Here is a 144179-nt window from a genome sequence, read left to right as displayed (position 1 = left end):
GGGAGCATAAGTGGTATGCTAGTAAGATAATAATCATTATGCTAGTGGGAGCATGATGATTATGTTCCAAGTTAGCAATGTTAATTACAGAAAAACAAAAGTTTAATTCACTTTGAAATGTTGTTTTCCTATAATTAAGGGGGAGGATTTTATACTTCATTCCAATTCTAGAAGCTTAGATTGATATTTTAATCAACTTTAGTCAAGGATATATATGAATGTTATGCTGGAATGGTTCAACATAAGGAAATGCTATATATGTTGCATTCTTAAAATTAGATTATGATTACGGCATACCTCTTCATAGTTCGAATTATGAGAACATGGAAAATAAAAAAATTTATAGCATGAATCATGTCCTACATGCTTTGGGTATAGGTTTGATTACATGTGCTATAATATTTATCCATTCTAATCCAAATGCCTAGGACATTAGGAGGGAAAAAGGAATAGAACTGGATATGACTAAAATGATTAAGCAATTGTCAAGGACAATCTGAGGTTTACCAAAGATTGGTTACTCATGGACAATTGGAAGTATAGAGTAAGGACCATATTGACATATTTTGAAAATAGGAAACTCTTGTTCAAAAGTGATGGTCAAAATGGGAATATAGAATTGTTTCCATAGGTGGAAGTTATTCTTTGAATCTGTGTAAGATTAAAAAACTTAATGCAAAGAAGGATGTTCAAAGGAATGTACTTTGAATCTGAGACTTCATTTCCATGGAATTGCTTTCCATTTGAATACTCTATAATGTCTGTTGTCAAGTCTTTGTGACTTTTGTGCATAGTCATTACAAGGGGATCATTGCATATGAGTTTAGAATCTAACAGATTACAGTAAATAGCAAGAGTTTGGTATTCTTACATTTACAAAAGGGATTGGGATTGTGAAATGAGCATCATTGGAGTCGTGTTCAATTTATCTATTTCATAAAAGAAAGGATCATAGGTAAACATAGTATGCATGCTTGGTGCATGGCATGACTATTGTTTCAATTCAAGTATTAAGTTGATAAATCAAAAAAATGAATAATGAGTAATCAATATGGTGCTTAGATAAAAGGGTTTTTATTTACACTCAAAGTGTTGAGGCCATACAAGATTAGTATTATTTCTGTGTTTCACTTTGCATGTTTTGACTTCTAGAATAATTAGATTATTCTTCCCAGATGATTAAGTTATTCAAACCATCCACATTCAGTCATATGTTGGAAGTAGATATGAATCAAGACTGTCATGAATTTGGCTTGTATGATTTGTCTAATGTGCATTAGACATAGCAATGGTTGCTGCAACATTCATGAGTACTCACAAGGCCTGATTATTGGATTCAACCCATGCTCATTTGGATTCACTTCATGGATTTTATCACGAGTGAATCGTGAGACGATAATATCTTATATTCTTCAAACCTAGAGATATGAGTTGTTGACTACAAGTTGGTTATACATTGATTGCACGAAAACACATTGGTAACTCGATGTTATAAAACTTGCCTTTGTGTATGATTCAACTAGTAGTCAGTACAAGCATATGAGTCGAAGTTTATCCATTCCTTTTACCCTTAATGGGATAAAATCGATATTTCTGGGCGCTCGATGATTTAGTGATGGCACCCCTAAGTGCTTGGCCAAGCCTGAACTGATTTGATTTGTTCAATTAGTCGGTCATCATAAATCAGAAATCGGGAAACAAAAAATGGACAGAGAGAATGATTATAATCCATATCTCAGTCCATATGATATCTAGAATGGAGGAATATATGATCACTTATCTAATGGACGCGTCATTGATTTGTTCAGAGTTCGGAAGCAGCTTTTAACAGCTACGATTGCTAGTCAAGTTGTGAAGTTATACTTGCAATAATAGTTATTAGACTTATCCAAGTGGGAGACTGTTGGATTAGTGTCTAAGTCCAAAACTATAATATGTATATACTTGATCCGACCCGGCATGGTCCATTTGGGTTGCATGGCATCGAAACATTTGGGTAGACCTTTTAATGAGAAGAAGATATTTGTGACATATTAATATATTATAAGTTCTAATATATTAATATGAAATCATATTATTTAATTAGTATTGATCAAGAATTAATTTGCAATTAATTTAGTGATCAAAAAGAGACTAATTAAATATATGGGGATTAATTGTGTAAATCATTGATTCTTATATATGTGGGCTTATTATCCATGATTCCTTATGTTGGGTTTAACCCATGTGGTGGCTTATAGATACTCCATGGAGGTTAAAACCCATGGAGCATAAGGAATGCGTAAAGTCATAGGTTACATGGTGTAACCCTAATGTGCACACTATATAAAGACCCCATTGGTTGGTGAAATTGGCAATAGTGCATAAAATATAGGGCAAGCTGATTTCATAGAGTGATAAGACTCATATCTTCTCTCATGGTTATTCCAAGTTGTTAATGGTGTTGTGTGAACCATTTGAGGTGTTACATTTTGGGCACTAGGCTCTTGAGCTCCATGGAATCAAGCAACAATAAATAGGTATGTAATTCTACTAGTTTTTATATTATATGTACTTTATATTATGCTAGTTAGAACAATACCTTGGAAATTTGATATTTGCATGTATAATAGAGAAAACATAGATCCAAGGTATTTAGGGTTGCATGTACACTTAGGAGTGTTAGAATGCTCAAAACCCAACAACTTCTTCTCCAATGACCCTTTTCCTAACAATGGAAGTAAGTGGCCTCTTTTAGATCACTAATGGTAGGGACATCAAAGCTGGGTTTCAACTTAGACCCACTGCAAGACCCTCCAGCATGGTCCTTCCCTTTCCTATTGGATTAGGCAAGAGCCTTCCTCTTTTTCCCTTTTTCATATCCAATGGGCAGGACAGGACCACTTGTTGCAGAAAGAGCATGATTATTCTTCATACGACTCAACATTTTGCAACAAGTTATGGAACTGGGTGAATGTCATCTTCGTTTTGTTCAAATGTTATGTCAGAACAAACTGATCATAACTAGGAGGCAAAGTGTCACAACTAGAAATTTTGGCGCCTTGTAACTACAACACTTATAACTACTATGAATCAATAACATGAAAGCATGCATGATGCTCATTCTATAACAACAAAACTTCATCAAATACTACATTCTAGCCCTACAAATGGTCAACAAAGAATTGGAAACCTTTGAAATCCCAATTTGAGTTCATTTTGGACTAGGAATTCCTTATTGGACCTAATGGACTAATAAACTTCCAAATTATCCATCTTGAATCTAGAACTCTCTAATGGGCCCTAAATGGACCCATATACATGAAACATAATATTTTGGGCCTTAATGGGTCACAACTAGAGTAATTTAGCCCTAATAGGTAATAAAAATTATACTTTGATTTATTTGGGTCAAGCATCATCTAACTTAACTAGAATATGGGCTTAAGGATAAAAAGCCCAAAAATCTCCTCTTTCCCTCTCCAATCTCGGCCCAAGCCCACGAAGAAAGAAAGAGTTGACTTTTTGGTGCAAACTCATTTTTATTTAGTGGACTTCCATGCACACTCTCATACTTCCATGCACCTATCTCATCAACCTTCTCTCTTCTCTCCTCTCTTTCTTCCTCTCGGCCGAACCCAAACACACACACATACACTTCACTCAAACTCTCTCAAAAGAAACTTTCTCCACTCCTCTCCAAATTTTCGAGATCTAGGAAGCTTTCATGGAGATTTTTCCCACAAACACATCATCTAAGGTAAGTTGATGTTAAATCCATGATCTAGCTACTTCATTTCATCCAAAAATCTCTTCTAAATCCATTCAATCTTGTGATCTTGCACCTTAGAAGTCACTAAAAACGAGATCTACCAAGAAGACTTGCTAGGATCAAAATCTTCTTCTATTCTTCTTCAAAACCGAAACTACAACTCAAGGTGAGCTTCATACCCCTCTTTTTTCGGTTTTCATAGTTTTATGGGGGAGAATACAAGGAAATGTGTAGATCTATGTGTATGTGTATGCTATGTGTGATTTTATGCATGTATGTGTGTGATGTTATGTGTTTTTGTGATAAATATGTAACAAAATGGGGTGATAATTCTAGATCTATCGCTTGAGAAAGGAAACAAGCATGATCTAAATTATTTTACACTAAACAAGTCAAGAAAAATAGCTTAAAAGGTTATGAGGAATATACTCTAACATAAAACCCATTTTAGGGCTTAAATTGTCAAAAATACAAAACTTGGGTTAAAAACTGGCAAGTGATGGTTTCTTGAGGGTCAAAAGAGTCAAAACAGTTTTTTATAATCATTTTTCTGAATATTAGAATTTTCAAAGGACTTAAAATGCAAAAATTTAGGTTATTGGGCTAAATATGAACTTTTCGGCCCAATAAGCCCATAATTGCGAAATTTTTAAGTTTTAAGGGGCTGAATTGTAGCATTCTGTAAAATAGGGGATTTGAAGTGAAATAAAACTATTTCAAAGGTCAAAAATTCTTTTCAAATTCAAAAAGGATCAAAAATGTAAACTTTTTATATTTTGGGCCAAAACTGTAAAAATTGCGAAATTTGGGGTTCTAACCGAGAAAACACCATTCTGGAAGGGCTAAACTGTTTACAAAATATAATTTGGGTTAAAAATGTCTTTTCAACAAGTTTATGTTACAAATGTGTCAAGAAAATGTTTTTAAGGACTAAAAATGAAATTCTTTTATATAAAGGACTAAAAGTGTTACTTTTATAAAAGAAAGGTAGTGAAAAGGTCAAAGTCATACTTTTAAACAAATTAATTCATTAAGACAAAATACAAGATATCTTACTAGCGACAAAACGAAAAAACGAATACAACTTCAATACCAAAAATCGTTATAAACGAATTGATTCGGTCTCGAATCAATACAAAACAACAATCGCTAAATCAAAACTCTCCACTAGATATGTGATGACTAAAATGAATAAACCTACAAACTTTGGGCGTGTGAGTTTCAAATCATGCTTGTTGGGCCTTGCAAGCCCACCAACATGATCTTTGGGCCCAAAGGGATAACGTTTATATGTTATTGGGCCTTCAATGACCCAATATTTTTTAAAAGGACTTTCAATAGCTTTTATGTGCTAGTGGGCCAAAGTGTCTTGTTAGAAAAAGCTAGTAAGGTCACAGTAATCAAGTGCGAGTTCGACCATCGTGTCTTTCGCATCCACAACAGCCTAAGGTACTTACGATAGTAGTGGGACATAATACTCCCCTTCTCTTCATTTGTTAAGGCTTACGAGAAATCAAAGTAGACAAAAATTAGGACGATATATAATTAATCAAGATTCATTCGTTAAGACAATAACAAAATCAGTAAACACGAATACATTTCAACATCGGAAAAACATCGGGTTTTCCGGGGAATTCAATACTACTCGTTCGAAATTTTATAACTATAATACAAAATACCCTTTATATATATATATATATATATATATATATATATATATATATATATATATATATATATATATATATATATATATATATATATATATATGTTTTTGAAATCATTCATTCATCAACTTATGGATCTTACACTTTGATAAATAAAAGTCTTTTCAGAAAATATCGGATTTTCTGGGTTTTAACAAAACTACACAAATCATTTTATCACAACATTGCTTATGAACTCACCAACATTTCATATGTTGACGTTTTTCCAAAATAACTTGTATTCACAGGTAACAGGTAAGCGGAAGAGTTATAGGAAGTAATGTTAAATGTTATGTTGTTTAATGTACTCAAACTATTTAGGTTATGAAAGTGTAGTGTTAAAACAATGTACTTGATGTGAACAATTCCAGTTGTAATATATTGATGCATGGTGACATTTATGTTATGATTCATGTATATTCATTGTGACGATATTCAATTTAACTCACGCGAGCCCTCGGACGTTTCCGCTGTAACGCCCGCAGATCTGGGCTAGTCAATTTTGAGGCAATAGGGGTCGAAAATGACTCTTCGACAAAAGATTATTTATAATAAATATTCTTAACCAAGTTGTAGAATATGTCACAAGGATTCCGTACATATAAAGAACGTCGAAATCCGAGTTATAACGAAGACGTTATGGCTCATCGAAGTTTTACGACAGAACCGGCACGACACCGGGATGCGTAAAAAGTGCATTTATGATAGAAGACTTTTTAGCCTTATTAATCTAAACCAACGTTGTAGAGTATGTTAAACCGAGAAAATCCATAAAAAGAACGCCCAAATCTGACTTCGTATGAGGAAGTTATGATTTTTCGAAGTTTCGGCTTAGCAGTGTACAGCCCGAAACTCGACTTTTAGTTCGAGCGGTTTTTGGCTTACACGACCTAAATGAGAGTTGAAGATCTCATTAATAGGAACTCAACAGTAAAAAGATAGACGAAAACGGAGTCCGTATGAAGAAGTTACGAATTCTTCGCGGCCATTTAACTGTCTAAACGCCTCCTACTGTTAAATTTGAGATCGGTCTAGATATAGCCGACGGAGTCTAAATGAAAGTTGTAGATCTTGATTTTACCTACGTGTGGACATAAAGAACGTCAAAAACGGAGCTCGTATGCAAGAGTTACGATTTTTCTAAGTTTGAAGGCTAATACGCGATAGGGGGTGACGTCGCACCACCAGAATTGGACACGTGGCTCCACCAGAAGGCTGCCACATGCCCCAACTCAGCGAGTAGGTCCTCCTACTCGCCGAGTCCATCAGTCAACACCCCTATAAATAGAGGTGTCGGGTCTTGCCATTTCTTCACACCTCCCAAACTCACTTTCTCTCTCTAGCCTCCCAACCCCCCCACCCCCTAAAGCCTAGGTAAACCCCCTAGCATCCAAAGGAAGACCCGAAGCTCCCGGAGTCTCGAGAAAAGAGTCTTTCGGCTCGAGAACGCTGCTCCAGCGAAGCCCGGTTTTCGAGAAAACCCGTTGTAAGTGAGCTGTACCTATCCTATGTTTAGTATAACTTATGTTTCAATATAGTAATGTTATTAGGACCATATAATAAGTACTTGAGCTATAATTATGGGTTATATAAGTATTTTTAATGCTTATATAATAGTAATAATAGTTAGACTATTAATTAGTCTCGTTAAAAGTTAGATTAAACCCTAGTGGTACTGATACTAGGTTTTATCGAAGGAAAATTGTTTTGGGAGTATCGAAGCGTTGTCCGAGTGCTGAGTCACCACCTTTCAAGTGAGTGCATAGTTACTTTCAGCTTACACATAGATATGAAGTATTTTATATAAATTACGTGCTATGTGTGCATATTACTTGAATACTTGCTATCTATGCTGGATGAACGTTTTTATACATGTTTTAAATATTTTAAACTGTATACGTATCAAATATGTTGGGTATGACATGGGTAGATGAATGATGAGAGATATAAGATGATGTGAGTATACATTGGCAGCTATAGACTTAGTGCCTATGGGACAAACACCGGTAGCTATGGACTTAGTACCTGTTAGACGCTAGTAGCTATGGACTTAGTACCTGTTAGGAATTGGTAGCTATGGACTTAGTACCTGTTAGGAATTGGTAGCTATGGACTTAGTACCTACTAGATAAATACTGGTAGCTATGGACTTAGTACCTATCAGGAATTGGTCGCTAAGGACTTAGTACCTATTAGAGAAACACTGGTAGCTATGGATTTAGTACCCGATGAATAAACTATAGCAGCTATGGAATTAGTGCTTTATGAACGAGCATTGGCAGCTATGGATTTAGTGCCAATCCTATAACCCTGGAAGCAAGCGACTTCGGAATAAACGAATGCATGATAGATGACTCTTAGGATAGATCCTTAAGAGTAAAGAAGATAATGGGGATGGGTAATTGGGTTGATTGTTTGATTGTTTAAACATAATAATTATATTATTGTGGGTTGAAAACCCTATGTACTCACCAGGTTCCCAACCTGACCCACTCAGCTTATTTATATCACAGGTGTTGATATGAAGTCACATTACACTGAGAGATTAAGGATATATAAATCACTAGTGATAATGAATGTAAGTTCTGTTTATGCTTATGTTTCTGTATTGACGATGACATCCCAAATGTTTTAAAATGAATAAAAATACTTTTCTTCGGAAATGCTTTGATAACGTATTTATCATGTTTTACTGGGAACAAATTCCGCAACATTTTTATTAAAAGAGGTACTCTGATTTTTATAAAGCATAAACAAAAATCGGTCTTTTCTGGTCGTAAAAATGGGGATGTCACAGTTGGTATCAGAGCATTAGTTTAAGCGAACTAGGAATATGGATTTATTTCTAGACTTAAACTTAGAATGCTAAGCAATGATTGTGAGGAGCGTGTCTAATAAAATTTAGGTAATACACCTGAATAGACACAAGCACTAGCTTATTTAGGGAAAATTACTAACATGCTTTTATGTGCTAAATGATTTATGATATGCATTATATGATCGGATCTATGGTCTGCTGCCGACCGGATCTACAAATATTTTGTGTTCAGATTTTCTAAACGTTTAATTACGGTATTAGAACTGGCATGTAACTTTTCGAAGTAAGAAAGAGGATTACGCGTCTAAAATCTTCTCTATCTATATTCTCGTCTCGATGCGCTGAACGCATGCTTCCATGAATGTAACGTCATTGTGAAGGCTCGTAACGAATTGAGTAAATGGAGGAAACGAGGAGGCTTGCGATAGTGAATGGCGCTTTTTGGAAGATATCGTAAGAGAGGTATCTTGCCTTTAGAATGTGTCTAATAAATAAATACGTCTAGTACGGGAGAAGTACACTTTCGATTAGCAGAAAGAAAGAACTTTTGGTATAATCAATGAAGTTATCCCATCATATGGAATTTCCACCACCAACCAAGTTGAAGCAGAATTGACGATTGAAGATACGCATAGAAGAAGTCCTAGTAGAGTCTAGGGGAAATTTTTCTGATTGTTTGGACACATTTTTATGTGTTCAAATTGTTTTTTTGTGATAATGACTTGGAAAACTGCGAAACGATACTTGGGACGAGTATGAGTAGGTGTGAATGGTAGTAGAGGCCTATACTACCGGAAGCACAGGACTCACACTTGGATCAGAGAAAGTCACAAGGTTACCAAGAAGCTAGTAATTGATTTTGTTTTATTCAAGTATGTCGATACCATTATTTCGGTAATGACTAAGAAGATTGTTGTTATCCCAACCCTAGTGGTCATATCACATTGAGTCCGACTACGATGAGTAGGTTACGTGGTTCAGAGAATCGAGTTTGATGTAGCGTCCGACTTAAACCAAACGATTGAAATTAAAGCGATCAATAGAAGTATCGCGCTCGTTGTTAAAGAAGTTGGTAGCTAGAAATGCTACATGTTAAAATGTGATTATATCACATTAGACCATGAAGGAAGGCATATTACATTCTGGAATTTGACTCTAAGAGACCTGCGTCTAAGCGTTGTTACATACGATGACATGTCATTAGAATATGACACATCGATCAATTGTAGTAATCAAATTAACTTATCCTAAGTTTTTTAAGAAGAAGAAGGAGTCTATGATAAAGAATGAGGTTGTGACACGAAGGTTATGATTGAAAGTCTAACGAGCAGGTGCAAGACCGAGCACCGCCTGCAGTCAAGGAGTCCAAGAGTTAGATAGATACCCATTCGAAGCAACATAGAAGTTACAGCTATTACCTAGGATGAAGAGATAACATATGGAGTCATTATACTATCCTATTTCGTTGATGATTCCGGGACGTAATCATCCTAAGGGGGAGATAATTGTAACGCCCGCAGATCCGGGCTAGTCAATTTAGAGGCAATAGGGGTCGAAAATGACTTTTCGACAAAAGATTATTTATAATAAATAATCTTAACCAAGTTTTAGAATATGTCACAAGGATTCCGTACATATAAAGAACGCCGAAATCCGAGTTATAACGAAGAAGTTATGGCCCGTCGAAGTTTTACGACAGAACCGCCACGACACCGGGAAGCGTAAAAAGCGGATTTATGATAGAAGAATTTTAGCCTTATTAATCTAAACCAAATTTGTAGAGTATGTTAAACCGATAAAATCCATAAAAAGAACGCCCAAATCTGACTTTGTATGAGGAAGTTATGATTTTTCGAAGTTTCGGCTTAGCAGTGTACAGCCCGAAACTCGAATTTTAGTTCGAGTGGTTTTTGGCTTACGCGACCTAAATGAGAGTTGAAGATATCATTAATAAGAACTCAACAGTAAAAATATAGACAAAAACGGAGTCCGTATAAAGAAGTTACGAATTCTTCGCGGTCATTTAACAGTCTAAACGCCTCCTACTGTTAAATTTGAGATCGGTCAAGATATAGCCGACGGAGTCTAAATGAAAGTTGTAGATCTTGATTTTACCTATGTGTGGATATAAATAACGTCAAAAATGGAGCTCTTATGAGAGAGTTATGATTTTTCTAAGTTTGAAGGCTGATACAAGATAGGGGTGACGTGGCACCACCAGAATTGGACACGTGGCACCACCAGAAGGCTGCCACATGCCCCAAATTGGCGAGTAGGTCCTCCTACTCGGTGAGTCCATCAGTCAGCACCCCTATAAATAAAGGTGTCGGGTCTTGCCATTTCTTCACACCTCCGAAACTCACTTTCTCTCTCTAGTTTCTCTCTCCAGCCTCCCAAGCCCCCCTAAAGCCTAGGTAAACCCCCTAGCACCCGAAGAAAGCCCTGAGGTTCCCGGAGTCCCGAGAAAAGAGCCTTTCGGCTCGAGAACGCTGCTCCAGCAAAGCCTGGTTTTCGAAAAAACCCGCTGTAAGTGAGTTGTACCTATCCTATGTTTAGTATAACTTATGTTTCAATATAGTAATGTTATTAGGACCATATAATAAGTACTTAGGCTATTATTATGGGTTATATAAGTATTTTTAATGCTTATAATAATAGTAATAATAGTTAGACTATTAATTAGTCTCGTTAAACGTTAGACTAAACCCTAGTGGTATTGATACTAGGTTTTATCGAAGGAAAATTGTTTTGAGAGTATCGAAGCGTTGTCCGAGTGCTGAGTCACCACCTTTAAAGTGAGTGCATAGTTACTTTCAGCTTACACATAGATATGAAGTATTTTATATAAATTACGTGCTATGTTTGCGTATTATTTGAATACTTGCTATCTATGCTGGATGAACGTTTTTATACATGTTTTAAATATTTTAAACTGTATACGTATCAAATATGTTGGGTATCACAAGGGTAGATGAATGATGAGAGATATAAGATGATGTGAGTATACATTGGCAGCTATAGACTTAGTGCCTATGGGACAAACACCAGTAGCTATGGACTTAGTACCTATTAGACGCTGGCAGCTATGGACTTAGTACCTGTTAGGAATTGGTAGCTATGGACTTAGTACCTACTAGATAAAAACTGGTAGCTATGGACTTAGTACCTGTTAGGAATTGGTAGCTATGGACTTAGTACCTACTAGATAAACACTGGTAGCTATGGACTTAGTACCTGTTAGGAATTGGTAGCTATGGACTTAGTACCTATTAGATAAACACTGGTAGCTATGGATTTAGTACCCGATGAATAAACTATAGCAGCTATGGAATTAGTGCTTTACGAACGAGCATTGGCAGCTATGGATTTAATGCCAGTCCTATAACCCTGGAAGTAAGGGACTTCGGAATAAACGAATGCATGATAGATGACTCTTAGGATAGATCCTTAAGAGTAAAGAAGATAATGGGGGATGGATAATTGGGTTGATTGTTTGATTGTTTAAACATAATAATTATATTATTGTGGGTTGAAAACCCTATGTACTCACCAGGTTTCCCAACCTGACCCACTCAGCTTATTTATATCACAGGTGTTGATATGAAGTCACATTACACTGAGAGATTAAGGATATATATAAATCACTAGTGATAATGAATGTAAGTTCTGTTTATGCTTATGTTTCTGTATTGACGATGACATCCCAAATGTTTTAAAATGAATAAAAATACTTTTCTTCGAAAATGCTTTGATAACGTATTTATCATGTTTTACTGGGAACAAATTCCACAACATTTTTATTAAAAGAGGTACTCTGATTTTTATAAAGCATAAACAAAAATCGGTCTATTATGGCCGTAAAAATGGGGATGTCACATCCGCCGTCTGGTTCGGGGGTGTGACACAAAGAGTTGAGGTCCATGTCAATAGTGAACTCCTCATCAAACAACACATTGAGCCTTTGAAGTTACTCCATGTATCTTTGCATCTTTTCTATGTGTGCACAAATAAATTCTCCTTCCTCGAGCTTCCATTCCATAATAGATTTGACCACTTCATAACACTCTTATCTCGCCTTCTTGTGGACCTTTCTAGTAAGGTCAAGACTCATCTCATATGGCCAATAGCCCTCATAGAAATTGGCCAAATTAGGTGCCATAGTGGCTACCATGATGCAAGCAACCTTATTGACATCATCAGAATGTTTATTGTATGAAGCAATTTCCTCAAGAGTAGCGGCAGAATAATCGATTTCAACAAGAGGCTTTTCAAGGACATATTATTTTCCTTCATATCGAAGATTCATCTTCAAATTCCTCATCCAGTCCATATAGTTAGGACCAATGAGCTTCTCTTTTGATAGAATCGAGAGTATAGAGAAGTTTAAGTTTGAAGGGGCAGATTGAGCAGTATTGAGATCACCGTTTCCTGAAATCTATAAGAAGAGACCTGCTTTTTAGTTAGTGATATTATTCCTTAATATTTTTTGCCATTATCAATATTCAAGGCTAGGATCCAAAATACAATTCACAACATAGAAGAGGGATGTCGTAATCTAATTGGGAATTTATTAGGGTAAGTAACACAAATTTACCAATTTCAGTATAACATGAAATTCCTAAATCACTTGAGATTCATTAAATCTTATCAATGGACTGTTTAATCTTAAATTATGCTCTTCAAATTTGTGACTGAGATGTCAAGGATCACTAATAAGATGTGAATAACCAACTGAAAGTCTCAAACCCTTTGTGAATTTGTAGACCGAATATAAACAATAAAGAACAATAAAGAACGCATAAGTATCACAAAGTTTTCTTTCATCAAGAAAACGGGTTGCCACAAAGACGACCGACATAAAGCCAACGATGACACCAAGCCACATATTAGCGTTTCACCTTAAAGTTTTATATATATACTAATCTAATATAGAAAATCCATTTAATCAAGGGATTGTATCTAATCCACATATAAACTAATTTGGTGTAAAAGGAATATATTTAATCAGATCTTCTCTAGATTCGAATATCAGCACCAGCATGTCAGATGCTGATATGAACATCAACTTCAGGAAGTCTTGCTGATCAGGGCATCAACGTTAGCATCAGGAACATTCACCGATCAACTTCAACATATTAACTTCAGCGTGTGTCATCCGTTTCTTTAGGGAATGATCTTTGTGATGATAATACTTCAGGCTATTGGTGCTGATAGATTCTTTAGTGTCATCAGTAACTTCACACTATTTGAACTAACAAGCTCATACAAATCAATGTGTCTAAGTGATATTATGTACACTTACTTAGACAACATTAACTATAACGGTGAGCAGAATGACTAGCTATACAATCAGTTTTTGACATTATCAAATCAATACAATTGAGATAATATGTAACCTTACACCAATCACACACGCTTGACAACCACGAGGTCATTTATCCTCTTAAATTGATGTGTCATTAAACCACATGCGCTCTATCAACAATGATCATTTTCAATCTGTCCATGACTCACTTTATTGTCCCAAGTTAGTATGTTGGTTAATCACGCACACTTCACTAACGACGTATAAAGAGTCATGTGTGCTTTGATGGATTAACATACACTTCACATTTTTGACCTAAAGTAACTAGAGTCGAGATTTATAAAAGGTTTTGTTACTTTATGGCATCATACTTTTAGAGGTTATGTACTATGAAACCTGTTCGACTAACAACCATCCACTATACACTGGAGTGGTGGGTGAGAGTGAACACCTATTTAACAGTCATTTTGTAGGTCGTTATCCTTATACTCCTCTTAGAGTATGGCTTCGTGAATAAGATCTACTATTGATTTGATTTATTCGTCTTATACATATAATATCTTAAACATTTAATCATATATAGTATAAGATGCATTTTAAACTTTGTAAAATACTAGGGTTTAAAATAATTTTCGAATGAAGTAATTAATAATTAATTAATTTTAAACAATTAATGATTTACCAATTATACTTTAATTTAAATCATTAGGTATTTAAATAATAAATTTCAATTAATCAATTAATAAAATAAATCAAATTTAAATTATTATGAATTAAATAATTATCTTTAATTAACAATTAATAAAATAATTCAAATTTAATCTTAATCATTTAACCCTTATAATTTTTGAAAAAAAATGGGTAAGGGTTACCAATTTTTAAGGCATTTAAAATTGTAATTAAAGAAACTAGAATACCTAAGGGATCTTCCCAAAATTTTGAAATAAAGGGTAGAGGCTAGGGTTTCAAGAACCCTAACCCTTATCAAAATTTAAGCTTTTATGGTTTAATTTCTATAAACCCTAAATTTGATCAATTCATTTATATGCTCAATAAAATAGAAAACTTAGGCTCTGATACCACTGTTGGGTTTTCTAGGTTATACAAATTTCATGTGGCGAAGAAACTCTTAAACCCTTAAGTTCACATGTAACCTAGAAAGGATCTATGTTTTCTATATTGATTGCAACTAACTACGAATATCAAGAAACACTAGGAAACCCTAGTATAATCGAAATTACAATATGGTTTAGGGTTCCATACCTTTTGATCAATTTAGCAATTAATCAACGAAAATCTCCTTTGAATTCCTCGGAGAGCAAGTACCAAAAGCTTGGATGCCTCTAATGGGTTTTACCCAAAACAATAGCAACTAGATCACTTTAAGAGATGGGATAGGAGAGCAAAATTTTGGATCTTGTTTGAAGGAATGGAGGGACGAAAATAGAGAACCCTAATGGGGTATTTATAGGTGAATAAGGAAGCATAAGTAAGGCAGGTAGCCTTAGATAACCCTTAACCCTTTCGTTGCTCTCTAAGGCTCTTAGAAGCCCTTGGAAGCCTCCAAAAAGCGTCCACCTTCATGGGAAGGTTTTGGAAACTTTCAATGTTCAACTTTTAAAAATTGTCACATTTAGGTGTTGTTTGTTTTTTTTTTAAAAACCACTTCAGACCACTTATTGTTGTCCCGCACAGCACACGCGTAGCATTTGGCCCTTCGCAGCTGTTTGTTTTTCAGAAGACTTCTAACTTAAAAACTATTGCGCGTGTGTTGTGTGGCGCGGCACTAAACCAACTGCTTCAAACCTCTTCATGCCTTATTTTAACTTACTGCAGCAGTCTGCAGACGTTAAAAAAACAAACATACTTTTTATTACATGTTGCAGCCGTTTGTTCCAACTCTTCTACTATAGAGGATTGCAGAGGTGGTCTGCAGACTTCACGTATTTTCTCTTCGAAAAAACAAACAGCACCTTAGTCTATGCACTTTCAATTAATCTAATTAATCACAAAATTAATTTCTGATTAATTCTTAATTAACTTACCATTTCTAGTTAATATACTAATCATATAATATATTAATAAATTATTCATTTTGATTACTAATTAATTGATTAATCATATAATAAATTAATAAACCAGTCTCTCTCTAAAAGTCATTTTATTCAGTTATTAGTTTTGAGAGCAACCCAAAAAGGACTTTGTTGTTAATTCAAGAATATGTTAATTTAGTTATTGTCTTAGACACCTTAATCCAAAAGTATTAATAGAACCTCAAGAAGAAAAGAACTAACAATCTTTTTAGCATTTGGTTCCTCTTAGGAGGTTAAATATTGAAGAAGATGATTGTATACAAGAAGAGCTCCTCTGGATATATTCACTAACAATTAGCAAGAGACATGAATGATAGTTAACTCTTATAATAAGAACCTCTTAAGCCTTTTAGAACAAAACACAATTTTATCTTAAAGAAAAGAATCCAAGTATCAATTTTCTTCAACTTTTTTGGTAACTAATTAAGATAGAAAATATAGAGGGTGGAAGAGTTCATGGTTTCAAGTGGGCGAGAGAGAAGGAATATGAAAGCCTTTAACATGTAAATCTTTATCCAATGTGTTTTAACAATTAGACATACCATACCTCTTATACCATATGATTAATAGTTATGTCAAGACATGTTTATAAAGCATGTATTTATAAATAAAATAAGAAAAAGAAATCTCCACGGTCTCCCCTATCCTACCTACTATTTTGAGGGAGAAAAATGCAAAGATTTAAAAAAAATATTTCAACTTTTATATCTTATAAAAGTTATGTACATTTATAGAAAAGACAAAACCCTTTTAGGCTTAAAATATGTACATGGATTTATATATCATACCTTATGATATATTTTGATACTTCACATTAAAAATTATTAGTTTCATAAAATAAATAAATTTTAATTAATTACAAGAGTTTTAAATATTTATCAATAATCAATTCTAATAAATAATTGACAAAACTGCAAAAATGTTCCATGCGTCATGCATTTTTTTTAGAAAAAAAATGTCCAAACCCTTTAAAAAATGGACGGATGGTCTTTTTTAGCACGACTGCTTGCGATTTTGGTCTCTGTCATAACTAAAAAGACTATTATACCCTTCTTTTTTATTTTTAAGAAATACTTTTAATATTCAATATATATTAATAGGAAACAACTCACATCTCTCTCTCTCTCTCTCTCTCTCTCTCTCTCTCTCTCTCTCTCTCTCTCTCTCTCTCTCTCTCTCTCTCTCTCTCTCTCTCTCTCCTTATTCCACCACCACATCACTGAACACATGTCACCACCACCATCTTCTTCAATCTCATATCTCGTGGAGGAATCCGTGAGTCCAAGAGAGTGGAAACGGTCTTGAAATTGACTACCTTGATTGGATGTGCAGACTGGGCGGTTTGGAGTTGCTCTCCATTTGATCATCTCCATATTTAATCAATTGTATTTTTTGTTTTCTATTTCCTCACTGTACTTTATTTATTTTGTACTTCTTGGTTGTGATAACTCCTTGCTATTTGCTAGCCTTTTAATGCTATTTGTCATTTAAGAAAACAAAAAAGGATAATTTTTATATGAAATAAAATATACCTTTCAACCTTAATCATTTCTAACTAATGATTTCCAACACATATGCACCATTCATTTAGAAATTATTAACTAGTAATGATACAACACTCAAACATATTGGTTTATAACAAATACAAAATTTACATATGAATGGATAACAAATGTATTGAAAAAAATACAGAAATATATATTATGTTGGCAAAATAAACATTTTTAAAATGGTTACACATGTCAATAATATCCTCAATGATTATTTAACATATAAATATATCGATCATTGTCTAGAAGCTTACCTTCCCAAACGTAACGACTAATGTAGAGATGGAAAACATATTTTGATCAAGTTATTGATCATTTTCTCCCAACCAATCATTGCCTTCGTAACCGTTCGTGAAGAGCATCACTACATAAGACCAACTGGTATAGTCACCACGAGCCGTTTCGTGGTTTACGTGTCCACGAACCACGGACGTGCACACCGTCCCGGTGGTCCGTGGTCGTTGTGAGTCGTGTTCGGGACAACGGATTCAAACGATGAATTCGATTGGTGTTTGGTTTTTGGGGCCGTTGAACGGCTATTTTGGCCGTTTCTTTTTTTTTTCAAACTCAATTATAAATACACTTCTAATACCAAAACACATACACATACATACACATTCTATTACACTCAATTACACCCATGGATCCCTCAATAAATATGGAAATTTTAAAAAGTTTTGACTCGGATGACGACGTAGAATTCGTCGATACATTCTTCAATGTTGTGCAACACGTTCACGCCGAAGAAAGTTCGAATGCAGCGCGTACAAGGGCGGTCGTCAATCGTGATCGCCAAGCCGCACATGACTTATTGGTACGTGATTACTTTGCCGATAATTGTCTTTATAATGACGACTCGTTCGAACGTCGTTTTCGTCTGAATAAGGCTATATTTTTACGTATTAGTAATGCTTTAGAATCTCGTTATGATTTTTTCAAACAAAAACCCGACGCTAGAGGAAGAATGGGTTTTAGTAGTATACAAAAATGTGCAGCTGCTCTTAGGTATTTGGGATACGGTATAGCATTTGATGCATCTGACGAATACTTGAAAGTATCCGAGAGGACCGCGGTTGAATGTGTAGATTGGTTTTCTGCATGTGTTTATGAGGTTTTTCACGAAGAATATTTGCGTAAACCTACTCAACGTGATATTGAGAGATTATATTCGGCTCATGAAGAGAGGCATGGATTTCCTGGTATGCTTGGCAGTCTAGATTGTACGCATGTGGCTTGGGAAAAATGTCCAACTGCATGGCGTGGTCAGTTTACTCGAGGAGATATAGGTTAACCAACTATCATCCTAGAAGCTGTTGCATCTCAAGATTTGTGGATATGGCATGCCTTTTTTGGAGTAGCGGGGTCTAACAACGACCTTAATGTTCTTGGTCAGTCTCCATTTTTCAACGATATTTGGACCGGCAAAGCACCTGATATGACGTTCACGGTAAACGGGCACGCGTACAAATATGGTTACTACCTTGGTGATGGGATATACCCGAATTATTCTACATTGATGAAGGCATACTCAGTTCCTCGAAGTGAAAAAGCAAAATTTTTTACAAAAAAACAGGAATCAGTGAGAAAGGATATCGAGAGTGCATTTGGAGTCCTTAAGCAAACATGCCATGTAGTGAAATATGTTACATGACTCTGGGATAAAGAAAGAATTAAGCGAATGGTCCTAGCATGTATTATAATGCATAATATGATTATTGAAGATGAAGGTCGAGCGATTTGCACGTATGATCCGAACGACGTTGTCGTTCCAATTAAGGAATTCGTACCCGGAACGAATGCTTTTTTGGAGCGAGTTGTTGAAATTCATAACAGTGGAACGTGTTTCAATCTTCGAGAAGATGTCGCGGAACATTTGTACCAACATAGCATGAACGACGATTAGGATTTTTATATCTATGTTTGTTCGTTTTCTTATTAATGTAATGTTTGTTTTCTAGATTAACTAAGTAATGTAGTTTAAAGTTGTTATTTTATTTTTATAATTAATGAAAAAATAGTTTTAAAAAAATGAATGCTTTTTACTTATAAAAAATGTAATTTTATTTTAATTTTTGAATTAAAAAAAGTAATTTTATTGTATTTTTGAATTAAAAAAAGTAATTTTATTGTATTTTTGAATTAAAAAAAAAATAAAAATAATGATGTGGAGTGGTGTGTTAGTGGTAAGTATCCCATGTTAGTGGTAATGAAATGTGGTGCTGATGTGGCACCCACCACATATGTGATATGTGGTGGGTATAACGGATGGTCTAAGACACTTATGCCCATTAGGGCCAGTGTTCAAGCGTGGAAGGAGGGTGCCACGTCGGCTTCTAGACGAACAAACATCTCCATACCTCTTACTCTCTTAGCTTAATCCTTGAAATCAAATTAGGAGTGTAACCAATGGGCATCAATCAAGAAACAATAATCCTTGAAATGAAATAACGAATGTAACCAATTAGCATAAACTAATGAACATCTAAATCGAAAGTAGTGAGTGCGATTAGAAAATGGTTTTAAAAAGTCCATCGAAAGTAGTGAGTGCGATTAACATCAATCAACTCTAACGTCATATTCCTACATTCTCAATATTTTTTAGATTCTAACATGATCCTAATACCTTGCAGTTTTACATCTCAATATATCTAAATTTCCAATTTAAGAAAGGGGAGAAATGTTGTTTCGACAAAAATGGGCATGGAGAAGTAACATCGATGGGATCTTTCATCCACAGCCTCCCCCACATCTTTTGTCATTTAATGTTCTCTCCCCTTTCATTATTTTTTTAATATATCATTTCTTTAAAACCGTTCAAAATTTTAAGATGTGAATTTTTTGTTAGGTAAATTTAATACAAAATTCAATAAAATGTAGCTCGATATTTAACATGCAAAGATAATGACTGGCAAATTAGCCAGGCTACTAAGACATGACAAATTGACAATCACATGGCATAAAATCCGACATTCATTCTTTTCGAAAGAACAAAAGATTCGTATACATATATTCTTTCCTATGTTATTTCCTTTTTATTGCATTAGCCATGACTGGAATGTAACCACTATGGTTATTAAACAAAATAAATAACCCCATTTGACTGGAACTAACCTCCATACAAATATACAATATGTTTCCTATCTTCGAATGCTCACTTTTTTACTACATCTAATCTGAGAAAATCAAGATGTTGTAAATTTGTATGACTGTATATTCATGCGTAAGTATTTGTCTTTAAAATGATAAAAGGACAAAAGATTAAAGAATAATAAAATGATATAACTTGACATGTCCAAATCCTAGAAACCAACCACATGACATGAGATATTTTATCATCCTTCCATCATTATCTTAAAGTTTTATGTGCTTTAAAAGTTATGTTAAATAAATTATAACAATGAGTTTATTTAATATGTATTAACATTAAGATATGATCTAGACATTTAACATGCAAATACAGATAAATGTCGAATTAGGATGTTTTTATCTTAAAAGCAAGGTATTAAAAACATGCATGGATATGAGACCTTATTGTCCCCTATATAATCACGTATAATGTAGTTTTATATAGATCAATTTATGTGTTTTACGTCATTGTTGTCGATAGTTCACTGTAATACACTTGGAAAAATATATATATAGAACCACCAGTTGGTATATTCGTTTTTAAAAGGATAAAAACAGAAAATATTAAAAAATAATGAGACATAACTTGACATGTAACAATCACATGGAGTGATGGAGCACCATCACCCTTGTCCCTTACAAAATAACATGGACTCCAAATCCGAGAAACCAACCACAGACACTAAAGACTATTTCTTCTTTCTATAATTCTCTCAAACATAATAAGCTATAATGAATTTAATATAAATCAAACTAAACCGAAAGATATAATAAGATGAGTTTTATTTAATATGTTCGATAAGTAAATGGTTGGCGTTTCCTTATTTGGGTCTCCTAAATGCGAATTAAAGTTTAGGTTTGCGAAGAAATGGTAATTTCGTTCCATGTAACAAAAAATGACTTTACTTGTTATATATTATTTTAAAGACTAAAATTTCTATTTTAATAAAAAAAATAAGTTGATTATCTTTTTTGTTATCGTCATATTATTAAGTTTTTTAATTAATATCATGTCATATGGCAACTTATTAATTCTTCATTTTAAATTTTTAATTTTAAAATTTTTACTTTAATTACATTAAATTAAATAACATTATAATAAAAATAAAATAAAATTAATACAGATTATAAAGTCGTATAATTATTTAAATCAACGTTTATAATTTTATCTTTTGTGATCTTATCTCAATCATATCTTTGTTCACCTTAACATTTCTTGGAAAGCAATAGCATATTATATGCATTTTTCTTTTTTAAAATTAAAAAAATATATATTTATAGAAAACACAAACATTTCATATTAATAAAAAAAGTTACAAATTGACTTAAAACATGATTTAATAATATACTTAAAACATGACTTAATAATTGACTTAAAATATAACCTAACACTTTATTTAAGACATAAATCCTACCAATACGACCAATTAAATTGTTATGCAATATTCGTATTTGCATTTGCCACAATCCGACAATCCTCCTCGAACAACTTAGAATAATTTTTGAAAAAGAGTTTTAGTGCATGATTCGTTTCTTTGATTTTTTCGATATCATGATTTTATCAATCATAGTCTTCAACCCTTGGAGTTCCTTCCTCGCGGTCTCCATTTCACTTGATGAACCTTGAACCACTTTTAACTTGATCTCGTCTCATAGAACGATTTGGCACTTTGTATGGATCGTCGTTGTTGAGATATATCCTAATATGGGCATAGGAAGATTCACTATGTTGTAACATCTAGTTTTCAGGTATATTTCTTATGTTTTATAAAATTATTTATTTTGGAATTATTGTGTCTACGTTGGGCGTAGCTAGCCAAGTTACGTAGGGCGTAACTCGTTACTTGGATGCATGGACTTAATGACATATGCGGGGCGTACCTCATGTTACGCGAGACGTAATCGCATAGGTTGCAAACCTAAAGTTCGGGTCTTGGACCCTATTTAAGGACCTTAATATTATTAAGCCCCTTCTTACAACCAACTTCGATCCTCTTGGGCTTATAAAATGAAACCCTACCCCCTTAGATCAATTTTTGAGCGCTTTTGGTGTGTTTTGGTGCATCTTGAAGAAAGAAAAGGTCAAGCCTGGAACGTTTGAACAATGAAGTATTTGCATGTGGTTTTAAAGTTGGTTTAAGTAAAATAGACCGAAATAGTGTAAAAATGGGGTATTTTTTATTAGGGATTTCTGAAATTGGGGATTTAAAATTCGATTAAAATTTTGGATTTTACAGATATGTGACTGTTGTTTTGCAAAAAAAAAGGTATGTGGTTGTTGTTTTTGTTTTGTGTTTTGGAAGAGTAAAAAGATGTTTTTTTTTGTTTTTTTGTTCATTATTTTGCCGATTATGTTAGAAGTATTATGGATGATATTATGTTAGAATACAATGTTGTATGGCGATGTTTATGTGTAATGCATTCTGTCAGAATCACAATACTTAAATTCTTGTTTGTGGTTGTTGTTGTGTGAGTTTAGGGGCTGATAGTGTTGTTTGTTTTTGTAACGTCCCAAAATTCATGACTAAAAATTTCTTTTAATAAAACATTACTTTAAGCAAATTCATCATATCAAAACATAAACAGAGTATTAGTTTCCAAAATACATGTTCGTTATCAGAGTAAACATTCCCAGGCTGTCTAATCTATGGTGTGTGCCATGCGATCACCCCGAGCTCTTCCCTCCGCTACCGGAAGTACCTGAAATCAAAACTGAAAACCGTAAGCACGAAGCTTAGTGAGTTCCCCACCCTACCACATAACATGCATAACCACATACTGGGCCAGGCCCGCTATCCTGGGCCTCGCCCACTACAACGGCCCCGCCGCTCCAGGCCCCGCCTGGCTTCGAGCCCCGCTCGGATACAGATCTGTTTCACTTAGGCCTCGCCTGTCACAGGGCCTTGCCCACTAACATATAATAACACATAAACATATCACATCACATCACATCACATAATCTAAACGCATACTAACGGATCTTATCCTAAGGCCTCGCCTATCTCTGGGCCCCGCCCTTGTCCTGCTACTGATGAGTCATGGAACCCCGTCCATACTCCTGCTGATAGTGAGGTACGGGCCCAGCCCACCCTCACTCCTTCCCTAACTTGGGCCTCGTCCCTGATCTGCTACTACTGATATGTGGAACACCATCCACACTCTGCTATTGGTGAGATACGGGACCTCGCCCACACTCACCTCCCTACCAGGCACATACAAGTATCACACAGACAACAAGTATAAACTATCACATAAACCATTCCTTGGGCACCCGCCCTCTATCATTGGACCCCGTCCCAAATATCATACTAGTATACCGTGCCTAGGGCTAACCCCCAGGTCTTCTACTCATAACTACATGGGCCGGCATTGTGGCCGTAGACCCATTCATACAAAGAGAAACTCACCTACACTGGCTGAACTGGCTGATGAACCCACTAGCTGCTGCCCGACAATTCTCTGAACTCCTGCTCCACTCGCTCTCCGAGCTACCAATATCAATGCAACACTGAGTCTAACTGACCCCCGAAAGACAACCAAATCAACTCTGGTCAAGGTCAAAGTCCTGGTCAAAGTCAACCTTCCAGGTCAACCCTACTCGCCGAGTCACCTTATTGACTCGCCGAGTTCATATGTTCAGAGTCCTTCTATTCGCGACTCGACTCGCCGAGTCTACCGATTTTCGAGTCCTGACCTGTCCAACTCACCGAGTCTCCATTCGACTCACTGATTCGAGTCTCAACTTGAAGGGTTTGGGGTTTCGCGACCTGACTCACCGAGTCCAAGAACAGACTCGCCGAGTCCAAGACAACCTTCAACAGACTCTCCGATTTGTTCATCCAACTCATCGAGTTCCTGCCCAACTTCATCTGACTCGACGAGCTGTTCATCCCACTCGTCGAGTTCCTCCAAATCTTCATGCTACTCTCCGAGTCCACTCAAAGGACTCGTCGAGTCCATTCAGATCTCTATACATGCAGAGGACTTTTGAGTCATTCATGGACTCCAAACTGTAGATCTACCCTTCCCAAGCCTATTCCTCACGTAAAGTTGCAAACTTTACGTGTAGAGAAGGAGATCTAGACAAAATACATCATAAACTAGGGTTTAAAGCAAAGAGGCTCCATAATCAACTCAAGGGCTGAAACTTTATGCTTTCCAAGACCAAAATATACTTAGATCTGAAGTAGCAACTCCAAATCCGGCTTCTAACTCAAATGGATCACTACTCATGGCTAAAAGCCCCAAAACTCACAACCAAAATAGATCTAAAGGAAGGGGAAACGACTTAATACCTTCAGATGATCAGAAATATCTTCCCAATCTCAGATCTATAGCCCCCTCCTTGCACCTTCAAGATCCTTCTTCCTTCTCCAAGATTTAATGCACTCCTCAAGACAACAATAGGCTCAGTCAATGGATATGGCGGCTAGGGTTTGGCATTCTGGGTTAAAGAGGCAGTAAAGGAACCCTAGGGAAGAGAATGAGGCGCTTAAATAGGACCCAAGTTCCGGATTTAGGGTTTTCCTCGAACATACCTGACTCGCCGAGTCTCCTTGGCCGACTCGCCGAGTCGGTCACTTACTCCTCGACCAGGATCCCGTTTGGACTCGCCGAGTTCTTCCTTGGACTCGCATAGTCCCCCCTTAAAGTTAGGGTTTTCTTTCCTTTCTTGGCCTTCAAAACTTTGGGTGTTACAACTCTCCCCCACTTAAACTGAACTTCGCCCTCGATGTTTGTTATGGCCCACCGCCTGCGATCTGCTTTCATAACCCACCAATTATCCCAACACCAGCTGCCTACCTTCGCTGGTCTTCCACCCGGTCATTCTGACTAACATAATTCTCGCGGATAAAAACCTCAGGTCAAACCTGACCCTGAACATCCTGGAAACACAACTTACTCACCAACAATCCTTCTGGTACTCAACGAGTACTGCACTGAACCTATAAGGGTTCACCCCTTCTTTCCTTGCACAAATTCCTTGCCTTCCCAAGGCAAAACTCCATATCCAACTATTTCCTCTGACACTATGAAGGTCCTATCCTTCACCAGCTCCATCACCCCCGATATTCCCAGTATGGGTCATCACCGTCAGTAACCACTGACACTCCTCTCTGCCAAAACTTGGTGTCGAGCACCCCTCGATTCAACTAACTGAATTCCACCATACACTGCTTACCCGCAGTACTACTGACTGAAAGTTCTGCTATTCCTTGTCTGCCTTCCGGATGAACTGAGACCACCCTGGTCCCTACCAACCTATCAATGTCTGGATTACCGGCTCCCACTGGTAGCTAGTCCCAACACCACCACTAGTCGCTCCCAGCGACTTCCGAAGAAACTTCGACCACCTATAACTGCTCAATCTATTCCGCCATTCAGGCACTACAAACTTGGGATCCCCGATCCCCTAACTTGACACTAAGGTGCCTACCAGGTCCCACCTGCACTGCTAAAACTCATTGGCCTCACCCACGGGTCCCACCCGCCTCTATCCTTCTAGTCCCACTAGTCTAATCACTCTCGCTCGGGCCTCGCCCTCGGGTCTCACCCAACCATACTACTGAGCAACCCTGCTCTCAGGTCTCATCTACACTGCTAATCTCATACGGGCCTCGCCCACGGGTCTCACCCAACTATATCCTGGAGCGGCCTCTCCCAAGGTCTCACCTCTCTAGGGCTATACAGGCAGACTCCCTATCATCCTCATCCACTACCCATTCCTGATCCCTATCTGATCACTAGGAGATAAGGGCCTCACCCCAACTCCGCTAACGAAGCTATTAAGGAATGCTATGGCTTACCCGTAGTCTTACATCACCATCCATTGCTGACTGCTAGTGAATGCTACGGCTGCCCCGTAGTCTTACAACACTTCCACTACTGACTGCTAGTACGAAGGCACCCATGTGCCATTAGCTCTCAAGATCCTCATTCCGACTCCCTCGAGTCCTACGGGCGATCCACAACTTAAATTCCCAACCACGTACTAACCATTACCATCACACGCACTAGCTGATGGGGAGTTTCTCAAACTCCCAACCCTTAAATCCTCAATCCATCAAACGTTGAACCACTTCTTTTCCTTCTTGGAGGTCGCGCACTCATTTTGGGTCTGCGTGCTCCTACCTTTGCACACTCGGAGGATTCTCCCCCACTTCAATCCTGCTTACCCCTTGTTGCTCAATACTCAAAAGAAATCCTTGCTACCATTCCATAATCAATCTGCTGAGGAACCCAAGCTTACCATAGCTAGGGATCTAACCAATCCATCTCTAACACTATACAACTCCGATCTAGCGAGACATACCAAGTCCCTCCCAAGCATGCTACAGTTACTGCATCCTATGTAACCTTCTCCAATAGGGCACATCCCCTCACTACCATTCGGATATCCAAGGTATGCAGATGGCATATAAATCGATCACAATCAACCGCTCAAAAATAAAATACTCATACCGATAATGATGCAAAACCATAACAATATAATCATGCACAAATAAAAGAACTGAAAATAGAAAGCGCATACCTGCAACATCCGGTGCTGATCGCGCCTCTAAGGTAGTCATCTGAAGAGCTCTGCCTCCTACCGCAGTTGCCTCTGCACGGCCCTGACGGCCGTATGTGATCCTCAAAGTTGCAGGGGCAGGTGCCATCACCCGTCCTGTTGAAAACAAACTGGGGCACTGGGCCTTCTTGTGGCCACGCTGGTTGCAGTGAAAACATAACAGGTCTGATCCCTGTGAGGTGGTAACAGTACAATCCCTGCTGAAATGACCAGTCCGACTGCACTTGAAACAGCCATACTCACCACCGCTACCACTCCTGCACGCGCCCCCGTGCGCCCTGCCACACTTCCCGCACCGGTTGCGGTCCTGATAATCCCTCGACCTCGAATCCGATCCCTTGGGCCTTTTGCCCGAACCTACAGCTACCTGAACCTCATCCAGCTTCCTCTTCCGGATATGCTCCAAATCAATTTCCCTCTCTCTAGCCCGAGAAATCATATCTTCCAGCGTCTTATAGCTGGACCTGCTCACGAACTCCCTGATGTCATCCCTCAACATCTCATGGTATCGGGCCTTCTTCATCTCCTCATCCGCGACATACTGCGGTACAAGAAGAGCCCTCTCCCTGAACTTGGCGGTAATCTCCGCCATAGTCTCAGTGGTCTGCGTCAAATCCTGAAACTCCCGTGCCAACTGCTGCACCTCAATAATCGGCGAAAACTCCGCCCTGAACCTGGCCGAGAAATCGCTCCAAGTCATCGCGTCCAACGCGGCATTATCCCACAAAGCATGACCAATCTCCTCCCACCAATCCCTCGCTCTGTCCTTCAGAAGACAGGAAGCGAGTCTGACCTTGTCCCCCTCAGGACATCGGCTCGTACGGAATGCGTTGGCAACATCAGCCAACCATCTGCTGCTAGCGATGGGGTCCCTAGCCCCATGATAATCTGGTGCCCCGCAAGCTCTGAACTCTCGAAATGTCAAGGTACGCGCTCCCATCAATGCCATCATCTCAGTACGAAAGGCTCCCAGCCTCTCATCCAAAATCTCCAATATACCCTCCTTGACCGTGCCAAAGATCACAGGAGTCTGATCTAGAATACTGCACGTAACCTCTGCTGATATCAACTACCTCATTCGCTCCTCGAGCTTCTCGGCTCCTGAACCCGAGTCTGATCCCTCTCCAGCGCCTGATCCGCCCGCTGGTCTCTCTCACAATGTCACCATACTGAAAATATAATACATCCACTGTCAGAATACTCATCACTGCTGCGAGACCAAACACACTCTCTACTAGGTTCCTGGTCTTGTCTTGGCCTTTCCCGAATCGATTACGGATCCTCTGCTTTCAGTAGTACAGGCCCATACTACCTTCCACATCTATCCGTACTTTCCTCAGGAAATTCTTTGACTCCACTAGGTCCCTTATCCACTACTACTGCTCCCAGCACTATCTCATCCTAGGCTTACCCTAGGGAAACCTCTGACTCAACTCAAACCAATCCTCGGCTGCTGAAGGTCTCCTTTTGATGCCAATTAGCCATCACCTAGATACCATCACATGTGACGAGGCTCAGATAATCCTTCAAGTAAAAGACTCGTCCCTACAACGGTTGGACTCAAACAAGAGCTGTGCAATAGGACCAAATCCAACACTCTGAGATTATTCAACCCAGATCACATGTGACGTGTCGTATCCACCTAATGGCTAACTTCCATCACTCAGAATCCCACAATGCACAAAGAAAGCAACATTCAGACAAGGGAAAATCTAACCACAACATACTCAAGCAATCATATCCACATAGCAAGAAACTGAACTAGCATGCAACACAAACTCATAGACCCACACAAACTCATAAACTCAGGCATAACCTAAACAAGCTATCCTACTACTGTCTAATCAACACCTATCATGTAGCTCAAAATGTTGGATTAGTGTCTAAGTCCATAACTATTTTGGTATGTACTTGACCCGATGGTGCATGGTCCTTTTCGGTTGCCTTCACCAAAGCAACTTGATTGGAGAAATAAATAGAGAGAGAGGTTATTATGATTTATTAATATGTTATAAGAATAATATATTAAAGGAGAAATCATATTTGTTTGATTAATATTGGTCAATAATTAATTAAGAATTAATTTTGTGATCAAATGTAATTAATTAAACTAGAGGGGTTGAATTGTAATTATGTGATAGTTGCAAAATAGGGCAATGGTTATCCTTGTTAAAGGATGGACGAATTCAAGGATAAGGATATCCTTAAAATCGTTCAAGGTCCAAGAGATAGGGATTTTCAAGGCTTATCTTATGGTTGCTTGATGGGCAAGTAACTAGATAAGGATAAGGACTGAAACCCTAATCCCAACCCTATATAAAGACCCCTAAGGCCTTAGGATTTCGTACACTTGATCCCTAGAGCATCTAAGGACGAATTCCAATACCTCTCATCTCTCCTTATACCTTCTCCATTTGCTCTTGGTGTTTGTAAGCCATTAGAGGAGTGACACTTGTGACTCTAAGCCTTCCAAAGTCAATACAAGGAGGAATTGAGATTGTTATTGCTACATAACAATCAAGTTAATATCTTAAACCTAATTATATGTTAATATCGATTTCCATATTCTAGAATTAGGGTTTATAGTCTTGGATTCAAAGCATGTACAATAGAGAAACCTAGATCCAAGCATTAGGGTTTGTATGAGCACATAGGATGTCTTATGACCAAAACCCATCAGTGGTATCAGAGCCTAGACTGGTTTCTATTGTATTGATGCTTAACATGTTTGAAAAATTCGATTTTTGGATTCTGGAGGCTGGACTCGCCGAGTCCATAGTTGAACTCGCCGAGTCCATGCAGACTCGACGAGTCAACTCGTCAGATGGAGGGTATTTTGCGGTTTCTTGCTGTTTTTGCTTATGGATAGTTACCTTATCATGTTAGATCAATATAAATCCGATTTTATGATATATTTGACTATATTATTGATCTAATTGAAGATATTTATCAATTAATAAGATAATTGTTTCCTTATGTGATAATTGTTCAATTATTTTGACTAAATTGATAAATTGTTTTGCAAGAAATCATTAAATAAATCAAATATGGATAATTATGTGATTAATTGTTAATTTAGATTATTTGTTATTTGAACCTTGTTGTTATGAAAAGTTTCATATTTTCCCCTTAGGTTTTATAGTTTAACTTTGAACCCAAAAGTTTTGTTGTTTTGAAATTTAAATAGTTAAAACCCTAATGTTTTGGAAAAGGTTTCAAAACTTGCCCTCAAGTTTTGGAATTTAAATTTTGATTAAATGGTTTAATTTTGATGTATATTTAAATTCTAAACCCTAATGTGTTGAAATGTTTCAAAACTTGCCCTTAAGTTTTGGAATTTAAAAGTTGATTAAAAGTTTAATTAGGAATGTTAAATTCTAAAACTCTAGTATAGTTTTGAAAAAGTTCAAATCACACCCTTATGGTTTTATTAATTAATTAAGGTGTATAATTAAAAGAGGTTTAACAAATCCATAAAAGTTTAGGTTTACAATTTAATTGAATTAAAAGTATAATTGTTAAATTAGACCACCTAGTATTTTGAAAGTATAAAATACACCCTATACTATATATAACATTACAAGTCTAACATTATATATATGTATGAGTAAAAGTCAGTCTTACCGTTAGTAGGCCTCACTCACGAAGCTAGTCTATAAGGGGTGTTTAAGGAAATTGCCTATAAAATGGCGATTGAATGGGTATCCACTCTTACCCACCGCACTCTTGACTAGTGGAGGGTCGTTAGCCGAATGGGTAGGATAGGACGAAACCTTCCATTATAAGTCTAATGAAGTATAAAAGTAACTAAATGTTTTCATAAAATTCCCAATCTTAGTTACTTAGGCAAAAGTGAATTGATGCAATTCCATGAAATTACACTTTGTGCCCTTGCGAAGACGTTAGTGGAGCGTGTGTGGTTTACCGGCACACTAAATGGCTCTAAGCAAAGGTTAGCAAAGGGTGACTCAATGTTTGTCATAGTTCGGTGGAGCGTGTGTGGTTTACCAGCACATCGAATAGGTGACTGTAACATGTAAGGGCACCATGTAGTTTCCATGGTTATTCACACCCGCTTTGTGATCCTCGGCATCCCAGTCACAAACAAGAGGGGCATATCAAGATTTAAACATGCCATTGAAAGTTCAATGTATCTCAAAGGATCTAGGAGTTTTCATAGATTTAAAACTTAAATTTCTTTTCGTTTTTCGTGGTGGAAATTAGTGAATCGTCATTCACTTACCTTCAAATATTCTGCAATTAGGGTTACGGGATCCCCCTCCCGAGTTGTAGAATATTTTGTTGGGTCCTAGCCTTAGTATCTCGTTTGGGTGATTTACTAAGGACTCAATCAATCAACTAACTTGAATTTGTTTTCTCCCGTTTTGTAGATGTCAAAGTTCGACAACTATGGTCTTCCTAAATCCCGTGGAACAAGCATTCCACATGAAGATGATATTCCACGATTCGATCGAGGAACAAGAGATCATGCTTCACTTCCTCCTCCTCCTCCATTTGTTCTCCCTAACCCACAAGTTCAAAGGCTTAAAAAGTTCAAGATCACTCAAGCCCTTTTGGCAAGTAAACATAAAGAAGGAAAGCCGGTGTGTGCACACGTCCTAGGGATGAAGTCACACATTGATAGGTTAAAAATGTTGGAATCCGTTGTCTGTGAGGATATGGCTGTTGATTGGGTTCTTCAGTCACTTCCTAACTCATATAATGAGTTCGTAAGAGAGTACTATATGATGAACTACGACGTGACCCTTATAGATCTCACCTATATGCTTATTGCTGCTGAATCAGAAATGATTTGGCGCAATAGAAAAGCAAAGTTGATTGGTGAATCTGCCTTCAAGACCTCTATGGATATAGACAATGGCAACGAAAGACATGCTATAATCGAAAGGTTTGATCATAAGAGAAAGGCAATGTCTAAAGTAGTTCCATGTCATGTTCCAAAAGAGTCAATTTGCTTTTATTCCCAAGAGAAAGGGCATTGGAGACGAAGCTGCCCCATTTACCTAAGAGATCTAAGAGATGGGAGAGTCGAAATGTATGGCTCTAATATAGGTAAAATCCACTAACTAACTCTTTTAAGCTTCATTCTAGATTCCAAATACATAATGTGATAAGATTGCAATTGATGTTTTGAAGGATCGAAGAAAAGAAAAGAAGCTTAAGGGAAGAAGTGAGCAAAATCTAACCGTGAAAGAATGGATTTCGATCGCAATTCTCGAAGATTAGATTCTTGAGCTACTACTTAGAGTTAGAATTAGATTGCTAAGAAAGATGTATTAGCATAGTTTTTCAATGAATTGCATTGTAAGGACAAAAAAATTTCCGCAATAAAATAAATTTTGATTTTTATATTATTTATTTATCCTTGCAATGGCGTATATGAAAAATTGATGTTTGAATGTTTCTATTAGCAATAATGGAGTTGATTCTTAATTATGTTGTTTATGAAAATGTCGAGAATTTACCAAATAGGGAGAGTTTCTCATCGCCCAAGTTTCAATTGGACGGAAACTTGGAATCATGCAACTTGGTTGCACGATGAATGAGAAATTTCATATTTGTAAATAAGACTAATTCATTGACAAAGTGTCAAGTGAAGGACTAGGAGATCGAGCACACAAAGTTGCGTGCTAATCAAGTCCACCATAAAAGTAACAATGATATTCGTCATGATTTACTAAAGGTTTAGTAAATATGATTATACTTATAAGATTAAGTGTAATTCTGAATTGATTGAAAAGGTTTAAATCAATAATAGAATGAATAAGAAGAATCAAGTAGGCAGAAAGATAAAAGTTTCTCCATTCTAAGAAGAAGGGAGAGTACCTTTTATGCTTTATGATAGGTCTTAATGATTAAGAACCATATCTCAATTGATCCTCTAAGTGAGTCTTAGTACAATTGTATGTTTAAGAAGAGGAATCAAGAATTGAAGAAATGGTTAAATCAAAAAGTCAATCATACTTCGTTCCAAAACAAGTCTTAGAGTTAAGATTGTGACAATGAGTGACAAGTATTAAGAAGGTTTATAACATTCATCAATTATGGAAAGTTGTGATGTCTTGGATAAGACAAAGACCAACTAGGACCAAAGTTATGAAGTGTTTTGTCTTGATAAAAGCTACACTAACTCTTGAATATTTATTTGTCAAGAAATGTTTTGACAAGAGAATCTTATATGTCAAGGAGTCAGTGGGAGGCTTAATGGTCTTGAAAGGTTTCAAGAACAAATCAAATAAACCTTATCGATCATCACTAGCACACGAGTTGAGGTTTACAACCTATCGTGTTGACATCATTTTGTTTCTGTGCCAATCCAATCAAGTTAATTATGCATGTGAGTTCTATGAGTTCTCATTTTGAACGCATAAAAGGCAAAGCACCTTAATCAATGAAAGGTACATTGATAGGAAAGGGTGAGCTGCTTAACTACTTGGAAGACATGGTGGGCAGCTGTGCTACCATAAGGCAAGAAATCAAGATTAAGAAAGTTCGGTCCATATGAGTTTGAATTTGTCGTAAACTTTAGTTTTAACAAATTCACATGGATAGGAACACATACACCTTTTAAATCTAAGTGTCATAAGATTTCCTCCTTCATGAAAATGATTGTGAGGAAATGCTTTCACTAAGAGAGATTTTAAGAAGATAGTGATTGTAAAATTGCATTCTCGAATTCGATTATGGTTACGGTATCCCTTTCCATAATTTGAATTGTGAGGTTTGGCAATTAGTCTTAAGTGTCTAGACACACATATGAACTATCGAAGGCAAAGGTGTATAAGTTCAAGAAGCCTTGATAAAAGATTATCAAAGCACTAAGTATTAGAAACATGAACTTAAGAAATTCAATAAGCATTGTTTTTCTGAAAGTTAAGATGTTTATGAATACATGTCGAAGCTAGTGGGAGCATAAGTGTTATGTTTTATAATAATCATCAAGATAGTGGGAGCATAAATGTTATGATTGTATGATTATTAAGGCATGTATTGCAAGTTGGCAATATTAATTATAGAAAACAAGAGTCATACCTTGCAAAGTAGTAAGGGTTGTAAAGTTGTTTTGCTATAATTAAGGGAGAGAATATTATGCTTCATTTCAAATCTAAAGGATTAGGTTGAGAAATGTTAATAAATTTAGTCAAGGGTACATAGTGTGTTCTTAAAATTTCAATTATGATTACGGCATTCCTCTTCACAATTTGAATTTTGAGAACATAGAAAATAAAACATTATGCGTCGTGTCCCATACGCTTCGGGTATAGGATCGATTGCAAATGCTTTAATGTTTGACCATTCTAAAATTTTCCAAATGTCGAGCGCATTTAGAGGGAAAAGGGACTAGAATTGGTTTTGACTAAAATAATTAAACAACTATCAAAGGACAATCCAAAGTTTGACGAGGATGGGTCGCTTATGAGTAGTTGGAAGCATGGTATTGGATGGACCATATCGACATCATTACGAATATATGAGATTCTATTAAGAATGAGTTGTCATATGGAAAATATGGAAATGTATCCATATTGGGAATTGAATATTAAAAATCTATGACTATATTAGAAACTTTTATGCAAAAGGATGTTCAAAGGAATGTACTTTGAGTAAGAGACATCATATCTAAGGAATTGTCTTGGAACAATCTCCGATAGAAGACTTTGTAATATAATTGGCAATAGTCTTTGTGACTTTGGTGCAGTGACATTACGAAAGGATAAGTTGCATAGAATGTTAGAATCTGGCATATTCTATAAGTAGCAAGAATTTGATATTCTTTAACTTATGGAAAAAGGATTTGGAGTTGTGAAATGAGAATGATTGGAAATGTGTTCAATGTGATCTATTTCACAAAGTAAGAACCATAGGTAAACATTGTGTGCATGCTAGGAGCATGGGACAAGTGTTTTAATTCAAGTAAGAAGTTGATTAACCGAAACGACAAATAATGAGTAATCAATATGGTGATAAATAAAAGGCGTTTTATTTATACTCAAAGGTTTGAGGCCATATGGGATTAGTATTATTCTTGTGTTTCACATTTGCATGTTTTGACTTCCAGAATAATTGAGTTTATTAAGAATAATCGAATTATTCAAACGGGCCACAGTCGTTCATATGTTGGAAGTAGATATGAATGAAGACTGTCGTGAATTGGTGTGTGGATTGTCTAAAGAGCATTAGACATAAGCAAATGTTTGCTGCAACGTTCATGAGTGCTTATGAATATGAATTTGAGCATTGGATTAAACCCACGCTCACTTGGATCACTCCATGAATTGTATCACGAGTGATTGGTGAGACGATAACATCTTATATTCTTGAAACCGAGATGTGTGAGTTGTATCTTGCCAATCGGTTGCACATTGATAATATGTAAACGCACTAGTAACTTGGTGTTATAAAACATATTGTTATGTTTGATTTGGTTAGTGAGTGCAAGCAAGCATTGTATCAAAGCTTATCTGTTCCTTTTATCCAAGGTAGGATAAAAGCGATATCTTTTGGGCCCCTCGATGGTTTAGTGATGACAAACATAAATGCTCGGCCGGGCTAGGGCTAATTTGATTTGTTCGATTAGTCAGTCGTCATAAATCGGAATCGAGATATAGTACAAAGAGAATGATTTGAAATCATATCTCATATGATATCTAGAATGGAGGAATATATGATCCTTTATCTAAGTACACGCGTATCTAATATGATCAGAGTTGACAGCGGCTTTGGAAAGCTACGATTGCAGATCAGGATCTGAAGTCATATGGAGAATAGTTGTTAGACTTATCCAAGTGGGAGACTGTTGGATTAGTGTCTAAGTCCATAACTATTTTGGTATGTACTTGACCCGATGGTGCATGGTCCTTTTCGGTTGCCTTCACCAAAACAACTTGATTGGAGAAATAAATAAAGAGAGAGGTTATTATGATTTATTAATATGTTATAAGAATAATATATTAAAGGAGAAATCATATTTGTTTAATTAATATTGGTCAAGAATTAATTTTGTGATCAAATGTAATTAATTAAACTAGAGGTTTGAATTGTAATTATGTGATAGTTGCAAAATAGGGCAATGGTTATCCTTGTTAAAGGATGGACGAATTCAAGGATAAGGATATCCTTAAAATCGTTCAAGGTCCAAGAGATAGGGATTTTCAAGGCTTATCTTATGGTTTCTTGATGGGCAAGTAACTAGATAAGGATAAGGACTGAAACCCTAATCCCAACCCTATATAAAGACCCCTAAGGCCTTAGGATTTCGTACACTTGATCCCTAGAGCATCTAAGGATGAATTCCAATACCTCTCCTCTCTCCTTATACCTTCTCCATTTGCTCTTGGTGTTTGTAAGCCATTAGAGGAGTGACACTTGTGACTCTAAGCCTTCCAAAGTCAATACAAGGAGGAATTGGGATTGTTATTGCTACATAACAATCAAGGTAATATCTTAAACCTAATTATATGTTAATATCGATTTCCATATGCTGGAATTAGGGTTTATAGTCTTGGATTCAAAGCATGTACAATAGAGAAACCTAGATCCAAGCATTAGGGTTTGTATGAGCACATAGGATGTCTTATGACCAAAACCCATCACGAAACACATATAATAGGCACATAAGGCATCATCCCTAGATCCTTAGTCCTAATTTAGCATGTTGTTCTATCAACTGATAATCATAACATAAACTTGTATGGGTATTTTGGGGTACTTACTTGAGCTCGGTTGATTGCATGCACCACACCATTTTCTCTTTTCAAAGTTCTTTTCTTTCTGGATTATTTTTGCTTTTCTAAAACTGTTTTCTTTCCCAAAAATTCTCTTTTTACAAAACTGACTTTTCATTTTGAAAACTTCTATACCAATCCCTCAGTTTGAGTTCAGACACGCTCGAGAGCATGTCCGAATCCCTTAAACCAAGGCTCTGATACCAACTTGTAACGTCCCAAAATTCATGACTAAAAATTTCTTTTAATAAAACATTACTTTAAGCAAATTCATCATTTCAAAACATCAACAGAGTATTAGTTTCCAAAATACATGTTCGTTATCAGAGTAAACATTCCCAGGCTGTCTAATCTATGGTGTGTGCCATGCGATCACCCCGAGCTCTTCCCTCCGCTACCGGAAGTACCTGAAACCAAAACTGAAAACCGTAAGCACGAAGCTTAGTGAGTTCCCCACCCTACCACATACCATGCATAACCACATACTACACATATTGGGCTACACCCTCTATCCTGGGCCTCGCCCCTACCTCGGGGCTCGCCCGCTACAACGGCCCCGCCGCTCCAGGCCCCGCCTGGCTTCGAGCCCCGCTCCGATACAGATATGTTTCACTTAGGCCTCGCCTGTCACAGGGCCTCGCCCACTAACATATAATAACACATAAACATATCACATCACATCACATAATCTAAACGCATACTAACGGATCTTGTCCTAAGGCCTCGCCTATCTCTGGGCCCCGCCCTTATCCTGCTACTGATGAGTCATGGAACCCATCCATACTCCTGCTGATAGTGAGGTATGGGCCCAGCCCACCCTCACTCCTTCCCTAACTTGGGCCTCGCCCCTGATCTGCTACTACTGAGATGTGGAACACCATCCGCACTCTGCTATTGGTGAGATACGGGACCTCGCCCACACTCACCTCCCTACCAGGCACATACAAGTATCACACAGACAACAAGTATAAACTATCACATAAACCATTCCTTGGGCACCCGCCCTCTATCATTGGACCCCGTCCCAAATATCATACTAGCATACCGTGCCTAGGGCTAACCCCCGGGTCTTCTACTCATAACTACATGGGCTGGCATTGTGGGCGTAGACCCATTCATACAAAGGGAAACTCACCTGCACTGGCTGAACTGGCTAATGAACCCACTAGCTGCTGCTCGGTAATTCTCTGAACTCCTACTCCACTCGCTCTCCGAGCTACCAATATCAATGCAACACTGAGTCTAACTGACCCCCGAAAGACAACCAAATCAACTCTGGTCAAGGTCAAAGTCCTAGTCAAAGTCAACCTTCCAGGTCAACCCTACTCGTCGAGTCACCCTATTGACTCGCCGAGTTCATATGTTCAGAGTCCTTCTATTCGCGACTCGACTCGCCGAGTCTATCGATTTTCGAGTCCTGACCTGTCCAACTCACCGAGTCTCCATTCGACTCACTGATTCGAGTCTCAACTTGAAGGGTTTGGGGTTTCGCGACCTGACTCGCCGAGTCCAAGAACAGACTCGCCGAGTCCAAGACAACCTTCAACAGACTCGCCGAGTTGTTCATCCAACTCGCCGAGTTCCTACCCAACTTCATCTGACTCGACGAGCTGTTCATCCCACTCGTCGAGTTCCTCCAAATCTTCATGCTACTCGTCGAGTCCACTCAAAGGACTCGCCGAGTCCATTCATATCTCTATACATGCAGAGGACTTTTGAGTCATGCATGGACTCCAAACTGTAGATCTACCCTTCCCAAGCCTATTCCTCACGTAAAGTTGCAAACTTTACGTGTAGAGAAGGAGATCTAGGCAAAATACATCATAAACTAGGGTTTAAAGCAAAGAGGCTCCATAATCAACTCAAGGGCTGAAACTTTATGCTTTCCAAGACCAAAATATACTTAGATCTGAAGTAGCAACTCCAAATCCGGCTTCTAACTCAAATGGATCACTACTCATGGCTAAAAGCCCCAAAACTCACAACCAAAATAGATCTAAAGGAAGGGGAAACGACTTAATACCTTTAGATTATCAGAAATATCTTCCCAATCTCAGATCTATATCCCCCTCCTTGCACCTTCAAGATCCTTCTTCCTTCTCCAAGCTTTAATGCACTCCTCAAGACAACAATTGGCTCAATCAATGGATATGGCAGATAGGGTTTGGCATTCTGGGTTAAAGAGGCAGTAAAGGAACCCTAAGGAAGAGAATGAGGCGCTTAAATAGGCCCCAAGTCCCGGATTTAGGGTTTTCCTCGAACAGACCTGACTCGCCGAGTCTCCTTGGCCGACTCGCCGAGTCGGTCACTTACTCCTTGACCCGGATCCCGCTTGGACTCACCGAGTTCTTCCTTGGACTTGCCGAGTCCCCCCTTAAAGTTTGGGTTTTATTTCCTTTCTTGGCCTTCAAAACTTTGGGTGTTACAGTTTTTGTATTTTTTTAGTAGAGTGAGTTAGGTTTTTTAAACCTTGTCAAAATCTTGTAAGTGCTTGATGTTCTGTGACTATATGTGATGATATTGTTGCCTTGTTTTGTTTTTTATTTTTTTGTATTATGAGTTATTTTTTATTTGTTGTTTTATTCCTGTGATTTTGAGGGTTTACTTTATCAGTATATAGTATTTGACTTTAATTCTCAATGAATTAGCGTATGAACATGTGTTTACATTCTTAAAGAATGGAAACATAAAAAGTATAGATAGCGATTATATAGATTGAAGTATGACTAGTTAATCTGGAAAATGCTAGTAAGTAACAGTTTATTTTTTTTATTACTGTGATTTTGGCAGCTTTACTTTATTTGTATTTACTATTTGCCTTTAATTCTCACAGAAACAATGTATGTATATGTGTTGCATTCTTAAAGAATGAAAACATAAATGGTATAGATAGCGGTTATAGAGATTGAAGTATGGCTGGTTATTTTGAAGAATATTATTAATGAACTGTAATCATTTGATTCATTAGTTGTTGTAGAACCTGATCTGGAGCCAATTAATGTTGATACTACAAGCCAAATAAATGTGAGAAGGAACTATCGTACCAGATCAACACCCGTGAAAGGGAATATCATTTCTCAACCTACAAGTAGTTTTCTTTTTTTGGTTCATGAAAAATAATAACAATAATTTTAGAACATGTTGATAGCCAATATGTATCTTTTGTTACTTGATGAAGCAGAAGGTGTAGGAAGCGAACCAATTCATATAAATATTGTTGGATCAAGCAAAACAAAGAAGCATAGAAAAAAAAAAAAAAAAAAAAAAAAAAAAAAAAAAAAAAAAAAAAAACTTCAAGATCAGAACATGGAAAGAAAAATGTAGAATCTGGAAAATTAGGTAAGATCATAAATGCTTTTAATTACTGATTTATAGTATATAATTATGATATGGCTAGTGTAAAATTAAGTATTGTATTCAAGTTCTAGTAGAACTTGTAATGGTATACAATATAATTCTATGATAAATGGTTTTAATTTAAATATTAAACTTAATTATTAAATTTCGAATATATTTTTAAATTAGTGTTATTGGGTTATTAAATAATGTGTGTGTAATGCAAATGAGTAGACAATGAATAATTATGTTTGTGCGATTCAACAAGTGATAACAAAGATAAACAAGAGACAATACCTATTGATAGCACAAGTGTAGGAAGGATGAAAAGGAAAGGTTCTACGAGAATGACACCTGTTAAGGATAATAAGAAATCGGCAGAAGCAAGTGCTGAAGGGAAAAAACCAAGAAGTTTAAATGAGTTACTTATGGGGAGTATAAGTGGGTCAAAGAGAAACAATGAAAAGGCATAAATTGGTATAGATATGGAAGATAAGGAAAATGTTGTAAAAAGAAAAAAGGTAGTGAATGATGCACATTCAAAGAAATATCTAAAGAGAAAGAAGGGAAAAATAGAACATGAGAATGTTAAAATCAAAGCGATGGAGGGGAAGGTTAGAAAAGTAAGCAAGGACCATCCAGAAGGTTATAAAAGACTTGCAACTAGGATGACTCCTGGAAGGGTTAGTGCAGCTGTGAAAGTAATGTCCCCTACACAGAAAAATGGGATCATGTCTATGGGTTTTGGTTCACTTCTGAATATTGACATGGATACTACTTCGGGGTTACTTAACTACTATCTCTTAGATCACTATGATCCAGAGAGTAACCATCTAGTTTTGGAGAATATGGTGATAAAAATTACAAAAGACACAATGCATGACATGTTGGGGTTACCAAATGTTGGGGAAGGCTTCTTGAACATGAGTAGTTGTGAGAAAGATAATAAAGTTCTGCAAGAATGGAAAAATCAATATGAGAAAAAGGGTTTAATGGTGAAGAATACCTGAAAAGGATAAAAAACACAAAGCAAGACAATCTTACGTTTAGGCTGAATTTCCTTACCCTTTTCATTAACACATTTGTGGAATCAACTTTGAGTGGTACCAATCAAATAAATGTTGTTAATAAGTTGGTCTTGGTAAAAGACTTCTCCAAAATTGATTGGTGTAAGTATTTTCTAGATTGTTTGGTCAGCAGAAAACAGTTGTGGAGAAGGAATGATAAGACATGCTATTACAGCGGACATATACTCGTTTTGACGGTAATATTGTTGTCTCGATTAGATATTTACTTTAATTTACAATGGAATATGTATATTGAACTAATTAATGTAATTTATTTTTGATGTGGTTGGTGTATGTGTATAACATGAAGTTCTCAGGTTTGAAGATAGTGAAAAGGTTACCGTTTATCAAAAAATTTGTGGGTGCTCTCCTTGAAAAAATGAAGTTGGAGATTAGTGTTGGGGGTTTGGTAGGCAGCTACAGGAAAACTTTGAAGATATTGATGTTAATGATGAAATGATTGACGAAGATGAAATGTTGGACGGACTGATGAGAGACTATGGGGATGAGGAGGTAAGACATAAATTCTATTAGAATTTCCTGGAAAGTAGTGTTAAATTGTATTCTTTAATGCTTAAAGTTAGTGAAGTAGTAGGTATGTGGAACACTAATTCTATCAGAATTTTAGTAATCATATGTTGATATACCCTTTACAGGCATACATGGCTGTTATTGAGCATAACTATGGAATAATCTTGTCCGAAAAGAAGAGTATTGAAAAGGCTCTGAAAGGTGGAATTGAGAAATTCCCAGACAGTTTGTTGTTGAAGGAGTGGTATGAAAAAAATAAAGAATTGTTTAACGAAGTGAAGAATGCAGAGACTGGAGGAATGAAATATAATGAACATGGTTTTGATGGTGATAGTAACAAAGGAGAGGCAGATGGTGGTAATGAACATGGATTCTCTCCAGTTAGGGGATTGGTAGTTCATGGGGATAAAAAGGATGATGGTGGAGGTTTCAGTACACCTAATGTGGAAAAGGTAGATAATACAGACCATCTAACCTGTTCACAATTCTTGGAGCATCCTAAAGTGTTGGCAACAACAATTAAAATTGAAGATGATGTTGTGTTAGACAGTTATAAAAAAAGAAAAAAAGAGGAAAAGAAATCTTGGAAATGGTTGAAGTAGGTGAGGAAGATGATGACAATGGAAAAAGGGGGAAAGAGGGAAAAAGTTACATGTATATGGAAAATCACCGTTTGTTGAAAGGATTGTTAGAATGGGTGACAAGGTGAAAAAGGATGAGATGGCGTTATATTATTCAGTTTTTGCATCAAAAAGAGATTATGGGTAATTGAAATAATATAAATTAGTGGTTTGCTTTTAAAATGTGGTGTTGTGAAATTGATTAGATTAAAATTATTGAGCAGGGAAGAGATATGGAACATTGGGAGTGGTCATGTGGTGCATCAAGGATTCGCATATCATTTTAAAAGCAACACATTTATTCATGCGATAATCATTGATTGTTGGACATCATTACTCAACAGAATGGAGGAACTAAGAGATGTAAGATCAGTTGCGAGAGTTTTCTTTGACACAATTTTTTTGGTAAGTATTCAATTTAAATGTAGTTGTAAATAATAATATGTGTTGTCTTGATTGATTCATTTATCTATACAGGTAGATGATATACTGGATGCATCGGTTGCATACGATAAAACCTAAACATTATTTGATTCGATGTTGAAACTCCACATTAAAAGTCTACCGAAACAGGAAAATCTTAAGGATGTTGGACTGGTAATTTAATTAATAATTGTGTTTTATCACTTACAACACTAACATACAAATGTAGCTTTTGTTATAAAATCTGTTTTATACCAGGTTTTCTTTCCAATAGTTGACAAGAGTAAATATTATTTCATATGCTTTTATCTAAGGGTACCAACGTACTACATTATAGACCACGTCAACCGAAATGGTATTGTTGAAGATATATATGGAAGGAAACCAATTCTTATGGTATGAATAAGAATTATTTTTTATAAGTTTTATATAACATGAATTTTGTATTGTTAAAAAAGAATTATAATATATTAATTGTATTGTATCGCAGAAAATATTGCTTGGGAACTATTTAAAAACAGAGAATTACCAAAAGTCAACAGCTTTCAACAAAATTAAAGCTCGTGTAATGAAATTCACATGGAAAGTAGAAAAAGAAGGATCAGACTGTGGAGTGTATCTTATGAGGCATATGGAGTCATATATGGGGGAAAGTGAAGGGCGTTGGGATTGCGGTTTTACAGGTAAAAAACAAAGTGATGTGCTTGCTTTAAATAATTTAAGAATCAAATACATGGCAAAGCTTATGAAATTGGAGTACAATAAGTATAAAAGTATGATGAAGAGAGATGCAAAAGCGTATGAAAGGCTTGATCCAATGGAGAAAATGGCTCTGATGAATGAAGTGAAGGAAATTAGGGAGAAGCAAAGACGTGGAAGGCGTCGATTTTAAGATGGGCATTTTATTATGGTAGGATGGTTTGTGTTGAAAGACTTTTGGTAACATATTTTGTTTTGGTCTAGGTTTTTTGTTTGGGGAACTATGTTAGGGTGTTTTATTTTGTTCTATGAGTGTTTGTTTTGGGGAAACGGTTTATCATGGTAGGATGGTTTGTGTTGAAAGACATTTGGTAACATGTTTTGTTTTGGTCTAGATTTTTTGTTTGGGGAACTATGTTAGGGTATTTTATTTTGTTCTAGGAGTGTTTGTTTTGGGGAAACAGTAGAATGTGAATGATATTTGTTCTAGTTGTTTTTTTGGGAAGCGTTAGAATTTGATAGATGTTGGAATGTGTATACGGATATGAAAATTATGAAAATATGCAATGTGTTGAAGCTTAAAATGTTTGCAGTTCATGTGTTGACATAATGTTACCAATAATGATTGAGATGAAAGATGGTTGGTAGTGTACATGTAAGTTATGGTTTTCAAGTATGTAATTATGATATGCCATTGTTATGGAAGCTTGATAAAAGTTATAATACACATTAATCGTGGTTATGAATTGTTAGAATTATCTCTCCATCGTGTTCTGAAAGAATGAAATAACTTGAATACAAGTGGTAGAATGTTTAAAGATTATGTTCTTCCATGTTTTAGCAAAGGTTATATTTCAGTATTTCAGTAATGGAAAAATATTGGGTTTTTCTGTGTGTTCTTCCACGTTTGAGCAAAGTTTATATTTCAGTATTTCTTTAATTAAAAATATTGGGTTTTATTTGTGTGTTACGTAGTAGTGTTTTTGAAGGGTCTTAAAATTATAAAATATCCAAATGGTCTGCCAGTATTCTGAAAGAATGGATATAATTTGGAATATCTATAAAATTATGTTATGATTTGTTTATTTCTAATATTACATTGTTCTGTCAGAATTGACGTAAATTGTTTAAAGTTAAATTGGTTTAATGTGATTTGGAAAAATTGTGTTTTTGGAGCATAAAAACACCTAATGGAAAATAGTGATTGTACATAGTGAAAAAGTTGGGGTAATATGCTTGGATACAGAATGACAACAAAGTGTGCAATAGTGTATAACCGTATATGATAATTATATTAAAGACTCGCAAAATTGTAATCAATATCACTAATAAATGTGAAACAAAAATTTTTACTGTAATATAACATTTAAAAAAACTATATATAAAGCATACTACTTAGACACGTTTTTTAAGAGGACAATTTTGTTTATCATGGTTAACCATCTGTTTATGTAAAGCACACTTTCGCTTAGGCTTCGAACTTACTTTTTCCAGCATTTCTTTTTTTGATTTTAATCTCTTACCACGACTGCCAGTTCCCTTATTACGAATATCAGATGGATTCTCAATATCGGGAACATCATTAGTTAACTCTACACTTATAATCTGGTTGTAGAATGATTCTCTTGATGGCATCTCAGGGGCTGGACAATCATCTACAAATTTTTTCTTTAGCTTATTCAACTCTTCAAGGTATGACTTTAACTTTGCTGCATCATGGCTCAAAAATGAAACGCAACGATCTACATTTGAAAAAAAAAATCAATAGTAATCATGTCAGAATTTGAGTCTAGCAAAGAATTAGAGAAACGCCTCTTAAGCAATTCTGTTGGAATAACATCCTGACGCAACCGTCTCATAATGTATTCTTCAGGAATCTATTCAATACTGTTGAACTTAAAGACACAGAATATGTGCCTACACAAGAGACCGACATGTTCAAAATGCATGCAAGTACACTTGTATGAACCATCTATTTTTGAGAGTGTAACCTGGAATTTGTATGATAATATATGAGTATTTGTTATAAAGTCTTATTATGTGATTAAAAATAAATGATTATATAATGAAGTAATAACATATTGTGTATTAGGTATCCTTTATAAGACAATCGTAATGGTATTCCTCAAGTTTGTCATCAACAACAGAACTTGATGGTTACATTGTGCTTATGTTCTTTTGCTTCTCCAATACAATAATAGTGTCAACACCATTATTAGAAGTAACACTCATTTGGAAACAAGTATTATCAGAATCTGAAATCTCTTTTTGCACCTAATAAAATATTTTACGAGTGTAGACCTTTGAAGCATGTAGTTCAATTGGACTAGATGTGATGAATCTAGGAAGTGTTGTAGAAGTATTAAAGTCATTGACAAATTGATTATGTCTTTGACGTTCCCTAACACCCTCAAATGTCATCATAAACATTAAAAGATAAGAATCGTTAAGGGTATTGTTCTGAAACGACCAATTTTGGTCTTCAGACAATGATGTAGTTCTCATAAGACCAAACATTGGTATGTCCTTGAAAAATGCAGGTACCCGATGTCTATGCAACCCATACATCTCTTGCATCCACTTGTTATTTGAAATGTTAAACTCATGTAAACAAGATTGCCATGCCTTTCAAACTCATGTGGTTCCAACTTAGAATTCTAAATTATAGAGTGAAAACGCTTCCGAAAAGCTGAGTTTGTGGCTAGTGGGGATGTTATCTGAATAAAAATACAAAATAGATATTGGAGTAAAATATAAAATGGTTGTGTACGTCGAATGAAGGAGATGAATGGTATGAAACATAAATTCTGATAGAATTTTGTAAAATATTCTAGCATAATTACGTTATATAACTTCAGTATAATTCTGTCAGATCCTTTGTTCTGATAGAGTTATATTCTGATAGAACGATATGTACTAACAAGATAAACATATTTATAGTATTTTGATTATACAAAAAAAATTCACCTTGTTTGGCAGTTTTTTTGTAATATGCCACATACAAAACATATGTGATGACACTGGAAATACTTCATTAACAGCTTTGTTTAAAGCTGGATCTTGATTTGTAAGAACAAGCGTAGTTTGTTTTTTGAATTCTTTCAAAAATACTCGAAGCAGCCAAGAATAAGAACTAACATCTTCTCTACTCAAAAGTCCAGCACCAAAAGTCACACATTTCTTATGGTTATCTATCCCAGTGAATGGTACGAAAACCGTATCATATCTGTTTTAAAATATAAAAATTGGTTAGTGTTATTGGAATTAAAAAATATTGTGATAACATTGCAAAATTAAAAAATATTTATTCATGCTAAATGTGGCATTAAGGGATATAACGTCTCCAAAAGCATTGTAGTTGTACTTTGCGGTTTCGTCAACCCAAAAAATTGCATTCAATTTTTTCTGCACGACTTTAAACTCGAAAGAAAAATTTGGGATTTTTTTTCTCTCTAGCATCTTTACTACAAGGAATTTTGCGTCCCTGGAACCTATGTAAGAATTGAGATTTCTCGTACTGTTCTTGAAATCAGAAACCAACCCACCTCGAATGTCAGACCCACCCTGAAGTCCGGTATACAATCTATGTGCTCTTGAGGCACCAATATTTTGCTTTGACAAGTTATGAATAAACATCTCCTGAGAATAATTAAGTTTCCTCTTTGTACGAGACAAAAACATATTGTCCTTACCAAACAACCCATGATTATGTTGTTCGATAAATTCAGCAACAATATATTTATTAGTACCATGTACTAGAATAAAAACAATTTCCGCTTTGCATTCGCACCTAAATGAGTCTTTCCTTCTCTGAATCTTATTATGTTGAGTGTCTAGAGTATCCACTTTAGCGGTTCTTGGTTTACCTTCCTAATTGCATAACAAATGCCGTTATGTGATAATGCCAGATTCAGTTGTTCTTATTGATCCAAGTCTGACATCAAAACCAGCTAATGTTGTTATACATTGATAATGTTGCACTATATGATTCAACAATTGAATTGATTTTAGGTTTGATATGGTCCGAAACAACAGGAATCCAATAAGATGATCCACCAGGAGAAACATAATCATATGTAACATGAGATTATTCTGCATCCAAAAAAAAAAGATTAACCTTTATGCAAATTGAAAAAAAAATCGCAAAGAATTAATCTAGTTTAGTAAAATATTTTCTTATTCGTATACTAACATTTTTATAAATCAATGTTATCATCGGCTATAGTATGATTTTGCCTCATGATCAATGAACTCGATTTCGTTTTCTGCATCTTTTAAGTAGAATATGTGTAATGAATACGCAAATATATATAAAAAAAAACAAATAAATAATTAAAATACATCACCTAGGTTATGATTACTACAATTACCAAAGTGATATTCGGAATTGTCATATATATGATTTTGAATGTGTTCTAATGGATCATCATCTTTGCAAGTGCAAGTTTCGCCATATTGCAAAAAAACAATATACAAGTTCAACATTATTATTATAAAAATTAACAAGTATAAAAACTTATAAAGATACTTCACCTATATTTAGATTACTATTCTCGACTATTTGAAAATCGATATTATGTAGAGAATCATGATCAGCTAACCCAAAATCTACATAATCATGTGCATAATCATTAGGATATTCATGTTGATCATGAATATGATCGTCACCAGCTGATATTGTATCATCCATAAGATAATTTACAGCACGATTGAACACCAGATGATTGGAGAAAGCAAAATAAATTCAATCTTACAAACTTTGAGCCAATTAAGTATATATTAAAAAAGGACAACTGTGTAATTGATATGTAACTAAAAAGGTGTGATATCTGCATTCATTGTTATCAATTATTTAATTTTTTGAATTTTTAGAAACATTGTAAAGATAAGAATCAACACAAAATCTTATTATTCATCATGATATTGTAAATATTTGACAGATTCATATTCCAAAGATAATACATTCCATAAATAAGACTTCACAACTTATCATCCTGCGTAAATTTGACTTTTAATTAATTTATTCAGCAAACTTTAAAAAAAAATTATTTCATATGAATTTACATATGATTTCTAATTAATTACGGCATAAACGCATATACTAAGAAAACAATGAAGATACCAAACTCTTATTCTGTCAGAATAGGTAAAACAAGAATTACAAAAAATTTATTTTGCTCATGTTTGTAATACAAATTAACACAATTCTACCAGACTCTTATTATGTCAGAATAAGTGAAACAATAATTACAATAATTTTATTTTGCTCATGTTTGTTTTGTATATTCTAATACAAATTAACATTCTACAAAAATTTGATAAGAACAATTCTAACAGAATCTTTGCATAATCATTAATTAAAATGCATTTGGGAACACTTGTTCTATACGAATAGAAAAACAAAATGCATTTAAAAACATACATTAAATTGTGTTTTTGTTTATTCTGTATTTTGTAATACACATTAACATTCTACAAATCTTATTAACAACCATTCTAACAGAATTTTGCATAAAACATTATGTATAACACAATTACGAAGAATTATTCTATACGAATATGAAAACAAAATACATTTACAACAACATATTTGTAAGCATATGATAAATAACAAAATGTATGAAATTTTAATCAAACTCAAAATGAAAATTATTAATATTAATTTAATGAAAACATAAACTTACAAGGATAAACCCCTAAAATTCATGAATCCATATCATTATTAGACTGAAATAAAACTCCATAACATCCGATAACTAAATTGAAAACATTATTCAATTTCTAATATATCTTGACGAAGTAAACATCTACTCTCTCTTGACCAATGTTTGAGGACAGTTCTTCCTATCATGACCAACACCAAAACAAATCTCACATCTTCTTTTTTTTCTTCAAATCTTGATTCACTTTGGATTGCTTAACATTCCGACCATTGTTATCAGAAAAGTCTTTGTTATTGTTATCAACATTATCTTTGTTCTGAAAATCACACAAATATAAATCAAAATATGAATTTCATCAATGAAATATCATAAGAACAAATATGATATGAATCTGATGAACGGGTAGTCTGCACTATCAAGAGAACAAAAATTACATGCATATGATGAACGCTTAGTCAACAATAACAAAATAAATATTGTATAAACAACATACCTCCATTAACGAAATATCAGAATAAAAAATATGATATGAAGATGATGAACGATCAGTCTGCAATAGAATAAAACGTGTGTGTGTGTGTGTGTGTGTGTATATATATATATATATATATATATATATATATATATATATATATATATATTATTGTCGTTGATAAGATCCATATTTAATAGGCAGATATTTAGGAATTTGATTGAAATCAATCAAATTTTAATTAACTTGATATAATATTAATTATATGGTAAGATTACACTAATACCCTTTAAGAATGATTGGTCCACATTTATGCATATAATCACACAATAATTACTTTGAACATATGAACCTCTCTCTCTCTCTCTCTCTCTCTCTCTCTCTCTCTATATATATATATATATATATATATATATATATATATATATATATATATATATATATATATATATAATCAAAAAAATATGTAACACCCCTACATTTAAATATTAACTAGTTACTAAATGACATCACTTGTTATAACTTGTTATAACAGTAGAAGTCCAACAAAATTATGGTCTAGCTTTTGGGTTGTTAAATTACAATATAATATGATCAAATGGGGTTACAATCAGAAATCATATAAACATTAAAATAAATATAAAGAATTATAATGTATGCAACTTTATTGCTACACTCTTGTAAATGTTTCAACAAAAGCTATCTACAATTCAAACTTCAACGTGACTTGGTACCTGGCACACATATCATTTAAAAGAAAATACATAAGACATTTGAAATGTCTCAAGAGTTCATGGGTTTTAGACCCAAAAATACTATTTAGAAACATCCAATTTTTATTCTTCAAAACAATAAATTTATAAATCATTTTTTTTTTCTAAAAGGATTTTCTAATTACAAATGACTCATCATTCAAATCATGTACTCCAATTTTTATGATATTTATATCGATGAAAATCTCTTAAGGAGTAATATAACTTTTATTTAGACAACGTTGGTTGAATGTATGCGGATCTCAATTTATTAAGTTGTGAATATATGTATATTTATTTTTGCACTTTCAACATTTTTACAAGTCATTTTATAATTACCATAGCTCTTTCACTCCAAGCCCAAATGACATGAATTTTGGTATACATATTATTTTACATATAATCTACGGCTTTCATTCACATACTTTGGGTTGAATGTCTATAGATATCGAATTTAATGTCTTAAACTTGGTACCTCAAAATGGCTTAAAATCCCATTGGCACCAACTAATTTTTTTCTAACTTTGCAAGCTCATAAGTTGTTCATATCATAACTAATTAAGTTAATTCTGTTCACATCATTAATTTCTATATGTCCTCTTTTCGTTCTAACTTTTCTTGTTCCTTAACATGTGTTTAGTTAGTTTATCAAAGCCCTAAATTTGCTACTTTCATCATTTATATGAAATTTTACTTTTTCACCGTTCTTCCCAATTTACACTTGTGTCTGTCAAATTCATATCCAATAAAATAATTGACTTATAAACAAACGTAATAAATATCATACTTTTATATTATTTTCCTTTTTGGTCATGTAAAATAACCAAATTGCCATTTGACCGGTTGTCATTTATTCCATTTTCTCGTATTTTTTTCTCACTTCTTTCGTACTTCATAAGCATCCAAAAATTTTGGATGTTACAAATATCTACCACGCGAAAAAGATTTTGTCATCGACATCACTAAAAATAGAAAATGGTTAAGTTATACCAATAATGTTCAAATTTGGTTTAAACTTTACCCAAAATCTTTAATAACAATCTTACTTTTAGTTATTTTTGTTTTGTGTAGTCAATATGTTAATCGTTCTTTGATCAACAGATTTCCTAGATTTACTTTTTTGCTCTTATAACTGATTCCATTTCTCTTCCTAAAACTAGAGGTAATTGTTCATCTTATCACTCAAGTATGACTTTATTTGTCTTTTCTATATTTAAGTTCCATACTTTGTGTTATAATTCTTGGAATTTCCTTTGCATTTACTACTTTCTTATATATTATGATCTTTAACCATATTACATGCTTCCTTTAATCCACATACGACTTAAATTTCATATCCTTTGGAACTTTTCTATGAGTTAACATAATTATGATTAATTCATTAACTTAAATACATATCTTTAATCTTAATGTCTTCCGATCCATGGTCACTTAACTTGAATTAACGGATTATCTAGGATTCATTTTTTAGGATAAGGTTTAATCGTTTATATTGTGCAATGTTTATGAACATTTAATTTTACTTATTTTCTCTCTTTATATTCATATATTATGTGAATATCCACGGGTTGCACAACATAAAAACTATATACTAAAAGTTTTTGCATATACATGTTAAAAAAAAATTAACTATAAAATAATACATCTTACATTAAGTTGATATATAAATTTGTAATTATTTTGAACCATATATATATATATATATATATATATATATATATATATATATATATATATATATATATATATATATATATATATATATATATATATATATCAGAAACATATCATTCAATGATATCTATATACGAATTGTATTTAAATAAAACTAAACATGGTTTTTGATTTAGTATTATAATTCATTATGATTGCTTAATTTAGAAATTATTTATCTATTGATTTTTTTTAACTTCGACATGATAGTTAATTGATAAGTGAACCACTGTTTGTAAGTTAACGCAATCTAATCTGTCTATTAATTAATTAAAAACTATTCATTTGAGAAAAAAAATGTATTAAAAGAAAAAATATTTTTTTGATATTTTTCATTTAATTTGAGTTGTTGTTCTACATTTACAATATTTAAACATTTTTAAGTATTTTGAAAAGTTTTATTTGAATATATTTTTTATGTTTATTTTATATTTTAATTAATGTTTTAGATTTAACATAATATGTAAATAAAAAGTAAATGTATTATAATAATCATTTTTAAAAGTGTACCTGTAATAAGATAATATTTTTCATTTAGTAATATATTTTAAATTAATATATTAATTATATTAAGTTCGACATTAAAATGTCATGGAGGTTTCAAATGTATATAGCGGTAGGGAAAATATTTTTTATAGTATAGTGTGATTATTTTATATTTTGATTAATGTTTTGATTTAACATAATATGTAAATAAAAAATAAGCATATTATAATAATGATTATTAAAATTGTACCAATAACAAGATAATATTTTGCATTTAGTAATATATTTTAAATTTATATATTAATTATATTAAGTTGGAAATTAAAAAGTCATGAAGATTTCAAATGCATATAACGATTATAAAAATGTTTTATTTATAATATAGTATGATGTGATATGTTATGATAAAATAATGTCATTCTTATCATAACATGTCATTGTCATGTAGTGTGGTTTACTAAGTCTTTCAAATTTTATTAAGATTTATATAGGGCATTAGGAAGATGAACTTATGGTAGTTGTTTTGTTTCAAACTCATTTTTTGGAGTAACTTTATAAACAAAATATGATAGAGTGTATTTGTAACCGGTAAGAACTAACAACTTCTTTTAATGTTTTTCAATTATTAAAATAGTAAGTCATATATAGCATTCGAACTTCTTTTTTCGTTTTAAGCTTAGAGACAAAGTTCGTAATTTATTATTGGTTTATTTCAAGAATAAGACATATAACATACTAACAATATGTATTTTTTATAGTTATCTTTTATGTGCCCCAAATTTATCTTTAAGCCTAGGTTTTTCGATTGCAACATGTTTTTGTCATGATTCAGAATAAATAACCCTCATGCTTATCAAACCATTCTTGTGTACTGGTTTATCAAATTAAAAGAATGGAAAGTATGTAAGTTTTAAGTTATATAATTAGGTTTTGATGTTCTACAATCATAAATTTTGTTTAAAGTCGGCTAGGCCATGAATTTAAAAAGAATTAATATTTATGTATTGAGGTGCATCCTTTTATTTATGTTAGTTATATATAGGGTTGGTATATTTGTACTGTAGGTCGACCAGAAGCATGTGAAAACATTCTTTATAAGACCTATGATTATGAATATCAATCAAAAAAAATCTAGACATTTAGTGAAAGGAAAATATCTAAGATGATATAGAAGAAATTTCTCTTTTTGGAATGATGAACTTACTATACAGTTGACATTTAATCAAAAAAAGTCTATTGGTAGTAGTTTGGTCTATTTGTTTTTCAATGTTAATCTTGATGTATTATTTGTAAATTTATATCCAAAAGATGAATGAAATTTTTATTCAGTTTCTTCTCCAAAAGATTTTTTTTCATTGGCATTATGACTAAAATATATTAGGAACGGTCTTAACTACAATTTATATTTATGTCGTTTATTAGATTATATAGATATAGTAAATTGGAGTATAAATTAAACAAAGAAAGATGGGAAAAGGAAATTGGAACATGGTATTGGTTTCTTTGGGCGTTACACATTACGTTGCATGGGCAATAGAAAGAGCTTGTAGTGCTCTACAATTTAGACCTGGCAATTTCAGACACGAATACATGAATCTGTGAGAGACACGACACGATACGAATACATCTTAAAAATTGAGATATAACTTATTTCTCATCGTGTAATCATATCGTGTCAAATTCGTGTCTAACATGTTTTCATGACACGAATATACAAATTGTCATACATACATGAGAAAAGTTTGGGCATAATACCTTTTAAGATAATCGGTTCAGGATCCTCTACTTACACAGTCACAATTGTGGCCTTGTGGATGAATTAAATTGGGCTTGCAACTCAATTTTCTACGGCGTTCAAACTGTACAAGCAATCCAAAGAGCCCATTGGGTCCATGTGCACTGGACTTCTAACTTCGAAGTCTGACTTTGACTTTAAATTCTACATGGATACCACAATTTATCACACTTTCATCATTTTTCTTCTCACAAAATTGATAGGAAGTGATACTATTTTTTTTTTCTTTTTAAAATATAATTTAATAATTATACAAATATTAAAATATATATTTATAATAATAAAAAGAACTATTCATTAATTTAATTAAAAACAATTACATAGCTAAAAATGATTATAGTATTAAGTAATATTGATGTTGGTAGTAAAATTGATGGGGTTGGAGTATGTGTTGTGGTCGGTAAAGAGACGAATCCAAAGAAAAACATTTGGAGTCGGCGTTTGTGAACCACTGGCACGTGATTTATTATGGTTTGATCTTGGAATAAAATTGGTTAAAGAGTTATTGGATTCATTTTTGGAGTGCAAAGGGTTGTATTTTGTGTGATAAAATGTATTGTGGTTTTGTAAAATGTTTCATACAGAGTGGGGTAAGTGGGTTGTTATAAAAAAAATTAAAACTTAGTCATTAGATGAACGTTGAAGAGGAAATCAACGGGGTTGATTTCTTCATATGGTGTTTGTTCCTCATATGGCAACATCACTGCACACATGGGTTATGTCATGTTCAGGACGCCATACAGTGATACGCCACCCACCGTGGTGTGCAGTTTTGGCTACACCAATCATTCCAGCTGAATATCAATTAAAATTTTCAGAAGCAACTAAAACATAAAAGTAGCCTACTTTGGATTCAATAAGGTTGATTTCATTCTGGATGATACGTGGCACATTCTTTATTATAAATGAAATTTTAATTGTATTCAAAATTAAATTAAAGTTTTTTGATATTGACATATTTTAATAAAATTCAAAATTTCATAATTTTGAATTATATATTTAGTTTTATATTTTTAATTGAATAACCAAATTTCTTTTGCTATTTTTAATTGAATAACCAAATTTCTTTTTGCAATGAAAATGTTTCTTTATCATTGTACACATAGTGAAAAGTTTAATGGATAATATTTATAACTAATATTAGGTTGGCAATAAAGCATAAACTCATGACATCATACATATAAAGATATAATATCTGTTAGGCGTCTATGGATCAATTTTTGGATGAAACCTAACCAAACCGATAATTTTGTATTTTGGGTTTTGAAATTCATTGGGTTCGGTTTTTATAGGTTTGGTTTTCGAGTTCATGGGTCGGGTTTTTTAAATCTGGGTTCAACCCATGTGTTGATTGGTTTTGGGCTTACACCCATGGATTTTGAATTTTAACCTATTTTCTAGCAAATCTTTATAAAATGAAACATATGAAAAAATAAGAATAAACCAAGTTATAGTATATATGGTATGCACTAAGAATATATATGGTAAGCACTAAGAACGGTAAAGGGGCTTGGGTTTCTATTTTCCTATATTTTCTTTTTTAATAGAATATATAATATTTATGAAAAATATATTAAATAACTAATAATAGTGTATTTGGTAGGTTTCAAAATCAATGGATCGGTTTCTAAACGGTTTTAAAACAATTAGGTCAATTTAATTTTAGTGGGTCGGTCTCTTATACACAGACTGAAACCAAACTGAATCTTTTGGTTTTGGAAAAGCACAACCCACGACGGTTTGGGTTTAGTTGCGGTTTTTCGGTTTTAGTTTTATCAGTTTTTGTCGTTTTTTTGGTGTCATTTTTGCTCAGTCATAGTATTTACATGGTTCAATCAAGATGACCTACGTCGATGGGCAGAAGGTGTTGGGTTTAGTGTGTTGAGTCATATGGGCTTAATGTTATATTTTGATTACCCGGTTTGGGCCCGTCCGACCGTGGTTTAAGCTTAGGGTTAGACTATATATTATGCATGCATGTATAGCGTTAAGATAGAGTTCTCATTAATTGCTTTTGCATTGTAACCCTAAACACATTTCTACAGTCGAAGTTCTTCATCGAGCTCTTCTGAGGTGTGTGATATTAATCATTCGACATTATTTGATTCATTCTTGTGTTTTTGAATCTGTCAATCTAATAGCGAAATAATCCCATCAATTGATTATTTGATTCAATAAACCCATGTTTATCTTTTTTGATTACTTCATTCCTGTTTATCTGTTTATCTGTTTATCTGTTTTGAATCAATGTCTCACGGCGATTCTTAAGTCAATCCAATCAACATCTCCAACAGTATAGGATCTACTACGAGAGTTCCCATTCTCTATACTCAAGATTATGAAGTATGGGCGCATCACTTTAAAGACTACGTCATACGATCTGAAGACAATGGTTATCTAATCTGGGAAGCAATAACATTGGGTCCGTTTGTTCACTCTGGAACGAACAGAACGATCAAATCTCAAAAGGAGTATAACCAAATCTTGGTGGACGTAGAGAAGATCCCTCAAGACGAAAAGGACAAGTTGCTATGCAATGTTAAAGCCATGAGAATGATCAGATCAGCTTTGCAAACCGATACTTTTCGTTTAGTAAGTTCATACACGACATCTAAAGAAATATGGGATAGGTTGAAAGAATCATATTCAACTGATGAGGATCTAGAGCACTCCATCCAAACCCTTTTGCTCTCTGAGTTCGGTGCTTTCGTACAAAAACCCGAAAAGAAACGCATTCAGACATTCGATCGTTTCAACCATCTACTTAGCAAGATGATGAAGTATGGTATTGAAAGGAAGTTGATTGAACAAAAGGTGACGTTCATGAACGGCTTAAGACCCGAATGGATGGCAGTAGTCTCGACTGTAAAGGCACATGAGCAATTTAAGTCCTACTCGGTGGCGAAATTGATAGGTATACTTAAATCTCATGAAAGTGTGGTGTCTAAGGAAGCGAAAGTAGTTTCGAGTGTGGGTTCTCTGACCCTTGTTTCTAAAAGCAAGAGCGTAGTAGACGAAGAGGAAGAATCTGATATGTCAGAGTGCGATCTGACCAATGATGAATATACAATGATGGTTTCAAATCCAAAGAAGTTTGCTCGTAAGAAGTTCCCTGTCAACAAGAACCGAAACTGGCAGTGAAGCTATAGCTCTGAAAAGATGAAAGAGGAGAACAAAAATACTACTCAAAAGGATGACGAGAAGAAGAAAAGCAAGCTTGTGAGAGATTCAGGATATGACTGCAACTACTGTCACGGAAAGAACCACTTTGCCAAGGATTTCATGTTGAGAAAGATGTCTGAGAAAAAGGATGATGAAGATGACGAAGCATACCACATGCGAAAGTTGGAGGAGATAAAGAAGAAGAAAAAATCTAACGTTTTTATGAATGCTTTAATTGTGCAGGAACATATTATTGATGATGAGTTTGGTGGATTAGAAGTCTGGTCTACAGACTCTGAAGACGAAGAGATATGCAGACCTTCGCATGGAAGAGCTTATGTGGCGAGAGAAGGAGTTACTGAGTCGGCTAGAAGATGCTTAATGGTGACAACTGAAAGTAAGACTGAGGAAGCGAAGCTTAAGGAAGACAAATGTTTCGCGACCAAGCCTATGAGTGAAAGGATCAACGATTGTGATCAGTTAATCAAAAAGGTACAATCTATCCTAGAATCACTTAAAATACCACTAACAAATTACGAAAAAGAATTAAATGAATTAAAATTCAAGTTTTCTAACTTAAGTGGCAGTCTTATGCAAACTCGTTTAGCAAATTCTAGCCTAACTGACCAACTCAGCAGGGAGTCTTCCAAGAGTGAAGAGAGAAGGATATGGATACAGCAGAAGGAGTCAGAGTTAGTTAGGGCTAGGGATGAACTTATTTATTTGCAACGAGACAATCTGAAGTTCTTAAAACAAAGAAATATTTTTTGTTTAATTGTTAAACGCTTATATACAAATATCACCCAATTGCATTTAGATTGTGAGATAGGTAAAAAGATTCATAAAATGATTTTTCCTTTCCTTGAATGTAAGGAGGACGAAGTCATCGCTGAATATGAATCTATAATGTCCTCAGATGAGCTTTCAGTGACCTATAAATATGGACTGGACAAAATTGAGTCTTTTATTGAGTCCAAAGAACATAAATGTATGTTAAGGAAATTACTGGATGAAAATGATAAATTAAAAATCAAAACCGAGACCTTACAGAAGTATGACTCATCCAATGCAAAATTAAGTTCAGAAAATAAAATGAATTTAGAAACCACTTCTGAATTTGATGAGGAAAGTGAAATGAGCGAAATTTCGTTAGAAAAAGAGATTGACTGTTCAGCATTTCTCAATAGCGAATCAGAAATAGCAAAATCGCTTGTATTTGAAAATTCTGTTGAGTTCACTCGCATTTCCAAAGATAAGTCCAAAGTCCTCAAAGAAAAGGCGGTAGTTTATCGAAAGGTACAAACAGTCCCGAACCAAGTATATACCGTTAAAGGAATAACTAAGAAACAAACGGCAGAGTTGACCTCCATGGTCGATAAAGATAACGCTGAAGGTTGTGACAACTACTTCTGGTCTGCTCCAATAGACAATGCAGAAGAAACGGTCGGCCTGTCAGAGCGAACCTCATGGAGAGTCAAGGGTAGGTACGTGGTTGAACCCATCAACAAGCCCTCAAGCTTTGATAAACCCAGTACAAGTGGTACTAAAGATATACCAAGCGAACCACTAAAAGCTTCCAGCGAATCATCACCAACAACCGAAGCTCATAAAAAGAAAAAGGAACCTAAGGCCAACATTCACTTGACTCAAGAACAACTTGTTGAGCAGAAACGCTAGAGGAACAAAAGATACATGAAGAACCTCAATGAAAGAAAACAGTTTTGGCAATCCCAAAACCCCACTTATGTTCGCTCTGAAAAAGCTTCTAATCTGAAGATGAAAAAGGAAGCACAAGTCAATCTATGCCAGTCATGCAGTCAGGAGAGCCGAACAACTTGTTTGGTCCTAATGGTGTTCACAAGAACCGAAAGTCAAGTTTCGGTCCCAACTCTTACTATGCCAAAAACCGAAAGTCTGGTTTCGGTCCCAACACAAGTGCAGAGAACCGAAAGCCAAGTTTCGGTCCAAAATCCAATCCTTCTCGCTCTTAACCAAAACCAAACCCGGTGAAGGATATCAAGGGAAAGGGAAAGCTTGTCTCTAATAATGAAGGACAAGTTAAGAAAAAGTCATCAAACCATAGGTCTCCAAAGAAAAAATCAACTAAAAAACCAACTAACAAAAAGATACCCCAAATAAAGAAAGACAAAAATAAAATCAAAGTTTACACCATCAAACGAAAAGATGAAACCACATTAATAAAAAGAACATATATTGTTGATCTTTCTGTTGCAATTCCCTATTCTGTGAAAAACTCATCAGGGCCCAAGAGACTTTAGGTTCCTAAATCTGCTTAATTTTGCAGGTTATAGGTGACAAGCAGTTTGACGACGAATGGTATATTGAAAGTGGCTGCTCTCGTCACATGACACGAAGGAGGGAAAAACTTAGGGAGTTTTGGTCCCTTAAAGATGGTGGATATGTAAAATATGGAAACAACTCATATGGCACGATCAAAGGATATGGGATGATTACAAATGGCGAATTTTCAATTCGTAAAGTAGCCTACGTGGAAGGGTTATAGCATAACCTAATCAGTGTCTCTTAACTAGTTGTGGGAACCGGATTAAAGGTTTCATTCGATGACGAGGGTTCAGAGATCATTGAAAAGAAAACTAAGAAAGTCCTGTTGAAATCCATGCGCAAAGGCGAGATGTATCCGCTGAATATCAATCCAATCAGAGGAAATCCAACTATATGCCTTCATACAAAGGCGAACTTAGACGAAAGCTGGTTGTGGCACCAAAGACTTTCGCACCTGAACTTCAAAGATATTAATAAACTGGTGCTTGGCGATCATGTGCGTGGACTTCCTGTTCTCAAATTTGACAAAGAACACCTGTGCGCAGCATGTGAGATGGGCAAGCAGAGCAGAAAGAGTCACCCTTCTCGTATCAATACAAAAATCATCGAACCACTTGAATTGCTGAACATCGACTTATGTGGTCATTCGGCTATTGAAAGCATCGGTGGTAGTAAGTTCATACTTGTGATTGTAGATGATTTTTCACGCTTCAACTGGGTTTACTTTCTTAAACAGAACTCAGAGGCTACTCCCAAGCTGAAGGTTTTCATTAAGCAAGTGGAATTACAGCTGCGAAAGGTGGTAAGAAACATAAGAAGCGATAATGGTCTAGAGTTCAAAAATAAAGACCTTGAAGAGTTTCTGGCTGAAAAGGGAGTAACTCACAACTTCTCTGCTCCTTATAATCCACAACATAATGGGATCGTTGAAAGGCGAAACCGTTCATTGTGTGAAGCAACTCGAACCATGCTGAGTTTTGCTTCTCTTCCATTATACTTCTGGGCAGATGCTATAGCTGTTGCGTGTTACACGCAGAATCGGTCGTTCCTCAACAAGCGATTTTCCATCACTCCATACGAAATCTTGAATAATCGCAAGCCCAATGTAAATTTTTTCCATGTGTTCAGTTCAAGATGCTTCATTTTCAACTCAAAAGAGAACCGCAATAAGTTTGATGTAAAGGCAGATGAAGGGATCTTTCTTGGCTATTCACTTACGTCTAAAGCATATAGGTTCTGACTAAACGCTCAAGGAAAACTGAAGAAACCTACTATGTAACTTTTGATGATAATTATATGAAGAAAATTCAAGCAAGCGAAGCTCCAACGGAAGAAATATTTCCGGCATCAGGTCAAGTCTCTATTCCCATTTCCAATATATTTGAAGAGTACATGCTGCTCTTTGATGAACCAGAGAAGGAAAACAACTCAGAAGTGAAAGCAGCAGATACCAAGATCGATTCCTTGAAGAAAATTATCGATGAAGCTACTAAAGCAATGGAAAGCGAAAATACTACATCAAATGATCATCCAACCACCAATGACCCTTCAAAAGAAAGCTCAATATCCCAGGGGGAGGGTTCGTCAACACCATAAACAACCGAATTGACTTTCCAGGGGGAGAATCCATCAGTAACACCAACTCATGATGATCTATCTAAAGGGGAGAGTACTGAACCTGACATGGGATTCGGTTCGCCATTTGAGGGGGAGAATGAAAATGCAAATGACGAAGTCGATCTGTCAGAACTGGAATAAGAAGTCAATGCTAAGCTGGATCCTGCCTATGATCCAAATTACCCTCCTCTCATAAAGTGGACAAAGGATCATCCTAAAACTCAAATAATTGGTAAATCATCAGAGGGAGTTCTCACACGCTCTCAACTGAAGGCGAAGTAAGCTGCTTTATTCTATCAAGTAGAATTATGCATGTTTAATTCGTTTGTCTCCAAAATTGAACCGAAGACGGTACATGCTGCTCTCGATCACTCTGATCGGGTGCAAGCTATGCAAGACGAACTCCATGAGTTTGAACGAAATCGTGTTTTGAGGCTGATTCCCACACTAAAGGATGCATTTGTATTCGGTTTAAAATGGGTTTTTAGAAATAAGTTAGATAAAGAGGGTAACGTCATCTGCAACAAAGTAAGTCTGGTGGTGAAAGGATATTACCAGGAAGAAGGAATAGATTATGAAGATACCTTCGCTTCTGTAGCTGGGTTGGAACCAGTGAGAATCTTTTTGGCATATGTTGCACATGAAAACTTCGAAGTTTTCCAAATGGATGTAAAATGTGCTTTCTTGAATGGAGAACTGGAAGAAACAGTATACATTGAGCAACCACCCAGATTTGTGAACGAAAAGTATCCTGATCATTGCTACATACTGGATAAAGCAGTCTATGGTTTGAAGCAAGCACCGAGAGCCTGGTATGAAACTTTAATACGTTTTCTCAAAATGTCAAAATTCAAACAAGGTTCGGTTGACCCAACCTTATTTCGCAAGAAAGAAGGCGAACACTTAATGATAGTTCAAATTTATGTCGATGACATCATCTTCGGATCCACGTATCCTAGCTTAACAGTCGAATTCAGGAAGTTGATGGAGACTAAATTTGAAATGAGCACAATGGGTCCGATTAACTTTTTCCTTTGATTGAATATAAGATAGGGACCAAAAGGCATCTTCATAAATCAAGAAGCGTACACAAAGATTTTGCTGGCAAAGTTCGGCATGACGGGAGATTCCAAAGTAAAGGTTCCAATGGCATTTGGCACGAAGCTAACTCCATCTCTTGAGAAACCGACTGTTGATGTGAATCTCTCTCGTCAGATGATAGGATCTCTAATGTATTTAATAACTAGTAGACTGGACATAATGTTCTCTATCTGTTATTGTGCAAGGTTTCAAGCAAATCCAAGAGAAGCTTATATGATTGATGTGAAAAATATATTCCGGTATTTGAAGCGAACCACATCTCTCGGTCTTTGGTATCCTGCAAAATCTGGCTTCATTGTTCAATCTTTCTCTGACGCTGATCTTGGTAGATGTGGATTAGACCGAAAGAGCACAACAGGTGGATGCCAGTTCCTTGATGGCAAACTTGTCAACTGGCAGTCAAAGAAACAAACTTGTGTGTCTCTTTCCACAGCCGAAGCTGAGTACATCGTTGCAGCATCTTGTACATCGCAGGTCATATGGATATAAAGCCAACTTAGAGATTATGGCTTAAGCATGAAGAAGATCCCTCTCTACTGTGACTCAGAAAGTGTGATTCGTATATGTCACAATCCAGTGCAAAACTTGAAGACCAAACATATTGCACTAAGATACCACTTCATAAAGGACCATGTGGAAGATGGTAACGTTGAAGTTCATTTCGTTCGGTCCTCATACCAACTGGCTGACATCTTCACTAAAACCCTACCAGAAGCAAGCTTTAATAAAATTCTACAAGGTTTGGGAATGATGGAAGCTGAGTCGGTACCGAAACCCATTATGTCTCACTAAAATTTGAAGAAGCGAAATAGAGCGAACGCTCGGTCTATTTCGACTCCAAAATTTCCGGGAACCGAAATGAACCGAATGCTCGGTCTATTTCGGCTCTAGAATTTTTGCGAACCAAAATGAACAGAAAGCTCGCTCTATTTCGGCTCTAGATTTTTCTGGAACCGAAATGATCCGATCGCTCAGCCCATTTCGCTTCATCTTTTCTAAGTTATGGTTTCGGTTGTATATTTTTGTAAAGAAATTTTATTCTCTCATGTGTTCACATGTAGCATTAATATTCTTTTATGTTTTTATTGTTTTTCAGAAATTTACAAAAATCCAAAAATATTTTTCTTTTCTGTTTTTATTCTTTTTCTATTTTTTTTTATTTTTCTATTTTTGTTTCGTTTCGTTTCTTTTGGTTTGATAATCACATATGTTATCTCGGTTGGAGTCAGGGCAGGTATAACACTCTTATCCTTGTACTAGTTAAGTGTCCCTAGAAGCATGTTGTTGCATGTAGACCGAAGCCTCCTAGACTCTGAGTGAAGTCTTAATGATTCAGTCAATACCTATCGTCTCTTCCCAATTAGGCTGCTAAATTCACTCAAGTCACGAGCTACCTTACTCTTCTCATAATGAGTTCAGAGTTTTCTGCCTTGTCATTCTAAATTAGTAGAGGTACTTTTAGCTCTTTAACCACCTCATTATTCTCCATCATGTTTCGCTTCACAATCATAACCCTTGAGACTCTCAGCAATTACCACTGAGGATTATGGTTACATAACATCTGTGTTGATGATCTTAGTCACGATCACCATCTGCTGAATGAGACCCAAAATCCAATACCTTGAATGAATTGACGGTGAACACTTATATGATCAAGATATTATTTGTACCTTAAGAAATTTCTAATTTTTGGGTGATCTTTATGATATCGTCTATCACCAATACGTTTCTTCCCATAAGATCCAGTTTTAGTTTTGTTTTGAGATTTCTAATTAATATCCAGTCACAAAATAAATTCTCCAAACCTACTTGTTTAATAGACCACATCGGTCTCTCAAGTACTTCATCTCACTTTCGGTCGTATTTTAAGTATCGAAGTTCGGTTGAATCTAAACCACCCGCCAAAGCCTATACTTGAAAAGATGCCTTTCAATGTTTCTTAACAAACATTTAATCGTATTTTGTGGGAAACCACACAGATACTTCTCAGTCTCTCTTGACTTTGAAGGAAGAGATTCGTGCCCAGAATCATTCGTTTTATGTCCTTCAAGACATCACTTTTATCCCATACATATATTGCTTTATTTATTTTTCTTTGGCACACTCTTGCACGAAGATCCTTACGATTTTTCAAACTCTTGATTGTGGTACTAATGGTACTTTTCAGATCTGTGCTTTCGATGCATAGTAGATCACGTGGGAGGCCCTCCCACTCTTTTGACCCAAAACGGCACCTATCGCATAGTTGCTTGCATCACACATAATCTCAAATGGGAGATCCCAATTTGGTGCTTGCATGATGGGGGCGGATGTGAGCAACTCTTTGAGCTTGTTGAAAGCTTCTTTTCACGCCTCATTGAACTCGAAATCAACATCCTTTTGCAAGAGTTGGCACATTGGTCTTATTATCTTCGAAAAGTCCTTGATCAATCGCCGGTAGAAACCTGCATGGCCCAAAAAAGAACGAACTTCCCGAACACAAGTCGGTAAGGTAAGCTTTGAATAACATCTATCTTGGCCTTATCTACCTCAATTCCTTTCTTTGACACAATGTGACCCAAAATAAGACCTTGACTCACCATAAAATGACATTTTTCAAAGTTTAAAACCAGATTTGTTTCAATACATCTTTTCAAAATTTTGGTGAGATTGGTCAAACACTCTTGAAAGGAGTTTCCATATACCGTAAAATCATCCATGAAAACTTCAATTATATTTTCAACATATTCTGAAAAGATACTAACCATACAACGTTGGAAAGTGGTCGGGGCATTACACAATCCGAATGGCATTCTACGGTATGCAAAAGTGCCAAATGGACATGTAAAAGTTATCTTTTCTTGGTCTTCCGGTGCCACCGGGATTTGGTGAAAACCGGAATACCTGTCGAGACAACAATTGTGGGATTTTCTGGCCAACCTTTCTAACATTTGGTCAATGAAAGGTAATGGAAAATGATCTTTTTGTGTGCTTGCATTGAGTTTGCGGTAGTCAATACATACTCTCCACCTGTTTTGTGCACGAGTGGGGACCATCATACATTTGTTGTTCTCGACCACCGTGATTCCCGTCTTCTTCGACACGACTTGAACCAGGCTCACCCATTTGCTATCCGAGATTGGATAGATCATTCCCGCGTCTAGGAGCTTCAAAATCTCTTTCTTGACCAATTCCATCATTGGTGGATTCAACCTTCTTTGCGCGTCTCTACTCGACTTACATTCATCCTCCATTAAGATTTTGTGCATACAAGTGGAGGGACTCAAACCCTTGATATCCGCAATCATCCAACCCATTGCCTCTTTATGTTCCCTCAAGACCTTGAGGAGCTGTTCTTCTTCACACTTTGTTAGGTGATTCGAAATGATGACCGGAAGAGTCTCGTTGTCTCCCAAGTACGCATACTTCAAATGTTGAGGAAGGATCTTCAATTCTAATTATGGAGGTTGGATAAGGGAAGGCGGCAATCTCGTGTGAGTTTGAGGTAATTCAATTTGCTTCACACTAAATTGGGTGGTCTTCTTGATCTCCAAATTGTTGACTAATGGGTCTAGTAAGTAGAGTTTCAACTTCTTGGCTAATTTTTCACAATCAAACCCTTTGCTCAAAACCATCTCCAACATGTCACCATTAGACAACTCGAACAACTCTTGGGTTAATGGTTCAACAACATCAACAAAGCACAACGATGAAACATCACTAGGGTACCTCATAGCATCATAAATGTTAAAATTTATTGTTTCACCATCAAATTCCATTGTGAAGCTTCCCGCATATACATCAATCTTTGTTCTAGTCGTCTTCAAGAATGGTCTCCCAAGTAAGATTATGCCCGATTTTGAGGATACTTGTTCATCTAGGTCAATGACATAGAAATCCGTTGGGAAGACTAATTGGTTTACTTGCACTAGGACATCTTGCAAAACACCTCTAGGAAAGACACTTGATTTATCCGCAAGAGAGATTATGACACCGGTTTCACTTAAGGGTCCGACATTCAATGATTCATACACCGAATAAGGCATGACATTGATAGAGGCACCAAGATCAAGAATAGAACTACTAAAAGTGACATCTCCAATCTTGAAAATGACCGTGAACATTCCGGGATCTTTGCATTTGGGTGAAAGCTTCCTTTGTAAAACCGCGGATGCATTTTCGTTCATCGAGATTTTCTCATTTCCTTTCAACTTTCTCTTGTTGGTGCAAAGCTCCTTCAAGAATTTTGCATATCTCAGAATTTGTTTGATTGCATCAAGTAAAGGAATGTTTACTTCCACCTTTTGGGAAGGTGTCCAAAATCTCTTTCTCCTCCATTTTCTTCTTTGAAGTTGCAAGTCAGGAGGGGAATGGCAGTTGAGTGGCTATGGGTGTTACGAGGGGAATAGTCTTCTTCGGAACTCTGGCTTGTGCATCGTTATTGACCATAGGTTCTTCAATGGGAATGACTTCTATTTCTTCTTCTTCATCCATTGGCTTCTTCTTTGAACTAATTTCTTCGGCTTGTTTGCCACTTCTCAAGGTCACCACATTGAGATTAGGATTCTTTTCGGTTTGAGAAGGAAATTTCCCACGGGACTCCAACTTGCTTATGGATGTAACTATATCTCCCATTTGCGCTTCAAGGTTAGAGATACTAGTTCTTGTCTCTTTTTGGAATTGTTGGGCGCTTGTGGCTAGGGATTTGACAATGTCTTCGAGAGACATTCCGGAGCTACCTGGTTGGGATTGAGGAGGTTGTTGGTGGTGTGGAGGGTGCGGTTTGGATTGATAGTGTGGTTGTGGATGTTGGTAATGGGGTTGTGGTGGCGGATAGGATGGTCTAACCAATGCATTTTGAGGCAATGGTCTTGGTTTGTAGCTCGTGTTGGGATTTGGCTTCCAACTTGAATTGTAAGCATTTTGGTAACCGGATGGCTTGTTGTGGTAATTTTGGAACTCTCCCGTGGCATTCACATGTTCCGCATCTTCTTGGAGAATGGGACACATATCTGTAGGGTGTCCCATTGTTGCACATATCCCACAAACTATCACTTGTGGAGTTTGTCCTAAGGCTAGCTTTTGAACAACGGAGGTTAAGTCTTTGATTTGAGACTCTAGGTTCGATGATCCCACTTCATTGACTTTGTTGTGGAGTTTTACTAAAGACATCACCACCACTTGAGGCATCAACTAGTCTTCTCTCCATTGGCAACAATCCCTCATAAAAGTGTTGAATGAGGAGTTGTTCCGGAATTTGGTGTTGTGGGCAACTATAGCACAAGTTGTTGAACCTCTCCCAATAATTATGAAAAGTCTCATTTTGACCTTGGCGGATTCCGCAAATCTCATTTATAAGACTTGAGACTCTTGAAGCGGGATAGAATTTATCAAGAAAAGCTCTTGCCATGTCGTTACATGAATTGACCGACCCCGGAGGAAGATAAAATAACCAATCCTTTGCTCTAACGGCCAATGAAAAGGGGAATGCCCTTAGCTTGATTTGGTCATCGGTTGACCCTTGTGGCTTCATGCTAGTGCAAATAATGTGGAACATCTTCAAGTGCTTATGCGGGTCTTCGTTCTCCAATCCATGAAAAGTTGGGAGGTGATGGACTAAACTTGACTTCAATTCCGAACCTCCTTCCAAAACCAGGTAATTGATACCGATTGGAGTTTGTGTAACATCGGTCTCCATCATTTGCCTCAAAGTTCTTTCGGGAGCCTCTCCTTCGTCCGCCATTGCAATTGGTTCAATAATGGGGGGGTGTTGTAGAGGTGGTGTTTCGGGAATTTCTTGGTAGGGGTCGGGACTAGAATCGGGTTCCGTATCACTTGATGAAGTGAGTTCAACTTCCGGATCCCCTTGAGGATTAGAAGTTTGACCACGTTCAATTCGCTTTTCCTTTGCCAAACACCTTGCTTCTTTTTCGATTTCTGGGTTGTAAATCAAGTCACCTGTACGCTGAGATCTGGGCATAGAAAAACAAATTGATTAAAAATAAACCAATCCCCAGCAACAGCGCCAAAATTTGGTGGTTGTCGAGGCCAACAAAATTAATAACCCTAAATATTATACACTAAAATAGTGTATAATGGTAAAGGGATCATATCCACGGAGATTGGTTCAATTTAAATCTCTATGTAAATCTCTTTGTAAAACACTTGAAAAACAAAATTAAAAGTAAAAGGGGGGGGGGGGGGGGGATTTAATTCTTTTTGATTGTTTGACAAAATTAAAACTAGCTAGAATGAAAATGTAACAAGTAAACAAGTAAAAGTTTGGATTAAATTCAATGAAGTAAAATTGGTTGATTTTTGGGTACACCTCATGGATGATATGATTGACTTATCATTAGACTTAATGGAATAACACTTGTGAATTGGTTTAACTTGGCTATAGCAGTTCATAAGCACAAATTACCTCAACTCTTCTTAGAAATTAAAATGGTTAGAGGAGCTCTTAACACATTTCCATAATTGAAGTCACAAAATCAACGAAGCATAAAATCTTGTGAAAATCAATTAGCTTTAAGTTATAAGAGTTACCAAGTCCAAAAGATAATCAAATGCTTACATTATCATTATGGAGGAAACATTTCTATGGTCTAAATGAAATGAAAACAAACATACAAACCATTTGTTGCTTACTAATATGAAGATCCATTACTTAACCAAGAAATTAGTCAACAAAAACAAGCATTCATTCACCCAAGCTCATGATCAAAGATAAATAAACACAACAAGATGTTTAACTAGAAAACATTTCCATAAACTTCAAACACAATGTAATAATAAGTCTTAAAAGCAAATTATCATCCATGGGTTAAACCCTAATCAACCAAATGAAAGTTTAGCCAAGCATGGCCAAAGTAAAAGAAAAACAATATAGTTTAGTGGTACCAAACATAGTCTTAGATGCAAGATGGAAAGAAATTACACTAGTTTTCCAAAAATCCTTCAAATCTTCCAAAGCTTTCTTAAGAGAGAATGGTCTATGTTCTTCAAGTGATACCCCTCAATAATGGCTCCTATCTCCAGCCAAAGGGAGCTGAATTCTGGATTCAAAAAGGTACCAAAAGCCACCCACCAAACTTCCACAAATAGAGTCAACAAGTCAAACCTAGAATCAGCTCAGCACAATTCATGCGGATCGCGTATGAGTCCACTCGGACCGCGTGGGTCACATTGAATGTGAGACTTGGGCCATTTAACATGCATTCTAGCCCAATCTTCAATTCTTCAACTTCAGCCCACATGCATAACTATTTAGAGCGCATTTGTGCCATTCCAAAGTGTAGCGCCCCGACTCTCAGGTAGTACTTTAAATATAATATTTTTGGGTTTTGGCCCTACTCGACGAGTTGGTTGCCCTACTCGACGAGTTGGTTGCCCTACTCGACGAGTAGCAGCGGGTTGGATCGCGAGTTAAGTGATCTACTCGGCGAGTCCATGTGGGACTCGACGAGTAGGAGCTGGAAAGTGAAACCCTAATTCTCGGGGTTGCACCTCTATTTAAAGAAGCTCAAGCCTCTTTCAGTTCCTTGGCAGCCCCCTTTGCATCTCTAACTCGTGTGTGTGTGTGTGTGCCTTGTGTATTGAAGCTTTGAGAGAAGATTTTGGTTTAAAAGTTTGGGGAATCCAAGTGTTTGGGGCAAGGAGCTGGGAGGAGATCCGAATTCTTCTGCTGTGGAGATCTCTTGGTATGGTATTAAACCATTACCCTCAGTTATTTCAGTCTAGACCTTATCTTTGAATGAGTTTAGGGGTTTTAAGAGGGTATCAAGTTGGTATGACAATCTATGGGCTAGATCTGAAGTTGTAACTTCAGATCTGGACCCTCTTTGGAGCATTCAAGCATAAAGTTCTAGCTTTAGACAAAATTAAGGTTCCCTTGGTCCATAAGCACCCATTAAAAGTTTGGTTTTGGCATTAGGAGCTTGTGAAGCAATGCATGCACGTAAAGTTTGCAACTTTACATGATAAGCAGGCCTAAGGAAGTTGGATCTGCAATTTGGGGCCTTGCCATGGCTTAAAGACGTCTGCATGTTAAAATGATTGTAAAGACTCGGCAATTCATATGAAGATGTGCATTGAACTCGAAGAGTTGGATGAACAACTCGAAGAGTCAGTTGAAGGAAGTCGTGAACTCGACGAGTTGTTTGAACAACTCGGTGAGTTAGATGAAGATGGCCATGAAACTCGACGAATTGAAGAACAACTCAGCGAGTCGGATGAGTTTAACCAAGGATATGGTTGCGTGTGTACCCGTCGATTTGCAAGGAGGAAACTCGATGGGTGGCCTTAAGGATTGATCGGGATTCGACGGAACTCGACAAGTCACTCCGATGACTCGGCGAGTAGGAATGTGCTCCATGGACTCGGCGAGTGACCGAGTGTACTTAGCGAGTTGAGGTCAACATGGACTGTTGACCTTGACCGAGGACTTTGACCTTGAGCAGGAATTTACTAGGAGGTTATGAGGTGTCTCATAAGAGTAAGAACTTATGAGTATATTGTGTTATGGTTATAGGTGGTGGAGCCGGTGTCAAGTGATCCGATAGTTGGAGTTTACCTTTTGAATCGACATCTGCGAGGTGAGTTATCCTCACTATATCGATAGGGTCTACGGCACCAAGGCCAACCCTTTATGATTTACATCCTGGGTTAGGATGGTTGCTTTGTTATTGCCATGTTAGATTTCATCCTAGGTTAGGATGGTTGCTTTGTTATTGCCATGTTAGATTTCATCCTGTTAGGGATGGTTGCTATGCTAGAGATCAGTTAGATCGGTTGTCATGGTATGCTACATATGATTCTGATCTGTTAGATCGGAATTAGGATAGATAGTATGTTATGGTTTCATGATTCGTAAAGATTGGTATGTTAGTGACCTGTTAGGTCGATGCTCTAGTTACAAGTGAAACTCTATGATTGATGGTCAGTGAGATAAATATGTTTGTTATTTGTATGTGTCCGTATATGATAATATGCGTACATGGTTATTTGTTTGTGGGTTGGGTTAAGGCGGTCCTGCTTTGTGGTGAAGGCCAACACACCCTTTGAGCGGTCCGGGGAGACTGTAGGCCCACGCGGCGGACCAGTCATGCCGAAGGCTCGGGATAGATTCAGATAGACTGTAGGCCCAGTAGGGCGGACCAATCCGGCCGATGGCCCAGTATGTATGTTGTTTTATTGATCGTTATGGCTATGGTTTCTGCCAGCGTGGTATTGGTATTTTGGGGGTAGCTCACTAAGCCCTCGGGCTTATAGTTTTTAGTTTATTGTTTCAGGTACTTCAGGAGAGCGAGGGAAGGCGAAGGCGTGACCGTACCGCTCCTCATCCTCATGATCTATTTGGGACACTCTGATAATAAATGAATTGGAAATTTTTTTGTAAAAACAACTACTATTTGACTCTTTTGTTAGTATTAAAAGCTTAAATTTTGGCGTAAATTTTATGGGCGTTACAAGTTGGTATCAGAGCCTTGGTTTGAGTGAATTGGAGGAACACTCGTGTGAATCCAGTCTCAAATCAATTTCGGAAAATAAGTTTTAAAATGGTTTTCAAAATAAAGGATGGAGGATGCAGAGGGTACGATCAGCCGGAACTTGTAAGTAAGACCCAAAATACCATACAGTTATTTGATATTATGATATGTTAGAACAACATGCTAGTGCTAGGCTAGGGATCTTTAGGAATCGCATGATAGAATTGCCTGATTATATGATGCCTATTAGCCTAGGGATCCTTGTATATGGAATTGACATCATAACTGCAGATTTTTAGCATATGCACCATGGCTGTGTGTAGTCAAGATCTTATAGCCTGAGAATGTCTGATTCGACCTTAGTGTAGGATCAGATATTCGAAAGTCTATCGGGTCCAGCGCTATGTGCAGCCAGTGTACACTAACGCTGTAGGGGATGATGGAAGTTTCATGGATGTGTGAGTGGTGCGGAACTGCAGAATCAGTTGCTAGTTAGGCGACGTCCCCTGTCAGTGAGGGTTGAGCGCATATTATGTTGAATATAGTTTAAGGCGTTGTGGTGATACTTGAGACAAATATGGGTAGGTGTGGAAGGTAGTAGGGGCCCATACTACTGAAAGCATAGGACCCATACGCGTAGCAAGGAAGTCACAACCCCTAGGGATTGAGGGTATTGGTCTTCCGTCATTATATGATTTGTCTGAGACATTGAGTGTGTTTGCAGTATGGTGGTGACGAGACGTGTTGCTTCGGGATCCGGATCAGGATCAGGGTCAGGAGACGGAGGATTAGAGGTGCCGGTAGCACCTGAGCCCGTGGTTCAGATAGGGACCGAGGAGTTGGATGCCCGGATTCAGGAGATCATACACGACGAGATTGTTGTTGCGTTCTGAGCGCAGCTGCCAGAGATGTTTGGGTCGATTAAGACCATGATGGTTGAGTATTTTGATGAGCGATATGCCGCTCTAGCAGAGACAGCTGTCAATGCAGCCACTTCGGCTGTAACTGCGGCAGGGGTTGGAGGAGGAGCCGGCAGGGCTTTCCAGTACCGGGACTTCGATAATACGAAGCCCCCGACGTTTGATGGTACACATGATGCGATTAGGGGTATGAGATGGTTATCTGACGTGGAGGGTTGTTTCTTCACGTGCTCATGTCCTGCTGACCAAAAGGTCAGGTGTGCCCTGAACCTGCTGAGGCTTGGGGCAAAGGACTAGTGGAGGTTGACGACTGGGTCGTATACTGATGATCAGCGGGTTGTTGTCACTTAGGAGCAGTTCAGAGATATGTTCCGTACCCACTATGTTCCACGCGTTGAGCGGGAGCGGCTTGCGCAGGAGTTTTTGACATTGAGACAGGATGGGGAGTCTGTGATGGAGATTGCCCGCATGTTCACAGAGAGGGCTATGTTTTCCCCGGAGTTTGCTTCAGAGCAGTCTCAGATGACTCGTTATCTGAGTATGCTCAAGACGAATATTTGACAGTTTGTGTCTACTCAGCGATGTGATACCCTCCTGGACCTTTAGGAAGCCGCACGGCGGCGTGAGTTGGAGATAGAGCTGCAGCTGAAGGAGCAGCATCAGGCACCGGCACAGTCTCAGTCGGCGCCTAAGCGGTCTAAAACCGCTGATACACAGTCTGGGGGTCATCAAAGCCACACTTGTGGAAAGTGTGGCAAGGTTCATTCAGGGGTTTGTCGAGCAGGAGGTGGGTGCCATAAATGTGGCAAGGAGGGGCACTATGCCAGGGACTGCCGTCAGGCCGCCCCTCTAGTAGATATGAGGATTTTTTACCATTGTCATTAGGTTGGTCATGTGAAGACCAACTGTCCACAACTCGCCGCCAAGTCGGCGTTGGGTTCTGCGCCACCTACTGCAAGGATTGGAGATGGGAGGCCAGTCAAGGTGGAGCCTCCGAAGCCTCAGGGTCGCGCCTTCCATCTCACAGCCGAGGAGGCCAAGGCAGCACCGGATGTGGTTGCTGGTACGTTTCTTTTCTTTGTCTCAGTTATTGTATTGGTGTTATGCTTATTGATTGTACCTGTGGTTAGGTACGTTTTTAGTAAATGCTTTGCCCGCTTTGGTATTATTTGACTCGGGGGCGAGTCGTTCGTTTGTATCTCAGACCTTCTCTAGAGGGTTCAATGTGCTGATAGATGATCTTGAGTGTCCGTTTCGAGTTTTGATCGCCAACGAGCACGGGGTTTCTGCTTCTTCGGTCTACCAAGGATGCGAGTTGGAGATTTTTGGGGTGTCTTTCCCGATAGATTTAATTCTTATCCCCATGGGGGATGTATGTGTGATTGTAAGGATGGATTGGCTTAGCCGTTTTGGCGCCAAGATCGACTGCGAGGGACAGCGGGTGGTGATTCGAACCCCAAGTGGGGGAGAACTGGTAGTATATGGTGAGGGCACCAGGTCGGGATCAGGGTTTTGTTCGGCGGCCAGGGCTCGACAGTATATTCAGCACGGGTGTGCCGGTTATTTGGCGTATGTAGTAGATATGCGGGTTAGAGAGCATCTCTCAGTTTCAGAGGTCCCTGTGGTTAGAGAGTTTGCTAATGTATTTCTGTAGGAGTTACCCGAAGTGCCTCCGGTGAGGCAGATTGAGTTTAGGATTGATCTGGTGCCAGGTGCGGCCCCTATCGCCAAGGCGCCATACCGTTTGGCACCGCCAGAGATGCAGGAGCTATCGTCTCAGTTATAGGAACTGGTGGGTAAGCAGTTTATTCATCCGAGTAGCTCACCCTGGGGGAGCACCGATCCTCTTCGTCAGGAAGAAGGATGGTTCGCACAGGATGTGCATTGACTATAGGGAGCTGAATAAGTTAACGGTGAAGAACCGTTATCCGCTCCCGAGGATAGATGATCTTTTCGACCAGCTGCAGGGTGCATCTTGGTTTTCCAAGATCGATTTGAGATCAGGATACCACCAGGTCAGGGTGAGGGAGGAAGACGTGGAGAAGACTGCGTTCCGGACTCGTTATGGTCATTACAAGTTCGTGGTGATGCCGTTTGGACTCACCAATGCGCCAGCAGTGTTCATGGATCTGATGAACCGAGTCTGCAGACCGATGCTCGATCGCTCGGTCATTGTGTTTATAGATGATATCTTGGTGTATTCCAAGACCCGAGATCAGCATGAGGAGCATCTCAGGGAGCTGTTGGAGGTGCTACAACGAGAACGGCTTTATGCCAAGTTCTCAAAGTGTGAGTTCTGGTTGCTAGAGGTTCAGTTCCTTGGACATCTCGTTAACCAGGATGAGATTTTGGTCGATCCGGCCAAGGTGGAGGCGGTTATGCAGTGGGAGACTCCGAGATCTCCCTCCGACATCTGGAGTTTCCTGGGCTTAGCAGGGTATTATCGGAGATTCATTCATGATTTCTCCAAGGTTTCCGTGCCCCTCACTCGTCTAACGAGGAAGGGAGTGGATTTCCGGTGGGGCCCGGAGCAACAGAGGGCGTTTGAGACCCTCCAGCAGCAGTTATGCGAGGTGCCAGTGTTGACACTCCCCGAGGGAGTGGAGGATTTCGTGGTATATTGTGATGCATCCATCACAGGCTTAGGGGCAGTCCTCATGCAGAGGGGACGAGTGATAGCTTATGCACTGCGGCAGTTGAAGCCGCATGAGACGAGATACCCCACGCACGATCTTGAGTTGGGAGCGGTGGTTTTCGCTCTCAAGATTTGGAGGCACTATCTGTACGGGGTCCGTTGTACCATATACACGGATCACAAGAGTTTGAAGCACATTATGGATCAGCCAAACCTAAATATGAGGCAGTGCAGGTGGCTGGATGTAGTCAAGGACTATGATTGTGAGATCCTTTACCATCCTGGTAAAGCGAACGTGGTTGCGAATGCTCTAAGCCGCAAGTCAGTTGGGTCCTCGACCCCAGCCAGGTGTATGAGGATAGCGGTAGATTCCCCGCTGGTGGGTCTGGTCAGGGATGCTCAGATTGAGAGTATGAGGCCAGAGAACTGGAATTCGGAGAACATTAAGGGCGAAAGCGCCCGGTTTGTTGAGGATAGTCGCGGATTGTTGACCCGTTACGGTCGGGTTTGGGTTCCGATGGCCGGAGGGGTCCGGCAGACAGTGATGGAGGAGGCTCATAAGTCTCGCTTCTCTATTCACCCAGGAGCCACCAAGATGTACCGTGATCTGAGTTCGAGTTATTGGTGTCCTAGCATGAAGCGAAATATTGTTTGGTTTGTTTAGAGGTGCTTGACCTGTCGGATGATCAAGGCCGAGCACCAGAGGCCGCATGGTAAATTGCAGCCCCTGGAGATCCCCATGTGGAAATGGGAACAGATCACCATGGATTTCATCACGAAGTTGCCAAAGACGGCAAAGGGTTTCAACGCTATATGGGTCATTGTGGATCGATTGACCAAGAGTGCCCATTTCCTAGCTATACGGGAGAGTTCGTCAGCGGAGAAGTTGGCCGACCTATACGTCCGCGAGATTGTCTCTCGCCATGGGGTTCCAGTTTCCATAGTTTCCGATCGGGATGTCCGATTTACTTCCCGTTTTTGGCAGAAGTTCCACGAGGAACTCGGTACGAGGCTGCATTTCAGTACAGCGTTCCATCCGCAGACTGATGGGCAGAGTGAGTGGACCATTCAGACCCTCGAAGATATGTTGAGGGCGTGCGTCATTGATTTCGGTGGGAGTTGGGATTCCCACCTACCGCTTGTAGAGTTCGCCTACAACAACAGCTATCATTCCAGTATTGGCGCCCCGCCTTTCAAGCTGTTGTATGGGCGGAAGTGTAGGACCCCAGTATGCTGGGGGGAGATTGGGCACATGGTGATGGGTCGGACAGAGGTAGTTCTGCAAACTACCGAGATGATACAGCAGATTAGACAGCGATTGCAGACCGCTCAGAGTCGGCAGAAAAGTTATGCCGACCGACGCCAATCTGAGCTGGAATTTCAGGTGGATGACATGGTTCTCCTGAAGGTCTCACCCTGGAAGGGAGTGATCCGCTTCAGGAAGAGGGGAAAATTGGGTCCCCGTTACATCGGGCCATTCAGGATTGTTGCCAGGGTGGGCAAGGTGGCTTATTGGCTAGAGCTTCCGGAAGAGCTTAGCCGGATCCACAACACATTTCATGTTTCGCAATTGCAAAAGTGCGTTCTGGACCAAGAGGCAGTGGTATCATTGGATGATATTTAGGTCGAAGAGCGCGTGAACTATGTGGAGAGGCCTGTGGCGATTTTGGAAAGGAATAAGAAGATTCTGCGAAACAAGGAAATACCTTTGGTAACGATACAATGGGAACACCGGAAGGGATCTGAGTGGACGTGGGAGCCGGAGGCGGAGATGCGCGAGCATTACCCGACATTGTTTACCTCAACGGACTTCGAGGGCGAAGTCTAGTTCAAGTGGGGGAGAGTTGTAGCGCCCCGACTCTCAGGTAGTACTTTAAATATAATATTTCTAGGCTTTGGCCTTACTCGACGAGTTGGTTGCCCTACTCGTCGAGTAGCAGCGGGTTGGATCACGAGTTAAGTGATCTACTTGGTGATTCCATGTGGGACTCGGCGAGTAGGAGCTGGAAAGTGAAACCCTAATTCCCGAGGTTACACCCCTATTTAAAGAAGCTCAAGCCTCTTTTAGTTCCTTGGCAGCCCCCTTTGCATCTCTAACTCATGTGTGTGTGTGCCTTGTGTGTTGAAGCTTTGAGAGAAGATTTTGGTGTAAAAGTTTAGGGAAAACAAGTGTTTGGGGCAAGGAGCTGGGAGGAGATCCGAATTCTTCTGCCGTGGACATCTCTTGGGAAGGTATTAAACCATTACCCTCAGTTATTTCAGTCTAGACCTTATCTTTGATTGAGTTTAGGGGTTTTAAGAGGGTATCAAGTTGGTATGACAATCATTGGGCTAGATCTGAAGTTGTAGCTTCAGATCCGGACCCTCTTTGGAGCATTCAAGCATAAAGTTCCAGCTTTAGACAAGATTAAGGTTCCCTTGGTCCATAAGCACCCATTAAGAGTTTGGTTTTGGCATTAGGAGCTTGTGAAGCAATGCATGCACGTAAAGTTTGCAACTTTACGTGATAAGCAGGCCTAAGGAAGTTGGATCTGCAATTTGGGGCCTTGCCATGGCTTAAAGACGTCTGCATGCTAAAATGATTGTAAAGACTCGGTGAGTCGCATATCCGACTCGGCGAGTCATATGAAGATGTGCACTGAACTCGACGAGTTGGATGAACAACTCGGCGAGTCAGTTGAAGGAAGTCGTGAAACTCGACAAATTGAAGAACAACTCAGCGAGTCGGATGAGTTTAACCAAGGATATGGTTGTGTTTGTACCCGTCGAGTTGTAAGGAGGAAAATCGACGGGTGGCCTTAAGGATTGATCGGGATTCGAGGGAACTCGACGAGTCACTCCGATGACTCGGCGAGTTGGAATGTGCTCCATGGACTCGGCGAGTTGAGGTCAACATGGACTGTTGACCTTGAGCAGGAATTTACTAGGAGGTTATGAGGTGTCTCATCAGAGTAAGAACCTATGAGTATATTGTGCTATGGTTATAGGTGGTGGGGCCGGTGTCAAGTGATCCAATAGTTGGAGTTTACCTTTCGAATCGACATCTGCGAGGTGAGTTATCCTCACTATATCGATAGGGTCTACGGCACCAAGGGCGGCCCTTTGTGATTTACATCCTGGGTTAGGATGGTTGCTTTGTTATTGCCATGTTAGATTTCATCCTGGGTTAGGATGGTTGCTTTGTTATTGCCATGTTAGATTTCATCCTGTTAGGGATGGTTGCTATGCTATAGATTGGTTAGATCGGTTGTCATGGTATGCTACATATGATTTTGATCTGTTAGATCAGAATTAGGATAGATAGTATGTTATGCTTTCATGATTCGTAAAGATTGGTATGTTAGTGACCTGTTAGGTCGATGCTCTAGTTACAAGTGAAACTCTATGATTGATGGTCAGTGAGATAAATATGTTTGTTATTTGTATGTGTCTGTATATGATAATATGCGTACATGGTTATTTGTTTGTGGGTTGGGTTAAGGCGGTCCTGCTTTGTGGTGAAGGCCAACACACCCTCTGAGCGGTCCGGGGAGACTGTAGGCCCACGCGGCGGACCAGTCATGCCGAAGGCTCGGGATAGATTCAGATAGACTGTAGGCCCAGTAAGGAGGACCAGTCCGGCCGATGGCCCAGTATGTATGTTGTTTGATTGATCGTTATGGATATGGTTTCTGCCAGCGTGGTATTGGTATTTTGGGGTAGCTCACTAAGCCCTCGGGCTTACAGTTTTCAGTTTATTGTTTCAGGTACTTTAGGAGAGCGAAGGAAGGCGAAGGCGTGACCGTACCGCGCCTCATCCTCATGATCTATTTGGGACACTCTGATGATAAATGAATTGGAAATGTTTATGTAAAAACAACTACTATTTGACTCTTTTGTTAGTATTAAAAGTTTAAATTTTGGCGTAAATTTTATGGGCATTACACAAAGCCTTCTAATGATTGACCCAATACTCCTTCAATGTTCTTGTAGCTCGATTCCGCGTCGCCTCATCATCATCCTTGCTCACAAATTAAGTCCAAATTGATTTCTTCTTTATGCAAGCACCAAGTCCAATCGCACCACTTCAAGTCCACAAGAAAATCACATGCCTCAAATAGTCCTGCACTCCTTCCAAACCTCCAATAACAAATAGTCTTCGATAAATGCTGCAAATAAGCTCAGAAGACTAGAAAGCATCCGATAAAGGAGAAAAATAACAAAAAAGAGAAAATATGCATGAAGATTAACTAAAATGAGATGGTTTTAACTAAAAATAAACTATGAAAAGAAGTAATAAAAATGAAACTATCAATATGGCATACCTTAACCATAAGGGGGCACACACAAGGGCGCACCTTGAGCCATCAAGGGGACATCTTGAACTGTCACACCCCAAAACCGGGAACGACGGAAACGTTCAGGGGTGGAGGACGTCATGTGAAGTATCATAACAGTGTAGAGTAGTAAACAATCAACAACATCATCCATTGCATTAAAAGTAAAGTTTTAATACATGTGTGTTCTTTCATTGTAATAAGACACCAAAATATGTAATCAAAATAAAAGACGAGTCTTGTCTGTGCTCCGTCTTCTCAAAACATGGTCATCGTACCTGTCTAACCGGTGACCTGAGAATACAAGTTATTTTGAAAGCGAGTATCAGCATAAAGCTGGTGAATTCATAAGTATTAATGTGTTTTTGCCTTGTTTTGGAAAGCATTTATGAATGCCATGTAAATCTTTAAATGAAACAGTTGATATAAGTATGAAAACCCTAGAAAATCCCATATTTCGTACTAGTATGAAATGTAGTATTCTACCAAGACCCGAATGTTTTGCTATGACAATGATAGTTTTTCCTTCTTTTTGACTATTACAAACAGTACTTAGTCTAACTCATCGTTTATGTGAATGTATCACAAAATAAAGTAATAGGAAAAATATAATCATGTAAGTGTTATCCTTTTGTATTAGGATTAACACGACATCGCGACAAGCGAAATGTATAACCTTTGAACATCCGTAGATTGTTCAATTTTCCTCTGTAGCTGCAGCAGGTTTAAGGAATGGTTAGTCCCGTAAAGGTACTCCTAATATAAGTATTAACCGTAGGCATCCGTAGATGGTCATTTACCTCTGTAGCGAACAGTAGGCTAAAGGAATGGTTAGTCCCGTAAAGGTACCCCTAATATAAGTAATAACCGTAGGCATCTGTAGATTTTCATTTACCATTGTTGCTAACAGGTGGGTTCTGGAATGGTTGGTCCCATCTAGACATCCCGTTGAACTGGGATAGGCAGGACAATTTACACATAATGTACTAGTAAATCATCCTAGTGAATCTAGGTACAAGTATCCATGTAAGTGCATACAAATAAATGTACATATGTAAATGTACTCATGTAAGCGTATCTATGTAAACATACTCATGTATCATGTAAGCATATGTAAACGTACTCATGTATCATGTAAGCATATGTAAACGTACTCATGTAAGCGTACCTATATGAATGTACTCATGTAAGCGTGTCTATGTAAACGTACTCATGTATCATGTAAAGTACTAGTATAGACTCATGAATGAACTGACTCTTGTGTGATTCCTTGTACCTAGAATGGTAAGTGGTATCTCTTAACTAAACCTATAATAGTTACTAACCATATACGTGAATAACCTAAAGTAATGCCTTTGCTACCCAACCGTACTGAGCTGGCTGAGGAAAACTCTTATGCCTCTATATGTATACATGACATATAATTTCTAGTTAAACGACCTTTGGACGGATACCTGATACCCTACCAGACCCCATCCCAACGGGAAAAAGGAAATAAGGCGGGTTAGCCTTCCTTAGTCCTTTAAACATTAATTATATAACTATACCTATACCGGCATGAAATTGACAATATAAAAGTATATAAGGAGTTTTGTAAAACCTTTAAAGGAAAATTAATACCTAAGAAGAGATCGACTTGATGTCAATTTATAAAATGGTTTGAAAGTATTTGATTGATAACAACAGTTTAAGTATAAAGGAACCTTTGTTTGACCCACAAATGTAACAGGGTTTGAAATGAAACATACTGTGTTTAACAAACAGTTTAATAAAGTGTTTTAAACACTTAAAAACGTTCAAGATAAACATTTGATGAAAAGTGATTGGCAAAACAGTTAACGTAAAGTAAAGTCATTTGCATGTTTAATTATTAATCATATGTGATTGATATAATAACTAATCATGTTTCAACATGTATTCCCCCCCCCCCATAAAGCATTTATAAACATTTGAAACATTTAAAAGGTTAATTCAAGGGGTATGAACTCACCTGCAGTGAGTGGATCGGAAGGAAGTGTCTGACCAGTGCTTGGTGTCAAGTGAAGACTTAGACACACACAATAATCCTAAATGCATATGAAGACATATGTATATAACCAATTAGTGATTTTACCACTAATTAAACATTTATAAACATCCTATTGCGAGGAAAACACTTTGGTCAAGTGCTAGGAGGCTATCGGGTTGCAACAAAGGAGTGCAAAGCCTCATACGGGAGTTTATGGTCCAAAGACCATATGTGTTGGAGTTTACAGCCCAGGGGAGTAAACTCCTAGCCGTAAACTCTCAATTGGGTCTCTAAATGATACTCAAAGCTATTACAACTTAAGTGGTTAAGTGCTTCAAAGCTTAAATAAGTGTTTGGGTAGGTTTAAGGCCCTAAAATGGCCTTGCTTAATGTTCACGTCCCTGGGACCACTCCCCCATGATTTTACGGCCGTAAACTCATGGTAAGGAGTACCATTTCATGAATCTTGGTCCTTAGGTACATGGTGTAATGTTCTATGCTAAAAATCAAGGCTTACTAGAGTGTTAGGGCTTCCTTTTAACTCCTTTGAGGAGTTCACGGCCTTGGGACCAACCCCTTGGAGATTACGCCCGTAATCTCTCTTGGAAGGGTGTTTTTGGTGATTTCCAAGTCCCTAATTTAACTAGGAACTAATCTAAGCTAGTGTCCAAGGCTTTTGGAGGGTTTAAAACACCATTTTGCCCTATTGTTTGGAGTTCACGGTCCAAGAACTCCTTGGGCCCTGAACACCTTACTCTTGGTGTTCCAAGGGTGTTTTCTAGTCCTAAACACATTAGGGTACAAGTCTAAACTAGTTTCATGGCTCAAGGAAAGGACTAGGCACCATTTGTCCCTTATAAAAGGGTTTACGGTCCAAGATGTTCTTGGGCGGTAAACTCTTAAATCTTGATGTTTTGATATGATTTTGATGTTATTAAGCACAATCTAAGCTATATAATACAACTAGATAGAAGTACTCACGTTCTGGGACGAAAGTCCGAAGATCCTTGAGAGAGAATTCGGCTTTTCTCTAGTTGAAAATGTAACTAATGAATAAATATGGCTCAAAATCCTATATATAGTCCTGGGATTTTTGGTAGAAAATATTTTATTCACGCAATGAACTCTAATATCATAGAGTTTTGAAATAATAGAGTTGCACAAAACCCTAGTGCATCCACTCTCCTGATATCTCCTTAAGTGTAAATCCTGAAATACTCCAAACTTTTTCCAAAAGTCTGAAAATTTACTGCAACTGTTCTAACTTCTATTGACTTGATATGTTATACAGAATGGAAATTTCGGGTTGTCACATCATCCCCCCGTTAGAGGGAATTTCGTCCCGAAATTAGAATTTAGGTAAGGAAGTAGGCATGGATAATCGTGCAAGGAGATGGGGAAACTTCCTAATCGATTGGTTCTCGTGCTCATAAGTGAAACCGGGTCCTTGGTTGGTATTCCAATGAACCTTCACTAATGGGCGACGGCGTTTGCTTCATCCGCTTGACCACTCGGTCGAGGGTCACTATGGTTCTTCCACGAAGGCGAGGATCTCGTTGATCTCGATCTCGTCGAGTGGACTTACGAGAGTCCTAACGGAAAGTCACGGTTTCAAGTTCGAGACGTGAAGGGTAAAATGTACGTTACTGAGTTCATGGTGTAGGTTGGGTTTGTAAGTTACAGGACCGATTCTGGCAAGAATCTCGGAGGTCCTAACTATTATGGATTTTGGCTTACCACGCTTTCCGAAGCGTATCAAGCCTTCCCAGAGTGAGATTTCCAACAGGATTTGGCCTCTCACTTGAAATTTCAAGGTTTTTCTTCCTCTTGCTTGTCTTCCCAGTCAAGGGCCACTCCCTTCTGAGTCAAAGTCATAAGAGGTTTCGCAATCCTCAAGGAGTTCTAAATGAACTTTCGATAGTAGGTCAGCGAGACCTAGAATTTGGCAAATTTTTGTCGGCATCCTTGGTGTTGACAAATTCTCAGCGGGTTCGATTTTTGACAAGGTCCTCAAGAATTCCCACATTACTGGTAATGTGTATTAGGAATTTTGACTCTTCAAATCTAAAACTCGCTTTTAGAGAACTTCGCGTAAATCTTCTCTGATCGTAATGTTCCTAGGGTTTGTTGTAGATTCTCTTTATGATCTCCTTCTTACTACGAGGGTAGATAAGTAAGTCATTTCCAAAAATACAATTACGAACTGATCCAAGTAAGAATGGCGTACCCTTATTCATTATGTTCATAAATACTACGGGTGTACTGGTCCTATCCGAGGGGCATCACCACGGGCTCATAGTGTCTGTGTCGAGTTTGGAAGATTGTCCTTGGGACATCCTTCTCTAACACTCGCAACCAGTGATATTCGGATCTTAGGTCCATTTCTGCAAGGTACATCATTCCTTGCGGTTGGTCAACTAATTTATCTATGCGAGGCAGAGAGTAATGATTTCTAATGGAAGTCCTGTTGAGGTCTCTGAAGGTGAGATACTTCTGACATGGGTACTTTGGAGTTCTGGAATGACGGCTTCACTAGAAAGGCGTTTTCAGAGAAAGAGATGTACGCACAAACTGTTACTGTGTGGATTGATTTTTGACTCAAGATGTATGATAATGTCGGACTTACTTAGAAGTAAATGACATTAGATCTCAACATAAAAGCGTTACAGATTAAAAACACAACGGTGCAACTTTTAACTGGGTTACAATACTTTTAGAGTAACTATCGGAATACTGCTGCGAACAAAGTATACTACAAAAGACAAATATACGCAGCACGAGAGTCCCTTAACTGGCAGGATCTCGCAAAAGATAAGACTCGAGTTGTACTAGTTTTTAAACATGTTTTAAGAAGCATACAAAATATTGACGATAGGAAGTGAACCTATACTATAGTAGGTTCCTTCGCTGCCTCTTTCCATTCTGAGGTCACACTCCTCTTGTTCCATCGTCGATCTGCCCTGATGGGCAGTCTCTCTTGGAGTGTCCTATCTCGCCACATAGATGGCATATCCGAGAGTTTCGAAATTGGTGGTCGAAGTAATGTGTTGGATCCGAATTCTGCAGCAGCGGGTAGTATGCCCGTCTTTGTTGCAGTTAAAGCAGTGCGGTATACGACACCCTCCTAGATGATGGAAGGTGCACTTATCGCACTTCGGTAAGTTGCCAGCATACTGTCTGGCTGGGTTAGGGGCAATTGGGATACCATAAGGAAGGGTAGTGTGAGGTACAGATGTCGTGGCTGTGAAAGTCGTTACCGATGGTTGTTTCTTGTTCGTCCCTTGAAGCGATTTGTCCTTAGCTCTAGCCCAAAACTTCCGTTTGTTACTCTTGGTCTTGGAACTCGGGGTATCGTGGTAGTTTGCTGCTCGTTGAGGTAGTTGATTGTTACCTGGATTGGAATTGTTGTTAACAATCCCGCTAACATTCGCGTTGTTAGCGTTAAGGTGGGTCATAATAGCTGACACGGCAGCCGAGACTGCAGCTTGAAAGGTAGCTCCATCAATCTGAAGAGTTGGTGGTTGGTTGATGGGTTGTTCGTTTTTCTTTGGCGACATGATTCTGTTACACAGAAAGAAAATGAATTTGTGAGCGAGAATGGTTGAACCTAGACGTAGTTCGATCGCTCATGTAAAGAATAAAAGTATGTTCTCTAAGGTTTGACCTACATCCCTATGATGCATTCCTAGTACGGAATGGAAGCATGTTCACGAAGGTTTGACCTACATCCCTATGATGCAGTCCTAGAAAAAGCGGAAGTAAGCTCATACAGTGGTCTCAAGACGTTTGTCGTTCGTGCCGAGGTACTATGGGTTGGTGGATAATATGATCCAACCACTGAAGGAGACTCGGAAATGTCTCCGGATTTTAAATTACTATAGTCCAATGACTTGACTAAAGCATGATTCATATAGACTCAAATGAAAGTATGATGAGAGTATTTGAACAAAAATGTGACACAGAATTTAGCCGACTGTCAACATCAACGATGTTTAAGATGTAATAAGTTCAGGGAAAATTGACCTTGAAGCAGGTCTTACATCATATCCGGAGTATTCAAAGTTTTGGCCGCATAAAGGCCTAACCAAAAGTACCTACAGTACAAGGCAGTTCCATAGAAAATGCCACATAGGACATAGACAGGAACACAGTTCTTTTAAAACAAGAAGGAAATTAAAGTATCTCCTACTGGCGACGGCCATCCCTCTGGTGAACTCTCAGTTCAGCCAGTTGACGTTCCACATCAAGTAGGTGTCTTTCGTACACCCTCTGGCATACACGGAGTTCTATGACTTCAGCTCGTGATTCAGCCAGTGCTTGCAGCAGGGTTTCATGGTTTCTCTCAGATCTATCACGAGCATCTTCTAGACGAATGGTGCGGAGGGTATGCATTCTCGCATCGGCGACAACTTCGGTGATCTGATGTAGGGCTGTCCTGCCTTGAATCTCATTTCGGACCACTCTGCAGACCAAAATTGGCAAGGTTTTGTCTGCTAAGCCCCCATTGCTCAGGTCATAAAAGTTTCGGTCCCCATCAAATGGCATGAGCTAATCCTGTCCTTGGCTCCATGTTTCCAAGCATTCCACCCACTCAAGCGTCGGGCCATGAAAAACCGGACGAGGGTTAGGAATTGGAAAGGGAGCTGCCTGGGGTAGGTTCTCAACCTCGGGTTCGGAGTTAGCACCGTCTGAAAGGTCTTCATCATGGTGATCATTCACAGGGATAGGATGATCATTCTCTGGATCTTCTTCAAACCATCCAGCGATGACCTCATTCGGAAAGTACTGGTTGTCGTGGGGATGGAGTTCAACCATGTTATCTACACGAGAATTGGTGTAAGAAAATAATTATTAGACGAACTATCTAGATAATTATTAGAAAATCTTCATTAGTTACATCGCTATTTGTAAAGTGCATACCAGTTATATGTAATCAACACAGGATAGGCCATCGAATGAGTGACCTTAACTCCAAATTCACAAGGAATAGGGGTAAAGCAAAAATTTCACCGATTCTAAGTTTATAACATCCTAGTTACATATAGCCTCAGCGTATCCACTTAGCAACTATCAACTTAGTAATGGAGACCCTTTTTAGTTCTCAAGTAAGTAATTATGGTAACACAAAACACCCCTATGGTATTTTAGACTTAGGTTCTGTAATAATGTTCTCATTGTGGTAATGTTGGTAAGTTTTTAGACTTGTTGCCATATCACAACCATTCTTGGGAATGTGCTACTCACTCCTCATAATAGCATAGTTGATCAGGCTATGCCACTCCCAAGACTAACCATACATCCCCGAGCTTACCTGTGATATTCAACAATCGTAATACTTTTGTTCTTGTCATTGTGACATGGATTTTAGTATGAATGCAGGCACGTATACTTTGTTAAATATTTTATTATTTAAAAGTATAAACTCTTAGACAGGGTGTTTTAATCCCAATGTATTTATAGTTAGTATATCTTTTATGGGTTGATATACTTAATTCACTATAAACAATGCTCTGATACCAATCTGTCACACCCCAAAACCGGGAACGGCGGAAACGTTCCGGGGTGGAGGACGTCATGTGAAGTATCATAACAGTGTAAAGTAGTAAACAAGCAACAACATCATCCATTGCATTAAAAGTAAAGTTTTAATACATGTGTGTTCTTTCATTGTAATAAGACACCAAAATATGTAATCAAAATAAAAGACGAGTCTTGTCTGTGCTCCGTCTTCTCAAAACCTAGCCATCGTACCTGTCTAACCGGTGACCTGAGAATACAAGTTATTTTGAAAATGAGTATCATCGTAAAGGTGGTGAATTCATAAGTATTAATGTGTCTTTGCCTTGTTTTGGAAAGCTGTTATGAATGCCATGTAAATCTTTAAATGAAACAGTTGATATAAGTATGAAAACCCTAGAAAATCCCATATTTCCTAATAGTATGAAATGTAGTATTCTACCAAGACCCGAATGTTTTGCTATGACAATGATAGTTTTTCCTTCTTTTTGACTATTACAAACAGTACTTAGTCTAACTCATCGTTTATGTGAATGTATCACAAAATAAAGTAATAGGAAAAATATAATCATGTAAGTGTTATCCTTTTGTATTAGGATTAACACGACATCGCGACAAGCGAAATGTATAACCTTTGAACATCCGTAGATTTTTCAATTTTCCTCTGTAGCTGCAGCAATTTTAAGGAATGGTTAGTCCCGTAAAGGTACTCCTAATATAAGTATTAACCGTAGGCATCCGTAGATGGTCATTTACCTCTGTAGCGAACAGTAGGCTAAAGGAATGGTTAGTCCCGTAAAGGTACCCCTAATATAAGTAATAACCGTAGGCATCCATAGATTTTCATTTACCACTGTTGCTAACAGGTGGGTTCCGGAATGGTTGGTCCCGTCTAGACATCCCGTTAAACTGGGATAGGCAGGACAATTTACACATAATGTACTAGTAAATCATCCTAGTGAATCTAGGTACAAGTATCCATGTAAGTGCATACAAATAAATGTACATATGTAAATGTACTCATGTAATCGTATCTATGTAAACATACTCATGTATCATGTAAGCATATGTAAACGTACTCATGTATCATGTAAGCATATGTAAACGTACTCATGTAAGCGTACCTATGTGAATGTATTCATGTAAGCGTGTCTATGTAAACGTATTCATGTATCATGTAAAGTACTAGTATAGACTCATGAATGAACTGACTCTTGTGTGATTCCTTGCACCTGGAATGGTAAGTGGTATCTCTTAACTAAACCTATAGTAGTTACTAACCATATACGTGAATAACCTGAAGTAATGCCTTTGCTACCCAACGGTACTGAGCTGACTGAGGAAAACTCTTATGTCTCTATATGTATACATGACATATAATTTCTAGTTAAACGACCTTCGGACGGATACCTGATACCCTACCAGACCCCATCCCAACGGGAAAAAGGAAATAAGGCGGGTCAGCCTTCCTAAGTCCTTTAAACATTAATTATATAACTATACCTATACCGGCATGAAATTGACAATATAAAAGTATATAAGGAGTTTTGTAAAACCTTTAAAGGAAAATTAATACCTAAGAAGAGATCGACTTGATGTCAATTTATAAAATGGTTTGAAAGTATTTGATTGATAACAACAGTTTAAGTATAAAGGAACCTTTGTTTGACCCACAAATGTAACAGGGTTTGAAATGAAACATACTGTGTTTAATAAAGTGTTTTAAACACTTAAAAATGCTCAAGATAAAAATTTGATGAAAACTGATTGGCAAAACAGTTAACGTAAAGTAAAGTCATTTGCATGTTTAATTATTAATCATATGTGATTGATATAATAACTAATCATGATTCAACATGTATTCCCCCCCCCCATAAAGCATTTATAAACATTTGAAACATTTAAAAGGTTAATTCAAGGGGTATGAACTCACCTGCAGTGAGTGGATTTGAAGGAAGTGTCAGACCAGTGCTTGGTGTCAAGTGAAGACTTAGACACACAATAATCCTAAACACATATGAAGACATGTGTATATAACCAATTATTGATTTTACCACTAATTAAAAATGTATAAACATCCTATTGCGAGGAAAACACTTTGGTCAAGTGCTAGGAGGCTATCGGGTTGCAACAAAGGAGTGCAAAGCCTCATATGGGAGTTTATGGTCCAAAGACCATATGTGTTGGAGTTTACGGCCCAGGGGAGTAAACTCCTGGCCATAAACTCTCAATTGGGTCTCTAAATGATGCTCAAAGCTATTACAACTTAAGTGGTTAAGTGCTTCAAAGCTTAAACAACTGTTTGGGTAGGTTTAAGGCCCTAAAATGGCCTTGCTTAATGTTCACGTCCCTGGGACCACTCCCCCATGAGTTTATGGCCGTAAACTCATGGTAAGGAGTACCATTTCATGAATCTTGGTCCTTAGGTACATGGTGTAATGTTCTATGCTAAAAATCAAGGCTTACTAGAGTGTTAGGGCTTCCTTTTAACTCCTTTGAGGAGTTCACGGCCTTGGGACCAACCCCTTGGAGATTACGCCCGTAATCTCTCTTGGAAGGGTGTTTTTGGTGATTTCCAAGTCCCTAATTTAACTAGGAACTAATCTAAGCTAGTGTCCAAGGCTTTTGGAGGGTTTAAAACACCATTTTGCCCTATTGTTTGGAGTTCACGGTCCAAGAACTCCTTGGGCCCTGAACACCTTACTCTTGGTGTTCCAAGGGTGTTTTCTAGTCCTAAACACATTAGGGTACAAGTCCAAACTAGTTTCATGGCTCAAGGAAAGGACTAGGCACCATTTATCCCTTATAAAAGGGTTTACGGTCCAAGATGTTCTTGGGCGGTAAACTCTTAAATCTTGATGTTTTGATATGATTTTGATGTTATTAAGCACAATCTAAGCTATATAATACAACTAGATAGAAGTACTCACGTTCTGGGACGAAAGTCCGAAGATCCTTGAGAGAGAATTCGGCTTTTCTCTAGCTGAAAATGTAACTAATGAATAAATATGGCTCAAAATCCTATATATAGTCCTGGGATTTTTGGTAGAAAATATTTTATTCACGCAATGAACTCTAATATCATAGAGTTTTGAAATAACAGAGTTGCACAAAACCCTAGTGCATCCACTCTCCTGATATCTCCTTAAGTGTAAATCCTGAAATACTCCAAACTTTTTCCAAAAGTCTGAAAATTTACTGCAACTGTTCTAACTTCTATTGACTTGATATGTTATACAGAATGGAAATTTTGGGTTGTCACATGAACCGTAGGGGCGCATCTTGCACCCAAGAAGCACATGTTTATGCATGACACATCTTAAGATATGACAGTCTTCTGTCATATGCTCTAACTTAACTCCAAATGATCCATCATGATTCGTGATTCTCCTATGGGATTCCAAATGTTCTATTAAATTGTCAAACACTATAATTCTCATTTTAGGTCTTCAATTCTCAAGTGACATTTAACAATCTTCACCTTGACTTGAGTATTCTTTGAATGACTCCAAAAAACAAGAACTTCATCTCTCATCCAATCATATTTCCCTTAGGTACTTAAGTCCTACAAACATCTACCAAGTCCAAGAAAAACATCAAATCTTTTGTGGGCAATGAACTTTTCAATATGTTTGTCATATTATCCTTGGTACCGATCCTTTGAATGCAAAACCTATCACAGAACACGATAGTTTTCTCCACCTTCAAAGCAAGACTCCGAACGATACCATACATCAATGATATTCTTATCACCAGATCACATTCATGATCCGAGTCTATGGATCCAACCAAGTCGTAATGTTATGTGTTAGCACCATACACCAAACAAACATCAAACATACCCTTCAAGTGGCATATGATCCACTTGACTGCTTCTCAGTGATATTTTCTTGGATTACACTGAACCATCAATGGAGTACCAACAAGTTTATACTAATCAAAATATAACAACTACGGGACTTTCTCGATGTAGTTAGAAATCTATAATTATCATGCTCTTTTATCCCTACGAATCTCCATCTCTGGTATCTCTTTTACAGCTCTCAAATCATATCTCAAACTCATTATTTAGTAGTGTCTCCAGGTCATCTTTCTCAGCATCAACATCACAAACTTTTTATCCCTAGATTTTTCATTGGGTTCCTCACATCTATGATGTTCCATGCATTCTTGTTCTTCCTCATTTATCAAAAATATATGTGGGTTTGTGTTACAAACACCACCTTCTGACTAGCAAACTTATCATTCCTTTAACACTTGTATCACCTCCTCTTTGGTTACACATAACAGATTCATCAAAGGTCACATTTTTGCTAATAATGAATTTTGGAGTCTTTCCTTCTTCTGTACACCATATATAATGGCCTTTCACTCCAGTAGCATATCCTAGAAATATACACTTATTTGCCCTCGGCTCTAGTTTACCATCATCCACACGAGCATAAACAGGGCATCCAAACATCTGTAAACTAGAATAATCGTAGGGTTTCCCAGACCACACCTCTTGAGAAGTCTTACAATTAATTACAATTAGTGGAGATCTATTCATCAGATAGCATTGCTTGCCCAAAATTGCTCTGATAAATCAATGGATAGTTGCATGCATCGATCATGTTGTAATAATGTTTGGTTCTTTCATTATGCACTTCGTTCTGTTGTGGTGTAGGATATATAGTGTGAAGCCTCACTATACCTTCTATTTTGCAGAAGTTATCAAACAAAGCCTTGCATAACTCCAATCCATTTTTCATTATGGGTGTCTTGACTTGTTGCCTATATTTTTTTTAGCTATAGGCTTCCACACCTTAAATCGCCCAAACACTTCATTTTTGTCTTTTGTCTTCATAAAGTACACCCAAACCTTCCTTAGGTAGTGATCAATAAAAGACGTAAAATATTGATATCCACCATGAGACTTCACTAGATAGGGAACCTATAGATCTGAGTGAACATACTCAACGATCTTCTTGCTTTAGTGTTGAACATAACTAAACTTCACCATGTGTTGCTCTCCTTTAATACGATCTTCACAAGGTTTAACCTTTTTAGTTACTTTTCTACTAAACAACCCATGTATACTCAAGATTGACATACCCTTCTCATTCATGTGTCCCAACCATGGTTGTAAAAATCGGTCTAGTCGGCCGATTAATCGGCGCCTAGGTTCTTGGCGGCCTCCAACGGCCTACGAATAGATGTTAGAGGGTTAGCCTAGGCGGCCTTGGTCAATATCAGTCAAAGGCGGCCAATTCGGACCAAATCGGGCTAAATCGGTCTAACTCGGACCTAATTGATCGAAAGCAGACTAAATAAAACCACTCAAAAAGCTAGCCAAAGCTAACCAACTCATAGGAGCTAGCCAACTCAAAGGAGCTAACCGGCTCAAATAAGCCATCAATTATGATTTGTAGTTTGAGATGGTTGCTACTTATTCCCTTTTATAGATGCATTTTTCCTTTAATTTCTTTCTCTTGAGCGATGTGGGAATGGAAACCTCAAAAAATCTCATTTCCTCGAGTGTACAAAGGATAGTTATTTCTCCTTGATTCAGTTGCTTCAATCTAGGAAGATTCTTCTCCCTGATTCCAACTCCGACGCCGTGTAAAGCTGATTTTAACGAGGAACCTCAGTTTCCCGTCGACACAAACCTCATAGGTTAGCTCTTCAAAACTGATTCCAATGGTAGTTTCAACTACTAATCCAGAGCTCTCTGATTGGTATAATACGCTTGTCGATCTGTACCAAAGGAAGCCATAAGCTATCTGGAAGGGTTAATGTAGGGTAACTATTACTTCTTTTTTTCTTTATGTCTGAGTTCAGACTTCAGATCTTGTAAAGCAAAACCGCCATTACAGGATCTTGTTTTGGTTTCATTTACTTGATGATTATAGGGGAAATCGAGTTTCAGGCTTGGTGTTGATAAAAAAAATTTGCTGCTGTAAATCATCGTTATTGCAATTCCTGGAAGCAAGATTCCAATCCTGATCAAACAATAAATACAGAATAACTTTGAAGTTACCTCACAAATGACATACTTGGGTGATGGGTTTTGTGGTGTGTGGTGTGTTTCGTGGGAACTGGAAGTCTTATCTTTCTTGTCCTAGCATCACCTTGAACATTGTAATTGATGGAAAGTTAATTCCTAAGTCAAAGGTTGATTCTTTGATATTTCGAGGCTGCAATGGCCGGTGATGGTGAGTGAGGTGTTTTAAATTCATCAACAAATTTGTTTTTTAGTTCTATTTTCACGAGACCTGTATATTGTTAGTTTAATCTATAAAATATCTTAATAATGGTCAATTTTATTCATATTATTTGGGTTTGTTGTGAAATAACTTAACTAGCATGCCAAGTGTTTGAGTAAATGCTTAAGAGAAGAAAGTTACATATTGAAAAGAAAAATAAATTATGTATTACATATTTATTATTTGTTAAGTTGTTTACTTATATTCTTAGGATAAATGTTATATTTATTAATTTTTAATACTTTGTTTTAATAGTTAATGGTCCCTGATTAATCCCCGCCTAGCCGATTAAACCCTTGACCTCAGTCCACCGTCAAGCTACCGTCGAGCGATTTCTGCAACCTTGGTCCCAACCTATGATGGCACAATTATTTCTTATCATTATCTTGATTTAAGGATTGTGATATAGCCATCGTTCCTCTCGTCGTGCAACCTTCCATAAAATAAATTCCATGTTGCAGCTTAGCCCTCATAAATACTAGAGCATCTTTGGAGAACGTTAACCAATCTCTTTCACCAAAATACTTCATCCCATCCTTCGACAAAGTGTCAAAAGAAATCGGGTTCTTTCTTAGATCTGGAACATACCAACAATCAAGTTTCCTACCCATACCATCATGCATCTTGATATGTATAATGTCAGTGCCCTTGATACTACGCATCACATCTTCATTGTGCCATTTGATATGGCCTTTTGTATACATTATTTTAGGTCATTGTTTGAATATATTAAGAATAAATGTAATATTTAAATATAAAAGATATAGATAACTCTTTGAATTGAATAAATACAGATAAATTCATGGCTAAGAGCAAAAGGAAAGGATTGACAGAAGAATAGAGCTGATAAAGACCAAATTCGAATAGTTGCCAAAACTCAGCAAATGCGTTGCGCAAACTCCATTTACATCATATAACACGTATTTTAACCAACAATTACAGGATTTGTTCCATCATGTCCTCCCTCATTGTTCTTAATCAGGTTTTAGCTTAACTTCAAAACAAAGACATGTCCTCCCTCGTTGTTCTTGATCAAACTATAGCTTAACTTGAAAACAAAGAAATGAAAATTAAAGATATGTAGCTTGGATATTTAATTTTTAGGATTAAAGATGGTTATTTCTTGATTAGAACCACCCAAAATCAATTTAGATTAACCCAAAATCGCCCTAGAGCTCTCCTTTATCGCTAGGAAGTGATTTGGGAAGAAATTGTCTAAGATGGATAATTCTCGTCTTAATCCATTTGGTGAATCAAAAATCAGGACGGAAGTAAAATCCTCTAGGATGATTTTACCAAAATTATCTAATAGTTATAGTTAAATGGTTTTTTTTAAATACTAACTAATTGTAGCATATGCAAGGGGTGTTTCGGTTGTCACTCGATGCTCTCGAAACTATTCTCTTGATCACAATGTGGTTTTTGTGGAAGTATCAAAATTTAATCTTTCTTTTAACAAATACATTATAAAAAACGCAATTTTTTATAGCATTACAACATGTTCTTTTAACTTATTTTACTAAAAAACCAAATTTAATAGGATGCACGGTCGTCATTGAAAAGTTATTAAAAAAAATTAGTTATATATATATATATATATATATATATATATATATATATATATATATATATATATATATATAATTTACTCTTAGGCTATAGGATGTAGCTAGCCACCACCCTGAAATGACTCGGCTCATGTCACCCCGCCTCCTCAAGTGGCGAACACAACCCCACTGAGTAGGGTGAATCACCTCATTTAAAAGTGGGTCCCGTTGTACATTATAAGTGGAAAAAAGTTCCTTTCTATTGAAAAAATTCATATTTGGACCCTATTTTTAACATTTTTGGCACCCAATTTGTTTAAAAATTAAAAATTAGAAATTAGAAAAAAAAAAAAAAAAAAAAAAACTTGAAATTCATATATAATAATTACCATTATTTATTAGTTAATATTTATACAAAATGTTCCCTTAGTTCTGAATCCGTCATTTAACTCAACAAACGTGTTTTTTCTATATCATAGTTCTGGATCCACCACTTAGCTCCGCAAATGCATTTTGTAATTACTTGAAGATGAGTGAAAACCTTTCTTCTCCTTTACTTGGCACCCTACTCTGTTAGCTTGATAAAAGAGGTCCAACAACATTATAATCCTTGTTGGAGCTAAGTTGAAGTTAAAAGAATAACCAATCCCTTAGAGCAACTCCAACTATCCATGAAAAATCACCATTTTATGTTTTTGAGGTCAAGAATCCTCCAAACGACCTTCAAATGTAACACTATTCTTATTTAACATCTTTTTAACATCAAATATGAAGATAAAATATAATGACCTCTAAAACACAATTTTAAAGATTGATTGTAGTTAAATCATTATTTTAATGTTAAACAATCACCATTTTAATGTTAAATGGTTAGAGAAGCCTTAAACTAATTTTCATTTCTCCCGGAAAAATACCTAAAAAAAGAGGTATTTCAACTTTCAAGTCGGTGGTGGAGTGACAAAAATAAAGGTGGAACACGTTGACTTGTAGACATTCACATAAATAGACAACGTAACCCGTAAAACAAGACTTTCATAGATCGGATCTAACCCTGAGAGAGAGACTCCACCATTGCTGCCTGCTTCTGTTGCGAAGACAACAAGAGAAGGTAAAATTATCCACCAATTTCTAGGTCAGAAGCTAGATTCATCAATCAAGCTCCGAAATTTACTTCCTACCATACGCAACTTCAATCTCAAGTTTCCAGTAAATTAAGGCCACCAGTCATTGTAGAGATCGCAGTTCCACGCCGCAGGTTTTTCAACTGTCTGGAGTAATTTCACTAAAGGTAATCTTCACTTTTGCATCTTCAAGCTTCAACTAGCATCTACTCAAGCATTTTTTATTCTACAATGACTTCGCATTGATCGATTACCTTTTCTGTTTGAATTTCTTATACGCTTGCTTCTACACATTTTCGCTTTCGATCTCAATCGATTTGTGTTTTCCATTCCGGTAGTGTTATAAGTTATTCCCTCTGATTAAATCACTATTCATTGCGAGATATGATTCTATTTTACTTCATTTCAATCCTAGGGTTTCGGTAGTTCTATCTTAGATTCTCCATTTAAGTCTCATTAATTTCTCTTCTATTAAGTCGCTTTCGCTACAGTGCTTTACAAATTAAGTTTAGATCTATACAATTTAGATGATTACGAAGTTAGATCTACAAAATAAAAATCTCACATATGTTAAAACTGTTACAGATTTGCGACGATCATAATTCATAAGTCATGTTCAAGCAATCGCCACGCAGAAACGGAAGAAACAAAGGATTGAAGATAAAACATGTGTTACAGATCTGTGTTTTGCTTGGTGTAAGCATATGGTTGCTTTATCAACTACAGCATTCAAAGAAACCAGCATCTGTGACAAGCATCTCGGAGAGATTATTACAGAATGACGATAACACTGACACAATCAAATTAGGGAGAAAGGGGCTTCTTACACCTAAAGTGGAGGAAGTGAATGATGATCACCATGAAGATGAAGAAGTAGATGAAAACAACCCTGAAGAGCTTGTTCATGATCATGATCGTGATACCAGTGAGGAAGATGAAGAAGGGAATAATGAACAGGAGAAAACTGAAGAGGAGAGTGGTGTGAAGGATACAGAAGAAGGGGAAAGTGAAAAGGAAGATGGGATTGAAAAGATGAATGAGACTGAAAACGAAAGTGAAAATGAAAGTGAAGAGAGTAAACATGAAGATGAAGAAGATAATAAGTTAGGTTCATCAGTGGATCAAAATGAGGAAAAAAGTGATGGGAATGATCAAAGTGTGAGAGAGGAGAATAGGAAAGGAGATGATGCTTCAAGTGAAGTGATTGATGAGTCTCAGAAGACAGGGGAGAGTGAATCAAAAGAGCATACTGTGTTTACAGACTCTACAAATGCTGCACAAACCGAGTCAACTCAGACAGAAGGTTCCGACTCTACCAACACTGAGTCGACTCAGACGGAATCCAAGGAGGGAACTGAAGGCGATAGTGGTACAAACAATGAAGGAGGTTCGGACTCAAACTCGAACTCGAACTCAGCACAAAACGAGTCAACTCAGACAGAGTCTAGTAATAATGGTGACAGTTCTGAGTCAACAGAAACTGGAACTGAGTCCAAGGATGAAAGTGCGAACTCAGCACAAAACGAGTCAACACAGAGTGAGTCGAACGAGCAAAGTGGAAGCACGGAATCTACCAACAATGGGGAGAGTTCTGAGTCAAACTCAGCACAAAATGAGTCAACACAGACGGAGTCCAAGGAGCAAATTGAGTCAACACAAGAGTCCAAGGAAGAAACTGTGAGTACAGACTCTACCTCCAATGGAGAAAGTTCTGAGTCAAACTCAGCTCAAAACGAGTCAACCCAGACCGAGTCTAAGGAGCAAACTCAAGGTACAGATTCTAACAACAATGAAGGAAGTTCGGAGTCAAACTCATCGCAAAATGAGTCAACCCAGACTGAGTCTACTGAGCAAACTCAAAGTACAGACTCTAACAATGGAGGAAGTTCTGAGTCAAACTCAGCACAAAATGAGTCAACACAGACAGAGTCCAATGAGCAAACTCAAAGCACCGACTCAAACCCGTCGACTCAGACAGAGTCCAATGAGCAAAATCAAAGCACAGACTCAAACTCAGCACAAAACGAGTCAACCCAAACCAATGAGCAAACTCAAAATACATACTCTGACAACAATGGATCGAGTTCTGAATCAAACTCAGGACAAAGTGAGTCAACTCAGACACAATCCAATGAGCAAACTCAAAGCACTGACTCCAACAACAATGGAGCGAGTTCTGATACAAACACATCACAAAACGAGTCGACCCAGACAGAATCCAACGAGCAGACTCAGAGCACGGATTCTAACAATGGAGCGAGTTCCGATTCAAACTCAGCGCAAAACGAGTCAACTCAGACAGAGTCTAATGACCAAACTCAAAACACGGATTCAAATGCAAACTCAGCACAAAACAACGAGTCAACCCAAACAGAATCTAATGAGCAAACTCAAAGCACTGAATCTAATAACAATGGAGCCAGTTCAGAGTCAAACTCAGTACAAAACGAGTCAACTCAGACAGAGTCAAACACAGATTCAAATACAAACACATCACAAAACGAGTCAACTCAAACAGAGTCCAATGAGCAAACCCAAAACACAGATTCAAATTCAAACTCAGCACAAAACGAGTCAACCCAGACAGAATCCAATGAGCAAAATCAAAGCACCGATAACAACGGAGCGAGTTCAGATTCAAACTCAGCACAAAACGAGTCAACTCAAACAGAGTCCAATGAACAAACTCAAAGCACAGATTCTAACAACGGAGCGAGTTCAGATTCAAACTCAGCACAAAACGAGTCAACTCAAACAGAGTCAAATGAACAAACTCAAAGCACGGACGCCAACTCCAACAACAATGGAGCGAGTTCAGAGTCAAACTCAGCAGAAAACGAGTCAACTCAGACAGAATCCAATGAGTCTAACAACAACAATGAAGTGAGTTCAGATTCTTCATTACCACAAGATGTGAAAGATGCTCGAACAGATCTTGAAACATTGCCACAGACTGGAAACGAAGGAAGCAACACTCATGATACAGCAACAGCAGAAGAGTAAAGCTAAGCAACTCATCTCTCTCTCACATTATATGCTTTTTTATGCGTTACATTTCCATTCTTTTTGTGTTGTTGAATGCACGTGTAATGTAATGTAGTATTTTACTTTCTTGCGTTTTGAGGGTTTTAAATTTCTTTTTAGTAGAATTGTTATTTAATTTACTTACGGATATTGTTTGGAATAAGATTTTTGTAATTATCTATATAAAGTTATTTATAATTTTGGTGTTTAATAGATAAATACATTATTTATTTTTTTTGTTAATGGTAAAAAAACAAAAAAAAAATCAACAGATAGCATCCTCAAACTCTTTATTTAAAGGAAGTGTAGTGACATAAATATCACCATATCATTTAATGGTGTTCCTTGACTTCAAAGAGCCCATCTGGACCTGAAAATAAAAACCATGGTAAAATATTATTAAATAAAATTTTTTATTTAAAATATCATAAGGAATTAACATAAAGAATTATTTTTTTTCGTTTTATAGAAAATATAAATATACAAAATTTAGACATGTGGTAAAATATTATTAAATAAAAACTTTGGTAACAGCTAAAAATCTAAAATACATAAATACATTAAATACTATTGTAATATTTATTTATTATCATTTTTATAGCGAACATATGTTAAGCTTTTTAGGTTTTTGCACGAAAAGTTACAATGAAAATGCTAAATGGTGTAAGGTGAGCATCGAGATACATCATACATATCAATATATTCACATACCATGTGAACAAGTCAACTTTAAAATATGATATTAATCCAAATCCAAAGAGAAATTCAGTAATAATGAAACGCATAGCAGTTGCATAGAGAAAACATACCCCATGGAAACTCCTTGTTACGAATGTGCAAGTATGGATATGGCTACAATACAAGCATAATAGATCACATAAGATATTTATCCACATAACTCAACTAATCAAGGGAACAAATGTTGTGATAACAAAAACAGAGCTTACAGGTGGTTCATCGAAATGAGGATGTCCTTTTGACAGATTAACGAATGCAAGAATCGAGGAAGCAGCAATCGCTACATATGTGATCTTCTCCCACTTTGCAGCTTCGCCTGTGTTTACGCAAATCAAATCATATCATAACAACGATCAATAAGACATGATCCAGATTGCGGATCAAATCAAATCAAATCAAATGCTTCAATCATCCAACATTTTCCGTTTTCGAAACTGAGAGACGTAAATCACAGTGAAAACCTAAATTTGACGGATGTCGATTAACATTACTTGATCAAACAGAACAATGAAGAAACAAATTTCAGAGATGAGAGAAGATTATTGTTATGCATTTAACGGAATATGAATTGTTAGAGACGGGATGATCTTACGAGCTTCTTCATCAACCGATGCGCCGGAAGAAAATGATCTCGTGGATGCCGGATTCGCGCGCGCAACTCCGAGAGCCTTCCGGAGACTGGACCTTGCAATCGCTGACGCCATCTTTCGCTTGTTCAATTTTCCGATCCGAAATTATGGTTGTGAAGTAGTGATTCGCTAACGGGATTATGAAGACGGATTAAGGAGAGCAAATATGTAATTGTAGAGGGCCCATTGAGGCCCAAACAGTGGGACCGATATTAATGGATTAATGGTTATTTTTAGCAAAATTAACAAGAAAGCATGGGCCGGGTGTGTTTAGTAAAAAGTAGTTTCCAGTTAGATAAAAGTTGGAAAGCTTTATAATTTTTATTGGTTTCTTTTTATCATATCTGGTCTAACTAGCTTGTTAAAACAACCTGATCGCTCACTGAACTATGCGACTATCTTATTTTTCAATCAGTCGTTGCTTCCCGTTCACTTAGCCTACAAACTCCGACTCACTGCCAACTTGGATCACTTTTGGCTCGCTTAACCCTAGTTCGAAACTGTGACAACTCGTTATTTTCGTTATTATAAAAGTCAAACTAAGTCAAACTTATTGTTTTGATTTACTTATTTAAGGTTAGATTGATAACCTATATGTGTTTAAAAGCCTTTTATTAGAAGTGTAATGCTTAATCCGAGAAGTCTCGCATGGGCTGCAAACCTTCGGTTCGTAGCCGAGAACCCACTTCGGACCGCAAACCCTCGGTTCGCAGCCGATAACTCCTTTCTAACCGCAAACTTCAAACTTATCCACTCGGTGCGAGAACCAATGCATGTGTCCCATCATCGATTTCAGCCCTATACATATGGGGGAGACCGAAAACACCTCATCACTTCTACCATTCTAGCCGAAAACATATTTTTTACTCTCAAGAACACCAATCGAAAACCCCTCATTATCTCTTAATTATCATCGAAAATCCTTTGTATCTCCTTCGTATCTTGCTTAGAACATCAAGTGTTCTTCATTTCATCAAGATCCTCAGCCGAAAACCTTTGAATCTCCTTGGTTTCACCAAGAACACCAAGATCCTCATTGGGCCGAAGACCCAAAGGGCTGGCCGAAAACTCATTGTAGCCTTCCTAAATCGCTTCTAACACTCCTATTTGTAAGTGAAACTTACAAATTAGTCTATTTCCTTAACGTACTTGCGATTATATTCACTAATTGTATACACATATATTGTGTGAAATGATTTTAGGACTCGTTTTTGCCTCGGGATCTAACTTGTGGAAAACATCCTATATCGAACCTTCAAACGAATCACTCACATAAGGTGAGTTCATACCCCTACAATTTACCCTTTTCAATGTTTTTAGGGGGGATACAAGTAGAACACAATTTAATTGTGTTAACTCTTACATGTGAAAACAAAACAAAGAATGATGTCTTATGCTTATAAATATTGTTAAAATCATTTCAAAACTCTTTTAAACTATTTAAGATTTATGTTTATATCAAAATCATATTTGTTTGTATATTTATGTATAATCATGCTTTAACGAACTTAGGACTATTGTTAAATACTGTAACTCCTGTTCCTTGTTTGGTTGTGGGCTTAGGGTAGGATCACTAGTCCGACTGTCGGCTAAACCATAATTATACATGCTAAATATATACATGAATATTAAATCTCATTTTCAAAAACATACTTAACTCGGTTGCATATGTTGGGCAAATGAGTCTTTTCTCCAAATCATTTACAGTTCAAACAAAACGTACCAGTAAACTATAATAGGTATAGTTTAGAGAATTAATTCATACTATTTTCTAGATCAGAGAAACAATACATGAATCAATACCTTCATACTACTATATTTCATTACAAAGTATACTATCTATTTACAAGAACAAGAAGGAACTTACATATTATACGTGAACAAGTTAACTAGAATGTGAAATACTATTTCATGGCATAGCAATATTCATGCTAAGTCATGTTTTGTAACCAGAGTCTCCTGGAGGGAGAGCGTGAGTTTGTGTATAGATCTATACGGGACTGGCCATCCTACACCTTGCTGCTAGCTACAGTGGGACCTGCAGGTCTACGGTTGACAAAAGTCATATCATTTTCGACGTCTGAAGAACGCCGTATTTTATACTAGTCAATCAAGCATGGTTATAACCTTAATCATATTAAAACCTTAATTAACCAGCTCGGTTACCAGGCAGTTAATTCTCGGTTACCAGGCAGTTAATTCATCAATAGTGTATTTTAAACAATACTACTGTGAATCTTCATTTTCCATTTCATACATACAGTGATAATCTCACATGAGCAATGCATATTATTTTTCTAGTAAAAATGGTTTACAAATATGGAAAACATACATTTTATACTATTTCAAGTACAAACATACATTTTACACTTTTTTCAAGAGAACAAAACATACAAACAGTTTGGTCTTGGGTAGAAGACTACTTTTCATTTAAACATAAAATATAGGATTTTCTCAGAAGTACACTAACATTTACATGAAGCAAATACAAATATTTTGACACTAAAAACTTATGAACTCACAAACTTAAATATTGATACTCTCTTTCAAAATAACTTGTATTCTCAGGGAACCAGTAGACATGTATACTGGCACAGGTTTTGGAGAAGACGGAGCATGTTCAAACTCGTCTTCTATTTTTGCTTTATATTTTTGATGTCATACAACTATACAAAGAACACACGTGTATTAACTATTTTATTAATGCAATGGATGTTGTTGTTTGTTTTACTATTGTGCATTATTATGATACTATACATGACGTCTTTCGTCCCCGAATGTTTCCGCCATCTCGGTTTGGGGGTGTGACAGAAACAGCCAACTCACTTTGCACTTCGCCTACACAACGAAGAGAAGTAGTTTACTTGTTTAGCTCGAACATGACAACAGCATTACGTTCCCCTCAAATGAGATTTCTAAATTCTACTAAAAGTCGTTAAAAAGTAAAATTTCTCAATAGCAACTTGGAGTATCTATTGAATTATAGTTTTTGTCCAAAATAAAGACAAAATTGGTTCCTATGATTGGAAAAATTATGTGATTTTGATCCAAAAAGTTTTAGTGGTACTCTAATAGTCCAAAATTGATTTATTTTTATTTTTTTGGTTTTGGTTTCTATCCACTTAAAAAAACTATTATACCTTTTATATTGACTTTTTTGAATTTTTACATATTTATATTAATATTTTTAATTAATTAATTAAAAATAAAATCTCTCTCTCTCTCTCTCTCTCTCTCTCTCTCTCTCTCTCTCTCTCTCTCTCTCTCTCTCTCTCTCTCTCTCTCTCTCTCTCTCATAAAATGCAATGCATGACATTAAATAAACATATAAAAAGGGTGCAATTTATGCTATTATAAATAGTAAGAATTACATTTACATTATAACTACTAGATTAAACTAGATATGTATAAACACAAAGGACTAAACTGACAACCAAAACTTCCATCCATTTTGGCACAAATGATAATATCACTTTAAATATGAAGTAATATTATTATTAAATCATTTGCATCAAAATAGACCATTTTGGTGCAAATGAATAATAATATTATTTCATATTTATAGTAATACTATTTATTTATATTACAATCAATAATTTTGGTGCAAAAAAATAATATAGTGGGATATAAGTGGAGATGTAGAGGAGTGAGCTTGGAAATGGAGTGAAAAAAAATAGATTTTTGAGGTGGGGTTGGAGACGTTTTTTGGAAGACTTCTCATTTCATGAGCTTTTCTAAAAAGCTTGTCCATATGTTGTTGGTACTTTTGATTATTGGAAAGATAACATTGTAGCATACCACCTAAGTTTTTTGTTTCAATTTGGTCATTAAAAGTTTTTTAAATGCAACAGGTCATTAAACTTGATTATTTGTGTCAGTTACATCACTTTAATAGTTATCTAAGTCACCATGTCAACGTGGTGCTGACATGGCTTCCACGTGGCAACAATTATGGATCTTAATACAGAGAACATCATAATTGGAGCTGATGTGATAAGTAATGACAAGAATTTAGTGTAAAAAATCCTCTAAATCTGTTGAATGCACATTTTGAATTCAATCAGCAGGTCTCCACGTCCTTGCAGAAACAAAGTTTTAATCTTCACTTCGTTTTCTTGTTCCCTGAAGAAACACCACGATTCACCTCTCATAACCAAGAACACAAACTTGGAGTTGAAGTTCATCATCAACTTTTGAAACAATAAAACAGCTGATCGATTTCACTAAAAAAAAACGTCCTCTTTTTTATGTGACAAAAAGTTTGGCTTGAACTATCAGTTAATTTTTTTTGTTTTTTGCGACTAGTTTTGAATGCGAATACTATAATCAAGATTTAGTCCTGTTTTAAAAACAAGATTTAGTATTCTCAGGAGAACTTTGACTCGAAACAACTTCAACCAACCTAACTACACAGAATATGCACCATATTTTGCTTTTTTTGTAAGAAAAAAGTTGATAACCAAAGGGTTCTTTTATTTAGCCATATCAGTAATTGATTTTTCCTTTAAAAAATTAATTAAAAAAACAAAACTAAAACAGCAGAGAAGAGATCACAAACACAAAACAGCTTACTTAATACGATACCATTGAGTTTAAAAGAGTTCAAAACAGCTAACACAAGCTGCCAACATTCTCAACACTTTCAAAACACCATATCACCTCAAGTTCTCAACTACAACATTTAAAAAAAAAACATAACAACCAAAAACATCATAAAGACATAATCCAACACCCTAACACAACAATATCCAAAAACAAAAGTAGTAGTAGTAGTAGTAGTAGTAACTAGCATTTGCTGAAAGGTCAAATAAGTAATTAAACCCCTCCTCTCACTCTTCAATACTCCTCCTCTTCATCATCTTCCCCTTCCCCACTCTCCAACCCAACCTCCTCATAATCCTTCTCCAACGCAGCCAAATCCTCTCTCGCCTCACTAAACTCCCCTTCCTCCATCCCCTCACCCACATACCAATGCACAAACGCCCTCTTCGCATACATCAAGTCAAACTTATGGTCAATCCTCGAAAACACCTCAGCAACAGAAGTCGAATTACTAATCATACAAACCGCACGTTGCACCTTCGCCAGGTCACCACCCGGGACCACTGTCGGGGACTGGTAGTTAATCCCGCATTTGAACCCGGTTGGACACCAGTCAACAAACTGGATTGTTCTTTTCGTCTTAATGGTCCCCACAGCTGCATTCACATCTTTTGGTGCCACGTCACCTCTGTACATCAAACAGCATGCCATGTATTTCCCATGGCGAGGGTCACATTTAGCCATCATGGAAGATGGCTCAAAAGCAGTGTTGGTGATTTCTGCTACTGAGAGCTGTTCATGGTAAGCTTTTTCAGCTGAAATCACAGGTGCGTATGAAGAAAGCATGAAGTGGATACGTGGATATGGGACGAGATTTGTTTGGAATTCAGTTACATCCACATTCAATGCTCCATCAAATCGAAGAGATGTTGTCAATGATGAGATAACCTAAAAATAATCAGATATGTAAGTTTGATAATAAAATGGGAGGAGATAGATTTGTTGATTTGATACCTGAGAAACCAAACGGTTGAGATTGGTGTAGGTAGGGCGTTCAATGTCGAGAGACTTTCTGCAGATATCATAGATGGCTTCATTGTCGAGAAGCACAGAGACATCAGTGTGTTCCAAGAGAGAATGAGTGGAGAGGACACTGTTGTAAGGCTCAACAACAGAGGTTGAAACTTGGGGTGAAGGGTAAACAGTGAACCCTAGCTTTGACTTTTTTCCATAGTCAACAGACAAACGCTCGAGTAGAAGAGAGCCAAGTCCTGAACCAGTTCCTCCACCCACGGCGTTGAAGACTAGGAAGCCTTGGAGACCAGTGCAGTTGTCGGCAAGCTTGCGGATTCGGTCAAGGCAGAGGTCAACAATCTCTTTTCCAACTGAAATCACAAGAATGGTAATCAGTAAGAGTGGAAGACATTGATGAATTTAAAGGTGTATAAGTTTAGTTGCTTACTGGTGTAGTGACCACGTGCAAAGTTGTTAGCAGCATCTTCTTTCCCGCTGATGAGTTGTTCAGGGTGGAAGAGTTGACGATATGTTCCAGTTCTTACTTCATCAATGACAGTGGGCTCCAGATCTACGAAGATAGCTCGGGGAACGTGTTTCCCAGCTCCTGTTTCGCTGAAGAAAGTGTTGAAGGCGTCGTCGCCTCCGCCGACAGTTTTGTCACTTGGCATCTGGCCATCGGGCTGTGGAATAGATACAGATGTTTAGATTTAGAACGAACAGATCCAATAATAAGTGAATAGTATACTCCATAGACACACTGTACTTAGGATACTATTGATTTACAATGAAAGCAGAACAGGAAGCGAACTCTCAATCGTCTACGAAATGTGTACTCGTATTAGTAGCAGATGAAGAAGAGTAGAAGTTTATAGACAGGATAAGATTAGAAACCCTACAACACCGACTTTAATCAAAGAGAAAAGTAGACTGAACAAAAAGAAATCGATTCGAGAAAACAACACATACAGATCTGCGTAACGAGGGCCTCGAAAATCGACATAACGGCATCAAATATTCACACAGTCAGTAGAAATACGCAAATACATGATTCGTAGATCTAGATATTCAATATATGTTAAGATCTGAAACATTTCGTCATCGCAACATCATTTTCCATACAGACTATCATTTGAAAGAAGGTTTTAAACATTTACTTGCTAGATAATGTCAAAAAACATCAGATCTGAGAAACGAAACGTAAATCTGATAGAAAAAACAATGCCGAAGGAAAATCCACACAGACAAACGAAATAGAATCGTAAATCACTCATATAACACAACAGAATCGTAGATCTGGTTAGATAACGAGATTTACCTGAATACCATGCTCCAGACAGTAGAGTTCCCAACAGGCATTCCCGACCTGAATACCGGCCTGTCCGATGTGAACTGAAATGCACTCTCTCATTTTCGTTTGGTTTTAGAGAAGAATGGAAAACGAGAAGATGAAGATCGTAGATCTAGGGTTTCGAAGGAAGAAAGAGGTATTCGAAGGGCGTTTATTAAGACGCCTTCTCAAATCGATTTCAAATTTGTCATGTCGGTTTCAGGAATGGGGTTTAGTATATATAAGCAGAGAAGGTGGGGGTCTGCTACGTCGGTTTCCACAAGTATACGGTTAAAGGTCTACGGTGCGCCTGCCACAAAAATTTGAAATTCAAAATGAGAAGATACAAATAAGATCCCTCGTGTTTTACTCATTTAATACAATTTGTTAATCGGTTAGGTTTTATAACTTTGAAGGCATCAATTAGCAAATCAAGTCATATAATTAAGAAACAAATGCACAAAGATGGGAATATAATAAGAAAATCATAATACTTTGGTCTCGTTTTCTGGACAAGTAGCTTATAATTTTTTCTTAATTTTAGTTTTTTATATTCTTGTTAATCGATTATCAATTGGTTACATATGATGATATGTAGATTTTTTTCCTTCAAAGTTTTTTTTACAAGGATAACCAGATTGGTTGTAAAGTGTGACACACGATCGTTTTAGTTACTCTCCACAACCACCGCCACTAATAATTGTCATCATACATAAAACACCATCAATGATTACTTCGTATGAAAAAAATGATGTAGATGAAGATGACATCATCGTTGTTGTTATCTTGTGTGCTATCGGAATCTTCATAGCTTAATCTTCGAGTCGCTTTTGTTCATGCGCTTGTAAGAATTAAGAAGTAAGTCAGGTGGTTTGGAAAATGATAATCATGGGTGCAGTTGCTTAGTTTCTATGCATCGGTGCATTATGAATGGAATCACAAATTAAAGAACCAAACAAGGTAATGGATAGATCGTTACATTTTGTTATCATGTGTGGTTGGCTCGAAGGAATGGAATGTGTCAGTCAAACGCCTTGGTGTTTGTTTAATGCCCTTGCAGGTAAATAATTTTGTAAACCATTTTTGTTTTACTGTTGACTGTTGACTCTAATTTACACTTTGTATATATTTGTTATACCAATCTACTTTCATGTCTTCATATTATAGCATCTTATCTTAAAATTATGCAATTATATTAATGTCATCCATGTATAAAGCAGGTTTAACTAAATTACAATGTCTAAATAAGAAAATTTGAACTATAATGGTATAATTTTTAGGTTTTATTCAGAAAAAATAGTACAATTACAGTGTCAAATACAACATGATTACGAACAGAGGTAGTTTTAGATTTGAATAACTAAAGTCATTTTACCCACCAATGATCATTTTGTAAAGCTTAGGAATATCACAATAATCATAGAAAATAAAAGATTACAACATTTGAAGTCTTTGATTATCATGAGAGATTGGAAGTTGATGAAGATGGTATGAAGCTCCAAAGTAGGAACTCTATAGATATCCATCAAGCAAGGGTAAAAGCACCAAATATGCTAGTCTTCAATTGTAAATATGTTGTTCTTAAACTTTAAGAGTTCATACTAAATGAACTTTAAAAAGAAGCAACATATAAGACTTCAATCTTCACAACACTATGCAAGATAGAAAAGATTGGAGAACCATTTCTTGTTCTCGGCTTTTCTTGATAGCAAAATAGAGGAAGAAAGTGAGTAGAAGAACCAACAATTTACACCTCAAAAGCCTTCTTTTTATACATGCTAATATGTACCAAAGGAAATTCTTACTTTAACGAGAGTATGGAGCTTTCTTACAAGTACGGTGTAAAGTATTAAACAAAACAACACTCCACCTACACCTCAAAAGATAACCTACGGTTATAGAAAGATAAAATATCAACCATAGAAAGGATGAAGAAATAAAAACCTTTGTTGTTCTTTGGATCCTCTTGGGAGGCTTGGAAGTTGATGAAGAATGTGGAACCTTTGAGACACCAACAATGACTCAACTTAATGTAGATGCTAGTCAATAAACTCTTAATCCCTTAAGCGTTAAGTTCATAACCAATATGAACTTAAAGAGGGCATGAAAATGCAAGTAATCTTCAAGAAGAAATGAAGAAAAAAAAGAGAGGGTAACCTCCTTTAAGGAGGTTACGGTTTTGGGAAGCAAGAATGAAGCCACTGATTCAAGAGTGGAAGCCTCATATTTATATTGTCTTAAAGTGAAGTTTTTAACCATTAGGTCCTTCCACTTTAGACAACCATGTCCCTAAAGCTTACATGTCTCCCATGCTTCTTATTACTTTTGATTAAACAAATTGGAAAGCCATGTCCCCTTATGACACTCTTAATTTCGGCCATCATGGAGAAAAAGAGAAAAGGAAGTTTATATTTTATAAACTCAAAGTTTATAAGATATAAACTTTATCTTTTGCTAAAAGACAAAAAGCTTACCTAGTCCAAAATATTATACATGACTTATTAATTAATACATTATGAAATAATACGTTATATTACTTGTTGTTAACGTTACCATAAATGGTCCCGTTAAATGTAACGGACATCATAAACGAGATGTTATCCAGTCAGGACTTTGACCAAGGCCTGGTCTTGGCCAAGGCAGTCTAGCATCGGGGTGGCTGTTCGTTTCCTTCCGTGTGGGACGAATATCCCCCGTAATCTTCTCTTTTACTCACGACCAATCAGGACGTGACAGAAAGCCTAAGTGACGCCTAGAATTGACGTCACCATGCAGTTAGTTAACGTAGGCGTGATCCTCCCAGTCAGAGGAGGCCACATCTCACGCTCATCGGACGAGGTCCCCACGGTCTGTTAGAAGCTGGTATAAAAGGATCTTTTCTGCTTCAGGAAATGTGATGCCTATTGGTTGATTTATAAGCATCAAGATTCAGACTTTACGTGACATTTATGCTTGGGAAGGCCAGATCTATGGATTAGGGGCACAGATCTGACCTCAGGAGGTCAATAGAGTTTGTGCATGGCATGAACTCGCCGAGTTGTTCTTGAGACTCGGCGAGTAGGGTTAAGGTTCTACGCAGATCACCCAGTGAGTAGACTTGCCGAGTTGGGGGATAACTCAGTGATTCGGAAGGGGATTAAAAGACTGGAGTTCAAGGCGGTACTCGCCGAGTTGTTCTTGAGACTCGGCGAGTTGAGTCGGGGTAGCCCCGCAATTCATGTCAGGTGTGACTCGTCGAGCATAGGGAAGGACTCGACGTACCAAGCAGGACAGAGAGTTAGTGGACATGTGTGTACTCGCCGAGTCGCCGGAGTGTACTCGGCGAGTTGGGTCAAAGTTGACCGTTGACTTTTATTGACTTTTAGGGTTTGGTCAACAATGGGGTCCTTGAGTCAAGAGGGGGTAAAATAGTATTTTACCCTTCTGAGGGTGACAATAGAGGGTTGAGTCTAGCCTCAAGAGTTATATTTATGAGAGTATTTACTTTTTGTAAATAGGCAGAGGCTAGGCAATATTTCTACCGAGTCAGAGATTTACGAGATGTCTGAGGTTAGTCTTCTCACTATGCCTTACCCGATGGGGTAACTATGTGTGACCGAAGGGTCTTACGTGTATGCTATATACGTGATGTAAGTTATATGTGATATGTTATGTGATATAAGTATGATGTGGGCCGGAAGGTCAAGATGATATGGACCGGAAGGTCAACAGAGTTATGGGATGGAAATCCCCTGAGACACTTGGATCGGAAGATCCTACAGAGTCATGGCCTGGAAAGGCGTATGTGTTAGAGTGGTATTTTGGGGAACTCACTAAGCATTAATGCTTATAGTGTTATGTGTTATGTGTTATGTGTTTCAGGTACCAGTGATGATCGCGGGAAGGCGCCGGCATGACTCGTACACACGCACGTTGGAGTTCAAATATTTTGATCTTGGGGTTTTGTACTAATACAATGTGATACAATGTTTTATTTATAAATGCCAATGATATTTCATAGTTTTCAAAAATGAAAAATTGTTCGAATTTTTACGGTGTTACACCTTATTTATATAACTATATATGTATTAGACATGGTTTTTAACAATATATAAGTTTAAAAACATGTAAAATAGTTTGATAACAGTTTAAAGTCATTTGCTTGATAAAACAGTTTAAAGCATGAAAAATCTATTTGCATGTTGGTTATTAATCACATGTGATTGATCTAATAACTAGCATGGTTCAACTTGTATCCCCCTCCCCCCCCCCCCCCCATAAAGCATTTAAATCATTTAAAAGCATTTCAAAGTTTAGTTAAAGGGGTATGAACTCACTTGTAGTGAGTGGATTGGATTGAAGTGTCGGATACTATGCTAGGTGACAAGTGAAGACTTGTGTACACCCAATGAGCCTAGTTAACATATAAATACACATATATGTATCCAATTAGTCTATAAACAACTAATTAACAAAGTTTGGACATCCTTAGACAAGTTAAACACCTTATATAAGTGTTAAAGTCCCAATGATTACATATAAGTGTTGTAGGGAAAGGCTAGGGTGCTTGGGGTTCAAGAAAAACTCCATTAGGGAGTTTATGGTGTTGTGGTCATAACCCAAGGAGTTTATGGTCATAAACCCTTGAGTTTACGGCCGCAATGTAGCACCTGGTTCCTGGTACGTAAATTTCATTTGAGTGTTTTCATTTTTAGCCTTAGACTCGGCGAGTTGTAGGTCCGACTCGCCGAGTAGAGACGGGACCCGGGACACGTTTTAAGTTAGCGACTCGGCGAGTCCGTATTCTGGACTCGGCGAGTCACCGTTGTTTGATGAAACCCTAAGTTTCAGGGGTTTGCACCCTATTTAAACCCTCATTTCCGCCTCAAGCTCGCCCCCATTCACCCTCAGAGCCTCCCAACATCGTCTTTGCCTTTTCCTTGTGAGATTAAAGTATTTTGGGTGTGTTTTTGAAGTTTTTGAGGAGAAAGAAGAGTAGATCAAGAAGAGGAGAAGGAGGCCAAGCATCTCTGTGTCATCCCAACGTTTTCCTTGAGGTATAGCTCGTTTCCCCTCTGTTTTCAAGCTTGTAGTCCCTAATAGCTTCATGAAAGTCCTCCTTGAGCCATTCTCCAAGCTTGTTTGTGCTTTGTGGGTTGTAATAGGTTGTTAGCCTTTAGATCTAGGCATGATTGGGTCCCTGGAGCTTGGATCTACTGCCTTTATGGAGTCATATTGCATAAAAGTCCTAGATCTACCCCTTTTGGTGCACTTTGAGCCCTAAAACCTTCTTTGGTGATCATCTACACGTAAAGTTGGAAACTTTACGTGTAAACCAGGCCATAGGAACCCAGATCTATGAATGACATGGACTGGATTCAAGCAAAATCGCGTATATAGTTTTTGCATGAGGCAGACTCGGCGAGTCGAGTCGCGAGTCCCCGAGTTTGTCCCGTCTTCGTTGTGTCGAGTAGAGTAGTGAGTCCTAGGTGGACTCGGTTAGTTGGAAGCCGAACTCACCCATGAAGGAACTCGGCGAGTCAATGCCCTGACTCGGCGAGTTCAAGGCAATCTTCTTAGATCAAGAACAGACTCGACGAGTTGTTCATACAACTTGGCGAGTCACAACATAAAGTGTTCTTCAGATGAAGATGAACTCGGCGAGCTGTTCATACAACTCGACGAGTAGGATGAAGGTCTTGGACATCAGTTTAGAAGGAGAACTCGTCGAGTCAACGTCTAACTCGACGAGTAGAGTCGGGATTCAGGACAATCGATTGGATAGGGACTCGGCGAGTTGGAGAGTCAACTCGGCGAGTCGGGTCAACTAAAAGTTGACTCTGACTTTGGTTTATGACTTGGCCAGGGGTAAAATGGTCATTTTACCCAAAGGACAGTTAGCAGTGATTGATTGAGTGTTTTATGGGAATTATAGCCGGAGGATTTCCGAAGTAGCAGCAGCAGCAGCAGACAGTCAATTCCCACACAGATCAGCAGCTACTTCGAGGTGAGTTTCCTTCCGGTAGGAACGGGTCTAAGGCACCAAGGCCGGCCCGTATAGATGAGATGTTAGTATTAGAGTGTGGGACGAGCCCGTATCTCTTGGTTGAGTTGATCATGATATATGCCAGTATGATAGAGTTGTCTATACTTGTTGTCTGTATGATACATGTATAATATGGGTTAGCGGCTGAGTGTGGGCAAGGCCCGTATCTCTCCGAGAGTGGAGTGTGGGCAAGGCCCATATCTCCCAGATAGTGGAGTGTGGGCAAGGCCCGTTTCTCCCGGCTAGCGAAGTGTTGGCAAGGCCTGTATCTTCATGAGTGTGGGCGAGGCCCGTATCTCCTAGTTGTATGCTTGTATGGTATGAGGTATTATGGGGGAGCTCGCTAAGCTTCGTGCTTACAGTTTTCAATTTTGGTTTCAGGTACCTCTTCAGCTAAAGGAAAGGAGCCGGCGTGGTAGCGGCACACCATACACGCTCTTGTTTTCCGCACTATTGATTTTCTGGGATGTACTCTGATATTTCACTATGATATTACCGGTTTTCAGACATGGAGTATTAATATGAATGTTTTGTAATGATGTTTTTATGTATTAACCTAATTTAAAAATGAAATTTTTAGCCAGTATTTTTGGGGCGTTACATGTAAGCTCTCACCCCTTTTGACCATTTGATGTTTGAAGCCCTAAAAGGTCCCTGGAAGCTTTTCTACTTGAAAGATGTGTCTAAGGAAGGAACTAGGGCACCATTTCACTCCTATTTGGATTTTACGGTTTCTAAACCATTTTACTTTGAGTTTACTACCGTAAACTCATAAGGTTTATGGTATTTTGGGGTTTTCAAGTCCTTGGTTCATTAAAGAATGGATTTAGCAAGTTTCTATGGCCTCTGAAGGACTAAAGCACACTTTGGCACTATTATTTGGGGTTTACGGTCCAAGGAATTCTTGGACTGTGAACACCATGTTCTTGGTGTTCTTGGGACATTTTCTTGATGTAAGGTAAGTTAACAAGCTTAACAATACACTAGGGTAAGAGTACTTACTTAGTTAGAAGCTTGAAGGATGTTAAGGGCCCAAGAACACTAGTGTGTGTTCTTGGTGCTCTTGGTGTTTTGGAAATCTAATCAAAATACAAAAATGGACGGATGAAAAGATGTATAATCACTAGATTAAGTGATATACTAACTTGAAAGGGCTAGAAACACTTACTAGATTGAAGATCTTGAATAAAAACTTGGATGATACTTGAGAGAGTTTTGGTGGTGTTCTTGAAAGTGAAAGTAAAAAGTGATGAGTTTGGGGAGTAAACTCATGCTTAAAGCATGAGTTCACAGTTTTTGGGGGAGTTTACGGCCCAAACATAAAAGTTTGGCTGTGAATTTCTAAGCTACGTGGTATTCGCGGTTTTGAAATTTCAAGACTCGAGACGGCACTTCCTTTCACCCGTTCGTTTAAAGAATAATTAATAAAATAATCAAACGAACTTTAAATTTGCTAAAAATGAATAATAATGAAATCGACTTATAAATTGAAGTGATTGACTTTTAGCGTTTGACCGAATGAAAATTTCGGGTTGTCACATCATCCCCCCGTTAAAGGGAATTTCGTCCCGAAATTAAAGTCTAAGCAAATAAAGTATTTACAGATAACTAAGCGAATAGATGAGGATATTTCAATTTCATTTGATCCTCGTGATCCCACGTGAATTCCGGTCCTCGCTTGGCGTTCCAACGAACCTTCACAATCGGGATGCGGCTTTGCTTCGTCTTCTTGACTTCACGGTCCATGATCTCTACAGGTTCTTCCACGAAGTTTAGGCTCTCGTTGATCTCGATCTCGTTGAGTGGGATTACAAGAGTCTCGTCGGACAGACACTTTTTCAAGTTAGAGACGTGGAATATAGAATGTACGTTACGAAGTTCGTCGGGTAGATTGAGTTTGTAAGCTACAGGGCCGATTCTTGCGAGAATCTCGAAAGGCCCTATGTATCTCGGATTAAGCTTCCCACGCTTACCGAAGCGTATCAAGTCCTTCTAGGGTGAGACTTTAAGAAGGACTCGGTCTCCCACCTGGAATTCCAAAGGTTTCCTTCGCTTGTCAGCGTAGCTTTTCTGTCGGTCTCTAGAGGATTTCAATTGTTCACAGATCTGAACGATCTTCTCTGTCGTTTCCCGAATGATTTCCGGGCCTGTGAGAGTACTGTCAGAAACTTGCCCCTAGCTAACTGGGTGTCACCCACTTCAGCCCAACACTGAGGGGATCTGCACTTCCGGCCATAGAGGGCTTCAAATGGAGCAGCCTTGATGCTCGTGTGATAACTGTTATTGTAGGAAAATTCGACAAGGGGTAAATGAGTATCCCATGCCTTTCCAAAGTCAATCACATAGGCTCTCAGCATATTTTCAGTGTTTGGATGGTCCTCTCACTTTGCCCGTCGGTCTGAGGATGGTAGGTTGTGCTCATGTCTAGCCTTGTTCCTAGGGAGTGTTGTAGCGATTGCCAGAATCTTGAAGTGAACCTACTATCTCTATCGGAGATAATGGATATAGGAACACCATGCAGTCGCACAATTTCCTTAATATATGTTCTAGTAAGCTTCTCCATCTTGCCGGTTTCTTTGATAGGTAGGAAGTGTGCAGACTTGGTCAATCTATTGACGATGACCCATATGGTATCAAGTCCACCCGTTGTCTTGGGCAACTTGGTTATGAAATCTATAGTGATCCGCTCCCACTTCCATTCTGGAATCTCTGGTTGTTGCAGTAAACCAGAGGGTTTCTGATACTCGACCTTAACCTTTGCACAAGCAAGGCATTTACTTACGAAGGTAGCAATCTCTGCTTTCATGTTAGGCCACCAATATAACTTTTTAAGATCCAGATACATCTTATCTGAACCTGGGTGGACGGAATACCGAGTGTTGTGCGCCTCGGTCATGATCAAGTCTCGGAAACTACCGTGTTTCGGGGTCCAGATCTGGTCCATGAAATATAGGGCTCCGCCACCCTTGGCTTCTAAGTTCTTATCCATTCCTCTGAGGGATTCACCCGTCACATGTTCAGGTTTCAAGGCTTCAAGTTGAGCTTCCTGAATTTGTGTAGACAAGTGTGAATGGATAGTCATCGTCAATGATTTGACTCTTCAACCAGAATTTTCTTTCCCACTTAGGGCATCTGCTACTACGTTGGCTTTACCTGAATGATAACGAATATCGCATTCATAGTCATTGAGTAGCTCGACCCACCGTCGTTGACGCATGTTGAGATCCTTCTGATCGAATATGTGTTGTAAGCTCTTATGGTCGGTAAAAATTGTGCTTTTTGTGCCATACAGGTAATGTCTCCAGATCTTCAGGGCAAACACAACTGCCCCCAGTTCAAGATCGTGTGTGGTGTAGTTGACTTCATGTGTCTTCAGCTGTCTCGAGGTGTAGGCGATGACCTTACCTCGTTGCACCAGAACACAACCGAGCCCTTGGTTTGACGCATAGCAATAGACAACGAAGTCTTCTATCCCTTTGGGGAGGGATAGTATTGGCGCGGTGGACAACGCTCGCTTGAGCGTTTGGAACGTTGTCTCCTATTTCTCTTCCCAGTCAAAGGCCATGCCTTTCTGGGTCAGTGTTGTAAGAGGTTTCGCAATGCGGGAGAAGTTCTGTATGAATCTGCGGTAGTAGCCAGCAGGACCTAGAAATTGATGAATTTATGTAGGCGTCTTCGGTGCTGACCAGTTCTCAATGGCCTTAATTTTGGATGGGTCCACGTGGATTCCCTCTTCGCTTACCACGTGTCCTAAGAATTCGAATCTTCGGATCCAAAATTCACATTTAGAGAACTTCGCATAGAGCTTCTCCGTTCATAAAGTTCCTAGAACTTGTCGTAGGTGATCAACATGTTCTTCCTTACTTCGAGAGTAGATCAGGATGCCATCAATGAAGACGATGACGAACTGATCCAAGTAAGGTCGACATACTCTATTCATCAAATCCATGAAAACTGCGGGCGCATTGGTCAATCCGAATGGCATCACCATGAACTCGTAGTGTCTGTAACGAGTTCGGAAGGTTGTCTTTGGAACATCCTCCTCTAGCACTCGTAACTGGGGATATCCGGACCTTAGATCAATTTTGGAAAAGTAATTCGCCCCTTGCAGTTGGTCAAATAAATCGTCTATGCAAGGCAGAGGGTAACGATTTTTGACCGTCAGCTTGTTGAGTTCTCTGTAGTCGATACACATACGAAATGATCTTTTTTTATTCTTAACGAACAAGACCGGTGCTCCCCAAGGTGAGAAACTTGGTCTTATAAAGCCTTTGTTGAGTAGTTCGTTAAGTTGACCAGATAGTTCCTGCATCTCAGCTGGTGCTAATCGGTAGGGCGACTTGGCTACTGGGGTAGCTCCTGGGACTAAGTCGATTCTGAACTCGACCTGTCGTTGCGGAGGTAACCCTGGTAGTTCTTTTGGAAAGATGTCGGGAAAGTTGCTCACTACTGGAATGTTCTTTAGTTCTTTAGTTTCTAGGCTCGTATCGACAACGTGAGCAAGGAATGCACAATATTCCTTACGTAGATACTTTTGTGCTTGAATACTTGAGATGATACGAAGACTCGTAACGGGTTTGTCGTCGTAGACGATAAGAGTTTCGTTAGACGGGAGGTTTAGACGGACTGCTTTCTCGTAGCACATGATGTCGGCGTTATGAAGACTCAACCAATCCATGCCGATGATGACGTCGAAGCTTTTAATCGAGATCGACATGAGGTCGATTGGAAATGAATGGTTATCTAGAGTTAGGGTACATCCTAAGTATATGCTCCTGGTGCTTTCAGTTTTCCCATTAGCCATTTCTACCGTGAATTGTTCTTTAAGTGCGTGCGGTTGTTGTTTAAGTATGCGAGCAAATTTATGGTTCACAAAGCTTCGCTCCGCTCCACTATCGAACAGTATGCATGCATAGGAGTTATCGAGAAGAAACATACCAGTCACCACTGTCGGGTCAGCAACCGCTTCCCCATGGCATATCGCCAGTACTCTCCCCACTCCACCAACATTCTTTGCTTTGGGGCAGTCCCTCTTGTAGTGACCCACATCGCCACATCCATAGCAAGCCTGGCTCACGCCAGTGCCGGGGACTTGGGTAATCGGCCTCGCCGGAGATTTGCAGAAACGGATAGTGTGTCCTTTCTTGTTGCAGTTAGAGCACTGTATTTCTCGGTAGGGGCCGTTATGGTGGAAGTTGCATTTGTTGCACTTAGGCAAACTTCCAGCATACTGCTTCATCGGAGCAGTAGCAGCAGCAGGGATTACCGCATTACCGCGGCATGCACAACCACAATTTGTTGCTTTTTGGCAGCTCGCTGTTTCTTCTTGTCATCTCAGAACTTCCGCTTAGTGTCGGCGGGTTTGGAGGGTTTCAAGATGGTTAGGGTTGTTGTCGCTGATGGGGATTGGACTCCATGGTCAATGAGTCGTTGTGCCAGTCGCTTGGCACTATCGAAGGTAGCAGGGTTTGATGATAGGACATTTCCCTGATACGGAGGCACTAGCCCCCATATGTACCTCTGAATCTTTTTCCCTTCAGTGGGAACCATATTGGGGCAGAGGGCCACCAGCTCGCTGAATCTGGCGGTATATGCGACTATGTTGGTGCCCTTCATGGTTAGGATCCACAGTTCCTGCTCTAATTTTTGGATCTCGCCCCTCGGGTAGTACTCCTCAATCATGAGGTCTTTCATAGTTTCCCAGCCCATGTCGTTGGCCACTACGAGAGTTAGTGCCTTAACATGGCCGTTCCACCACGTCAGGGTTTTCTCCTCAAAGGTGCACGCGACAAATTTGACTTTACTCGCAGTAGGGCATGAGCAAATTTTGAAGAACGATTCAGTTTTCTCGAATCATTGCGAGAGGGCAATGACTCCGCCAGTCCCCTTGAAGGACTTTGGCTTGCATTTTATGAAATATTTGTAGGTGCACTCTCTCGAGCGCACCGGGATTTCACCATGAGTAGAGTCAACAGGGGTCCCACCTCTGCTGTTATCAGTGGAGTGATATTGAGCCATGGCAGTTGCCACTGCCGCCGCTACTGCAGCATTCAGAGCTACATTATCGATGACCGGAGGAGGAGGCGGTGGTGGTGGAGGTGGAGGATTATGTCTTGTTGACTTGCGAGGAGGCATCTTTCAGCTATAAGTTTATAAATGCAAACACAATGGTAAGAATCAATTGTAAGCAGGGTGAGTGTGACACATGGACTAAATAGCCATAGTCCAACAGTTGAATGAGTGTACGCTTTGAGATCACAACTTAGTAGAATAGTAGGAAAATACAAGTGTAAAGATTTTTCCACAGATTAGATAGCTGTCAATATTACTGGTATTATTGATGTAACAAGTTCAGGGAAAATTGACCTAACAGTAGGTCTTACATCATACCATACGGGAAAAGTTTGACAATTCCTAGATTCCTAGTTAAAGTACTGAAAGTTAGGAATAATTTACAGACAAGTTCTACTTAGAGCACAGATACGAAAAGCTATTCCTTAAACAAAAGACAAAGATGTGCTAGACATCTTCTAACGGCGATGGGAATTCCTCGGGCGAACCCTGAGGTCTGCCACTTGACGAACCACCTCTTAAAGGTGTCACTCATGAGCCCTCTGGCGAACTCGAAGTTCTATGACTTTGGCTTAGGAGGCAGCCAGTTGTTGCTGCAGAGTCTCATTGGTTCTCCAGGTCCTTTCCATTTCTTCTTCAAGACGGCGGATGCGGACTGTGTTGACACCAGAGTTGGCATCAATCTCCATGACCCGGTCGATGGCTGCTCGACCTTGCTCGACGTTTCGAGCAATTCTATGGACCATGACGGGCAGAGCTCGATCTGCAGAGCCACCTTCGCTAACATTGTAAAAGCTTCAGTCCCCAAAGTAAGGTAAGGGTTGACCTTGTTCGTCACTCCAGCGATTCAATTTGGTTGCCCACAAGGGTGTGGGACCTGGAAAAGCTGGTCAGGGGTTGTTGTTTGGGGCTTGACCTACTGGAGGTAGGTTGTTGACTTCGGGCTCAGAGTCAGATCCATCCGGAAAGCCTTCTACTTGATGGTCATCCAACGGTATTTGGTGCTCATCATCGGATCCTGCTTCAAGCCATCCTGCGTTGCCTTCATTTGGGAAGTACGGGTCGCCATGATGGAATCCATCCATGATATCTACACGAGAAACGGGATATAAGAATCTTATATAAATAGAAGTACTACTTAAGAGGATTATAAGATGATCTATATCAATTATGTCAATACTTGTGTAGTGCATACCAGTTATATGAAAGTAGAGTAGGATAGGCCTTCGAATAAGTGGCCCTAACTTCAAAACCACAACCCAACGAGGACAGGAGGTGAAGCAAAGGTCACAGATTCTCAGTCTATAACACCTAATTTCATACAACCTTGGCGTATCCACTTAACGACTATTGACCTACTTGATAGCGACCTTTTTAGTTCTCAGGTAATTGATTAACGTAACACAAAATACTCCTATAGTATTTTAAACTTATGTTCTGTTCTAATGTTCTTATTGTAGTAGTGTCGGTAAGTTCTTAGACATGTTACCATATCACAACCATTCTAGGGAATATGCTAATCACTCCTCAGACCAGCATAGTTGATCAGGCTATGCCATTCCCAGGACTGACCATACATCCCCGAGCTCACTTGTGATATCTAACAATCACAATACTTTTGTTCTTGTCATTATGACACTGATTTTAGTATGAATGCAGACTTGTATACTTAGTTAAATATTTTAGTATTTAAAAGTATAGACTCTTGGTCAGAGTGTTTTAATCCCAATGGGTTTATAGTTAATATATCTTTTATGGGTTGATATACTCAATTCACTATAAACAATGCTCTGATACCAATCTGTCACACCCCAAAACCAAGAACGGCGAAAACGTTCTGGGGCGGAGGACATCATGTAAAGTATCACAACACAGTATAATAGCAAACAAGCAAACAACATCATCCATTGCATTAAATATATATTTTTAATACAAGTGTGTTCTGTACAGTTATAGACACCAAAAATGTAAATCAAAATAATAAGATTAGTCTTGAATGCGCTCCATCTTCTCAAAAGCTTGCCTCGGTACCTGTCTACTGATGACCTGAGAATACAAGTTATTTTGAAAGAGTTTATCAGCATTAAAGCTGGTGAGTTCATAAGTATTTAGTGTCGGTGTTTGTATCAAAACGTTTGAACGTGGTTTGAAGTACGAGTTTGTAAACGTTTGTAATAAAAGTATATGAATATTTGTAAGTGTTCGCAAAAGTTTGTATCTCCTAGAAAACCCTATATTTTCTACTAAAAGTAGCCTTTTACCAAGGCATAACTGTTTTGTATGTTCGTTTCTTGTAAAAGTGTGTAATTTTCCCAAGTGTAACTATCATTATCAAATATAGTTTGTACATTAATGTTTAAGTGAAATGATCACTAAATATATGTAAAGGGTAAATTAATGTAGTACTGTAGTGTTGTATTATAGGAACTATTGCTGTACTAACTAACTTAAACCAGATTTATATCAAGGTATTATGTGATTAATTGCACCATACTATCGACTATGAAACACGACAATGTAAGTCATAAAAAGGTATGACGTTTGGCACCCACAGACCTGCAGGTCCGGCTGTAGCTAGCAACAAGGTGTAGGATAGTCAATCCAATATAGATCTATACGCAAACTCACACTCTCCCTCCAAGAAACTCTGGATACAACTCGGGCCATGACATTGAAGGCATGCTCCGATACAGTGGATCACATTTATGTTAACGTATTCATGTATATGTAATGTATTGTTATGCGTGCTAGTATCATTGTATATGTTCTCTTTCTAGTATAGTTGTATATGATCTCCTTCTAGTATAGTTGTATATCTTCACATAGTAATATAATGTATATGTTCTCTTAGTAATAAGTAATGACTAATGAATGAACTGACTCTTGTATGATTCATGGAACTAAAAGTAGTAAGTAGTATAGCCCTAAACTATACCTATTATAGTTTATTAGTAAATTTGATGAAAGACTGAATGTACTAAACTGAGATATAAATCTTTATGTCTATACATATACACATAATATATAAGTAAGGATTCAACGACACTCGGACAAACAATCGGGTACTTTAGGACCACAACCCAACGAGGACAGGAAGTAAAGTGGGTTATCTCTCCTAAGTCCTTTAAACCTTATTTATATAACTATATATGTATTATACATGGTTTTTAACAATATATAACTTTAAAAACATGTAAAATATTTTGATAACTATTTAAAGTCATTTGCTTGATAAAACAGTTTAAAGCATGAAAAATCCATTTGCATGTTGGTTATTAATCACATGTGATTGATCTAATAACTAGCATGGTTCAACTTGTATCCCCCCATAAAGCATTTAACTCATTTAAAAGCATTTCAAAGGTTAGTTAAAGGGGTATGAACTCACTTGCAGTGAGTGGATTGGATTGAAGTGTCGGATACTATGCTAGGTGACAAGTGAAGACTTGTGCACACCCAATGAGCCTAGTTAACATATAAATACACATATATGTATCCAATTAGTCTATAAACAACTAATTAACAAAGTTTGGACATCCTTAGACAAGTTAAACACCTTATATAAGTGTTAAAGTCCCAAGGATTGCATTTAAGTGTTGTAGGGAAAGGCTAGGGTGCTTGGGGTTCAAGAAAAACTCCATTAGGGAGTTTACGGTGTTGTGGTCATAACCCAAGGAGTTTACGGTCGTAAACCCTTGAGTTTACGACCGTAATCTCTCACCCCTTTTGACCATTCGATGTTTGAAGCCCTAAAAGGTCCCTAGAAGCTTTTCTACTTGAAGGATGTGTCTAAGGAAGGAACTAGGGCACCATTTCACTCCTATTTGGAGTTTACGGTTTCTAAACCATTTTCCTTTGAGTTTACTTTGAGTTTACGGTTTCTAAACCATTTTACTTTGAGTTTACTACTTTGAGTTTACTACCGTAAACTCATAAGGTTTATGGTATTTTGGGGTTTTCAAGTCCTTGGTTCATCAAAGAATGGATTTAAACAAGTTTCTGAGGCCTATGAAGGACTAAAGCACACTTTGGCACTATTATTTGGGGTTTACGGTCCAAGGACTTCTTGGACCGTGAACACCAAGTTCTTGGTGTTCTTGGGACATTTACTTGATGTAAGGTAAGTTAACAAGCTTAACAATACACTAGGGTAAGAGTACTTACTTAGTTAGAAGCTTGAAAGATGCTAAGGGCCCAAGAACACTAGTGTGTGTTCTTGGTGTTCTTGGTGTTATGGAAATCTAATCAAAATACAAAAATGGATGGATGAAAAGATGTACAATCACTAGATTAAGTGATATACTAACTTGAAAGGGCTAGAGACACTTACTAGATTGAAGATCTTGAATAAAAACTTGGATGATACTTGAGAGAGTTTTGGTGGTGTTCTTGAAAGTGAAAGTAAAAAGTGATGAGTTTGGGAAGTAAACTCATGCTTAAAGCATGATTTCACGGTTTTTGGGGGAGTTTACGGCCCAAACATAAAAGTTTGGCCGTGAATTTCTAAGCTACATGGTATTCGCGGTTTTGAAATTTCAAGACTTGAGACGGCACTTCCTTTCACCCGTTCGTTTAAAGAATAATTAATAAAATAATCAAACGAACTTTAAATTTGCTAAAAATGAAAAATAATGAAATCGAATTATAAATTGAAGTGATTGACTTTTAGGGTTTGACCGAATGAAAATTTCGGGTTGTCAGACATAACACATAAAATACTTCATATCTATGTGTAAGATGAAAGTTACTATACTGAAATGCTGGACGGGGATTAGCGTTTAGAGCTACAGGGGGCAGGTTGTTGACTTCTGGTTCGGAGTCGGAGCTATCTGAAAAGCCTTCTGCGCGATGGTCATCCAATGGGATCTGGTGATCATCTTCTGGCTCCTCATCGAGCCATCCTCCATTGGCTTGGTTCGGATAGTACGGGTCGCCGGGAAGGTGGAAGCCAGCCATGCTATCTACACGAGAAAGGGGGAAATAAAGGTTAATAGACGTACTAATCTAAGATACTTATAAGATGATCGTCACTAGCCGACCCAATATTTTCATAGTGCATACCAATTACATGTAACCGAAACAGGATAGACCTTCGAATAGGCGACCCTAACTCTAAATCCACAATCAAACAAGAACAGGAAATGAAGCAAAGGTCACAGATTCTAAGTCTATAACACCTTAGTCACATGTAACTGTGATGTATCCACTTAGCAACTATTGCCCTACTAGTAACAACCCTTTTTAGTTATCACATATGCAGTTAATAGAGTGCAGAATACTCCTATAATATTATTGTTCTGATGTTCTTGTGGTAGTGTTGGTAAGTTTTAGAATTGTTGCGACACCACAATCACACTTAGGCACATGCTAGTCACTCCTAGGAAAATGTAGTTGATCAGGCTACATCCTCCCAGATGTGACCATATGTCTCTAAGCCCAATTGTGTTGTTCAACAATTTTAATACTTTTGTTCTGTTCTAGCACGATACCGACTCTTTGTATTTTATAGAGGTGTATATATATACTTAGTTAAATATTTTAGTATTCAAAGTATATGTTCTTGGTTCGGATAGTACGGGTCGCCGGGAAGGTGGAATCCAACCATGCTATCTACGCGAGAAAGGGGGAAAGAAAGGTTAATAGACGTACTAATCTAAGATACTTATAAGATGATCGTCACTAGCCGACCCAATACTTGCATAGTGCATACCAATTACATGTTACCGAAACAGGATAGACCTTCGAATAGGCGACCCTAACTCTAAATCCACAATCAAACAAGAACAAAAAATGAAGCAAAGGTCACAGATTCTAAGTCTATAACGCCTTAGTCACATGTAACCGTGATGTATCCACTTAGCAACTATTGCCCTACTAGTAACAACCCTTTTTAGTTATCACATATGCAGTTAATAGAGTGCAGGATACTCCTATAGTATTCTTGTTCTGATGTTCTTGTGGTAGTGTTGGTAAGTTTTAGACTTTTTGCAACACCACAATCACTCTTAGGCACATGCTAGTCACTCCTAGGAAAATGTAGTTGATCAGGCTACATCCTCCCAGATGTGACTATATGTCTCTAAGCCCAATTGTGTTGTTCAACAATCTTGATACTTTTGTTCTGTTCTAGTACGATACCGACCCTTTGTATTTTTATAGAGGCGTATATATATACTTAGTTAAATATTTTAGTATTTGAAAGCATATATTCTTGGTCAGAGTGTTTTAGTCCTGAAGTGTTTATAGTTCGTATATCTTTTATGGGTTGATATACTTGATTTACTATAAACAATGCTCTGATACCAATCTGTCACACCCCAAAACCGAGAACGGCGGAATACGTTCTGGGGTGGAGGACGTCATGTATAGTATCATAACAATGCATAATAGTAATAACAAGTGACAACAACCATTGCATAAATATAGTAATTGTAAATACAAGCGTGTTCTGTACAATTGATAGACACCAAAAGTATAAACAAAAATAAAGATGAGTCTTGTATATGCTCCATCTTCTCAAAAGGGGCTGCACCAGTACCTGTCTATTTTTGACCTGAGAATACAAGTTAATTTGAAAACGAGTATCAGCATAAAGCCGGTGAGTTCATAAGAATTTAGTGTCGTTGCTTGTATAAAAAGTATTTACAAACATGTAAAGTAAAAGCTGTGATTAACGTTTTGAAAATAGCGAAATCCCCAGAAAATCCTATATTTTCCAGTTTTGTGTATTTGTAAGTTTAATTCTTATAGTGTATATATATATATATATTTTCACTCCGGGAAGTTAGTTTAGTCTTTAATTCTTAGTGTATTAGTTTGGGAACGGATGTGATTTATCATGTAACTAATCTTTAGTAATAGTAGAGTGTCCAATGACCTTCCCGGTCATTCGTAGTGTAGTGATGTTCGCCACCCCTGGGCCTAGTCGGCTCAGACTATAATTCCCAGTCAGGGTGTAATAGTGTCCGTCCTGTATAGATCTATACCGGTAGTGGTTGCTTTCCTTCTGGGAAGCCCTGATTACATAGTGTTTGTGCAGTAGAGTGCCGTATAGAGAAATAGAGTATCTTATTCTGGATTAGTGTGTTCTATTATATCATAGTGTAGTGAACTTTACAATATAAGGTATAAATTATTCCTTTATACATGTCTTATCCCATAGTAGTAGTAGTTATAGAGAACTTCATAGTGACAGAGGTAATAAGCAGTAGTCTTAACTATACATGTTATAGTTAACTAGGGTGTGGAGTTGCACTCCTCTGGTTTACAAAGGAATTGTATTAAGCGAAGAATTTCATGTCTAACACAAGTATATATGATATATAACTAAGAATTCAACGACAGTCGGACAGATAACAGTATACCCTAAGACCCCAATCAAACAATAACAGGAAGTAAGGCTAGCTATCAGTCCTAAGTCCTTGAAGTGTTACTTATATAAATATAATTGTGCATATATCATTTTTAACAGAAAAGAGGTTTAAAAACAATTTGATAGTAGTTTAATAACAATTAATCATGAAAATGCGTTTAAATATTATTTAAAAACAATTTTGCTTACAAGACAATTTAAAATATAGGAATCCTTTTTAATAGCAAGTTATGAATCACATGTGATTGATACTATAAATTATTGCATTCAACTTGTATTCCCCCCCATAAAACATTGTAAAAGCATTTGAAAGGTTAATTAAGGGGTATGAACTCACCTGAAGCGAGTGGATCGGATGGAAGTCTCGGTTGAGTGTTTGGTGTCAAGTGAGGACTTGAACACACTTTATGAACCTAGTAACATATGAAGACATATGTTTTCATATAATTAGTGAGTGAAACACTAATATAACACGTATCGACATCCTAAAGTGAAGAAAAACACTTTGGTCAAGTGCTAGGAGGCTATTAGGTTGAAATGAAGGAGTGTAAGGCCTCACTATGGAGTTTACTCCTCTAATACTCACCTTAGGCGAGTTTACGGTTGAGGGTATCAATCGTGTTTTATTTATTTCTATATTTATAAAATAAAACATTAATTTATTTGTTCAACTCAAATATTAACTGAAATAATAATAATTATTTTATTAGCGGAAAATGGGTTACAACGACGGAATAAATTTCGGGTTGTCACAATACATAATACACAATCACTACACTATAAATGCTAGTCTCAAGGCCCCGCCTATCTTGGGCCCCGCCCCTAATATGGTACTATTGAGATATGGAACCCCGTCCACACTTAGCTAATGATGAGATATGGGCCCCCGCCTACACTCATCTCCCTACCAGGCGCATACAAGTATCACACAAAAAACAAGTATAACTAAACATACATTACCGCCTCAGGTACCACCCGACATCGAACCGTAGTTCAGAAACATACTTATAAATCGTCCTCAGGGCTCACCTGGCATCGGACCGAAATTGGGAACATAATAACTGCATCGAGCTAACCCCGACATCGGATCTAAATCCGATATACACTAACATACATAAACGGGCCGACATTGGTGCCTTCGACCCGTTCCTACTGGAGAAAACTCACCTCACAAGATGAGCTTCTCAAGATCAAAATCACACAAGAATGAGGGGATGAGACTTTCTAGGGTTTTCTGAGGTTGGGAGGCTGGTAAGGGGGCTAAGGTTGGAGTCTTAATGCTCCTTATATAGTGCTTGACCCTAAAATTTAGGGTTTAGGAACTCTGAACGTATGTTGGGCATACGTCTCCAATACCCGTGACCAGTTATCCATTCTACGATGGGTGTACCCCAGCTTATGCTGGGCGTACTCTTGTTTTGGCCACCTTGCATGCATGGTCCTTTCTTGCCATCCTTCTCCATTAAGGACCAATATTGCCAATAACTTCAAAATGCTATAACTCTTTCATTCTAATTCCATTTCAGTTGAACTTTATATCCATGAAAAGGTGGAGAGAAGACCTGCGCTCCTAGCTACACACCCAATCCTTAAAACTTTATGAATAAAACCAGAGACCCATAAAAGATTGAATTGCTTGTACCTTAGGCCTCCGAAACCACAACCGATTACTTTTCAAAACGAGGTGTTACAACTCTCCCCCACTAAAATTAGACTTTGTCCTCGAAGTCTGCTACAACCAACTACCCCGTAACCTCTCACGACATTCATATATGATGCATACTTTGTCTGCTCGGTCCAGTCCTCGAAGGACCACTGCCAGTGGCCTTCCTTCCGGTCTTTCTGAGCAGAATACTAAACCTCGAGAGTATCCTATGGAGAACCATCCAATCACTATAAACCTCGAGTACATCGCTCTTGCCCAAACGGTAATCCTTCTGGTACTTCTCGACTACTTATGTTGGACATCCTGGGGGGGGGGGGGGGGTTCACCCCTTCTTCCCTGCGGGTTCACTGGCCCTCCCAAGGCAACTTTCCATAAGCAACAACCTTCTCTATCTCTGTGTAGGACAACCCTTCGCTGTAACTAAATCTCCAGTCACTCCCAGTGATGTCTCTTTGCTGCTACTCACGGAATGCTTCCTCTTATCACGTCTCAGTGCTGAACACCTAACCCAACGAATGGATCAAGTAATCCTTCGAGTAAAAGATTCATCCCTACAATGGTTAGACTCAGAAGAGAGTTGCACAACATAATCAAATACTTCCCTCTGATATTATTTGACCCCACTATGAGGGGCGCAGCACCACTCAGTCACTGGCTCCTCCACGCAAGAATTCTATTATCCTTGATCCTGTCCGGAGGTCTTGCTGTCTCTTATCTGCTTTCCGGATGAACCGAGCCCACCCTGGTCCCAACTAATCTGCCATCATCTTGGTTACTGGACTCCTACCAGTTTCTGAACCCCCAAGCTCCATCTCTCGGTCGCTCCGAACGGCTCCTGAAGAAAACTTCGGCTATCTAGAACTCCTCTATCTTCCTTGCCACTCTGGCTCTATAAGTCCTGGGATCCTCGATCCCCTACCTTGACCCCACGGTCTCTAACAGGTCCCACCTACGCTGCTATAGGTATACGAGACTTGCCCACGGGTCTCACCCAAACTATATTTCAGAGCAGCCTCTCCTATAGGTCTCACCTATCTAGGGCTACGCAGGCCCACTCCTCCTCGAATCTCCGCTTGCTATCCTTTCCTGATTCTGATAATGTTAACTAGGAGATACGGACCCCTACCCACACTCCACTAACTAGGGGATACGAGCTCTCGCCCATACTCCTCTAACTAGGCTGCTAATGAATGCTATGACTTACCCACAATCTTACAACACATCCCATACTGTCTAACTGATGTTGAATGCTACAACTATCCCGTAGTATTACATCCCGACTAAACTCGTGTCCTGCCGGGAGAATCCTGGTTTCCTAGATCAGTCATCAAATAATTGTGAATGCACAAACTTAACGTCGGGAAGTCTCCTAAACTCCCCACTCACATGATCCTCTATCCAAACAGCCACTTGGGCTACTTTCCTTCTCAACAAAGATGCGAACCCATCCAGTTTCACACTTACTTCACCTTCTGACTACTCGGGTGGTTCTCCCCCACTATGATCTAGCTAATTCCTTGCAGCTCACAGCTTGGAAAGGATTCCCAATCCATCTCTCCATCTAATGGTCGATCCGCTGACAACTAATGCTTACCATTTCTAGTGCTCCAAAACTAACCAATACCAAATTTAAACTACTCGTGAAGACTAACAGATCACCTCCCGAGCTGTAACAAACCGTTATTTCAAACCTATGTAATAGTGTAGGTCAATTTGTACTTCTTTTTAAATTAATAATGAGAAATTTCAGCATACTATGTATATTTACATAATTGACCATCAAAAATAAATTATTAAATAAACTTAATTAGGATGAACCAAGTGGTAGAAATTGTAACAAGGTTTCCAAAAATATAAAGAACACTAAAATCCAAGTTATAACGAAGAAGTTATAACCAATCGAAGATCCGCAACAAAACCGGCAAAACACTATTCAATGTAAAAACTAAATTTTCAATAAAAGGCTTTTTAGCCTTAACAATCTAAATAAAAGTTGTAGTTTATGTTAAACCGAGAATTTTCATAAAAAGAACGCCAAAATCTGACATTGGACCCCTCAGATGCCCCCTTCGTATGTGTCTCCTTCCCATTGGACCGAGGTTTGGTCCAATCCGAGCCTACCACCTCCGAACCGAAGCTACTTCCCTTGCAACCTTTTAGCCTCGCATAGCCTCAGATCCGAGAGCTTCGGCCTATATAAGGTATGCGAGGGTTCCAGATTTTTTTACACTTTTCACCCTAAATTTCACTCTCTTTCATATTTTCCACTTCCACAAGCTTATATACAACCCCTAAAGCCCCGGTATCAAGTCTCAAACCCTAAGCAAGCCTCGAAGCCCCGAGCTTCCAGAGAAGTTACCCTCTCTCCAGTCTAAACTCTATCCAATTTAATCCGTTTTCTCGTCAAATAAACTCCTTTCCGGGAAACGAAACGCTGCCCAAATCCCCATCTAACAAGTGAGTTCATACCCCCGTATTTTCATAATTTCTACTGTTTTAAGGGGGGAAATACAAGTATAACACAAGAACTTTGTGTTACAAATAAATGATTTCAAATCACGATAAAACGATTTCAAAGCATCAAAAATACACCAAATATTGAACTCTTTTATAAACTTATATTTTTCCCAAAAATTCATATATATATATATATATATATATATATATATATATATATATATAATATTTAAAAGGCTTAGGACTAATAACTCATTTTATGTCATTTTCCTTGTTTAGATGTGGACTTATAGTACCGGTTATTTGTCCGAATATCGTTTAAATTTTACTTATATATAAAATTGTATATGTATATAAATATAAAAGTTATTTCGTCAGTTTAATTACCTTTTGTAACATGTTGAGCAAAGGATTACATGTAAAAATAATTAAATACCAATTCATAAAGTACATATAAATTATAATAGGTATAATTTATGATACATAAAACAACAATTCATGATTCAAGTATACTAGAATACACAGTTTTACAAGAAACAAGAGTTTTGATTCAAAAACAAATCAAGGGTTTACACTTGTCAAATACATGTTCGGAATACTAATTCAAGAACATACTGTCAATTATTTATTTCAGAATGATTGGGTTTTCATAACTAATATACATATAACGTTTATATGCTTTTTATGAGACATTTAATTCAAGTTGTTTAATTCATTTTAGACAATCAAGGTAAAGTCCTGACATTATAACCAGAGTCCCCAGTTAGGGGATCGAAACAAGTTGTGTGTAGATTTATATCGGGACTGACAACCCCGCACTCAGGCTGCTAGCTACAGTCAGGCATACACGCCAATGAGTGGCAATTGTTATCAACACTTTAAACGCCCACAAAGTGTTTGTTTCAGGTGAACATGTCTTAGTATGGTTATAATAGCTCATTAAAAAGATATTAACAACACGTTAGTGTATAAACAACTAAACGTAGGTACATCTTCAAAGTACCAGTTTACAAAATACAAAGTACAATGGTATACTATAGTTTTCAATAACAGCTGGTGAAGCCAGGCACACTCTCAGTTACAAGTTTTAAAAATTCAGAACATCGATTTACAAAATAGAACGGTTTTATGGGAATAAAACTACTTTTCATATACAACAAAAAATATGGGATTTTCTGGAATATCTTTCGTATTCAAGATACAAAGACACCCTTTCAAACATAAAGACTTATGTACTCACTCAACTTATTGTTGATACTCTCTTTTCAAATTACTTGTATTCTTAGGGAAATAATAACAGGTACTCCCCGAGCTTTTTAAGAAGATGGTGCCATTATGAGTCATATCTTCTTCTTTTGTATAACTATTTTGGTTTCAATATACAATGATTGAACACATGTAAATAATTATACTTTTAAATACAATGGTTGTTTGTACTTTGATTACTATGATGCATGTGTTGTGATACTACAAATGAATTCCTCCACCCCTGGACATTTCTGCCATTTGGTTTGGGGGTGTGACAAATTGGTATCAGAGCATTGTTTATAGTGAACTCAGTATATCAATCCATAAAAGATATACAAACTATAAATACATTGGGGCTCTGATCTCTGACTACAAGTATATATTTTTTTATTTTTAAGTATTTTTACAAGAAATATACGAACACTCACACACACAAGTACAATATCACAATCATAAGAATTTAAAAGTATTTGGATGTTAAACATTATAGTCAAACCTGAATAGTTATGTAATCATATCTGGGATTAATATAGCCTGATCAACTATATTGATTTGAAATATGACCAACATGTGTTTGGGAGTGATTATAGTGTTGCGACATGTCTAAAACTTACCAACCATATATATAATCAGAAGAACCATAGAACCGAACATATTGAAATATTATGGGAGTATTTTGGAAGACTATAAAACCACACGTCTAATATTTTATATAATTCTCACCGCTACATCTTGTACAGATAACATGGCCGGACATCACATACCAGGGACCCTTATTTCCCAAATCAAGTTAATGGAAATGATTCAGAAGAGGAACCAATGGAAGATAGTGATAGTGGGTCAAGTGGCACTGACATAGAACCAAAAGTCTATAATCCAGGACAACGCATTGTGAGACAAGATGATGCAGTACCGATTCCAGAATGGGGACACCATATAAACCATTGGAGCCAACAAGAAGGTATGCATCCACCATATGGAATGGCAAGAGGCTTCTATAATGTCTCTGATGGAGGAACAGCCGATAGAGCTCTTCCAGTTATGGTACATCGGATAAACCGTCAAACCGATCAAGCAAGGATTTCGATCAACCGAATCCTTGAAGTAAATGCTACTGCACAGGCCAACACTGCAAATATCCTGCGTCTTGATGAAATGCAAGACGACACTCAACATCATACTGAAGCCCTTCAAAGACAAGTAAATGCTGCTCAATTAGAGATAAGGGAATTGAGAGAGCATCAAGTTGCGCTAGAAAGGCGCTGGAAGGCACAGAATGAAGCAGGACCTAGCAACCGCTATTACAAACGTCGCAAGTAGTGTTTACTTCTACTTTCTAGTTTAACATACTAAATGTATAGACTACTTTCATGATATGTACAAAACCAAGTATCAATAAAATAATAAGCACTTTACTTCAACAAGAGTTATTACAATTTTCATAAACATTCCATTCCAAAGTTTTGGATTACGGATATGTTCTAGTATTATTTTTCTTACTTTTCAATACGACCGTGAAAATTTTTATTTTCGTTAGGTCGGTTTGATGTCGATGCTTTCGTAATATTGTGGTATATTAAAGACCTGCTTTAGGGTCAAGTATCCAAATTACATATACTTAATATACCAATACAATCGGCATGTATTTTCATACTCTTTGAAAAATAACCACTCCATTTTATTCTATCCTGTTGCAAGTTGTACTTGCAGTGGACATCTATTTCCAATTCTTTACAAGTTTCTTGTTGAATTAAGTGTTTAAGTCCAGAGATATCAAATTCATATTCATTCTTGATATCTCACTATCTTTTTATCTATTGACTTTTATAGAAAAGGATGCCTCCTCGTAGAAATCCAAGACGTAACAATGAAAATGAAGCACCAAAGCCACCTCCACCGCCACCTCCTCAATTCGACCCCACTATGTTCCAAGCAACGATCACAGCAGTTGTAGCTGCTGCCATATGTCATATCAATACTCCTGGTGCTAGTGGTTTGGGAGCTGGTGCACACCCTTCTAACCATGGCGAGAATCATGAGCACTCGCAAGAGTGAACTTATAAAAGTTTCTCGAATGCCAAACCCAGGACCTTTAATGGGACTGGAGGAGTGATGGCACTAAGATAGTGGATAGAGAAGACAGAAGCAATATTTGAAATTTGCTCCTGTCCAGAGAGCAGCAAAGTCAAATTCGCTGCTTGTACATTTTCTGATAGAGTTTTAACGTGGTGGAATGGCCACATTAAGTTACTCACTCTAATAGTGGCTAACTCTATCAACTGGGAGAACTTAAAAACCATGTTGATGCGGGAATACTGTCCGCGAGGGGAAATTCAAAAACTTGAGCAAGAACTCTGGGGTCTTACCATGGCCGGTACAGACATAACAACTTACACAAATCGGTTCTGTGACTTGGCGATTATGTGTCCAGATATGGTTTATATGGAAAGTAAAAAGATTGAGAGATATATTTCGGGTATGCCACCTCAAATTTAGTCAAGTGTTTTAGCTTCGAAGCCTGTTACTTTTGATAGTGCCAAAGAATTGGCACAATCTCATATCGACCATGGGGCCCGTCAAAACTCTGTGGTTTCTGCTCCAGAACAACCTAAGGAGAACAACAACAACAGCAAGAAGAAGGGTTGGAACAAAAGGAAGGGTAAATCTCCTCTGGAACCTTCAAAGAAGCAACAAGTAGTGGCAGTCCATGCCACTACTATGCCTGCTACCATACCTACTATTGTGCCTGCTATTGCCCCAAATAACCCAGCACCAACTAAGCCCTATGCTAGTATCCTTCCTAAATGCAACAAGTGCAATTTTCACCATAACGGAATTTGACGAGAAATGCAGTGCCGTAACTGCAACAGGAAAGGGCATACTGCCCGATTCTGTAGAATACCACCCCAACCGATTAACCAAGTACCTTTCGTTGGAGTAGGTCAAGCATGCTACCAATGCGGTGATGTGGGGCATTTCAAGAGAGATTGTCAAAAATCTGGAAATGCCGGTGGGGTTGGCAGAGTTCTAGCACTGTGTCACGAAGAAGCGGTGGCAGAACCTGAAGTCGTCACGGGTACGTTCCTTCTCAACAATACTTATGCATGCATTCTTTTTTATTGTGGTGCTGAGAGGAGCTTCGTGAGCCATAACTTTAAACATCTACTAAATCAAAACTCCCAACAACTAAATGAAACTCTCACAGTCGAAATGGCTAACGGGAAATCTGAATCCACCAATGATATATACATAGGATGTACCCTTACCTTAAATGACTTGTTTTTCCCAATAGACCTTATGCCGGTCTCTATCAAAAGTTTTGACGTCATAATAGGCATGGATTGGTTGTGCCCCAACCATGCCGACATCCTATGCTATGAAAGAGTTATTCTCTTGAACTTACCAACTAATGAAACTCTTGTTATTTATGGCGACAAACCCGAAACGAAGCTTCAAATCATTTCTTGCATCAAGGCACAGAAATACCTTCGCAAGGAGTATTGTGTATTCTTAGCTCACGTGGTAGATAAAAATCAAGAAGTGAAAGACATTACGAGCATTCCCGAGGTCTGTAACTTTCCCGATGTATTTCCCGATGATCTTCCAGGGGTGCCTCCCGAACGACAAGTCGAATTCCGAATCGACATAATCCCTGGAGCTACCCTCGTAGCCAAATCCCCCTATCGTCTTGCACCTTCTAAGATGCAGGAATTATCTAGCCAACTTAACGAACTCCTAAGCAAAGGTTTCATAAGACCAAGCTTCTCACCTTGGGGAGCACCGGTTTTGTTCGTAAAGAAGAAGGATGGATCATTCTGCATGTGTATAGACTACCGCAAGCTGAATAAACTTACCATCAACAATAGATACCCTCTGCCTCGCATTGACGATCTGTTCGACCAACTTCAAGGTGCGAACTACTTCTCGAAGATAAACTTAAGATCCGAGTATCACCAGTTACGAATTTTGGAGGAAGTGATGGGTTTTGAGCATTCTAACACTTCCTAAGTGTACATGCAACCCTAATTACCTTGGATCTATGTTTGTCTAATAATCATGCAAAGTTGTTTTTCCAAGGTTATGAACCTATCTAACATACATGGGGAACAATTTTCCTTTGTATAAAAGATAGAACTACATACCTTGTTGATGAAAGTGTTCCTTGAAACCTTGTGAGCCTAGCACCTCAAGTGTGATGCCTCAAATGCTTCACACAACACCAAATGCAAAGTATAAACTTAAGAGAATACTCTAACACACTCAAAATCAGCCAAGCCCTCTTGTTTCACTTAGTGTAGCCGATTTTGGGGAGAGTCATGGTCCTTATATAGTGTGTTGTATTAGGTAAAACCCTAATGTAACATGACTCTTCATTTCTCAATCCATGGGTTAACTCCATGGAGCATCCTATAGGTGGAACCCACCTTGATAATCCATGGAGCCTTTTAGCCCACTATATAAGATACGGAAGATTTACATAATCTACCCATATATTTAATTAGTTATCTTTTTGATCACTTAATTAATTCTAAATTAATTCTTGATCAAAACTAATTAAATAATATTATTAATATATTAGAACTTATAATATATTAATAAACCATATGTGTTATTTCTCTCATTTAGTTTATCCAATTGCATGGTGCCATGCAACCCAAATGGACCATGCCGGGTCGGGTCAAGTACATACTAGAAATAGTTATGGACTTAGACACCTTATCCAACAGGAAGACGTTCCCAAAACCGCGTTCAAAACTCGTTATGGTCATTACGAGTTTATAGTGATGCCGTTCGGATTGACAAATGCACCTGCAGTTTTCATGGACCTAATGAACAGAGTGTGTCGTCCATTCTTGGACAAATTCGTTATAGTCTTCATTGACGACATCCTTATCTACTCAAAAAGCAATGAGGAACATGGCCAGCATCTTCGTCAAATATTACAAACTCTTATATCAGAAAAGCTCTATGTGAAGTTTTCAAAGTGTGAATTTTGGATCAGGAAGGTAGATTTCTTAGGTCATGTGGTTAGTTCAGAAGGAATACACGTCGACCCTTCCAAAATAAAGGCAATTGAAAACTGGTCAGCACCCAAAACACCTACAAAAATCCGTCAATTCTTAGGTCTTGATGGCGCTATTATCGCAGATTCATTCAAAAATTAAATTTTCAATAAAAGGCTTTTTAGCCTTAACGATCTAAATGAAAGTTATAATTTATGTTAAACTAAGATTTTTCATAAAAAGAACGCCAAAATCTGACTTCGTATGAGCAAGTTATGATTTTTCTAAGTTTCAGTATAATCGTGTACAACTAAAAACTCGAAATAAAGATCAAGTGGTTTTTAGCCGACACAACCTAAACGAGAATTGAAGGTCTCATCATTAGTAGTACAACGGTAAAAAGATAGACAAAAACGGACGTCAGATGAAGAAGTTATGAATTTTTAATGGATTTTCTTGTCCCGCTCTGTTAAAAATAATAATATTAAAAATAAAATTCAAAATTTGCCGACGAAGTCTAAACAAAAGTTGTAGAGTATAATTTTACCTACGCGTGCATATAAAGAACATCAAAAATGGAGTTCGTATGCAAAAGTTATGATTTTCGCAAGTTTTGGCACAAAAATAAAGAAAAATAGGAAAACCTGGCAATTTCGCATATGACACGTCACCTCGCACGTGGCGGCTGCTGATTGGACCGAAGCCTTGCATGGCACCTTCTGATTCGACCAACTCTGCGGTCCAATCCCACTCGGACAGCCTCGCATGAGACACACCGGACATCACCCTCGCACACCCCTCAGATGCCCCCTTCGTACATGTCTCCTTCCCATTGGACCGAGGTCTAGTCCAATCCGAGCCTACCACCTCCGAACCGAAGCTACTTCCCTTGCAACCTTTTAGCCTCGCATAGCCTCAGATCCGAGAGCTTCGGCCTATATAAGGTATGCGAGGGTTCCAGATTTTTTTACACTTTTCACCCTAAATTTCACTCTCTTTCATATTTTCCACTTCCACAAGATTATATACAACCCCTAAAGCCCCGGTATCAAGTCTCAAACCCTAAGCAAGCCTCGAAGCCCCGAGATTCCAGAGAAGTTACCCTCTCTCCAGTCTAAACTCTATCCAATTTAAACCGTTTTCTCGTCAAATAAACTCCTTTCCGGGAAACGAAACGCTGCCCAAATCCCCATCTAACAAGTGAGTTCATACCCCCGTATTTTCATAATTTCTACTGTTTTAAGGGGGGAAATACAAGTATAACACAAGAACTTTGTGTTACAAATAAATGATTTCAAATCACGATAAAACGATTTCAAAGCATCAAAAATACACCAAATATTGAACTCTTTTATAAACTTATATTTTTCCCAAAAATTCATATTTGTATATATATATATATATATATATATATATATATATATATATATATATATATATATATATATATATATATTTATATAAATAAGATTTAAAAGGCTTAGGACTAATAACTCATTTTATGTCATTTTCCTTGTTTGGATGTGGACTTATAGTACCGGTTATTTGTTCGAATATCGTTTAAATTTTACTTATATATAAAATTGTATATGTATATAAATATAAAAGTTATTTCATCAGTTTAATTACCCTTTGTAACATGTTGAACAAATGATTACATGTAAAAATACTTAAATACCAATTCATAAAGTACATATAAATTATAATAGGTATAATTTATGATACATAGACCAACAATTCATGATTCAAGTATACTAGAATACACAGTTTTACAAGAAACAAGAGTTTTGATTCAAAAACATATCAAGGGTTTACACTTGTCAAATACATGTTCAGAATACTAATTCAAGAATATACTGTCAATTATTTATTTCAGAATGATTGGGTTTTCATAACTAATATACATGTAACGTTTATATGCTTTTTATGAGACAATTAATTCAGGTTGTTTAATTCATTTTAGACAACCAAGGTAATGTCCCGACATAATAACCAGAGTCCCCAGTTAGGGGTAGGGTTGAGCATGGGTCGGTTTGGGTCGGTTTTGGCCCAAAACCGAACCCAAACCGATGGACGTCGTTTTCTAAAAAAAATGAACCCTAACCGACCCTAAACCCGTGGGTTCGATTTTACGGTTTATCGGTTTCTAAATCGGGTTTTCACGTTCGGTTTCGGTTTATGAGTTAAACCAAACCTGAAAGTATTTTTCTATCATCTCATATCCTCACTTATATAGAAGTGAGGATGGCTTCTACTTTGATCCCTCAAGAGATGTGGGACAAAGCTAATACTTGATAAAACTGAAGAGGATGAATGATGTGCTTATGTAGGGGAGCATCTATAACTATGTTTCAATCATGTGCCGATGTGGGATATGTTATATCTAGCTATGAAAATAAATATGTAAAATATTATAGACAGGTTTCGAACCTGAAACCTCCAGAAAAAGACACTAGAGCGTTACCCACCTCAACCAAATGATCCTTTTGATATAACTTCGCTAAACATGTTTATATGTGTATATAAATTATATAACGTTATAAATATTATACATAATCGGTTCGGTTCGGTTTCTTTCGGTTTTGCCAAACCCAAAAACCGAACCCAAACCGAAATTTTCGGTTTTCAAAAAATCTAAACACAAACCGTCGGTTTATGCTTCGGTTTTGGTTTCTTGGTTTTGGTTTTGTTGTTTTTTTTTTCGGTTTTTAGGTTTCCGGGTTCGGTTTTGCTCATCCCTAGTTAGGGTATCGAAACAAGTTGTGAGTAGATCTATATTGGGATCGACAACCCCGCACTCAGGCTGCTAGCTACAGTCAGACATACACGCCAATGAGTGGCAATTTTTATCAACAATTTAAATGTCCACAAAGCGTTTGTTTCAGGCGAACATGTCTTAGTATGGTTATAATAACTCATTAAAAAGATATTAACAACACGTTAGTGTATAAACAACTAAACGTAAGTACATCTTCAAAGTACCAGTTTACAAAATACAAAGTACAATGGTATACTATAGTTTTCAATAACAGCTGGTGAAGCCAGGCACACTCTCAGTTACAAGTTTTACAATTCAGAACATTGGTTTACAAAATAGAATGGTTTTATGGGAATAAAACTACTTTTCATATACAACAGAAAATATAAGATTTTCTGGAATAGCTTTCATATTCAAGATACAAAGAGACCCTTTCAAACATAAAGACTTATGTACTCACTCAACTTATTGTTGATACTCTCTTTTCAAGTTACATGTATTTTCAAGCAAATACTAACAGGTACTCCCCGAGCTTTTTGAGGAGATGGAGCCATTATGAGTCATTTCTTCTTCTTTTGTATAATTATTTTGGTTTCAATATACAATGATTGAACACATGTAAATACTTATACTTTTAAATACAATGGTTGTTTGTACTTTGATTACTATGATGCATGTGTTGTGATACTACAAATGATGTCCTCCACCCTCGGACGTTTCCGCTGTTTGGTTTGGGGGTGTGACACGAGCCCCACTCACACTTGCTGCAGTGACTGCATCATGAGAACCTGCGCTAAAAGGATACATCTTCGAACTACTACTCTAACATCCATGGTATGCAGATGTCATATGACTTAATCATAAGCACGAAACATAATATTCTGAAATACACTTACTAACATCGATGTAGTACTTAATCATAAGCAAGAAACATAATATTCTGAAATACACTTACTAACATCGATGCAGTACCATAGCAAATAAATCATAAATAAAAGATAATAGGAAAGTGAAAGATACACACCAGCCACATCGGGGGACTGCTCGCGTCTCCTCTGTAACCAACTGGAATGCCCTGCTCCTCGACGCGGGCACCTCCGCCCAGCCCTGATGGTTGTCGGTGATCCTCAAAGTCACAGGGGCAGGTGCTATCACCTGTCCTGACGTCGAGTTCCAGCCCAAAATTCTAAAAATGTTGATAACCGAATAACACAAAAACCAAGCGTTACAAATCTCCCTCACTGGAAGTAGACTCCATCCTCGAAATCTGCTAATGCACAGGGTATGGTTGATGCTTCCTCATCTCTTCCTCCGGCCGCTGCTCACGAGCCACCGCCACGACTTCCATTACCTACTGTGACCCGACAGACGATTCCCATTGCACCTTCACTAATCTTGCTACCTTACTTCCTCATGGCCTGCATTTTCTGTTCAGTAACTAGCACTAACTTTCTCCCATGATTCAGACACTCCTTTGCCTGAATATCAACTATAAGGAAGTATAGTAGAGTCGTCGCCCAAACACTTACATGGATGATACATAGTATGCACTATGAATCAATCTGAGCTTCTTCAACAGTCCTACACGATGCATTGCCTTGCCCAATCGGTCCAAATTCTGACCGAGTTACAATACCTGGCCTTCAGTCCTGCTTTTGGAACCGGGTGTCACTCCTCAAGTTGAAGCCCTGAAGGAAACCTCGTCTGGAAATATTTGCCCTAGCCATACCACCACTAATGGCTCCATCAATCTTTTTGATGCATCCAATCATAATATCCTGGAAACTTGTTGCCACAGAATCTAATACAAAAAGTGAATGCTACCAGAACCACTGTGGTCTTACATCACACCGGGTCTCCAACGACCCATCTTTTCCTCTTTTCAACCATGTTGTGGCTCTTCCATGGATAGCACCAACCCAAGACACATCATAATAACTCGAACTGCTATCAACTAAGCCCATCCATTACCCTAAACCTTGCAATTGACTCCCTTAGCATATAGATACTCCAATCTTATTTCACTGAAGTGAAAATCCTGCACTGAACATGCGCGGACTCCGATTCAGGATCTTATCCAAACCAAACTGATACTTCGCTCCTACCCAAAGATCCGCAAATATGCATTTTCATAATGCAACACGAATTCCTGACATCCTTACTTGATCGATAAATAAATACCCTTAAGCCAATCCCCAAGACTACCAGTATCGCACCTGGTCCAACCACCAGATTCCCAAGAGATCAATATCGAGGCTACCCAACCTAGACTCCTCTGCATCACACACTGGTTATCCATATGATCCTACAACTCAAGATCCAAACCCTTGACTCAACAGTCTTTACCAATCCCAACCTAAATTTCCATAATCACCCAAGCTTGTCTGTGTATCCCAAAGACCCTCATCCTAGAACAAAGAATAATTCCCTGAAAACCCTGGTTGGAATGCCCCAAGCATGAGTTGATCCCCTTCCATGCTTGTGACCATCACATACATTGTCTATTTCGAACTAATGAACGCTACAATCCTATCACAACCTAACACTACTTCCATCCAACCATGCTTACCACCTATCGCCTCGCTGCACTCAAACTATCATAAAGTCGCACCGCTTGAGCCGAATCCTATATCCTATCAGAAGTTCGGATCACACCTACAGATTCCCACTGCTTACTATGTGTGATCAAGGCGATGCCGACCGACGATTTTGAGTTTCCTGAACTCCCACCATCCTAACCTGGGCTTAAGTAGGCACTTGTTTCTCCCCCAGTTTTGAAGGATTGAAAAGGCAAAATGGTGTGTATTGTTGAATTAAAAATGAAAATTTTACTTTACGATTAAATCAACCACAGAATGAAAAGTTTTAAAACCTTTGAAGACTTTGATTGTTGTCGGGATGTTATAAGTTGATGAAGATGACAAGAACCTCCAAAGCAGAGGCTCCCTAAAGATATCCACCAAGCAAGATGAAACCACTAAAATGTAGTAGTTTTCACTTGTAATTGTTGTTATTAAGCCTTAAAAGTTTATACCAAATAAACCTTAAAAGGTGAAGCAACGATAGTGATTTTATATTCAATACATGATGCAAGAAAGGGAGAGGGGAGAAGCACTAGGTGCTCTCAGATTTAAAGAGAAAATACAAAAGAAAAGAAGCACAAAAAATTAGCTAAGTTTATGCCTCTTCTCTTCTTTATATACATCTACTTATGTACCAAGTTAAAGCCATTAATTAAAGGAGGTATAAACTTTCTTGACAAGCATGGCTTGTAAGAAACAAAACCAACAAACAACATCCATCTTGTTGGAAAGAGTTTCCAAGGTCATTAACTACTGGTAATAATTCTAATAATTACATGGCCATTTTTTATTGACCTCAAGACCCAAATTGAGTATAATAAATAAAGGAGAAAATGGTTTATTAATTATTATGATTAAGAATTAATTAGAAGCTAATTGGAAATATATAGAAATTAAGTAATCTATCCCTTATTTCAGGTGTTTTTAAAAAATATAACCTATTTTATTTATTTATTTTTTTAAAAATAACCATATATTATGGAATGGGTCGTTTGGGAACATATTTCAGGTTATTTTTTGGGTGACCCGACCCATTTCATTACATCTGGAATGCCTACACCGGATCAATTGTATGTAACATACAGACTCTCAGGTATATTATTTATATATTTATTTTGAGATTTACTAAACAACTCGACGAGTTGGTGCCTCAACTCATCGACTAGAGATGTATTTGACCACGTGGGTTTTACTACCAAATCGACGAGTCAGAGAGACTAACTATGAAAGTTGGAGTTGTGTGAGGAAACCCTAATTTTCCAGGGTTGAGTCCTATTTAAAGGGCCTTAAGCCCTCATTTTCGCCACACAAGCCACCTTAGTCCCCTATGTGAAACCCTAATCGTTCATATTGAGCTAGAGTGTAAAAGAGAAGATAATCCTGTGATTCTAGTGCACTTTGAAAGAAGAAGAGGAAAGCATTAAGGCTTGGAGCAAGGATGGACGTTTGGATCTAGAGATTCTTCAGCGATTTGCTTTAGTTGGAGGTAAAAAGATGCTAACTTGATCATTTCCTTATGAGATCTTGGATTAG

The 144179-nt window shown here is 37.6% G+C and overlaps 6 protein-coding genes and 1 long non-coding RNA gene across 7 annotated transcripts; 4 read left to right on the top strand and 3 right to left on the bottom strand.

The window, feature by feature from the left end:
* Nucleotides 1-17881: 17881 nt before the first annotated feature.
* On the top strand, nt 17882-18874 carry LOC111906391 (uncharacterized). The gene is made up of 2 exons (XM_052771228.1): nt 17882-18422; nt 18531-18874. Exons 1-2 carry the CDS (start codon nt 17882-17884, stop codon nt 18872-18874), a joined length of 885 nt encoding a protein of 294 aa, XP_052627188.1.
* A 43548-nt stretch (nt 18875-62422) lies between these two features.
* On the top strand, nt 62423-62896 carry LOC128133707 (secreted RxLR effector protein 161-like). The gene has a single exon (XM_052771227.1). It carries the CDS (start codon nt 62423-62425, stop codon nt 62894-62896), a length of 474 nt encoding a protein of 157 aa, XP_052627187.1.
* A 2948-nt stretch (nt 62897-65844) lies between these two features.
* LOC111906390 (uncharacterized) lies at nt 65845-67414 on the bottom strand. Its single transcript, XM_023902151.2, has 2 exons — nt 66785-67414; nt 65845-66621 (listed from the first exon to the last, which is right to left on the bottom strand). Exons 1-2 carry the CDS (start codon nt 67412-67414, stop codon nt 65845-65847), a joined length of 1407 nt encoding a protein of 468 aa, XP_023757919.2.
* Nucleotides 67415-92705: 25291 nt separating this feature from the next.
* On the top strand, nt 92706-93587 carry LOC122197417 (uncharacterized). The gene is made up of 2 exons (XR_006190998.1): nt 92706-93049; nt 93165-93587. It is a non-coding gene; the product is annotated as an uncharacterized LOC122197417 (long non-coding RNA).
* Nucleotides 93588-96085: 2498 nt separating this feature from the next.
* Nucleotides 96086-99408, top strand: LOC111906383 (uncharacterized). The gene is made up of 2 exons (XM_023902143.3): nt 96086-96353; nt 96772-99408. The coding sequence occupies exon 2, from the start codon at nt 96799-96801 to the stop codon at nt 99187-99189; it is 2391 nt and encodes a 796-aa protein (XP_023757911.1). The 5' UTR covers nt 96086-96353; nt 96772-96798; the 3' UTR covers nt 99190-99408.
* A 65-nt stretch (nt 99409-99473) lies between these two features.
* LOC111906384 (cytochrome c oxidase subunit 6a, mitochondrial) lies at nt 99474-100883 on the bottom strand. Its single transcript, XM_023902144.3, has 4 exons — nt 100541-100883; nt 100158-100264; nt 100020-100062; nt 99474-99580 (listed from the first exon to the last, which is right to left on the bottom strand). Exons 1-4 carry the CDS (start codon nt 100650-100652, stop codon nt 99543-99545), a joined length of 300 nt encoding a protein of 99 aa, XP_023757912.1. The 5' UTR covers nt 100653-100883; the 3' UTR covers nt 99474-99542.
* Nucleotides 100884-105132: 4249 nt separating this feature from the next.
* On the bottom strand, nt 105133-107679 carry LOC111906382 (tubulin alpha chain). Its single transcript, XM_023902142.3, has 4 exons — nt 107452-107679; nt 106582-106816; nt 106134-106504; nt 105133-106067 (listed from the first exon to the last, which is right to left on the bottom strand). The coding sequence occupies exons 1-4, from the start codon at nt 107542-107544 to the stop codon at nt 105414-105416; spliced, it is 1353 nt and encodes a 450-aa protein (XP_023757910.1). The 5' UTR covers nt 107545-107679; the 3' UTR covers nt 105133-105413.
* Nucleotides 107680-144179: the final 36500 nt, after the last annotated feature.

This window comes from Lactuca sativa, chromosome 4 (genome assembly GCF_002870075.4).
Source record: "Lactuca sativa cultivar Salinas chromosome 4, Lsat_Salinas_v11, whole genome shotgun sequence".
Lineage (NCBI taxonomy): Eukaryota > Viridiplantae > Streptophyta > Magnoliopsida > Asterales > Asteraceae > Lactuca > Lactuca sativa.
The sequence above is the reverse complement of the archived record's forward strand: the minus strand, read 5'-3'. Positions and strand labels throughout refer to the sequence as shown.

Coding starts and splice junctions, on each gene's coding strand:
- LOC111906382 (XM_023902142.3), bottom strand. CDS start 107,544: ATGAGAGAGTGCATTTCAGTTCACATCGGACAGGCCGGTATTCAGGTC. Junction 106,817..107,451: donor GTCTGGAGCATGGTATTCAG/GTAAATCTCGTT, acceptor TCTATTCCACAG/CCCGATGGCCAGATGCCAAG. Junction 106,068..106,133: donor TCAACCGTTTGGTTTCTCAG/GTATCAAATCAA, acceptor GATTATTTTTAG/GTTATCTCATCATTGACAAC.
- LOC111906384 (XM_023902144.3), bottom strand. CDS start 100,652: ATGGCGTCAGCGATTGCAAGGTCCAGTCTCCGGAAGGCTCTCGGAGTT. Junction 100,063..100,157: donor CTCATTTCGATGAACCACCT/GTAAGCTCTGTT, acceptor CTTGTATTGTAG/CCATATCCATACTTGCACAT. Junction 99,581..100,019: donor TAACAAGGAGTTTCCATGGG/GTATGTTTTCTC, acceptor TTTTATTTTCAG/GTCCAGATGGGCTCTTTGAA.
- LOC128133707 (XM_052771227.1), top strand. CDS start 62,423: ATGACGGGAGATTCCAAAGTAAAGGTTCCAATGGCATTTGGCACGAAG.
- LOC111906383 (XM_023902143.3), top strand. CDS start 96,799: ATGTTCAAGCAATCGCCACGCAGAAACGGAAGAAACAAAGGATTGAAG.
- LOC111906390 (XM_023902151.2), bottom strand. CDS start 67,414: ATGGGACACCCTACAGATATGTGTCCCATTCTCCAAGAAGATGCGGAA. Junction 66,622..66,784: donor CGAAGAAGACTATTCCCCTC/GTAACACCCATA, acceptor AAATTCTTGAAG/GAGCTTTGCACCAACAAGAG.
- LOC111906391 (XM_052771228.1), top strand. CDS start 17,882: ATGGAAATTTTAAAAAGTTTTGACTCGGATGACGACGTAGAATTCGTC. Junction 18,423..18,530: donor AGAGAGGCATGGATTTCCTG/GTATGCTTGGCA, acceptor CTATCATCCTAG/AAGCTGTTGCATCTCAAGAT.